The 121,896-nt window shown below is 43.7% G+C and overlaps 1 protein-coding gene across 1 annotated transcript; it reads left to right on the forward strand.

Moving 5' to 3' along the window:
* Positions 1-23,048: 23,048 nt before the first annotated feature.
* Positions 23,049-121,626, forward strand: LOC126281719 (myrosinase 1-like). The gene is made up of 11 exons (XM_049980894.1): positions 23,049-23,281; positions 40,368-40,501; positions 54,679-54,813; positions 63,033-63,155; positions 69,454-69,637; positions 80,683-80,777; positions 91,097-91,244; positions 101,009-101,151; positions 107,750-107,887; positions 112,900-113,006; positions 121,365-121,626. Exons 1-11 carry the CDS (start codon positions 23,116-23,118, stop codon positions 121,516-121,518), a joined length of 1,527 nt encoding a protein of 508 aa, XP_049836851.1. The 5' UTR covers positions 23,049-23,115; the 3' UTR covers positions 121,519-121,626.
* Positions 121,627-121,896: the final 270 nt, after the last annotated feature.

Genomic DNA, 121,896 nt, shown 5'->3' on the forward strand with positions numbered 1-121,896 from the left:
TGCATTTTCCTGAGCCTTCTGTCAAAAACCAAACCTGATCATTGTGCAGGCTGAAACCAGCTGATTGCTACAAGATGAAATGAACATCATACCTGCTTGCAGAAGGAAACGGGTACGTGTTGTGGCAGTTGGTAGCTGACGTTTCATGTGTTGTGTGCTGCATTGTAGTACTTGCCTGTGATGAGGACGTCCTGAAAAGAAAAGTATCCGAATTTTTTATTCTATTCTCAATATCAGTTGAGATGTTACGTGGCACGCATATTACCGTTCAACTTTCCCACTTCGCTGACACAAGTTGCAACCCTCTGTCAACAGAGAGCTCGGAATTAAAGCGTTTAACATCGTGGTGCGTAGAGTAACTATTTTGGTGCATGAGAAACAATGTGCTGTAACAGCTAAGAAAACTAAAAGCATGAATTCGAAGAATTCGTCCACACATAAAGCACTCTCTCCTTCAGCACGACAAAGCCAGACCACAAATGGACACTACGATACCTGCAACAATCCGACGCCTTGGGTTCATTGTCATCAGTCATACCCCACACAGTCCCGACTTGCCCCATCCAACTTTCACCAGTTACCAAAACTTAAAGAAAACCTCTGAGGACTGGACTTCGATGGGGATGATGCTGTACAAGCGGGGTTGAAGCTGTGGTTGCATCAACATACAATTCAACTCCATGTTCCTACAAACTCCAACAACTTCGTCCAAAACTCCGTCAAACTCTGTCTAAAACTACAAACTTCGGTATCATTCTACAGTGATGGTATCAACAAACTAATCTCTCAGCGGGAGAAATGTATTCGTCGTCAGGGTGACTATACAGAGAAATAAGTAAGCGGACATGAACATTAAAGATGTAAAATGTTTATAGAGATTGTTGTATTTAAAAAGCTTCAAAAGTTTTCATTTAAAAACATCAGAGGCATTAATTTTCAGCATACCTGTGTAGATGCTAATGATCAATCTGCGGAGTTTCCGCTTCTCTATCTAATGGCAGCCCGCAAATATAATATTTAACGGCTCTCTTGTATAAATCATCATTGTCCCGTGGATCGATGCCGCGATTGTTGGTGTAATAAATCTTATCAACCTTTCTTGGAAGTTGTACAGAGTCAGAGAGCAACCATCAATCAAAACGATTATATATGAAGATAGCAACTGTTTTCGAAAGAACAGATACTATTGATGACCGTCTAGCTTCTCTAGAGTAAATGATAATTAATTGAAACCCTCACTGCCGATAGGTGTTGTTGATATATCTCGATGGGACTGCTGAAAATGTGTGCCCTGACCGAGACTCGAACCCGAGATCTCCTGCTTACATGGCAGACGCTCTACGGGAATCGTCATCTTAGTTTGCTCGAGTAATGAGTGGATGGGCAAATATCTATTAGGTACATTACGTATGTAGATTGTGGACAGTTGGCAATGTGGGTCTCACGGGAAGCGTGCAAGGGGTAAGTCCCTGCAGTCGCGTTCTTCATCTGTGTCCTCGGTGGCTTAGGTGGACAGAGCGTCTGCCATGGAGATCCCGGGCTCGAGTCCCGGTCAGGGCACACATTTTCAGCTATCCCCATCGAGGTATATCAACAACACCTGTCGGCAGCTGAGGGTTTCAATTAATTCAAATGGTTCAAATGGCTCTGAGCACTATGGGACTCAACTGCTGTGGTTATTAGTCCCCTAGAACTTAGAACTACTTAAACCTAACTAACCTAAGGACATCACACACATCCATGCCCGAGGCAGGATTCGAACCTGCGACCGTAGCAGTCGCACGGTTCCGGACTGCGCGCCTAGAACCGCGAGACCACCGCGGCCAGCTTCAATTAATTATCATTTATTCTAGAGGAGCTGCACGGTCATCAATGGTATCTGTTCTTTCGAGAGCAGTTACTACCTTCATATACAGGGTGGTCTATTGATCGTGACCGGGCGAAATATCTCACGAAATAAGCATCAAACGAAAAAACTACAAAGAACGAAACTTGTCGAGCTTGAAGGGGGAAGCCAGATGGCGCTATGGTTGGCCCGCTAGATGGCGCTGCCATAGGTCTAACGGATATTAACTGCGTTTTTTTAAATAGGAACCGCATTTTTTATTACATAATCTTATAGTACGTAAATAAATATGAATGTCTTAGTTGGACCACTTTTTTCGCCTTGTGATAGATAGCGCTGTAATAGTCACATGCAATGAAACATCTTGTAGTAACATTGGTAGAACATTACATAGGAAATGAGCATACATTGCACCATTTAGATTGCCATCGATAAAATGGGGGCCAATTATCCTTCCTCCCATAATGCCGCACCATACATTAACCCTCCAAGGTAGCTGATGTTCTACATGTCGCAGCCACCGTGGATTTTCCGTTGCCCAATAGGGCATATTACGCCGGTTTACGTTACCTCTGTTGGTGAATGACGCTTCGTCGCTAAATAGAACGCTTGCAAAAAATCTGCCATCGTCCTGTAATTTCTCTTGTGCCCAGTGGCAGAACTGTACACGACGTTCAAAGTCGTCACCTTGCAATTCCTGGTGCATAGAAATATGGTACAGGCGTAATCGATGTTGATGTAGCATTCTCAACGCCGACGTTTTCGAGATTGCCGATTCTCGCTCAATTTGTCTGCTACTGATGTGCCGCGACAGAAGCTAAAACACCCACTTGGGCATTATTTGTTGCAGGTCGTGGTTGGCGTTTCACATTGGCTGAACACTTCCTGTTTCCTTAAATAAGGTAACTATCCGGTGAACGGTCCGGACACTTGAATGATATCGTCCAGGATACCGAGCAGCATACATAACACACACCCGTTGGGCATTTTGATCACAATAGCCATACATCAACACTATATCGACCTTTTCCACAATTGGTAAACGGTACATTTTAAGACGGGTAACGTATCACAAAGCAAATACCGTCCGCACTGGCGGAATGTTACGTGATACCACGTACTTATACGTTTGTGACTATTACAGCGCCATCTATCAGAAAGTGAAACAAGTGGTCCAGATAAAACATTCATATTTCCTTACGTACTACACGAATATGTAATAAAAATGGGGGTTCCTAATTTAAAAAACGCAGTTGATATCCTTTTGATCTATGGCAGCGCCATCTTGCGCGCCAACCCTAGCGCATCCTGGTTTCCCCCTTCAAGCTAGACGAGTTTCGTTCTTTGTAGTTTTTTCGATTGATGCTTATTTCGTGAGATATTTGGCCCGGTCACTATCAATGGACCACCCTGCATATAGTTAAAAGCTACCCAGCCTTTGCCCTTCGTCTGTGTGAATGCGCACAGGTTGCCCGAACTCTTACGGGAATCTTCACCTTAGTATGTGCAAGTAATGAGTGGATAGGCAAATTGTATTAGGTACATTACGTATGTTGATTGCGGACAGTTGGAAATGTGGATATCACGGGAAGCATACAAGGGATAAGTCCCTGGAGTCGCGCTATTCATTTGTGTCCTCGGTGGCTCAGATGGATAGAGCGTCTTCCATGTAAGCAGGAGATCCTGGGTTCGAGTCCCAGTCAGGGCACACATTTTCAGCTGCCCCCATCGAGGTATATCAACAACACCTACAGGCTGCTGAGGGTTTCAATTCATTATCAACAGTGATTATGATTCGATTCATATGTGCACACAATTTGGTACGCAGCTGGGAATGGTGTAAGTCATTGGGGTCAGCCTCACAGCGTGTCACATAGGTGAGAAGGCACTCAGTCAGTGTGTATTACAAAGGATCAACGCTCCTCATGATTTTCAGATTTTAGGAATTTATTTTCCTCAGAGGGCATTTCCGAACATACTGGTTTCAGTGTAGAAAAGTCCAGCAGATGCTTTCCGAATAGCTAGACACCTAGGACAAAAGTGCTGTTTATTATGTATTTAACTCAATTGGCGGGAGTTAGGTGGGGCATGTTCTTGACGCAGACGTATGTTCTTTCCACCCCTTGTAGAATAATAACAAATCACCCTCTTTCTCTTGCCGACCTGCGAAATCCCTAAAGTAAAGGGTTACAATCTATTTCTGTGTAACACATCTGACTTGCTGTCTTTCAGCCTATAACACATCTGACTTGCTGTCTTTCTGCCTATAAACGTGGGAATTCTGCCGTTCAAATTTAGGTTCACCCTGAAGCTTAAAACCGTGCCACCAAAGTTATAAAATCAACATACGTAATCCTCTCTATATTGAGTCATTTGCTCCAAATGCAAGCCGGAAATGACCAAGCAAAGCAAACTCGTCATTATGACTTTGGACATTAAAGCAGCTCTGTTGAGCAACTGTATGCTCCAGTAGCTGGCTATAGGAGAATCACTCATTTAATGGGTCAAAAATATGTAAGTGAATATCCAGATGGAGTATGTGGCTGAGTATCTCACCAGAACCTCTTTCTTGCATTTCAGAAAATTGGCCCAGTACAATACTTCAGGTGAAGTCTCAGAACCACCCCGTAACTGAGGTAATCAAAAGTTCTTTATTCAGAGTTACTATCCTGTTTCAGGGGTACAGGAGTTTGTAGCATAAAATTTCACTGCGCTTAATGGCAGTATACTGCAAATTGTTAACAATTTCGGGAATCTCTCTTTCCAGAACAGGCAGACAATGTTAAGAAAATGGACTGGGACTTGATAGCCAGCTGTAGAGTTATCTATGTGGGCATTCAAGATCCTGTGTGCAAATGTGCCTCTAACTACTGGGTGGCTTAAAGCTGGAGTGTGACTAGCCTGTTGCTAGCCTAAACTAGTAGGATGGACTAGGAAAGTGGTGCTAGTCAGTTGGTAACTACATACAGCCGGCGAACGTGCTGACTGGCCAGGCTAAGGCAAATGCCATAATGAGGCACAGCGAGATGAGTGTGATGATGATGGACCAAACTGCGGCAACTGTCATGAAAATGGTCCAGGCCAGGGTATTGTTACAAGTCTGCCTCTAGACAACTTCAGTTTTCCTGTGACAAAAACAACGACACACACAAGTATTATGTGTGAGAATTCCAAAACAAGAATCACAAGCAAGTGTTAATATCTTTTTTCTGGTACTTACTTAGAAATTCGTTGGCATCTGTAAAACTCAATATAGATTTCATTTTCTCATCATGAGTCGGTACAATACTTCTTAATATATTCTCCAGCTCAGCGTGGAGACCTAGGTCCTACTATATCACAATACTGTTGTCTAAGCTCCCTAGAAATGAAAGACATGCATCTGATCAACAATGTTTGAATTTTCAAATTATTCTGGAAATGTGAATTTACATATTCGTTCGTCTAAATGGTGTTCGGAAATTCCCATTAAACGCTTGTAGGAGCTGTAGAGGGGAGTGAGTAAGTAACATTTTGAACAGGAACCCATGTCCGGAAATGTCATCCAACGACGCCACAGTGCGTCAAAGTCGCCGGCGTCTGGAGGTGTATGTATATACAGGATTTACTGTCACAGGTATCAGAGCGGTTTTCGCTTATGACTTTTTGACTGGTTCGTTTCTGGTACGGTGACTCGTACCTCAAATTGATGCATTTATCCTTCTCCATCACCCAGAAAGCTTGAACATCATTACGGATCTATAATTCATTTACAGGCACCAGCTCCTATAATTTTGACGCTCTGTAGTGTCGTTGCATGCAGTTGTGCAAATGGGTTCCTATTCAAAGTATTATGTACTCATTCCGCTTTACAATTCTTAGAAGTATGTAATGGGATTTCCGAACACGCTGTACAACTGGAATCCATCCTTGTGAACTAATACTAGAGAATGTAGTCATAGCCCGAGACGGGAAAATCTCATCGCGCTGAATGTCGACGGCTGCGATGTCAACCCATTCAGCCAATGAAATATCGTTATTTAAGCTCCTTATAAGCAAGAAGAATAACTCGTAAAATATATACAAGCGGAAATTATTGTAGAAATATAAATTACTGTTAATGTATTTGGTTGTCTATAATTGGTAGCCAGCCCCGTGAACTTAGTGTTGAAAATGGCATCATGACTTGAAATGGGAAAATTTCATTGTGCTTAATGTTGATGGCTGTGTTTTCAACTCATCCAAACATTATAGCATCGTTACCTAAGCTCCCTAGAAACTGAAACAGAACATCTCATGAACATTCTATGCAAATGTAATTCACTGGTGTTGAAACATTGTTGTATGAATTACTACTACATACGTATCCCCCCCCCCCCCCTCCCACAACAAACGCCAGCGCTGTGAATTTAGGGATGATAGGGGTGCCATAGGTTGTGACGGTGCCTTGGGTATTTCTGTAAAGCACGATAGTGTATAAGTATCAGGCGTAACTGTATATATATATATATATATATATATATATATATACTAACCATTAAAATTGCTACACCAAGAAGAAATGCAGATGATAAACGGGTACTGATTGGACAAATATATTATACTAGAACTGACATGTGGTTACATTTTCACGCAGTTTGGGTGCATAGATTCTGAGAAATCAGTACCCAGAACAACCATCTCTGGCCCTAATAACGGCCTTGATACGCCTGGGCATTGAGTCAAACATAGCCTGGACGGCGTGTACCGGTACAGCTGCCCATGCAGCTTCAACACGATACCACAGTTCATCAAGAGTAGTGACTGGTGTATTGTGACGAGAAAGTTGCTCGGCCACCATTGGCCAGACGTTTACAATTGGTGAGACCTCTGGAGAATGTGTTGGCCAGGGCAGCAGCCGAACGTTTTCTGTATCCAGAAAGGCCCGTACAGGACCTGCAACATGCGGTCGTGCATTATCCTGCTGAAATGTAGGGTTTCACAGGGATCGAATGAAGAGTAGAGCCACGGGTTGTAACACATCTGAAATGTAACGTCCACTGTTCAAAGTGCCGTCAGTGCGAACAAGAGGTGACCGAAACGTGTAACCAATGGTACCCCATACCATCACGCCGGGTGATACGCCAGTATGAAACGGATGGGACCATCATGATGCTGTAAACAGAACCTGGATTCATCCGAAAAAATGACATTTTGCCATTCGTGCACCGAGGTTCGTTGTTGAGTACACCATCTCAGGCTCTCCTGTCTGTGATGCAGTGTCAAGGGTAACAGCAGCCATGGTCTCTGAGCTGATAGTCCATGCTGCTGCGCCGGCCGCGGTGGTCTCGTGGTTCAAGGCGCGCAGTCCGGAGCCGTGCGACTGCTACGGTCGCAGGTTCGAATCCTGCCTCGGGCATGGATGTGTGTGATGTCCTTAGGTTAGTTAGGTTTAAGTAGTTCCCAGTTGTAGGGGACTGATGACCACGGCAGTTGAGTCCCATAGTGCTCAGAGCCATTTGAACCATTTTTTGAACCATGCAGATGCAAACGTCGTCGAACTGTTCGTGCACATGGTTATTGTTGTGCAAACGTCCCCATCTGTTGACTCAGGGATCGAGACGTGGCTGCACGATCCGTTACAGCAACTCGGATAAGATGCCTGTCGTCGCAACTGCTAGTGACACGAGGCCGTTGGGATCCAGCACGGCGTTCCATGTTACCCTTCTGAACCCACCGATTCCATATTCTGCTAACAGTCATTGGATCTCGACCAACGTGAGTAGCAGAATCGCGATACGATAAACCGCAATCGCGATAGGCTACAATCCGACCTTTATCAAAGTCGTAAACGTGATGGTACGCATTTCTGCTCCTTACACGAAGCATCACAACAATGTTTCATGAAGCAACGCCGGTCAATTGCTGCTTGTGTATGAGAAATACGTTGGAAACTTTCCTCATTTCAGCGCGTTGTAGGTGTCGCCACAGGCGCCAACCTTGTGTGAATGCTCTGAAAAGGTAATCATTTGCATATCACAGCGTCTTCTTCCTGACGGTTGAATTTCGTGTCTGTAGCACGTCATCTTCGTGGTGTAGCAATTTTAATGTCCAATATTAATAGATGGGATGATATTATAAGTTGATGTGCAGCTGCTAGCCTGATCAGCTGGGGATAGGCCTATGTCCCAGGAGCTAACCACTTGTGGAACCAGTGGACTGGTTGTGGTGCAGGCATCCTGGGTCTACCATTGTACACTCATCCATCTCCATCTGAGCAACATCGTTGAGCTTACAGGAGGAAAAAACCTTCATCAGATAATAATCACTGTACAAAATTATTCACTCATCTTCATTTGTTAGTTATGCGTATTCAGTCAATCTGAATTAGCAAGCCCCCCTTTGGAGAACCAATTTTTAAGAGGTCCAGTGTTTCATCAGCCATCAGTGGTGACTTCACGTGTCACATGTGCTGAACTGCACTTGAAATTGCTCGTAAATATTTTATAAAGTTTTTGAAACGTCGTGGTATGGGAAAACTTAACCAAAACGTAAGGTAAGCAGAGCTCAAAGGCTGCAGGGAGTGAAAGCGTAGACCCAAATGAGGTTACAGTTTCAAACACAATTTAATTTCATTAAACATTAAAAAATCACTTGTACACTGCAATAAATTTTTTTTTAAACTACAGGCCTGAAGGGCCGCTGAACATTCACAACTGTAATGTCAAAATGACAACCTTAAGATTCAGCATAAGGAGATAATCACGGTCTAAAGGACCCAACACTTTTGATTAATTATTGACCAATACAATAAGTTACTGAAAGGAATGACTTTAATCATTCGGCCAGCAGGGCCAATCAAATATAACCACAAATGCTGTTTTGATAATGCTACAAGAATGCAAAACCAACAGTTAATTTACTTCGTCCAAAGGAGCAGTAAAGATCAAAAGACAAATTCATATACCGAAGGTTTTTTTTAATGAAACAAGCTAACAAGATAAAATGAATAACCAAAAATCGGTAGTGACGTTGCCACTTGGCGTGAAGTGCCTGAATATCGGTAGTAATAAATATTTGAGAATGGTTGAAGTTAGTAGGCCCGTGTTCCTCACCACTAGGAAACATTTACAACCAGCTGTGCTAGGACTGCCTGCTTTAGCAATATGGCACAGACCAGCAGAACAACTAGAATCTGCACCAAGTGGCGAATGGTCCACATAGGGCATGACAGCAACTCTCTATAACACATAAAATAAAAATTACTAAATATTGAAACACATGGTACAAAATATAACGCCTATCTAGGCAGGAACTGTTAATGACGCCCACTGGCCTTCGTAAATCTTCGACTTAGTAAAGGTGACGGCCAGTACTAAATAATAATACCATTCAACAAATTGTAAAATATTGCACTTCGGCCAGAATAAAATTTCAACCCCAGATAATATTTTAGGTTCAGTTATTAAGGCACAGAGAGTTAACACTCTTTTCTACTTATATTTACACTTGATAATATAACAGCAGATCATTGAATCGGGATTTCGGGCACGCCTGAGCCTACTAAAATTGCGAAACACCATGGCACACGACCTTAGAGCAAAACACCCAACGACACGGGCAGAATTTGAGTGAGACACATCAAGTCAAGAAATTTTCACCGTTAGTCCAGAAGGCACACAAGCATTCGGCGACAGGTTGCAACCAGCACCAACTCGAGTTATGTCAATCGCCCCAGTTCCGCCATAGCAACGCGAACACACCCTCGTCAACAGTTGCCACGCCGAGCTTGCTTATCACACAGACCGTCCAGAACGACTGCCGCCGTCCAGAGTACACACGCTCTTATCAATCACGTGCGTTCACAGGAAGTTATAACACCTTTCCCTCGACATTGCGCAGCCACACAAACGGAAACTAAATTCCCCGTCTCACTTCGGCAGCAGCACTCGATACTCTCGTCGTCAGCAGGTCTCTCCTCAGAACGCAGCGCCCTCTGAAATTGAAAAATAAACGGACCAATCGCGGCACAGCAAGACGACACACTACACCTAGGCAAAGATGAAGATGATACGGTTCACTTTTAGTCTTCAGTTACTTATTTTAACGTTTGTTTGTGTTAATATTTACTGTGAAAGTAACTTATTAGTGGATTTTCATGAACCGCAGTCTTTCTTCCTGTGTTATTGACTCGAGTGGTTTGTTATTCTTGAATGTGCTTACGTCGTTCGTCCAAGACTCTCGCCTCAATACTGTATTTACATTTCGCGGCGTGCAGTTGCAGCAGCAGCGGTTATAAAGCTAAATACCGAAGAAGTTATTTGTGCACTGTTATACATTTATTAAATTTAATAGTTTTTAGCGGTGTTTCGTGCTGTTTGTGGCGAAATAACGATTTACTAAACTTTAGAAACGTTCGCTGGCTGTGTTGTTTTAGTTTCCTGTGCGTTAAAGTCGTTCGGTAAATTTCGTGCTTTAGTTTTCAGCTGACGTTTCTTATTGTTTCTAGTGAAGTATTTCAGTAAAATTTTTATTCAGTATTTTAACTTCGTTGAGTCTTCCAGTGGCCGCTTGAATTTTTGGTTTTAGCTAATAATTTTGTGACGTTTTGTTAGTATTGGTATTAGTTGTGGTTTAATAGTTTTAACACAGGTCGTTGCATTCTTAGTAGACAGAGAATTTGGAGACCGCTGTTGTTAGTTCAATTAATAGTTCTACTGGTACAACCGAACTTAGGTAACTTAGATGTACATTTTTTAGTAACTGTAAAATTTTACCATGAGTGACAAGTGTGGGCTCTTTCGTAGGTTTGTGAGTAGTTGGTCACGGTGTGGGATTCGTTCGAAGCATTTTCTTTGGGGGGGGGGGGATGCAAAGGGGAAGCCAAAGGGCATTCTAGCGAGATTCTTTCTTGGGAATGTAAAATCTGTAGTAGAAATAAGTTGATACAGGAGCAAGATCGTAAGATCTGTGCCCTTCGGGTGCAGTTACAACACGCAAAGGAGGGACTAGATAGGCTGAGGAGGGTGAAGGGTGCTGGGGAATGAGAACTGGCAGTTGGCAAGAAGGCAGCTAGGAGGAGGAGGTATTCAGACAGTTATACTTTTCGTATATGCAGTAGATCTGACCAACTGTCAGAGTTGAGTGGAGTGGAGCCTCTTGTAGCTGCAGGTGTGGGAAACATGCAGCAGTACTCAGCAGTTAGAAGGCCTCAGTCAGTTCCAAAGTCTAACAGAAAGATGGTTCTGCTGCTAGGTAGTCCGCATGGTAGAGTTGTGGGCCTGCATTTGCAGGAAGTGTTGGGGACTGAGTATCAGGTCATCAGCATTGTGAAGCCTAGTGCAGGGTTGACTCAGGTGACAGGCAGCATAGGGGAGTTATGTAGGAATTTTACAAAGGAGGATCATGTAGTGGAGCAGGAAACAGTCTTGATAGGGACGGGGAATGTGTTGTAGGTGGTGACCTGGTAAACACAGCTACTCAAACTGGTGGCACTAACGTTCATTTCGTGCAACTGTTTCAGCGTCATGATCGGCCTCATCTCAATGCGGCTGTTAGGCTTGTTAAAATGGGGCTGGAGATGGCACTGATGGCAGAGGGTATGTGTCACATTTCAGTGGTGCCAGTTGAGCCTGTCAGTAGATTGGGTTTCACTAGACATGGTCTGAACCTCAATAGGTATGGGAAGGGGAGGCTGGCAAAGCTGATAGGTGACAGTGTAGTGGGTGGAGGCGGGATAATTAAAAAAAAAAAAAATTCCTGTTGCAGTTGGTGTTAGAGGTGCACCTTTTTTTAGACTGAAGTCAGCTGATAGGTACACCTACTTAAAGGAAGTCCCTCTACAAGGGACCACCTTCAGAGGACGTCATGTGTCCAAGTAGAGAAGGAATTAGCACATTTCATCAAAATATAAGAGGTATTAGAGACAAAGTTAGTAAACTGCTTATAGATGTTGGTTCTGAAATTATTGGTATATCGGAGCATCACTTAAATAATTCGACAATTCAGAGGCTTCCTTTACCAGGATACAGATTAGCTGGCTGTTTTTCAAGGAGTTCCTGGCGTAGTGAGCGAGTGGCCATGTACGTAAAAAAAGCAGTATTCCATTTCAGTCCATAGACGTATCATGGCACTGCACCTAACAGATATTTGAATTTTGTGCAGGACCAGTTGAATTCAGTGAAACTAAACTTCTAATTTTTGTTGTTTTATAGGTCCCCTAAATCTGACATCATTTCTGCTCAAGCAAGCGAGGTTTCATGATTCACATTATAGCAAGTACCAGAAATTAGTTACATGTGGTGGCTTCAATATTAATTTTGTATATGATGGTGCACACTGTGTTTTTCCACCTAGGGTGCGGGGGAACAGTAGCACAGACATAAACAATATTTTTATTCATTCTTCATTACTAGATGGGCATTCCGTTAATTAAAGGGTGACTGGCCTTTCAGAACATGAGGCAAAAATTTTAACACTAATATGCTTTTGTACTCTAAACAAATGTCACATATAATTACAAACTATGTAGGGAAGTTAATCCAACAGCAATAGAGTTTTTTAAACCTCGTCAAGGAACAAGAGTGGCAGTATCTTTATAGCACTGATAACATAGATGACAAATATAATGCTTTCCTCAACACATTTATCATGCTCTTTGAGAGTTGCTTTCCATTAGAACGTTCTAAACGGGGCACTAGCAGTTAAAGGCAGCCCGGGTGGCTGACTAGTGAGATAATGTATCATGCAGAACAAAGTGGGAATTATATCAAAATGTCAGAAGCAGTCACAATCAAGCTACAGTAGCCCATTACAAACAGTACTGTAAAGTGCTTCAAAATGTTATTAGGAAGGCAAAGAGAATGTGGTATGCAAATACAATAGCTAATTCACGGGATAAATTTAAAACCATGTGGTCAGTTGCGAAGGAAGTGTCTGGTCAGCAGTAAAAGGTCGACAGTATAAAGTCAGTTCATAGTAAAAATATTTCTGTTACTGATAAATCATATACATGTACAGTACTGAACAATCATTATCTGAGAATATTTGGTGAATTAAACAAAAATTTAGATTCTATAGAGAATAATACAACACTCTTGGCAAATGCTTTTCCGAGATTGATGTCTGAAATACTCCTCTGTGATACAGACAAAAGGGAAATTGAGTCAACAACTAAATCACTGAAGACCAAGGACTCTCATGGATATGATGGAGTACCTAGAAGAATATTAAAGTACTGTGCTGCACATGTTAGCCCCGTTTTTCAAACGATCTAACAGTGTTCAGAAAGGATAGATTAAATACAGTTGGTGGTGGAGTATTTATTGTTGTCAGAGGTAGTTTGTATTGTAGCGAAATTGAAGAAGATAGTTCGTGTGAAATAGTAGGGGTAGAGGTTATACCTGACAATCGGACTAAACTATTAATTGAACCGTTTTACCGACCCCCCAACTCGGAAGATATAGTTGCTGAACAGTTCAAAGAAAACTTGAGTCTCATTTCAAATAAGCACCCCACTCATACAATTATAGTCGATGGTGACTTCAATCTAACCTCGATATGTTAGAAAAATTATACGTTTAAAGCCGGCGGCAAGCATAAACGTCATCCGAAATTGTACTGAATGCCTTCTCAGAAAATTATTTTCAACAATTAGTTCATGAGCCCACTCAAAGCCTAATTGGTTGCGAAAGCATACTTGACATTTTAGCAACAAATAATCCTGTGCAAATAGTGAGTATTGTGACGAATACAGGGATTAGCGACCACAAGGCAGTTGCTGCTAGGCTGAATACCGTAACATCTACAACCATCAAAAAGAAACGCAAAGTATATCTATTTAAAAAAAAAGCTGATAAAAATGCTCTTAATGTCTTTTTAAGAGACAGTCTTCACTCCTTCTAATCTGAGCATGTAACTGTAGAAAACTTGTGGAATGTTTTCAAAGAGATCGACAGCAATTGAGAGATATATACCACATAAATTAATAAGTGATGGTACTGATCCCCCATGGTACACAAAACAGGTCATATCGTTGTTTCAGAAGCAACGAAAAAAGCATGCCAATTTAAAATAACGCAAAATCCCCAAGATTGGCGAAGTTTTACAGAAGTTCGAAATATGACGCGTACTTCAATGCGAGGTGCTTTTAATAATTTCCACAACGAAATTCTGTCTCGAAATGTGGCAGAAAACCCAAAGAGATTCTGGTCATACATAAAGCACACCAGTGGCAAGACGCAATCAATACCATCACTGCGCCATAACAAAGGTGAAGTCACTGATGATAGTGCCTCTAAACCAGAGTTATTAAACACGGTTTTCCGAAACTCCTTCACCAAAGAAGACGAAGTAAATATTCCTGAATTACAATCAAGAACAACTGCCAAGATGAGAAACATAGAAGTAGATATCCTCGGTGTAACGGAGCAGCTTAAATCACTTAATATAGGCAAGGCCTCCGGTCCAGACCGTTTACCAGTCAGGTTCCTCTCAGAGTATGCTGAAAAAATAGCTCAATATTTAGCAGTTATATACAACATACAACCGCTTGCTCAAGTCACACCAGTACCCAAAGAGGGAAGTAGGAGTAATCCGCTGAATTACAGGCCTTTATCACTAACCTCGAATTGCAGTAGGGTTTTGGGACATGCACTGTGTTTGAACATTATGGAGTACCTCGAATAAAACGACTTATTGACACATAGTCAGCACGGTTTCAGAAAATATCGTTCTTATGAAACACAACTAGTTCTTTATACTCATGAAGTAATAAGAGCTATCGACAGGGGATGTGAAATTGATTCCACATTTTTAGATTTCCAGTAGACTTTCGACACCTTTCTTCACAAGCGTCTTCTAACCAAACTGCGTGCCTACGGAGTAAAGCCTCAGTTGTGCGACTGGATCGTGATTTCCTGTCAGAAAGGTCACAGTTCCTAGTAATAGACGGAAAATCATAGAGTAAAACAGAAGTAATATCCGGCCTTCCTCAAGGAAGTGTTATAGGCCCTTATTGTTCCTGATCTATATTAACGACATGAGAGACAATCTGAGTAGCCGTCTTAGATTGTTTGCTGATGATGCTGTCATTTACCGTCTTGTAAAGACATCAGATGATCAAAACGACTTGCAAAATGATTTAGATAAGATATCTGTATGGTGCGATAAGTGGCAATTGATCCTGAATAAGGAAAAGTGTGAAGTTATCCACATGAGTACTAAAAGAAATCAGCTAAATTTCGATTACGCGATAACCTGAATTGGAACGATCACATAGATAATATTGTAGTTAGAGCAAACCGAACACTGCGATTCATTGGCAGAACACTTAAAAGGTGCAACAGGTCTACTAAAGAAGCTGGTTACGTCGCGCTTGTCCTCCCTATTCTGGAGTGTTGCTGTGCGATGTGGGATCCGCATCATGTGGGATTGACGGATGACATCGAAAAAGTACAAAGAAGGGCAGCTCGTATTGTATTATCACGAAATAGGGGAGATAGTGTAACAGGCATGATACGTGAATTGGAGTGCCAATCATTAAAACAAAAGCGATTTTCGTTGCGACGGGATCTTCTCATGAAATTTCAGTCACCAGTTTTCTTCTCCGATTGCGAAAACATTCTGTTGGCAGCCACCTACATAGGGAGAAATTATAATCACGACAAAATAAGAGAAATCGGGGCTCGCCCATAAAAATTTAAGTGCTCGTTTTTCCCGCGTGCCGTTCTAGAGTGGAACGGTAGAGAGACAACTTGAAGTAGGTTCATTGAACCCTCTGCCAGGCACTTTATTGTTAATAGCAGAGTAATCACGTAGATGTAGATGTAGATTTAGCAATATTTGTAATTTTTCCTTTAGGAATGGTCAGTTTCCTGAACGATTAAAGTACTGAGAAGTAAAGCCGCTTTATAAAAAGGGAGAAAGGGCTAATGTAGACAATTTTAGAACTTCTGCTATGCCAACAGTGTTTGCTAAAGTCATTGAAAAGACTGTTTAGGTAAGGATAATTGATAATTTTATATCACATGATTTGCTATCAAATGTACACTTCGGCTTTAGAAGTTGTTTAACAACTGAAAATGCTATATTATCTTTTCTCTGTGAGGTACGGTACTGAATGTCTTAAACAAAAGGTTTCGAACGCTTGGCATATTTTTTGGATTAACTAAGGCGTTTCATTAAGTTGATCACAAAATATTGCTCCAGAAGTTGGACCATTACGGAATACGGGGAGTAGCTCACAATTAGTTCATCTCTTACTTTAGCAACAGACAGCAAAAGGTCATTATTCACAATGTTGAGTATTTGCTGTGATGTGGGGTCTGACTGGGGTACAGTCAAGTGGGGTGATCCCCCAGGGATCAGTGTTGAGGCCACTTCTGTTCCCTATGTATATAAATGATATGTCGTTTAGTATTATAGGTAATTCTAAAACATTTCTGTTTGCTAATGACACTAGCTTGGTAGTAAAGGATACACTGGCACTGTTTCAAATAATGCAGTTCGTGACATAAGTTCATGGCTTCTAGAAAATAAACTAACGCTAAATCACAGTAAGACTGTTTTTACAGTATTTAACACGTAATTCAAGAAAACTTGAAACTGAACAATTCAAATTCCTAGGTGATTGGAAAACCCACGTTCAGGACCTTGTTCATAGACTTAATGTTGCCATTTTTACTATTCGAATGGTTCTGAAATGAGTGATCGTTCGACACGAAAATTAGCCTAGTTTGCTTATTTTCATTCGCTTATATGGTATGGTATTATATTTTGAGGTAACCCTTCCCATTATAAAAGGATAAGTTTGGCTCAGAAATGAGCTGTTCGAGTAATAAGTGGTGTTCAGTTCACGAATCCCTTGTCGACCCCTGTTCACTAGTCTGGGTACTTTTACATTGGCCTCTCAATATATGTATTTTTCAATGTCATTTCTTGTTAGCAATATTAGCTTATTCCCAAGAATAAACAGCTTTCACTCTGTTTATACTCGGCAGAAATCAAACCTGCATTTGGATTGGACCTCCTTAACTCTTGTGCAGAAAGGTATGCAGCATACTGCTGCGTCCACTTTCAATGAGCTACCACTCGAATTCAAAAATCTTACCATTAATCCACGCGCTTTCGAATCGAAACTGAAAAGTTTCCTCATGGCTCACTCCTTCCATTCTGCCAAGGGGTTCCTTGAAAACTTAAGCTGATTCTTGTTATGTTGTTGATTGCGTTTACTTAAACTTACGGCTTGACTTTTTCGGGTTCATAAACATTTTATATTATCTGCTAATACTTTTATGTTGTAATTTCATGTACTGACACGTTCCATGACCTTGGAGATTTGCTCCTCAATTTGGTCCTACGGAAATTTTGACCGAAGTTTTGCTCATGACAGAGGGCCGAAATGGTGTCAAAAACCTCACAACTGAGAGGAAGGACAGTCGAAGAAAAGTATGCGTTAGTCCTCTTTTGAAGATTGCCAATAACTGCAAATGGTTTAGACGTGTGATCACAGGTGATGAAACCTGCGTTTTTGAGAACGGTCCTGCGACAAGGCACAAAGTGGGGAGCGGCACACTGACACATCTCCTCGACCGACGAAAACTCGAATGAGCAAGTCAGATATCAAAACAATGGTGATTTGCTTTTTTGATAGTGCAGAAATCGTGCATAAAGAAATTGTTCTTCCAAGACAAACTGTCGACCAAATGTTTTACAAATATATCCTTGAAAGGCTCAGGGAAATGGTGAATCGAGTGAAACAGGACGTTGCAGACAAGCGGATGATGCATCTTAACAACGCCCCATGTCTCTCGGTCACTTCCATCACGGAATTTTGGACCTCAAAATGGCATTCCTGTTGCTTGACGACCTCCCCCCCCCCCCCTTTCCGCCTAAACTGAGTCCTTGTGATTTTTTTCTTTTCCCAAAATTGAATAATGTCTTAAAAGAAAATCAGTTTGGGACTCTGGAGAACATCCAAAAGAACGTGACCGACGTGTTAAACGCCCTACCAGTTGAAGCCATTCTGCGCTTCTACCATGATTGGGAACGACGACTCACCCGGTGTATAGATGCCGAAGGGAACTATATTGGAGGGGACACACTGTTGTTTGAAAAAAAAACTTTCATAGATAAAGAAATCATTGTCATTTCTTTTCGCACACACCGCGGACCTCCAAACATATTTCAGTTAAGTGCTGGCAATGGCTCCAGTGTGTTTTAGTTCTACATACTTGTATATAAAAACGTTCCTGCATGTTTCTTGTTGTGGGGGAAAAATGTCAGGAAGCTAAAATATCATTTTTGATAATAATTAAAGAAATTCAGCCTTGAGATAGCACCCCGCCATTTTTACGTATCCATTGTAATGTCTGGGCAGCCATGATGTCATTTTTGGGTCATAAGCCGCGCGGTCCAAGTCGCCTTGTCACGGTCCGTTTGGCTCCCCCGTCGGAGGTTCGAGTCCTCCCTCGGGCATGGGTGAGTGTGTGTTGTCTTTAGCGTAAGTTAGTTTTAGATTAAGTTGTGGGTAAGCTTAGGGACCGACGACCTCAGCAGTTTGGTCGCATAAGACTTTACCACAAATTTCAGTTTTTTGGGTCATAAATTATTGTAATTCCAACCATTTGTATATCACTCAGTTGGTCCAGAGGAGTCGGGGAGGAGTTATGGGAAGGGCAGTAATTTTTGGGTCATAAATTATGGTCATTAAGACAAGGCTAAAATCATGTGGTTATAAATTAGACATAAACGTAACATAAGAACACAAGTGAATGGCTTATTTATAAAAAGGCTAAATGCATTTAGTGACCATATTTTTTACGTAACACTTCCAGCCAAGTAGACGGATTGTTTACTTTTTGGTGAACACTGGAACCATTGTCCTGGTTCTCTACTTTCGTAATGGGTAAGTGACGAAATCGATCTCATATTGTTTCGGGAACAGTCCCACCATTTTGCTTGTTTTATTTAAGGAAAGCACAGGAGTGCTAAATAAGGAGAGCAAGATTGAGATACACATTCCGTTGGTAGCAAATTGTAGCCTGGAGCCTGAACAACAGCACATACTTGTTGTATTGTACGATCCAATGTGAGATGAGTACACTGTACTACATCAAAGGATGTGACATCACCACATTTCTCATCGTGGCATAGAGCAATCTAGGAGGACATAATTGGTGTCAGCAAGGTGGAACATGGACAGTCGATGATAGGAAGACTGCATCATCTTACAAGGATAAGTGTGGTCATAGCCAGCGTGACAGCACCGTCCAATTGACATTCAAGAAAATATATTATTTCGACAGGGGATTGCCATGTGCCACTGGATACATGATTAAATGATTCAGTTGAAGAAGCAAGAGAATGTACTATAAATCTCACCTATCAAACCTTTAAGCAGCTAGAAGTAGTACCGACATCTTTCACTGAAATTAATAGACTTATAAAAAATACACATATACAAGGTGGTCCATTGATAGTGACCGGGCCAAATATCTCACGAAGTAAGCATCAAACGAAAAAAACTACAAAGAACGAAACTCGTCTAGCTTGAAGGGGGAAACAAGATGGCGCTATGGTTGGCACGCTAGATGGCGCTGCCATATATCAAACGGATGTCAACTGCGCTTTTTTAAATAGGAACTCCCATTTTTACTACATATTCGTGTAGTACGTAAAGAAATACGAATGTTTTAGTTGGACCACTTTTTTCGCTTTGTGACAGATGGCGATGTAATAGTCACAAACGAGTAAGTACGTGGTATCACGTAACATTCCGCCAGTGCGGACGGTATTTGCTTTGTGATACATTACCCGTCTTAAAATGGACCGTTTACCAATTGTGGAAAAGGTCGATATAGTGTTGATGTATGGCTATTGTGATCAAAATTCCCAACGGGCTTGTGATATGAATGCTGCTCGGTATCCTGGACGATATCATCCAAGTGTCCGGATCGTTCGCCGGATAGTTACATTATTTAATGAAACAGTAAGTGTTCAGCCACATGTGAAACGTCAACCACGACCTGCAACAAATGATGGCCAAGTAGGTGTTTTAGCTGCTGTCGCTGCTAATCCACACATAGTAGCAGACAAATTGCGCGAGAATCAGGAATCTTAAAAACGTCGGTGTTGAGAATGCTACATCAACATCGATTGCACCGTACCATATTTCTATGCACGAGAAATTGCATGGAGACGACTTTGAACATCGTGTACAGGTCTGCCCCTCGGCACAAGGAAAATTACGGGACGGTGACAGATTTTTTGGATGCATTCTATTTAGCGACGAAGCGTGATTCACCAACAGCGGTAACGTAAACTGGCATAATATGCACTGTTGTGCAACGGAAAATCCACGATGGCTGCGACAAGTGGAACATCAGCGACCTTGGCGGGTTTATGTATGGTGTGGCACTATGGGAGGAAGGACAATTAGCCCTCATTTTATCGATGGCAATCTATATGGTGCAATGTATGCTGATTTCCTACGTAATGTTCTACCGATGTTACTACAAGATGTTTCACTGCATGACTGAGTGGCGATGTACTTCCAACGTGATGGATGTCCGGCACATAGCTACCGTGGGGTTGAAGCGGCATTGAATAGCATATTTCGTGACAGGTGGATTGGTCGTCGAAGCACATTCACCAGATCGGACGTAGCCGGATTTCTTTCTGTGGGGAAAGTTGAAGGATATGTGCTATCGTGATCCACCGACAACGCCTGACAAAATGCGTCAGCGCACTGTCAATGCATGTGCGAACATTACGGAAGGCGATTTACTCGCTGTTGAGAGGAATGTCGTTACACGTATTGCCAAATGCAGTGAGGTTAACGGACATCATTTTGAGCATTTATTGCATTAATGTGGTATTTACAGGTAATCACGCTGTAACAGCATGTGTTCTCAGAAATGATAAGTTTACAAAGGTACCTGTATCACATTGGAACAACCGAAATAAAATGTTCAAACGTATCTATGTTCTGTATTTTAATTTAAAAAACCTACCTGTCACTAACTGTTCGTCTAATATTGTGAGCCATATGTTTGTGACTATTACAGTGCCATCTATCACAAAGCGAAAAAGGTGGTCCAATTAAAAGATTCATATTTCTTTACGTACTACACGAATATGTAATAAAAATTGGTGTTTCTATTTAAAAACACGCAGTTGATATTCGTTTCACATATGGCAGCGCCATCTAGCGGGCCAACCATAGCGCCATCTGGTTTCAATATTAAAATTTGGAATTGTTGAACCTCTTTATAAGGAATGTGACAAGAAAGACTTAAATAATTGTCGTCCAGTATACTTACTGAGGTCTTTTTCCAAAACATATGAAATAATGATGTAAGCAAGAGTAGGGTCACGTTTAAGGGGAAACAACTTAACGTAGAACGTCATATTTTGGATTCCAGAAGTGCTGCTCGACTGAGAATGCTCTTTATACATGCACTCAGCAAATATTACAAACCTTGAAGAATAAAAAAGTGCCAACTGGTTTTTGTGTGATCTTTCGAGGACGTTTGATTGCATACTTCATGTCACTCCAAAAAACCTGAAGTTTTACGGAATTAATGGCTTTACACATAACTAGTTTGAATCAGACTTAACAAACAGAATTCAAAGAATGAATGTGCTGAATAATTCAAACAATATTTTAAGGAAGAAAATTTCAGTGACTGGTTGGAAATCACGGAGGGAGTCCCAGATGATTAAATTTCTGCGTCTGCTTCTATTCCATATACACCCGTGTGTAAATGACCTTTCACTTAACATTTTCCAACCAGAATTGATACTTTCCGCAGACGATGCTAGTGTTATCCAAATCTCATTAGAGAAAAAACATCTGAAGAGATGGTTAATGATGTTTTTCAAAGAATTATTAAGTGGCTCTCTGAAAGTGAACTACGCCTTAGATTTAAGAAAGAAACGCTATATCCGTTATTATACAACAGGAACAGAATTCAGTAAACAGGGTAGAATGCTCCAAAATTTTGGGTGTACTTATCATTGAAAATTTGAACTGTAAGAAACACATTACAGAGTTGCTCAAACAATTGAGTTCATCTACTTTAACGATTCGTATATCTGCTGGTCTTGGAAACAAACGAATCAACCTCCTGACAAATTTTGAATATTTCCACTCAATAACGTCTTATGAAATACATTTTCTGTTGTAACTCATCACTTAGACAATATGTATTAACTGCACAAAAGCGAACAGTAAGAAAATATGTGGTTGTGGTGTTCACCCGCCTTCGTCATGTAAGCACTTCTTCAAGGAGCTAGGCATTTCAATTGCACTATCACAATACATATATTTACTAATGAAACTCGTCATAAATAATCAATCACATTTTGAGAAAAATAGTGGCGTCCACACTTACAACACTAGAGGAAGAAACTACATTTATTACTCATTACTGAAGCTGTCAGTGGTTCAGAAAGGAAGTCACTATGCAACAGCAAAAATTTATCATTTGTCCAAAAACATAAAATTTCTGACAGGTAGCAAAGCAAGTTTTAAATATAATCTGAAATCGTTTCTCCTGGGCATCTCCTATTTCATAAGCTAATTTGCTTTTAAACATTGTGGCAGCACGTAGAAAAGTTTATAAGTTTAGTTGCATGATTGGGACTCAAAACTTATGTATTAATTAATATTAACACTAATCACTTTTACATATCCTGTAATCTTACTTGTTCCACATCAATTCGATAAAAGAATCGTTAAAAATGATTTTTGGAGCACGAAAATAACTAACGAGTACGCAATTACTGAAGTGAGAGCGGTTAGCTGCAAGATTACAAAAGGAACTCACACAACTGAATAACTGAATCAAAGAAAGAAGTAGGTTAGAGAGAGAGAATGCTTCGACGGTTGGGGTTTCCCCCTGCATCTACTTCCTGGCATTGTAACTTTGCACAGTGGCACACGGACGGCTTAGTGCCTGCACGACTTTTGCCTCTCTCTGGTTCGAATGTCCCACCGTCGACCAGTAATGGAAGATGTCCTCGAACCCGTCTGTCTACTCAGTCTGTCACCAACGCAACAGGTATCATTAATTTAATTTCTCGTGGTTGTAAGTACTTCTCGGCATCAAGGGCACCTCACAATCTTATCGGTACTGATTACTTCCTGTCGCGATACAATGACGTACATTTTTAACATGCTTTCGTCAATAGACTAAGTACTCTGAAAGTAATAAGTACTTGAAACAAGCGACTCCAGATTGCAAGCACGAGATGTATATAAACGGCACTGAAATGACGGGCTACGGTCGAGACCTTGTCGGTACGAAATGCAGGGAGCGGCGTTACTTGCCGCGGCGTTGGCCGCCCTGAGTCTGTTGCAGGGGGTTCCCCGAGGAGCGGCGGCACAGAGAGCTGTCAACCAGTTCCCAGACGACTTCTACTTCGGCGCATCCACTGCCTCCTACCAGATCGAGGGCGCTTGGGACGAAGATGGTGAGTCCCCCGTTCTGACGTGCTGTGCAAACTGAAAACTAGTGGATAAAATAAACTGGGTTCTTAATATCTACATCTTCATCCATATTCCGCAAGCCACCTGACGGTGTGTGGCGGAGGGTACCTTGAGTACCTCTATCGGTTCTCCCTTCTATTCCAGTCTCGTATTGTTCGTGGAAAGAAAGATTGTCAGTAGGCCTCTGTGTGGGCTCTAATCTCTCTGATTTTATCCTCATGGTCTGTCCGCGAGATATACGTAGGAGGGAGCAATATACTGCTTGACTCCTCGGTGAAGGTATGTTCTCGAAACTTCAACAAAAACCCGTACCGAGCTACTGAGCATGTCTCTTGCACAGTCTTCCACTGGAGTTCATGTGTTATCTCCGCAACGCTTTCGCGATTACTAAATGATCCTGTAACTAAGCGCGCTGCTCTCCATTGGATCTTCTCTATCTCTTCTATCAACCCTATCTGGTACGGATCCCACACTGCTGAGCAGTATTCAAGAAGTGGGCGAACAAGTGTACTGTAACCTACTTCCTTTGTTTTCGGACTGCATTTTCTTAGGATTCTTCCAATGAACCTGTCTGGCATCCGCTTTACCGACGATTAATTTTATATGGTCATTCCATTTTAAATCGCTCCTAATGCCTACTCCCAGATAATTTATGGAATTAACTGCTTCCAGTTGCTGAGCTGCTATATTGTAGCTAAATGATGCAGGATCTTTCTTTCTATGAATTCGCAGCACATTACACTTCTCTACACTGAGATTCAGTTGCCATTCCCTGCACCATGCGTCAATTCGTTGCAGATCCTCCAGCATTTCAGTACAATTTTCCGTTCTTGCAACCTCTCGATGCCAAAGTGGATGTAGAATTCGCGCTTTCAGTAAATCTTATCATCATTGTGTCAGCAATAAAATTGTCTCCCAAACTTTGGCAGTCTCTCTTTTGGTGCGCGCAAATACACACACACACACACACACACACACACACACACACACAAACACACACATTGGTGTTTCCCCCTCCTCCTCCTCCTCCTGCACCTCCCCTTTTGTCTTTCTCTCTCCCTCTCTGTCTCTATCTCTCTGTCTCTATCTTTCTCTGTATGAGCTTTGGAGTGCAGCAGAGGGAGCAATCTGGGTATCAGATGACGGTTGAAATGATCGCTATTGCAAAAATCTACTAATACGAGTATTGCTGGCCCTTTTTTTTTTATCACAACCGAGGTAACATCTTCCTACACGTCGGTCATGGGCCTGAAGATAATGTAGTAAAACGTTGAAACTGGTTACCAAACATCGTAAGGCTGGAAACCAGATGGCTGAAAGGTATTTAATTTGACATCCTGTATCGAACAGCCGAGTCCCGCAACCATCTCTAAAAAGATGGACATACAGAGACATTAGTTTCTATCTCAGCCACAATTAGCTAGACAAATCGACAGGTAGAAACGAAATTCCCTTGCATGCAGCAAAAGACAGACTACCCACATTATTCTTATCTAATACGTTCGGAGTACGACAAATAAAAAGAAAAAAATGGCTCTGAGCACTATGAGACTTAACCTCTGAGGTCATCAGTCACCTAGAACGTGGAACTAATTAAGCCTAACTAACCTAAGGACATCACACACATCCATGCCCGAGGCAGGATTCGAACCTGCGACCGTAGCGGTCGCTCGGCTCCAGACTGCAGCGCCTAGAACAGCACAGCCACTCCGGCCAGGAAAAAGAAAAATATTTCCTATAGCTCCACATCCTTCTGCGTTTTGAAAGTAAGACTGATTGATGTTTTTTGAGAAAGTTTGTGATACATGCTGTCCAGTCACATTAATGCGATCATCTGTCAAAAGTCTGAATGACCACTGTTTGCAGCGTGGACCGCTGCAAGACGTGCAAGAAGAGAGCAAGTGAGGTTCTGAAAGGTATCGACAGGGATGTGGAGACATGACAACTCCACTGGCATGTATAGCTGCGCTACGTTTCTCAGATGAGGATCAATGGCGCCAACTGCCCGATCGAGTTGGTCCCACAAATTCTCGATTAGGTTTAAAGCCGGGGAGTTTGGTGGCCAGCGGAGCAAGGGAGCTCATCCTGGTGCCCTCTGAACCACGCACGTACACTGTGAGCTGTGTGACATGTTGCATTGTCCTGCTGGTAGATGTCATAGTTCCGAGGAAAAGCCGACTGTATGTAGAGGTGGACATCAAATGGTTGAAATGGCTCTGAGCACTATGGGACTTAACTGCTGAGGTCATGAGTCCCCTGGAACTTAGAACTACTTAAACCTAACTAACCTAAGGACAACACACACATCCAGGCCCGAGGCAAGATTCGAATCTGCGATCGTAGCGGTCGCGTGGCTCCAGACTGTAGCGCCTAGAACCGCTCGGCCACTCCGGCCTGCTACAGGTGTATATCGTGTCAGAGGATAGATACATACTTGGGTTGATCCACAGTGCCTTTAAGGACGACGAGAGCATCCAGGGAGTGCCTCGAAAACATTCCTCGGAATATAACGCTCCCTCCTCCGCCCTGAGTGTTTGCTTTCAGACAGTTCACAATAAACATCGGTCCAATGGACCATAGAATGTGATTCATCTGTAAAGGCCACTTGTTACCACTCAGCGGTCGCCAGGTTGCGGTATTGGAAATTTATTTACTTACTTATTGTAGAATTATAGACTGTTATCTGATGTTGTAAGAAAGTCTTCCACTTGTCGTTAATCTTTTTTGCAGTTTGCCTTTCTTTTGTTTTTATCTACAACGTTTTACAATAATTTAAGGTTGAAATATAAATAAAAGTTTATTGTTTTTAACGAGAGTATAAAAAGATGATAGGAGAGAAGAGAGATTTGTTAGTGCCATCACCGATTGTAACTAACGGTGAATACCTCGAAATGGTATTGCAAATTGCAGACTTCGTCACCAATGTACAGCAGTGAGCATGGTTACGTGAACCATACACTTTTCTGTGGAGGATCATAAGCAGCAACGCTCGCCCAACGGTCGTTGAGGAGACACTGTTGGTAGCCCCTTGGTTCATCTGGGCGGTTAGTCGCTCAACAGTTGCGCATCTAATCGCCCATCTCATCCGTGGCGCAGGACAGCTATCTCGGCGTTAGTTTTGGATAGTGCTCTTTTGCCACACAGGTAACTTTAACCATGGCGGCACGCGAACCGTTTATAGACTTAACCGTTTCAGAAATGCTTCCACCCTTGGCCCAAAAGCCAGTGACCATGCCCTTTTGGACGTCAGATAAATCGCTCCGTTTCCGCATTACAAAACGGCTGCGCTGTTTTCAACGCCCCACCGACGTACTTTACGTACCGTCTTCTGCTGGTGCTGACACCTGGCTCTGTGAGTGGTTTTTGCATGTTGACTTCGAACGTAGGTAGAGGTCACATTAACGTGACTGGCCCGTATAGTAGCATAAATATACAGGGTGTTACAAAAAGGTACGGCCAAACTTTCAGGAAACATCCCTCACACACAAATAAAGAAAATATCTTATGTGGACATGTGTTTGGAAACGGTTACTTTCCATGTTAGAGCTCATTTTATTACTTCTCTTCAAATCACATTAATCATGGAATGAAAACACACAGCAACAAAACGTACCAGCGTGACTTCAAACACTTTGTTATAGGAAATGTTCAAAATGTCCTCCGTTAGCGAGGATGCATACATCCACCCTCGGTCGCATGGAATCCCTGTTGCGCTGATGCAGCCCTGGAGAATGGCGTGTTGTATCACAGCCGTCCACAATACGAGCACGAAGAGAATCTACATTTGGTACCGGGGTTGCGTAGACAAGAGCTTTCAAATGCCCTCATAAATTAAAATCAAGAGGGTTGAGGTCAGGAGAGCGTGGAGGCCATGGAATTGGTCAGCCTCTACCAATCCATCGGTCACCAAATCTGTTGTTGAGAAGCGTACGAACACTTCGACTGAAATTTGCAGGATCTCCATCGTGCATGAACCACATGTTGTGTCGTACTTGTAAAGGCACATGTTCTAGCAGCGCAGGTAGAGTATCGCGTATGAAATCATAATAATGTGCTCCATTGAGCAATCAAGACATCACCAACAATGCCTGCCCAAACGTTCACAGAAAATCTGTGTTGATGACGTGATGGCACAATTGCGTGCGGATTCTCGTCAGCCCACACATGTTGAGTGTGGAAATTTACAATTTGACCACGTTGGAATGAAGCCTCATCCGTAAAGAGAACATTTGCACTGAAATGAGGATTGACACATTGTCGGATGAACCATTCGCAGAAGTGTACCCGTGGAGACCAATCAGCTGCTGATAGTGCCTGCACACGCTGTACATGCTACGGAAACAACTGGTTCTCTCGTAGCACTCTCCATACCCTAGTGACTATTCTGGGGATTGACTTTTACACCATCGCTTGACACAGGAAATAAGGGCTTTCTCACTAGCAAATGTTTTACCGCGCAGGTGGGCCTTCAGATGACCAAAGAGGTAAAAATCAGACGGAGCCAAGTCCAGACTGTAGGGAGGATGAGGAACAAATTTCCGACCCATTTTTCTGATTTTCTCCTGCATCACAAGGGCTGTATGGGGTTTGGCATTGTCATGGTGTAGTCTGATTAGTAGACCCGGAAGCTGTGGTCTGTGGGTCTTGATGGCAGGTCGCAGCTTTTCCAATGACAAACAGTAACGGTCCCTGTTAATTGTGGAGCCAGGTTTAAAACGTAAATGAAAATGACACCACACTGATCCCAGAAGAAGGAGGCTATCACCTTTCGGCCTGCTATTCGTGAAAGTCTTGGTTTCTTCTTCCGAGGGAAATTCGGATCACGCCAGGCCATCGATTGGGTCTTACTCTCAGGTTCAGACGAAAACAACCATGTTTCATCCTGGGTAATGACGCCGTCAAAACACTGTTTCCACTCTTCAGTAAAGCTCTTCATGAGACACTCGCACACATTCTTCCTCATCTTTTTCATTTCTCTTGTCAATAATCAAGGCACCCAACGTGCACAGATTTTTCTGTACCCTAGTGACTGTAGCAGTGATACCACTGATACCCAATGACAAACGAGTCATTTCAGGAAGCTGTCGTGTCGTCACACATCTGTCATTGTGGATGATTTGATCAATGGTCTCCTTATTCAAGTCACTCACTGACGTCGATGGTCTACCACATCGTGGATTGTTCAGTAAAGAGAAATCATCTTCTTTAAACCTCTGCAACCACCCCTGGACACTGCAGCGATCCACTGTGTCCTCCCCATAAACAGGGAGCAACTTCCTGTGAATCGATGTGGCAGAGTCATCGCCGGTCTTGAAGAGGAACTCCATCATCGACAGTTGTCGCAACCTGACAACCACGTCAGCGTCCATTATGGTTCATCTGTAAATAAAAGAAAATACTTTTATATGCCAACTTATAGCTCAATGCTCCAAGTATTTTCACAAAAAATTTCACTCTCCTCCTGCAAAAAATAAATAAATAAATAAATAAATAATAAAAAATTAGAGACAACTGTACAAAACTTTTTGAACGCCCTTAGTATACTGTGTGACACCCACAACGTTTAGTGTAGTGGTCTTCCAGTGTAAAATGAAGAGCCTTCTGTACAAATAAAATGTAACACAGGTGATACATTAAACGTGAAAGCCAATAAGGACTGATAGAGAATCTAACACGGCAGAGCCGGTTAGGCAATATGATACCTGAATATGATAGGATACGATACGATACGATGGTAGTACATTTCTTTGTTATTTAACTGAATACTGAGGTCATACAACTGAGTGAACTTATTCCCAACAGATCGAGCGTCCATTACCAAGTAGGTATCACACTGAAGATTACAGAAACAATCGCCATCAATAACTTGTGCAGTATTCAAAATTTAAAACTGTTCCCGTTCAGCAACTGACGTATATGTTACACTTTCACGTTCAGCAAATTCACACATTATGATTGTCAAACAAAAAGCATAGAGAATAGTTCACAAAACATATTTTTTGAGACATTGATACGCAACAAAATACATAACTTACGGAATTTCAGTACTTGTTGGAAGCATTCACGATTTTAGGTATAACATTTGATTTTCAAATCGTATTTAACAATAATTAGTGAAGTAATAACTGACACACAGGGTGCAAATAAAGCAAATATTAAAGCAATTTTAGATCATATTAACCGATTTCAAAATTCACTTTAACTAAGATCATCTGTTCCACAATCCTATAAAATCTTAACATGGAGCAGTTTTTAACGACGTGAAATTCATCATTTTTTTCTCTTCCCTCGATCGCGTGAACTTGTCAGCAGCACTACATACGACCCTACCGTGGGCTAATAAGTGACCGATAGTTCGCTTGTCTGGCTTCTTTAATTATTCCAACCAATGCGTTCCTTGTTTAACAGTCGACCGCAACGCAATTTCTTCACGTGTTGCGCATGCTTCCGGCACTGCCTACAATACGCCACCACATTCACTCTTATCAACTTCTAATGAACGACTCAGCTTACCAACTCCTCTGCGACAAGAGTCACTTATTCTAGATTCGGCAGATTGTGTGCTTGATCACAGAAACCAGGCATCTCCACTCACAAATATTATACAGACTACTTTGGTATGTCATTTATTTTTAGAGGATACACTATGTGATCAAAAGTATCCGGACACCTGACTGAAAATGACTTGAAAGTTCGTGGCGCCCTTCATAAGCTCATACTGGAATTCAGTATGGTGTTGGCCCACCCTTAGCCTTGATGATAGCTTCCACTCTGAAACGTTTCTTAGGGAATGGCATCCCATTTTACACGGATTGCTGTACTGAGGAGAGGTATCGATGTCGTTCGCTGAGGTCTGGCACGAAGTCGGCGTTCCAAAACATCCCAAAGATGTTCTATAGGATTCAGATCAGGACTCTGTGCAGGATAGTCCATTACAGCGTTAAATTGTCGTGTAACCACTCCGCCAAAGGCCGTGCATTATGAACAGGTGCTCGACCGTGTTGAAAGAAGCAGTCGCCATCCCCGATTTGATCTTCAACAATGGGAACCAATAAGAAGCTTAAAATATCAGTGTAGGCCTGTGCTGTGATGGTGCCACACAAAACAACAAAGGGCGCAAGCCTCCTCCAAGAAAAACACGACCACACCATAACACCAGTCTCCGAATTTTACTGTTGGCACTACACAAGCTGGCAGATGACGTTCACTGGACATTGGCCATACCCAGACCCTGCCATCGGATCGCAACATTGTGTACCGTGATTCGTCACTCCACACAAAGTTTTTCCATTGTTCAATCGTCCAATGTTTACGCTTCTTACGCCAAGCGAGGCGTCGTTTGGCAATTATCGGAGTGATATGTGACTTACCAGCAGCCGCTTGACCATGAAATCCATGTTTTCTCTCCTCCCGCCTAACTGTCATAGTACTTGCAGTGGATCCTGATGCAATTGGGAATTACTGTGTGATGGTTTGGATAGATGTCTGCCTATTACTCATTACGATCCTCTTCAACTGTCGGCGGTCTCTGTCAGTCAACAGACGAGGTCGGCCTGTACGCTTTTGTGCTGTACATGACCATTCACGTTTTCACTTTATTATCACATAAGAAACAGTGGACCTAGGGATGTTTAGGAGTGTGGAAATCTCGCGTACGTACATAGGCTGACTCATCTAAGAATGTACGCCCTCACAATATTAACAGGAGACCACTCACTGATGGAGCACGCAACCTCTGCCACAGGAGTTGGCTGAGCATCGGCGTGACGCTTTCACGCATACTAAATGAACTTGTAACGAAACGCACTGCTCTTTTTCGATCTTCTCTATTTCATCTCTTAATCCTGACAGTTACGGATCTCATACCGTAGAGCAATATTCAAGTATTGGGCGAAGGAATGTTTTTGTAAGCCATATCACGTTCCCTAATGTATGTCCCATCGAAACAGTTGCATTAACTGTCGTACTGTGATCTGTTATAAGGTACAATTTGCCAGCTAGGTTTGCCACGTATCAATGTTCTACAACATTTAACCAACGTAAAAGTGATTACCTGAGTTCTACCAAAATGACTGCAACTACGTCAGCTACTGACCAGCTGTTCAAGTCAAGATCCACACTATTTATTATGCAATGAGTTACATAAAATACATAACTATCGTCTGGAAGAGATCCGGCTTAAGGAACGATATTCGACAAATATCTCTCCAGATCAAAGTCCTAATCAAATTGGTGCATACTTCTAATAAATTTTTGTAAGCCCTCTCACGAAGGAACGAACGGGGTGGACGAGCGGCCACCGTCAAAGGCGGCTCGTCGTAAATACGCTGTGCAACATAGCGGAAGGTTCACTTTCTTGAAAATCTGTAATTGTCTCCCATGGCGAAATTTAAGTTTGAAATATGGCTGGAAGGTGCCTTCAAATTATAATGGTGCAAAAGCGTGGAAACTTATGACGTCACTCTCGGGCTCACGACGCTTCCAACAACAAGGTGTCGACACATGCGGCAAAAAACGCCGCAAATCAGAAGTTGATGTGATGTGTAATGTGATGACGTCACATTGGCAAAAAAATTCATTAAGATTCAGTCCATCGCCACCGTGGAAGTGTCACATGATGAGAAGGTTGTCATATTCGTCTTACCCACATTTCACTCCTCCTTTAGACGCGGAGGTCATAACAGCGACACCGAGTGTTGAAACGACGCAGTTTTCTTATGGTTGGCGGAGGAAAAGATTACAGAAACACCGCCGCTCAGAACAGACACGAAAAGGCCTCAGGGCACGGCATTAAGGACGTCAGTGAACTTACCCTTTTCCTGTGGGCGTTGATTCTCGTACATTTCGAGGTCGAAATCAACAGTTCTTAATAACCTTTGACGCTACTGAACCATCAGACATTTCAACTCTTCTCTAAGGACATTGTTGGATTTCACCCACATTGAACATGGCAACACTCATTTGGAGTGCAGTGCGACTCCATATTTTTGCTCTCGTGTACATGCTGGAGTAACTAGGGACTATTCAAAACCATTGGTCGAAATTTGAAGGTGGCAGGTAGCAGCAGAGTGTGCTTGTGCTTTTTCAGCCCTCGTGCTTCGCCCCCTCCCGCAGCGTCCTCATGGAGGGGTATGACATTATTACACTACTGGCCATTAAAATTGCTACACCACGAAGATGACGTGCCACATACGCGAAATTTAACCGACAGGAAGAAGACGCTGTGATATGCAAATGATTAGCTTTCAGAGCATTCACACAAGGTTGGCGCCGGTGGCGACACCTACAACGTGGTGAAATGAGGAAAGTTTCCAACCGATTTCTCATACACAAGCAGCAGTTGTCCGGCGTTGCCTGGTGAAACGTTGTTGTTATGCCTCGTGTAAGGACGACAAATGCGTACCATCACGTTTCCGACTTTGATAAAGGTCGGATTGTAGCCTATCGAGATTGCGGTTTATCGTATCGCGACACTGCTGTTGCGTTGGTCGAGATGCAATGACTGTTAGCAGAATACGGAATCGGTGTGTTCAGGAGGGTAATACGGAACGCCGTGCTGGATCCCAACGGCCTCGTATCACTAGCAGTCGAGATGACAGGCACCTTATCCGTATGGCTGTAAAGGATCGTGCAGCCACGCCTCGATCCCTGAGTCAACAGATGGGGACGTTTGCAAGACAATAACCATCTCCACGAACAATTCGACGATGTTTGCAGCAGCATGGACAATCAGCTCGGAGACCGTGGCTGCGGGTACCATTGACGGTGCGTCGCAGACAGGAGCGCCTGCGATGGTGTACTCAATGACGATCCTGGGTGCGAGAATGGCAAAACGTCATTTTTTCGGATGAATCCAGGTTGTGTTTACAGCATCATGATGGTTTCATCCGTGTTTGGCGATATCGCGGTGAACGCACATTGGAAGCGTGTATTCGTCATCGCCATACTGGCGTATCACCCGGCGTGATGGTATGGGGTACCATTGGTTACACGTCTCGGTCACTTCTTGTACGCACTGACGGCACTTCGAACAGTGGACGTTACATTTCAGATGTGTTACGACCCGTGGCTCTACCCTTCATTCGCTCCCTGCGAAACCTTAAATTTGAGCAGGATAATGCACGACCACATGTTGCTCGTCACAATACGCGAGGCACTACTCTTGATGAACTGTGGTATCGTGTTGAAGCTGCATGGGCAGCTGTACCTGTAAACGCCATCCAAGCTCTGTTTGACTCAATGCCCAGGTCTATCGCGTTATTACGGATAGAGGTGGTTGTTCTGGGTACTGATTTCTCAGGATCTGTGAACCCAAACTGCGTGAAAATGTAATCACATGTCAGTTCTAGTATAATATATTTGTCCAATGAATACCCGTTTATCACCTGCACTTCTTCTCGATGTAGCAATTTTAATGGCCAGTAGTGTATATGCGTAACATAAATGGCAAGAGGTCCCTCGAAGAGCCGAGATTTTGGCGACACCCAGCCACCGTTACTGAGGATTTTGAAAAAGTACCTTAGCAGAGACAACCTGTAACGTAGTCCTAGAGCCCTGCAAGCAGGCAACTGCAATGTGAGGGGTGTCGAGAGGTTGCCTGTATACACTCGCCTAGGACTACTCCCCAGGTTTTCTTTGTAAATATACACTCCTGGAAGTGGAAAAAAGAACACATTGACACCGGTGTGTCAGACCCACCATACTTGCTCCTGACACTGCGAGAGGGCTGTACAAGCAATGATCACACGCACGGCACAGCGGACACACCAGGAACCGCGGTGTTGGCCGTCGAATGGCGCTAGTTGCGCAGCATTTGTGCACCGTCGCCGTCAGTGTCAGCCAGTTTGCCGTGGTATACGGAGCTCCATCGCAGTCTTTAACACTGGTAGCATGCCGCGACAGCGTGGACGTGAACCGTATGTGCAATTGACGGACTTTGAGTGAGGGCGTATAGTGGGCATTCGGGAGGCCGGGTGGACGTACCGCCGAATTGCTCAACACGTGGGGCGTGAGGTCTCCACAGTACATCGATGTTGTCGCCAGTGGTCGGCGGAAGGTGCACGTGCCCGTCGACCTGGGACCGGACCGCAGCGACGCACGGATGCACGCCAAGACCGTAGGATCCTACGCAGTGCCGTAGGGGACCGCACCGCCACTTCCCAGCAAATTAGGGACACTGTTGCTCCTGGGGTATCGGCGAGGACCATTCGCAACCGTCTCCATGAAGCTGGGCTACGGTCCCGCACACCGTTAGACCGTCTTCCGCTCACGCCCCAACATCGTGCAGCCCGCCTCCAGTGGTGTCGCGACAGGCGTGAATGGAGGGACGAATGGAGACGTGTCGTCTTCAGCGATGAGAGTCGCTTCTGCCTTGGTGCCAATGATGGTCGTATGCGTGTTTGGCGCCGTGCAGGTGAGCGCCACAATCAGGACTGCATACGACCGAGGCACACAGGGCCAACACCCGGCATCATGGTGTGGGGAGCGATCTCCTACACTGGCCGTACACCCCTGGTGATCGTCGAGGGGACACTGAATAGTGCACGGTACATCCAAACCGTCATCGAACCCATCGTTCTAGACCGGCAAGGGAACTTGCTGTTCCAACAGGACAATGCACGTCCGCATGTATCCCGTGCCACCCAACGTGCTCTAGAAGGTGTAAGTCAACCACCCTGGCGAGCAAGATCTCCGGATCTGTCCCCCATTGAGCATGTTTGGGACTGGATGAAGCGTCGTCTCACGCGGTCTGCACGTCCAGCACGATCGCTGGTCCAACTGAGGCGCCAGGTGGAAATGGCATGGCGAGCCGTTCCACAGGACTACATCCAGCATCTCTACGATCGTCTCCATGGGAGAATAGCAGCCTGCATTGCTGCGAAAGGTGGATATACACTGTACTAGTGCCGACATTGTGCATGCTCTGTTGCCTGTGCCTATGTGCCTGTGGTTCTGTCAGTGTGATCATGTGATGTATCTGACCCCAGGAATGTGTCAATAAAGTTTCCCCTTCCTGGGACAATGAATTCACGGTGTTCTTATTTCAGTTTCCAGGAGTGTACATTTTTAAGTATAAACACCCTTCGTTGCTTCGCATCACGTTCAGATTTCGTCGAATGGCTTTGAACGATCTCTAATCGTTCCAAGCTTCACGCGAGAGCAAATATTGCAGACGCACTCCGCTCCAAAGGGGTACCATCTCATTCAGTGTGCGTATAGCCCCACAATACCCTTAGAGAGGGGTTGAAACGTCCGAGTGTATCAGCAGCGTCAAAAGTTGTCGAGAACGCCGTCCTGTATCTCATCGCACTGAGAAGTGTCGGTTTCGTCCGCGGAATGTACCGGAATCAACGCTCCAAGGAAAAGGTTGGTTTCATTGACAGCCTTTATGCCACGACCCGAGGCCTTTCTCTTGTGGATTCTGGGTGACTATTTGTCTGAACTCGTTTCCTCAGTCAGCCATAAGAAAACCGCGTCGTTTCAACCTTGGATGTTGCTATTCTGACCTCCATCGCAGAAGTGTCAAAAGAAGGAGTGAAATGTGGGTAAGTAGGGGTGTGATGACCTTTCCAAGGTGTGAAACGATCACCCTGGTGCTGGGCAGAATGCTGGTGAAATATGGTGCCAATGTGCTATCATTAACCCACATGAACTGAGCTCTGGCCTTTAGTTTACATGTGTCGACACCTTGGCGTCTGAAGGGTCGTCGAGTGCGAGTGTGACGTTGTAGGGTGCCATGCTACTGCAACACTACAAACACTACAGAAGAACATTTGCGTCCAATTTCATACTTATACGTCGCAATGGTAACAGTTCCGGGGTTCCGGAGAAGTGATCCTTTAGTTCTGTTGCGCAGCGTAGACGATTGGTAGTTGGTCCCGAAAGTAGAGTCAGCTGTCACTCCATTTAACTCCGCTTGTCGCGGCATGCAGCCCACGTACATACCCGGAGGGCTGGCCGATAGCGAGAAACGCTCTATTTCCGCCCACGTCGCAGGCGATGCCCTCAATAGCTCGCGCCGAAACTACGGCTTTAGCTGAACGGTCTCTCTCCGCTTAAAACCTGCTAAGTAGGCAACTAAAATGACGCAACTGTTTACCATGGAGTCTCTCTGCCCCGTGGTACACACTAGGAAGCGAGTTAAAAAAAATGGTTCAAATGGCTCTGAGCACTATGGAACTTAACATCTGTGGTCATCAGTCCCCTAGAACTTAGAACTACTTAAACCTAACCAACCTAAGGACATCACACACATCCATGCCGGAGGCAGGATTCGAACCTGCGACCGTAGTCGTCACGCGGTTCCAGACTGAAGCGCCTAGAACCGCTCGGCCGCACCGGCCGGCAGGAAGCGAGTTCTTCTTACTCGTAACATGCAACCTGTGGTGCCAATATTTCCTCCCCAGAAGCAAGAAATGGCTCTTGCAAGATACTAATAAATTGGTAATCTGTTACACTCGTGAATTCCACGTTTTTATGTGGTCTTCAGTCAATACTGGTACGATACTGCTCTCCTGCTGGTCTATCCCGTTGAAATTCCTTCATCTCTGAAAAACTGCTGTGACACACATCCACCCTAACCTCTTCACCGCGTCCTAGCCTTGTTGTTCCTTTACTATTTCGAACACATGTCTCTCCATTTCCAAATTAATGACTCCTTGATGCACCAGGATTGGTCGTAACCCTTCTTTTAGTCAAGTTGTTGCATAAACCTTTTTCTAATCATTGCGATGTACTACTTTTTTGTTAGTTGTACGATGTACCCATCTAATTTCCAGCATTCTTCTGTGTCGCCACATTTCAAAAGCTTCTATTCTTTTCCCGTCTGTACTGCCTATCCTATCATTCCTATTTGCAGCTACACTCCGAACAAATAGTTTCAGAAATTACTTCCTAACACTGAAATATACATCTGACGTTAATGTAAGAAAAGTATTCGAAAAATAAAGTAATTTTTTGTTTTTTTGGAAAGAACTTTGTTTATTCGTCTGCATCAGCGGTTCCCAAACTTTTTCTCTGACGGAACAGAGAATCCTGCTACTTTTATGGAACACGTTGTTTCCTTTGAAGAGTAGTAATTTTTATAAAAAATAAAAAAGACTTGTATTGTTCAGTTATTACTTCAATTTAAAATCGGAATTAATAACACAGAGATCGTAATAAAATAACTAACATCATTATTGATAAAAGGTCGAAGAAAGACGCCATGTTAATAGATTTTCGCGGAGCATTTAATCACTTCCTCAGAAGCACTGGTGTTCTGAGGGACACAGTTTGGGGAACTCTTGTCTGCAGCAATGATGTAGCCTTCAAAATAGTCCGCATTGCATATCATATACTTATGACAGGGCTTTTCCTAATCTCCGAAACACTTCTGTACTTCTATCTTTGGGATGCCTTTCAGTTCTCACAGCGATAAGATTTTCATCTTATCTGTGTGTCAAACGACGGCACTTCAAGCTTTCTTTATTTTAAGCAATAGCAAAAGTGACGTGGGACCATTGTTTTTGGCTAAAAAATCTCGAGCAGCAATTAAGAGTGAAAAGGTGCATTATCGAGTGGCAAAAGCCATTGTCTCGCCACAAATTCGGTTGTCCTTTTCCAGATTGCTTCACGCAAACGACATTGAACCTGTAGGCAACCCTCCTTACTCGTCGTTCGACTTGGTGGAAAGAGTTCATGGCGCACTGTGCTGTTAAAACCTAAAAGCACAGTCCCCATTACGTATGGGGACGTAACAATTTTGGAACAAAGTTTGTTGTAACACGTGTCATTCTCAAAATATCCGAAATAATTTCGTGGCTGGAGCCATTTGATATGCCAACGGCTTCGGCAGCTTTCACTGCTTGCACGATTTTATAAGCTGATGGTACACCGACGCGCCTTGTGCGCTTATAATCTTAAAGACTTCAGCATCTTTTTCGAAATGCTTACACCACTTGCAAACCTTTGTTTTACTCTTAGCAGACTCACCAAGAGCAATATTCACCATTTCTAAAGCTTTGCTGCAATTTGGTCCATTCTCATAGCAAACTTTAATACAAAGTCTCTTATGCATTTTTATAGCAAAAAGTGATCGCAGATACTACAAAATGTATGTATCCTTTTCAGCAGCTGACAACGGACCAAATGCCCGCTATAGCTAAGAATGTACCGTGACTTTTCTCACATGTTACCAGTTCTAAAACGAATCGAGAGCTTTAATATAAGTAATATAACACGTGGAATTACAAAATTTTCGTTCGTTTTGTAACACAACGCGTATTTCTCTTCTCAGACGAGCTTTTCTAGTTACTGCCATTCTGCATATTATATCGCCTCCGCTCCGACCATCGTCAGCTATTTTGCTGTGCAGATATAAAAGCTTCATAACGTTTAGAGTGTCATGCCCTAATGTAGTTCACTCAACAACTACTGATTTAATTAGCTACACCCCGTTACTCTTATCTGACCTTTTTTATGTCTGTCTTATAATTTTTTCTTAAGACGCTATACATTCTGTTCAACATACACTATGTGATCAAAAGTATCCGGATACCTTGCTGAAAATGAAGTTCGTGGCACCCTCCATCGGTAATTCTGGAATTCAATATGGTGTTGGCCCACCCTTAGCCATGATGACAGCTTCTACTCTCGCAGGCATACGTTCAGTTAGGTACTGGAAGGTTTCTTAGGGAATGGCAGCTCATTCTGCTCGGAGTGCTGCACTGAGGAGAGGTATAGATGTCGGTCGTTGAGGCCTGCCACGAAGTCGGCGTTCCAAAACATCCCAGAGGTGCTCTATAGGATTCAGGTCAGGACACTGTGCAGGTCAGTCCACTACAGGGATGTTATTGTCGTGTAACCACTCCACCACAGGCCGTGCATTATGAACAGGTGCTCCATTGTGTTGGAAGATGCAATCGCTACCCCCGAATTGCTCTTCAACTGTGGGAAACAAGAAGGTGCTGAAAAAGTCAATGTAGGCCTGCACTGTGATGGTGCAACGCAAAACAACAAGGTGCGCAAGCCCCCTCCAAGAAAAACACGACCACACCATAACATCACCGCCAGCGAATTTTACTGTTGGCACTATACAGGCTGGCAGATGACGTTCACCACGCAATGGCCATACCCACACCCTGCCATCGGATCGCAACATTGTGTACCGGGAATCGTCACTCCACAGGATGTTTTTCCACTTTTCAATCGTCCAATGTTTACGCTCCTTACACCAAGCGAGGCGTCGTTTAGCATTTACCGGCGTGATGTGTGGCTTATGAGCAGCCGCTCGACCATAGAATCCAAGTTCTCTGACCTCCCGACTAGCTGTCATAGTGCTTCCAGTTTGGAACTCCTGTGTGATGGTCTGGATATATGTCTGCCTATTACACATTACGACCCTCTTCAACTGTCGGCGGTCTCTGTCAGTCAACAACCGAGGTCGGCCTGTTCGATTTTGTGCTATACGTGTCCCTTCGCGCCTCCACTTCACTATCACTGGACCCAGGAATGTACAGACGTATGTCACAAGTGACACCAAATCACCTGACCACGTACGAAGTCTGTGAGTTCCGCGGAGCTCCCCATGCTGCTCTCTCACGATGTCTAATAAGTACTGAGGTCACTGATATGGAGTACCTGGCAGTAGGTGGCAGCTAAATGTACCTAGTATGAAAGAAGTATGTTTCTGAGGGTGTCCGGATACTTTTGATGACTTAGTGTATCTTCCAACAAAATTAACGATGACACCTGTAAACCTTGGAGTTTTCACTTCTCTCTGAAGCTGAGTTTCCTTTTTCCAGATTTCTAGTTGGCTTCCCGTACTGATTGCTCAGCTTACGCATTGAATAACATGGGTGATAACTTACAAACCCGTCTTATTCACGTCTCAACAGCCACTTCCCTTCCATATCCTTCAGCAGTTACAAGTGCAGTGTGGTTTATGCACAGGTTGTACGCACCCTTTCGTTACACTATTTTATCCATACTAGATCCAGGATTTGGAGGAGTATGTTCCACAGAACATTGTCAGAAGCACTTTGGCAGTGAGATGTATATCTGAGAGCGAGCGATTTTTGCGTGTTGCAGGCAAGGGAGAGAGCATCTGGGACCACATGCTGCACACGCAGCCCAACCTGACGGCCGACGGCCATAACGGCGACGTGGCGGCCGACTCGTACCACAAGTACAAAGACGACGTGCAGGCGCTGGTCGGACTCCACGTGAGTGCCCACGTCCGTGCTCCTGCAGGCCACTGCGCAGTGCGTGGCAGAGGGTGTTTCCCAATGTGACATTCATTGGGGCTTCTTCCCATCCCACTCGCATCTAGAGCACGGGATGATTGATTGATTAACCATCTATTCCCGACGTGCTGTCGGTTGGACCACCGAGCAACACAATCAGAAAATATTGTTTGCTTTATTATATGGCACTTTTTTGTTTTCACATGGAACTATTTGGTCCTGGAGACCTTTTCAAGTCTCGTAATCTGTGTGTATGTGAAGACTGAAACGGTGAATAAGTATTAGTACCAAGGCGAGGATTCGAACCCGGGTCTCCTATTCACTTGGCAGATGCGCTAACCACTACGCCACCCGTGCACAAACTACGAGGGCATTTCGAAAAGTAAAGATACAATGGCTCGCAGTCCTCAAATAGAACATTTAGTTAGAAAACGTTAGTTACATCTTATTAACTGGATTATTTGTCATTTTTCGACATAATCACCCCCGTTATCCAAACATTTGTTAAGTTGGTGCACAAGCTTTTGTATCCCACAGTCATAGAAGGTTGCCGCCTGTTGTCGGGACCACATTTCAACTTCATCTTTGATCTCTTCATCGTCGTGTAATGATTTTCCACCAAGATGTGACTTCAGGTAACAGAAGACATGGAAGTCGGTGGGTGCAAGGTCCGGGCTGTATGGCGGATGGTCCAATACGTGCCATTTGAATTGTTTGAGTAGTGCTTTGGTTACAGCGCTGTGTGAGGCCGGGCGTTGTCGTGAAGCAAGCGGACTCCACTTGACAGCATTCCTCTGCGTTTGTTTTGAATTACCCTTCGAAGGTGTTTCAAAGTCTGGCAATATACAGCAGCATTAATTGGCGTTCCAGGAGGCGTAAATTTCAACAGAAGAAAGCCTTGTCTGTCCCAAAAAACAAAAGCCATGATTTTCTTCGCTGAAATCGACGCTTTGCATTTCTTGGCTTTTGGTGAATTCGAATTGCATTAATTATTGCTTGGGTTCAGGTGTATGTTGGTAAGCACAAGTCTCGTCACCTGTCACAATGTGATCAAGGAACTCATCACCTGCTTCAGCATAGCGTGTAAGGAAGTCGAGTGCAAAGCCCATCCTTTTCTTTTTGTATTCTTCCGTTAACAGTTTTGGAACCCAGCGCGAACACAATTTTCTGTACCCTAACTTGACAGTCACAACGTCATAAAGAGTTGTCATTGACACGTCCGGTATGATCTGATGCAAGTCTTTCAATGTGAGACGTCTAATTGCACTAACTGCTTCCTCCGTTCTCTGGAGAAGGGCATCAAAGATCACAGATGGCCGACCTCTTCTTTGTTCGTCATAAACATCGGTCCTACCTTCAGAGAAATGACGACACCATTTCGTTACATTTTGTCGATTCATAATGTTCCTATAAACAGAAACAATTTCTTTGTGAATATCCGCTGGTCGCTGACCTTTTGCATGAAGAAAACGCATTTGGAGGGATTGTAAATCGACGCAGCCATTTTAAACACGACCTACTCCAACCAGAAGCAACGTTCAACTGCCGAACGGCCGCGAGGAGAAAGCTAACGGTTCAAAATTAACACCAGTGTTGCCAACTTGCTCGCCAAAACTCTTCTATTCCTCTGGCGTACGGTGTATCTTTACTTTCCAACATCCCACTGAAGAGGAAGGCGCGCTATGGTAGCCCGTGCAGCTGTGCAAAGCCACTGTGACAGAATGGTCTAGTAGGTAGCGCATCTACCTAGTGAGCAGCAGATGCGAGTACGTATCCCAGGCTAGGTACAAGTTTATATATTTTGCCTATTGGCAACCACTTTCGGTACCAAATATTACCATTAGGCCATCCTATTACCAAAAATCACGATTCGTACTTAAACTAACTCTTTAACGAACTTTTCAAAATATTTATCCCTATGATAGCGGACGGATGGTACCAGAGTGGGACCTTAAAAATATTCTCATCACGCATAGCCATAGAGCACAAACGAGCAAGGTGGCGCAGTGGGTAAAATACTGGACTCGCATTCGGGAGGACAATGGTTCAAACCTGTATCCGGCTATCCAGATTTAGGTTTTCCGTAATTTCCTTAAATAGCTCCAGGCAAATGCCGGAATGGTTCCTTTGAAACGGCACGGCTGATTTCCTTGCCGATCCTTGACACAATCCGAGCTTGTGCTCCGTCTCTAAAGACCTCGATGTCGACGGGACGTTAAACCCAATTTACCTTCCTTCCTTCTGTACAGCACCACCACGATAAGGAATTAGTGTTGTCATTCTTTGTAGTCTTCCGCTACTACCAAAGCCCACTGATGCAGCTTTCACGACAGCAAGTTATATACAAGGGGTGGTTTTTAAGAACGTGTCGGCTTGACGAACTGCGATTCGGCGTGGAGGGAAGTGCCGAGAGTTCCACGGTACACATGGACACTGCTGGCATGAAAAGGAAGCTGGAAGTGCGGCCAAAGATCGCCAACTGAAAGTTGCCGAATAATACGAGGGTAATCCCTAGAGTAAGGTCTCCTATCTTTTTATAAGTACATAGACCTGTTTATTTCTACAATGGTTTACACCAGTTTACAGCTTGAACATTTAGCTATTTTTCAACATAAACACCATTCCTGTCGATGCATTTTTGTAGACGCTGTGGCAGTTTTTGTATGCCCATGTCATACCAGCTCGCCGGCATGCTGTTCAGGAAGTTATAAACCTCTTCTTTCACCTCGTCGTCGGAGATGAATCGCTTTCCGGTCAAATGTTCTTTTAACTTAGGGAACAGGTGATAGTCACTGGGCACCAAGTCAGGACTACAGGGTGGGTGGGTGATTATGTTCCGCTGAAACTGTTGCAGGAGAGCAACGGTTTGCCGAGCGATGTGTGGGCGAACGTTGTCATTGAGAATGTGTACACCCTTGTTCAAAATTCCCCTTCTCCGGTTCCGAATTGCCCGTTTGAGTTTTTTCAGAGTCTCATAGTACCTGTCAGCGTTAATTGTGGTCCCAGTTGTCATGACTTTACCGGCAGACTGTGTTCGAATTTCCGCGGCTTTGGTGAAGTAGGATGCCGCCACTGATGTGGTTTTTGCTTGGTCTCAGGTGTAAAATGGTATGCCCAGGTTTCGTCACCCGTGACTGTTTAGTCCAGAGAGCACCGGCTGCAAGGCGGTGAAGAAATGCGCGGGAAATATGAACTCGTTGCCGCATGTGGTCCTCAGTCAGCATGCGTGAGACCCATCTTGCGCACACCTTCCGGAATTTCAATGTTTCCGTTAAAATTCTGTGAGCGGTGCTGCGGGACACCTCAGGAACCAACGTGCAGAGATCATCCAGGGCGATCCGCTGATCTTCACGCATGCTTTGCTCAACCGTCAACACTGTCTCCTCAGAAATTGACGGTCTCCCGCTCCTTTCTTCGTCGTGAATTTCGGCCCGACCATCTGCAAATCTCTACACCACTTATGAACGTTTTTGACATCCATGCACGACTCACCATACACTTCCTTCAATTGGTGGTGGATTTCAATCGGCGCAGTGCCCTTTGCGTTCAAAAACCGAATAACTGCACGCAGTTTGCACTTGACGGTAACATCCAACGGGAGCTCCATTCTCAACGGCTGCCAAGCCAAAGACTGAGCGCCTCAGCGCGGCGTGCGCACGTTTACACACAGCGCGTGAAGGACTCTTCATAACAGTGTGAACAAGTGCCACACAAACAAAGTTCTGAACTTATTAAAAAAATAGGAGACCTTACTTTTAGGATTACCCTTGCACGTAGTCACACTGAGCCACTGTTCCCTATGAATGCTGTGTAACTTTTCAGCACAAATAATTTTGGTTTTCTGTAAATAATGCAATTAAAATGAAAGCACACATTTGATTAACTAATTCAAGGTTAGAATGATGTTTTATAGTGGTACTCATCACATACAAAGAGTGCAAAGAAACAAAGAAACCTACGAGGGGGTGAAATAACTAATACAACACATTTTTTCCATGGTCACATACGGGCGAAAAAATGCAGAATTTCTTGTGACACATCGTGAAGTATTGGCCTTTCAGCTTCTACAGTTTGATGAAGTTCCGATAGGTGGTGGAGCTATACGTAGCTTGCAAAATGGGGTCTGTAACAGAGGTACATTCTAAGCAGAGAGCAGTCATTGCGTTTCTTTTGCCATGAAATCAAACATCGCATCATAGGCGCTTGCAGAATGTCTACAAAGACCTGGCACTAGATTAGATTAGAACTTGTTCCATAGATCATGAATACGACTCTTCGTAATTATGTGGAACGTGTCAGGTTAATAAAAGGTGTCTATACAAGATACTACACTACACAAAATTTTACACGACACTTAATATTTAATTTTTTTTTTTTTTTTGTGGGGGTTGAGGGAATTTCTCACTTACTATATCCAAAAATTCATCTAAGTCGCCATTAAGAAATTCTTTTAATTTCCTTTTAAATGCTATATGGCTATCTGTCAGACTTTTGATGCTATAAGGTAAGTGACTTTTGTGGCAGCATAATTTACCCCCTTCTGAGCCAAAGTTAGATTTAACCTTGAGTAGTGAATATCATCCATTCTCCTAGTGTTGTAGCCATGTGCACTGCTATTACTTTTGAATTCATTTGGATTGTTAGTAACAAATTTCATAAGTGAATATATATATATATATATATATATATATATATATATATATATATATATATATATATATATAGGGTCTTACAAAAAGGTACAGCCAAACTTTCAGGAAACATTCCTCACACACAAATAAAGAAAAGATGTTATGTGTACATGTGTCCGGAAACGCTTAATTTCCATGTTAGAGCTCATTTTAGTTTCGTCAGTATGTACTGCACTTTCTCGATTCACCGCCGGTTGGCCCAATTGAAGGAAGGTAATGTTGACTTCGGTGCTTGTGTTGACATGCGACTCATTGCTGTACAGTACTAGCATCAAGCGCATCAGTACGTAGCACCAGCAGGTTAGTGTTCATCACGAACGTGGTTTTGCAGTCAGTGCAATGTTTACAAACGCGGAGTTGGCAGTTGCCCATTTGATGTATGGATTAGCACGGGGCAATAGCCGTGGCGCGGTACGTTTGTATCGAGACAGATTTCCAGAACGAAGGTGTCCTGACAGGAAGACGTTCGAAGCAATGGATCGGCGTCTTAGGGAGCACGGAACATTCCAGCCTATGACTCGCGACTGGGGAAGACCTAGAACGAGGACCTGCAATGGACGAGGCAATTCTTCGTGCAGTTGACGATAACCCTAACGTGAGCGTCAGAGAAGTTGCTGCTGTACAAGGTAACGTTGACCACGTCACTGTATGGAGAGTGCTACGGGAAAACCAGTTGTTTCCGTACCATGTACAACGTGTGCAGGCACTATCAGCAGCTAATTGGCCTCCACGGGTACACTTCTGCGAATGGTTCATCCAACAATGTGTCAATCCTCATTCCAGTTCAAAAGTTCTCTTTACGGACAAGGCTTCATTCCAACGAGATCAAATTGTAAATTTTCACAATCAACATGTGTGGGCTGACGAGAATCCACACGCAATTGTGCAATCACGTCATCAACACAGATTTACTGTGAACGTTTGGGCAGGCATTGTTGTTGATGTCTTGATTGGGCCCCATGTTCTTCCACCTACGCTCAATGGAGCACGTTACCATGATTTCATACGAGATACTCTACCTGTGCTGCTAGAACATGTGTCTCTACAAGTACGACACAACATGTGGTTCATGCACGATGGAGCTCCTGCACATTTCAGTCGAAGTGTTCGTACGCTTCTCAACAACAGATTCGGTGACCGATGGATTGGTAGAAGCGGACCAATTCCATGGCCTCCACGCTCTCCTGACCACAACCCTCTTGACTTTCATTTATGGGGGCATTTGAAAGCTCTTGTCTACGCAACCCCGGTACTAAATGTAGAGACTCTTCGTGCTCGTATTGTGGACGACTGTGATACAATACGCCATTCTCCAGGGCTGCATCGGCGCATCAGGGATTCCATGCGGGCCGGCCGCGGTGGGCGTGCGGTTCTTGCGCTGCATTCCGGAACCGCGGGAGTGCTACGGTCCCAGGTTCAAATCCTGCCTCGGGCATGGATGTGTGTGATGTCCTTAGGTTAGTTAGGTTTAAGTAGTTCTAAGTTCTAGGGGACTGATGACCTAAGATGATAAGTCCCATAGTGCTCAGAGCCATTTGAACCATTTGATGCCATGCGACGGAGGGTGGATGCATGTACCCTCGCTAACGGAGGACATTTTGAACATTTCCAGTAACAAAGTGTTTGAAGTCACGCTGGTACATTCTGTTGCTGTGTGTTTCCATTCCATGATTAATGTGATTTGAAGAGAAGTAATAAAATGAGCTCTAACATGGAAAGTAAGCGTTTCCAGACACATCTCCACATAACATATTTTCTTTCTTTGTGTGTGAGGAATGTTTCCTGAAAGTTTGGCCGTGCCTTTTTGTAACAGGATATATATATATATATATATATATATATATATATATATATATATATATATATATATATATATATATATTGTGAGGCTACAGTGAAGACCTCTAGCTCTTTAAATAAGTGTCTGCAGGACTATCTTGGATGAGCTCCAGCAATTATTCTGATTACACGCTTTTGTGCAATGTGTTGATTATAAGGAGGGAACTTGAGGGCCTGCGACCAACCTGTAGTTATGGTCTGGAGTGCTATTTCGTATGACAACAGGAGCCCTCGCACCATGACTGCAAATTTATACGTCAGTCTGGTAATTCGATCTGTTGGTCTCTCATTCATGAACAGAATTCCAGGAAGTGTTTTCCATCAGGATAACGCTCGCCCATGTAGCGCTGTTCTACCTCAATATTCCCTATAGAGCGTCGACATGTTACCTTGGACTGCTCGATCACCAGATCTGTCTCCAGTCGAGCACATATGGAACATAATCGGACGGCAACTCCATCGTCATCCACAAACAGCATTAACTGTCCCTGTACTGACCGATCGAGTGCTACAGGTATGGAACTCCATCCCACAGACAGAAAATCCGGCACCTGTGCAACACAATGCATGCACGTTTGTATTCTTGCATACAACAATCTGGGGGTTATACCGGTTACTAATGTACCAGCACTTCACATTTACATTGGCTTGTCTCGCGGTTACATAAACCTGTGATCTTGCAATGTTCTTGAGTCACTTGAATATGTTACGTAGACAAGTGTATTCTCGAAATCTCATTACTCTACATTAATTGTTTTTGGTGTTCTATTTTTCTTCCGTCAGTGTTTGTTCGACAACTTATTCTACTCCAAAGAAGAATCATGGATTGTGTAATAATACGGCGTGTGTGACAGAAAGAGATAGGAAGATGAAGAGAGATTGAAAACAGTTAGGTGTAAATGTGTCACCGATAAAGTGTACTATCGGCATAAAACTAACTATTTTGAAGCCTCATTGTTCATATTTTATATTAATAACTTTATAGAAAAAATTAAAAATAGCCTCAGATTTTTCAAAGATGATGCAGTTATATATAATGAAAGACTATCTGAAAAAAGATCTTGCAGAGATACTGAGTGAGGTCTCATTAAGAATTCACAGTGTTGCAAAGACTGGCAATTCACTTTAAATGTTCTGAAATGTAAAACTGTGGACCTCGCCAAACGGAAAATGGTAGTATCCTACTACAGCAGACATAGTGGGATATGAAATAGAACCATCATTTAGGTTTAATAGTACGAGGGTGTTCTGAACGTTATGCAACACTTTTTTCCCGGCCAATTTCGGTTACAAAATGCTCGTTCCTCCCACCTTCCGACTTCCTTCTGTTTAGCCCATGAAGGATACGCGGAAAGCAGTACGTGAATGGTGGTGAGCTTATTGTTGTGGCGAAAAGCTGGCTCCAGAATCGACTAATAGAGTGATACCATGCGCTCACCCAGGCTTGCCTAGTAAGATGGCGTGAGGCCGTCACTTTCAACGGAGATTATGTACAAAAACAGAATTTTGTGGCCAAAAGAGTGGATAATAATATGGTGTATTGGCACACTGAATAAAACCAACCTGTTCTCAGAAAAAAAAGTATTGCATCACTTGTTGAACGCCCCTTGTAGCTCAAGTAGGAGGCAGACATCGGTTCATTGGTAGGATACCGGGGCAATGCAATCAATCTGCAAAAGAGTGTGCTTACAAAAGTCTATGTGACCCAGCCTAGAATACTGTCGAGGGTGTGGGGCCAGTACCAGGTTGACCTAACAGATATGTATCGATGATGGACAAAGACGGGTAGTATAGTGGCCTCAGGTTTGTTTCAGACGGAGATGCTGAGAAACCTGAACTGGTAGACACCGAAGGACAGAGGCCATGTCTCCCGCGAAACTCCTTTCAAGAAGCAGACTTAGGAATAGTCTACAAGCCCCTACGTAGCTCTCCCGTAGCTATAGCGAAGTCCAGACTGAACTAATTACAGCGTGCCAAAGGGTGGTTAAGCAAGCAGGAAACATATTTGCTTTTGCCAATGGCATCTTTTTTTTTTTTTTTTTTTTTTTTTTTTTTTTTTTTTTTTGCCAACTGGCTACCTGTTTCAGTACCAATTACTATCATCAAGCCATCTCATGATTAACAAATCAGAATACATAACTAAGCAAGAAATGTTTAGCAAATATTTTTTCTCTGTCATAGGAAACGCGTGGAGTAGGGTGTAACCCTAAAATAAAGGCAGTGCAGTCGTGATGATTGCTTCCCAAGACGGTGTGTTATAGACTAAAACAAATGGCCAAGGTTATTCTTTAAACAGATGCAAATTGTGGCCAGCAGTGGTAAGAGGGATCCCTTATTTTTTCTTCTTAAAAAAAGATGATATTTAAAGAATAAAAATAGCATAAAGTGCGAGCTGTAAGAAATATATAATGAAACGAAGACTATAACAGATCACAGTGTAATAAACCATAAAAATCAAAATCTACGAGGAAAACTTCCTGGCATATTAAAACTGTGTGTCGGACCGAGACTCGATCTCGAGACCTTTGCCTTTCGCGGGCAAGTGCTCTAAAAAACTGAGCTACCCAAACATAACTCACGCCCCCTCCTCACAACCTTACTTCTGCCAGTACCTCGTCTCCTACATCCCAAACTTTACAGAAGCTCTCCTGCGAACCATGCAGGACTAATACTCTTGAATGAAAGGCTGAGCCATGTCTCCGCAGTATCCTTTCTTTCAGGAGTGCTAGGCCTGCATGGTTCGCAGGAGAGTTTCTGTAAAGTTTGGAAGGTAGGAGACGAGCTACTGGCGGAAGTAAGGCTGTGAGGACGAGGCGTGAGACGTTCTTGGGTAACGCAGTTGATTGGCCCACATCTGGTGGTCGTGCGGTAGCGTTCTCGCTTCACACGCCCGGGTTCCCGGGTTCGATTCCCGGCGGGGTCAGGGATTTTCTCTTGCCGGCATGGTAGCTCAGCGTGCTCGGTCAGAGGGTTAGTAGCCCTCTGTAATAAAAAAAACTGAGCTAATCGATCAACAACGAACTTAGACGGATGTCTTACGACGTCCGCCCCGAGCAGATGCAACGAACAAAAGGGAACAAAATGAGATTTAAAAAAAATAATAATAAAGAGTTGGTTAGAGCACTTGCCCGCGAAAGGCAAAGGTCCCGAGTTCGAGCCTCTGTCCGGCATACAGTTTTAATCTGCCAGGAAGTTTCATAGCGCACACTTCGCTACAGAGTGAAAATCTCATTCTGAAATCTACGAGGAGCGTTCAGGAAGAAACGCAACACATTTTTTTCTGAAAGCAAGTTGGTTTTATTCAGGTTTTCAATATAGCACACTATATGCCACTCTTTTGGCTACAAAACCCTGTTATTAACACATTCTCCGTTCAATGCGACGACCCTTCGGCACCTCACTGGGAGGACCTGACTGGCACCACCCTACTGGCGACGTCGTAGCCAATGCTTTGCTGCATCAATAAGCTCCCTATCATCCACGACTGCTTCCGGAGAAGTGTCTCCTACATTGGGCCAAACGGATGGTCCTCAGTTGCTCTTTGTGGTTTTTCTTGAGGCGACGAGGAAACCAGCGGACACACATATTCGAACACCTCATCTGGTGGACGAACGTCTCAGCGCTACCAACAGGGACCTTCAGTTGAGCGGCGAGGTGTTTGATTGTGATCCGTCGATCACCTGGAATGAGAGCGTTCACACTTTGCAACGCTCCAAGAGTCACAGCTGTGAGCGGCTGGCCGGACGGCGGGAGATCTGACAAGTTCGCGTTACGGTATTGCGATGATGACAGACGCTTCGTCCAACGACTCAGAGTACTTTTGGTGACTTCCAGGCCACCGTAGACGTTCTGCAAGTTCCTATGAATGTCTGCGATGTTCCGGTTTGCCGCCAAAAGAAATTCAGTGATAGTGAAACGTCCCCTTAGAAAAATTAATGAATTACTGTGCTGATAAACCTCTTACATTATTTGGTTTTCAAACAGCTGAACAAAACTGAACGTACTCAGACATTACTCTCTTTACTTATTATGATCGTCACTAAACTGACATACAATATTTTTAGCGCAACGCAATCTGACTTTTAATAATCCCTAGAAAAGAATGGCCTTGACTAACAATAACCTATACCTTTCATGAATCACTTACCTTACAAAAAACTTTGTTACTCGAACTATTGCAATACAGCGAGCGCCAATACTGCCAGCCAAATAAAAGATTCTAACTACTGAAGGCACTAACTACTGATCTGATAGGCATAGTTAGCAAATGAAAGATTTTGATAGAGAACAAACAATGTATTTACCTTAATAGTGTTCAAAAGTCATTATATATATATATCAGTTCGTGACATCCAGTCTTACAAATTTACTGTCTCTGATGGACACACGTCCAGATCATCCGCTCTCAAAATTCCGCCATCTCTCTCCCCACATCCACCACTGCTGACGGCTCACCCCCAACTGTGCAAAGCTACGCGCTGTTAACAGCAAACTGCCCAACACTACAGTAGCAAATTCCAACAATGCAAACCAGCCACAGACTTCACACAACACAGCCAGTGATTTTCATACAGAGCGCTACGTGGCGTTACCAACATAAAAACCTAAACAGCCTACTTCCAACAGCTCAGTCTTGTAACGCACCTCCGTTACGCACGCCATTTTGAAGTATACACACAGCACCGTCATCTACCGAAACTTCACGAATCTATAAGGGCCGAAGCGCAAATACTTCACGATGCCCCACAACAAATTTCGCATGTTTTCCACCGAAATTGGCCGAGAAAAAGAAAGTGTTGCATTACCTCGTACTATTCAACCTAAGTGACAGTTCTATTTCATATCCGTGCAAATTTTCACATTCAGGAATTTGTTTGACTGGTTCCAATTGTGCTACTTTGCTATAGTAGGATACTACTTTTTCGACTTTGGTGAGAACCACAATTTTACATTTCAGAACGTTTAAAGTAAATTGGCAGTCTTTGTACCACTGTGAATTCTTATCGAGGCCTTACTTAGTATCTCTGCAGGCTTTTTCTCAGATGGTATTTCATTACAGATAACTGCATCATCTGAGAAAAACCTGAGGCTATGTTTAAATTTTTCTATAACGTCATTAATGTAGAACATGAACGAGACTTCAAAATAGTCAGTTTTATACTGATAGTACACTTTCTCAGTGCCACATTGGCATAATTTTGACCACATACGTGAATGTCTTAAGCTCTTTTTTTTACTGGGATTTATATTTAAATGTTTTCAATCTCTCTTCCTCTCCTTCTCTTCCTCCCTCCCTATTTCTTTCTGTCCCACACGCCGAATTCTTACACAATCCATTATTCTTCTGTGGAGCAGAATAAGTTGTCGAACATACATTGGTGGAAGAAAAATGGAACACCAAAAGCAGTTAATGTAGAGTAATGGGATTTCGAGAATACATTTGTCTAGGTAACATATTCAAGTGATCAACATTGCTGCAAGACAGGTTTATGTAACCGCAAGAAAAGCCAATGTAAATGTGAAATGCTGGTACATTAATAACCGGTGTAACCCCCAGAATGTTGAATGCATGAATACAAACGTGTATGCTTGTGTTGTACACGAGCAGGATGTCTATTTGTGGAATGCAGTCCCACGGCTGTAACACTTTCTCAATCAGTACAGGGACGGTTAATGCTGTTTGTGAAAGACGCTGGCGTTGTCGTCCGATCATGCCCCATATGTGCTCGATTGGAGACAGATCTGGTGATCGAGCAGTCCAAATAAATATTGGCATACTGGGCTACAACAGAGCTACATGGGCGAGTGTCATCCTATTGGAAAATACTTCCTGGAATTTTGTTCATGGATGAGAGCCCAATAGATCGAATCACCAGACTGACGTAAAAATTTGAAGTCAGGGTGCGTGGGATAACCACGTGAGGGCTCCCGCTGTCGTACGAAATCGCACCCCAGACCATAACTCCATTTGAAAGTCCAGGGTGTCTAACAAGCAGAGAGGCTGGTCGCAGACTCTCAAATGGCCTTATAATCAACACAGGCACCGAGGCAGAACCAGCTTTAATCATAAAACACAACAAACCTCCAGTCCGCCTTCCAATGAGCTCTCGCATGACACGACTGAAGTAACAAATGGCGGCGGTTTGGAGTCAGTAGAATGACACTACGAGGCGACTGTCTCGGAGCTGTCTTTGAATTAAACGATTGGTAACAGTTTGTCGTTCATTGTGGTGCCAACTGGTGCTACACTTGCAGTACGATGTGCGAGAGCCACACGCCGAACACTGTAATCTTCCCTCTCGACAGTGTCACGTGGCCGTCCGGAGCCAGCCCTTCTTGCGGCCGTACATATTCTTGAACCCCGCTACCAGAAATCATGTAAAGTGGCTACATTCCTGCCAAGACTTTCTGCAGTATCATACAGGGAACATCCAGCTTCTCGTAACCATATTACACGACCTAGTTCATACTCAGTGAGGTGTTGATAATGACGTCTTTGTCGCCTTAAAGGTATTCTTGACTAACATCAAGTCACCACGTCCAATCTCAAAGGTAACTAACACTCATGACTGTTATAGCGTATATTTGAACAAAATCTGATTTGCATCCGTATAGCGGCTCTACCAGTACTACTCTTAAGCGAGTGACGTGAAAATGGAATACACATGATCGTTCAGATGTAGAAAACACCTTCTTGATGTTGCGATTTTTTTTTTGTAAATGTATGTTTTCAGTTTATGTTTAAAGTTAATTTTATTATCTGTCATATCCTCCACTAGGTAAGATTTATAGAACTGAATACCTTTCTTCTTTCTGTGTTATGCTAAGCTTGAGTGGAGGAGAGCGTAACTCATTCATTCTCATAACATGAAATTTATTAATATGAGTTTTTTTATTGAGTAGCTATTGACTGTCAACAATCATCTTTCTTTTTTATAGTGGCACTATTCTGAATACTTCTAGCGCAGGCAAACAACAATAACGGAAAAGCTAAGTAGAGCAGGTTTGAAAATAATTTTGAAATATCAGTTACAATTAAACTAAAAAAACTGTATAACCAGCATAAAAAAGGAACTCGTATAAATTAACAGCGAAGTCGTTGAACAAAAGATTGGTCTTTACATCTACTGTAGTTGAAGACTGTGACTGGATGGACGCGAAGAGAATAAACAGAAGAGTAAAAATAGTATGGAAGAAGATTGTGGTACTTAGAAAAGCAGTAGGTGTCAAATGGCAGATGGTGATGATGACGATGTTGATGTTGTTGATGATGATTATGATGACGGTATCACGTTCATTTCAGTGGTAAGCATTGTTTTGATATGGAAAAATTCCCAAAATGATATGCTAAGTTACTATGATTGTTGACACAGTAAGAATATTGCTCACAGTGCCTTATTAATTTTCATACTGATGTTACATGTAAGGACAAAACGGCATTTCTATTTGTATCGCACGCACCTTACCGTTCAGAGTATTGACGAACTTACAGTGCCTGATTCGTAATCTCCAAAAGAAACTGAGCAATCGAATGCGCTTCTCATTGGACGGGCAGACATAACTTCGTTGCAGTAAACTCGTCTGCAGTGCGTGGAGACTTCTGTAGTGACAGCTGTTGACTTTCAGGCGAACGTGTACCGCTTCTCGCTGAGCTGGCCGCGCATCCTGCCCACTGGAGACACAGACAACATCAACCAGGCGGGCATCGACCACTACAACGACGTCATCGACGAGCTGCTGGCCAACGGCATCCAGCCCATGGTGAGTGAGTGCGCGCCCAGCTCTGATCGCGGCCAGCTGCTCGTCTTCCTCCTTCTGAGAGGCGATATCACCTCTCCAAAAACTATTGTCGAGAAAACTAAGAGTTTGCTGTTACCAGTTACTTTCTACTTTGCGTCAGACGTTTACATGTACATCTTCAGGTGGATTTATGTGGGTTAGTGTGGCATGTTCGCGTTGTGTTATACCTTTGGAGTAACCTGTGGCACTTTCTAATAGAGAAAAGCTAAACACCATTTCAGTAAACGCTCACAGTTTTGTGGGGGGGAAAAAATAAAAAAAATAGCTCCAGTGGTCATGAACTCCTTTTTCTGTAACGTTACATCACATACACCATCACACTTTGTAAACAATGACGAGAGCAGAGATAGCATCTAGAATATAATACGTGCAAAGAGCGTAAAACAAAACACTGTTTCAGAGTGAGTCTCAAAGTTTCATGGAGATCTTTGGTTGATTACGTAAGTAGAAATGTAAAAGTAACTATCTTCGCTGGTCACAGATACTCTTCTGTCAAGGTTCACATAACTTTATTCTTTGCACACATTTAAGTAAACAAGAAGACATGTTAGAAACATTACAATTAATCATTTTGTTGCAAAAAATTGGCATAATCGTATAAATGGATGTATATATGTTTATATGTTCCCCATCTTCTCCTACACCACTGGATCGATTGATACCAAACATCTCATACATAACATTTATTGTCTAGGAAGAAGCGCTGTTGGGATAAGAACCACCTAGCTCCCATGGGGATGGGGATGGAGGTGACGCATATTATGCCAGTAGTACTGGAATGTGTTCCAAAGGTTGGATGGGCACAGCTGAGCATAGTGAAGGGGCGAGGACATGGATGGTGAGAGGGGGGGGGGGATGAGAGAGACAGAGACAGGGGAAGGAGGTGGGCAGGGAAAGGGGAAAGAGGTGTCCACAATAAATGTCACATACCTACATGTGTGCAGGCATAGCTGTGGGTAAAAGCTAGTTTACATACAAACAACATTTTACTTATTATTGCTAAGATACATTGGTAGTGTGTTCGTGAGTGCGCATATATTGTGTCTGTTTGTGTGTGTGTGTGTGTGTGTGTGTGTGTGTGTGTGTGTGTGTGTGTGTTTAGGAAGACAGGATTCAGAGATGAGGAGTTAGAGGACTGACAAAAGGAAAGTAATGTTTTGGTTATGGCAGAGCTGTGGTTTATTAAGATTATGTCTGATTATATCTGTGTCTAAGACATGTTTGAAGTAAAACATCGATTATGAACTGTACAGAGTGACTCACCTAAAAATTGCACCGCAAATATTATGGAAATGGAAAGTGCTATTGATGTATGGTTTTCACAGAATGGATTGTGAGATTTGGCAGAATGAATAGTCAACCATTCAACAGACAGTAATAATACTTAGAATGTGTATTTTGTGTGCAAAGTTACACTTTTTTAAAACGAAACAAAACCTACTGACCTTAACAAGCTAAGAGTAGGGTAAATTAGAATGTCAGTGGTGTTTGTTGCGGGATTCTAGTGCAAGTCTGTGGGGCAGCGGGTGGAATAATTGTTAATGTTCCTATTATTTATTTAATGCTGTTGTTTGCCATTCTCAACACTGGCTCTCTAACTACAATATTGGCAACCAGAAAGTGATTAGCAAAACGTGAAGCCTGTAATTAGAATTCCTAGTGCCCACTTCATCTGAGAAATACATTTATAGCTACAGCTTCTTGCTCTGAGGAATTAGGAGATTGTCTGGGATTCATAATCAAAACCCATTCTCTCTAAAATGTTCATTATATTCTGAAAGTCACAGACCAAAAAGAATCCACACAATCCAACTGCCAGAGCAGTTCAGAGTCTAATGCGCTGATGCAACTAAACTGTTCAAATTAAATGTTTAAGTGAATGCTCGTCATAATTTGATGATAATGTTCATCAAACGCCACGCTAATACTGGTAGAATGTCTGTCCTGCAGCGGCACGTGAAAATACGACATACGCAAACTAAAGATAGATCATTAACACTTCACTCGAAAACGATTTCATGGTTACGCTTATCCCGAGTAACTTATTACTCCATCCGAGGCTGTTTATATCAACGATACCGACACGACGCGACTCCTGGCACAGGTGTTGAGCTAATCAGCGTCTGGAGAGAACTGGGGCCTTCCTTTTCTCGCGCAGCTTTCTTACATACACTCCTGGAAATTGAAATAAGAACACCGTGAATTCATTGTCCCAGGAAGGGGAAACTTTATTGACACATTCCTGGGGTCAGATACATCACATGATCACACTGACAGAACCACAGGCACATAGACACAGGCAACAGAACATGCACAATTTCGGCACTAGTACAGTGTATATCCACCTTTCGCAGTAATGCAGGCTGCTATTCTCCCATGGAGACGATCGTAGAGATGCTGGATGTAGTCCTGTGGAACGGCTTGCCATGCCATTTCCACCTGGCGCCTCAGTTGGACCAGCGTTCGTGTTGGACGTGCAGACCGCGTGAGACGACGCTTCATCCAGTCCCAAACATGCTCAATGGGGGACAGATCCGGAGATCTTGCTGGCCAGGGTAGTTGACTTACACCTTCTAGATCACGTTGGGTGGCACGGGATACATGCGGACGTGCATTGTCCTGTTGGAACAGCAAGTTCCCTTGCCGGTCTAGAACGATGGGTTCGATGACGGTTTGGATGTACCGTGCACTATTCAGTGTCCCCTCGACGATCACCAGAGGTGTACGGCCAGTGTAGGAGATCGCTCCCCACACCATGATGCCGGGTGTTGGCCCTGTGTGCCTCGGTCGTATGCAGTCCTGATTGTGGCGCTCACCTGCACGGCGCCAAACACGCATACGATCATCATTGGCACCAAGGCAGAAGCGACTCTCATCGCTGAAGACGACACGTCTTCTTTCGTCCCTCCATTCACGCCTGTCGCGACACCACTGGAGGCGGGCTGCACGATGTTGGGGCGTGAGCGGAAGACGGCCTAACGGTGTGCGGGACCGTAGCCCAGCTTCATGGAGACGGTTGCGAATGGTCCTCGCCGATACCCCAGGAGCAACAGTGTCCCTAATTTGCTGGGAAGTGGCGGTGCGGTCCCCTACGGCACTGCGTAGGATCCTACGGTCTTGGCGTGCATCCGTGCGTCGCTGCGGTCCGGTCCCAGGTCGACGGGCACGTGCACCTTCCGCCGACCACTGGCGACAACATCGATGTACTGTGGAGACCTCACGCCCCACGTGTTGAGCAATTCGGCGGTACGTCCACCCGGCCTCCCGCATGCCCACTATACGCCCTCGCTCAAAGTCCGTCAACTGCACATACGGTTCACGTCCACGCTGTCGCGGCATGCTACCAGTGTTAAAGACTGCGATGGAGCTCCGTATGCCACGGCAAACTGGCTGACACTGACGGCGGCGGTGCACAAATGCTGCGCAGCTAGCGCCATTCGACGGCCAACACCGTGGTTCCTGGTGTGTCCGCTGTGCCGTGCGTGTCATCATTGCTTGTACAGCCCTCTCGCAGTGTCCGGAGCAAGTATGGTGGGTTTGACACACCGGTGTCAATGTGTTCTTTTTTCCATTTCCAGGAGTGTATAAAGCCGCGGTGCGGACGGCTAAGGGAACACCTGATCAAATCTGCTCTCCCGACTGGCCGCTGGGCTAGTAATGCACCACTTTAAGTTATCGAATAAATCATTGCTTCCTTTGCTGATGGCCGATGAAGCTCTCAATTTAATTGTGCAGTCAGCACACAAGTAAGTAATCATAATAAAAGTCTGACGTGGCTAAGTCAAATATTTTGGGCGAGCTCTGAACTTGCCCTTTGGATATACGCTATCGCTATAGTTTTATAGTTATTCAGTTTAAACTTCTCACATCTTTATGATTATAGCGGATCTCCCTTCTATTTAAATGTAAACATCCTAGCTTTATTTATTTGCCTACTTAATCTATCTTAATCTATCTTGCCTTATTTTATAATGCAATTTTCAGGTACCGTTTGACAGTACAGTCAATTATTTAACGGTGCATGAAAACTGCAGGCAGTGTTCACGACTGCCAATGATTAAACAGTTAATTACTTCTTCTTCTCCTTTCCTCTTAATACAGTAAGAAGAGATCCGTTATTTCTGCAGTGGTGGGGGCGTTTTTTAGTTGGCTCGCGACACGGAAGCTGACTTAGAAGGGCCAGAGAGTCATCACCTTCTTCAGCACCGAAAGCTGTATCTACACAGGTATAGAGGAGGCAAAGAGCAAAGTAGCATTGTCTCATGTCCGCACAGCAGGAGTATATGAGAGGGCAGACGGCATTCCACAAAAACTGCATTATGTAAGACTACATAAGAAAAGAACGTCGGATGAAAAGATGGAGACCAGACATTGGATGCTGCCGTACAGTGCAAGAACGTTCGTTCAGACCTGAATAAGAGGGTCTGTTATTGGCTCACACTAATTACATCGGTAATAGGCGCGATTTACTGTATGTGCATATATGCAAGGTTTTTCATAGGCCGGGATTGGAAATCTGTGATGTAGTGCGAGAGATTTTCTGGCTTCCTTTCCATGTCACACTATTATTGGTTGACAACGACAAAATACATGAGACCAGGAAATTGTCAAATTTATTTATAAAATTATTATTGGTCAGAACTTGGAAGGTGTGGTGCAGTTGGCTGGTGAGATTATGATGCCGGCAAATCGTGCTTTGTTCTGGAGAGAAAAGTCAGATTGCACGTATTGCGTGGACGTTAAAGGGTTTGCTTGCTTCAGGGACACTGAAGAAGATATTTGTAGGAGAGGGCAGAGTATAGGGCAGATCTGGACTCAGAATTTCCAGCCGCTAGTGCAGCCATTCTCCACACTCACTCCATTTAGGGGTGGTAAGCCTGTGAGAGTGATGCAACCGCCAAGCCGAAGGGGACCCACTTTCATAAAACTGAGAGAAAGTTGTGCCTTGAATTCTAGACAGCGACTAGTTCAAAGCCTTGTTTTTCTCAGTTTTGTCGTTTCCCTATAACACAGCCTTCAGTAAAGGACAGAGCGCACGAGTCTTTTTTTTTTCTTTCCTTGTATGCGGTCCGTTTTCCTCCTTCACCTTGTGTGTGTGTGTGTGTGTGTGTGTGTGTGTGTGTGTGTGTGTGTGGTTGTGTGTGTCACTGGGAGTTTACGAGTGGTTTCCTAGAGTCATAGGCTCGTAATACCAGCCTAACTTTTCGACTGGTTGAGGTGGAATCACAGACACTGGTCAGCCACACAGTTCCACTGAGTGCGTGTACAGAAGGTGGTAACAGTTTCCATCCCCCCCTCTTTCACCTCGAATGACGCATGGGCTAGAGTCGCGCTCCGAAACAAGAAATTCGTCATTGTTTGTTAGTTAGTCCACTACTGGAGGCTATGCAGCAGAGAAATGACAAAATTGAGAAAAAAATCTGGATATAAACTAGTCGCTGTCAACAAGTCAAGGCATAACTGTCAGATTTTATGGAAGTGGCTCTCATTGACCGACTTCACTATCACTGGTGGATTCTGACATACGCTGGCAGAGGTTTTGCGTTTTTACACGAGTCATACTCCGATCTTCTCACAAACAAACAACAGTCAAATGCTATCTTTGTATAAGAAACACGTTGTACAATCTTTCTTTACATATACACTCCTGGAAATTGAAATAAGAACACCGTGAATTCATTGTCCCAGGAAGGGGAAACTTTATTGACACATTCCTGGGGTCAGATACATCACATGATCACACTGACAGAACCACAGGCACATAGACACAGGCAACAGAGCATGCACAATGTCGGCATTAGTACAGTGTATACCCACCTTTCGCAGCAATGCAGGCTGCTATTCTCCCATGGAGACGATCGTAGAGATGCTGGATGTAGTCCTGTGGAACGGCTTGCCATGCCATTTCCACCTGGCGCCTCAGTTGGACCAGCGTTCGTGTTGGACGTGCAGACCGCGTGAGACGACGCTTCATCCAGTCCCAAACATGCTCAATGGGGGACAGATCCGGAGATCTTGCTGGCCAGGGTAGTTGACTTACACCTTCTAGAGCATGTTGGGTGGCACGGGATTCATGCAGACGTGCATTGTCCTGTTGGAACAGCAAGTTCCCTTGCCGGTCTAGGAATGGTAGAACGATGGGTTCGATGACGGTTTGGATGTACCGTGCACTATTCAGTGTCCCCTCGACGATCACCAGAGGTGTACGGCCAGTGTAGGAGATCGCTCCCCACACCATGATGCTGGGTGTTGGCCCTGTGTGCCTCGGTCGTATGCAGTCCTGATTGTGGCGCTCACCTGCACGGCGCCAAACACGCATACGATCATCATTGGCACCAAGGCAGAAGCGACTCTCATCGCTGAAGACGACACGTCTTCTTTCGTCCCTCCATTCACGCCTGTCGCGACACCACTGGAGGCGGGCTGCACGATGTTGGGGCGTGAGCGGAAGACGGCCTAACGGTGTGCGGGACCGTAGCCCAGCTTCATGGAGACGGTTGCGAATGGTCCTCGCCGATACCCCAGGAGCAACAGTGTCCCTAATTTGCTGGGAAGTGGCGGTACGGTCCCCTACGGCACTGCGTAGGATCCTACGGTCTTGGCGTGCATCCGTGCGTCGCTGCGGTCCGGTCCCAGGTCGACGGGCACGTGCACCTTCCGCCGACCACTGGCGACAACAATGATGTACTGTGGAGACCTCACGCCCCACGTGTTGAGCAATTCGGCGGTACGTCCACCCGGCCTCCCGCATGCCCACTATACGCCCTCGCTCAAAGTCCGTCAACTGCACATACGGTTCACGTCCACGCTGTCGCGGCATACTACCAGTGTTAAAGACTGCGATGGAGCTCCGTATGTCACGGCAAACTGGCTGACACTGACGGCGGCGGTGCACAAATGCTGCGCAGCTAGCGCCATTCGACGGCCAACACCGCGGTTCCTGGTGTGTCCGCTGTGCCGTGCGTGTGATCATTGCTTGTACAGCCCTCTCGCAGTGTCCGGAGCAAGTATGGTGGGTCTGACACACCGGTGTCAATGTGTTCTTTTTTCCATTTCCAGGAGTGTAGACTGTACATGGTGACAATTATTGAACTATATGAAATAAAATCGTCATAACTTCTGAATTGTTGGCCTTAGGACGTTCAAACTGTACCGTTTGCCGCGGGCGATGATTGGAATTACTATGCATGTATGGTGTGGTTGAGCGACGAAGCCCACTTTCAATTCGATGGGTTCGTCAATGAGAAAAATTGGCGAGTTTAGGGGATTGAGAATCCGCATCTTGCAATCGAAAAGTCTCCTCACTCCCAACGGGTGATTGTGTGGTGTGCAATGTGCACTCACGCAATAATCGCTTCAATATTTCTTGATGGCACGGTAACTACCGAACGGTACGTGAAGGTTTTGGAAAATGATTTCATCCCCATTATCCAGAGTGACCCTGATTTCGACAAATTGTGTTTCTTGCAAGACGGAGCTCGACCCCATCGAAGCAGGAGAGTGTTTGATGTCCAGAGCCCAGAGGCTACTGGCAAGGCCTCGATTGATCTTCGTATTATCTGGAGCTGAACACATGCGACTCCTTTTTGTAGGGCTGTATTAAAAAACAAGGGGTACAGCAATAAACCCAATACCATTACTGAGCTGAAAACAGCCATTCAGGAGGTCGTCGACAGCATCGATGTTCCGACGTTTCAGCGTGTCATATAGAATTTCGCTATTCGTCTGCGGCACATCATCGCCAATGATAACAGGCGTTTCGAACATATCATAACCTAAATCCGAATATCTGTAGTGAGGTTTACACGTTGAATAAAGTGTGTGCACGCCGTAGTTTGTAACTAATTTACGGTTTTTCTTAATGTTCAATAGTTGTCACCATGTCGTTACTACTGCCTGCTTTCTGCGTTTGTGCAATACTGCAAATCATTTGCATATCGAAGTGTGCAGTACTTGTCATTCGAAGTTGGCGTTTGTTGCTTGCTGGCTTCATAGTGTTACAAGTTTAATAGCCAGCTGGGGTACTTACTCGTTCTGGATACATTTGTGTTGGCTTGTCTCAGGAAGTAACCACGTTAGAGACAAGTGTTAGAGGCTGTAATGTCATGTCACCCCTCGACAGTCCTGTATTAGTGGTTAACTTCCCTTTCCTTTTACATGTGTGTGTCTCCTCGTTGCAGATGACGCTGTATCACTGGGACCTCCCTCAAGAGCTGCAGAAGCTGGGCGGCTGGCCCAACATCGTCCTCGCCGACTATTTCGTCGAGTACGCTCGAATCGCCTTCGAGAACTTCGGAGACAGGGTAAGTGCTTCTCTTTCCTACCGAAACAAGTAACACTGGAAACAATGGTGACCGTCATTTAGTCTAGAATTTAAGTTCGCCACTCGTGAACCGATCAAGTACTGGCCATCGCTGCTAATTCTCTGTAGTATATTATTTATAGTAAGAGAAGTATCAAAACAATTAAGCCTCACTTATAGTAGCAGGAAGGTCACGCTAGGAAGTAGAAAATGGCCTTATTGTAAGTATACCAAACTACGAGGGGTGTTCAGTAGGTAATGCCACGTAATTATTTTAGTGGCCATTGTCGATTGACAAAATTTGGAATTATATATATATATATATATGAATATAGTAACTGTTCTCGAAAGAACAGATACCATTGACGACCGTGCTCCTTCTCTATAATAAATGACAATTAATTGAAACCCTCGGCTGCCGACAGGTGTTGTTGATATACCTCGATGGGGACAGCTGAAAATGTGTGCCCCGACCGTGACTCGAACCCAAGATCTCCCGCTTACATGGCAGACGCTCTATCCCTCTGAACATGAGTGGAAGGGCAAATGTCTACTAGGTACATTATGTATACAGATTGTGGACAGTTGGGAATGTGGGTCTCGCGGGAGGCGTGCAACTGATAAGTCCCTGCAGTCACGCTGTTCATCTGTGTCCTGGGTGGCTCAGATGGATAGAGCGTCTGCCATGTAAGCTGGCGACCCCGGGTTCGAGTCCCGGTACACATTTTCAGCTGTCCCCATCGAGGTATATCAACAACACCTGTCGGCAGCTGCGTGTTTCAATTAATTATCATTTAAATGCGGAATTTGTTTTGGGACATCGTGGAATATTCTTGCTTCAGTCCCAATAGTTTGAAGAAGTTCCGATTGGTGGCGGCAGTATACATAGCCTTCAAAATGGCGTCTCTAACGGACGTGGGTTCCAAACAGAGAGCTGTCATTGCGTTTCTTTTGGATGAAAATCGGAGAATCGTCTATATTCATAGGGGCTAAAGAATGTCAGTGGAAACCTGGCAGGGAACAAAAGCGCGGTGAGTCGTTGGTCGAAGTGTCTGTCATCATCGCAATAAGTTCGCGCAAAATCGTCCGATCTCCAGCATGCCGGTCGGCCGCACACAGCTGTGACTCCTACAATGTTGGAACGTGCGGACACAGTCATTTGAGGTGACTGACGGATCCCAAACAAACACCTCGCTGCTCAACTGGAGGCCTCCGTTGCTAGTTCTGGCACCGGCTAGGGCACTCAAAGGAATATGTACGTTGGGTTCCTCGACGCCTAACCATAAAGAACAAAAAAGCACCATCTGTGCGGAGTTGCTTCCGCGTTCGAAGCTGATCGTGACAATATTTTGTTGAACATCGTCACGGGCGATCAAAAATAGGTTCGTCACTTCGAACGGGAAACAAAAAGGCAATCTGTGGCGCTATACCATCTCTTCTCCGAAGGAAAAGTTCATAGCCGCACCCTCACCCAAAGTAATGGCGACGGTCTTCTGGGACCGTGAAGGGGTTATTCTGTTTGATGTTCTCCTTCGTGGCGCAACGATCAACTCTCAAGTGTATTGCGCTACCCTCAGGAAAATGAAGAACGACTTCAGCGTGTTCGTCACCACAAAAACGCAAAGAAACTTCTACTTCTCCGTGACAACGCAAGGCACCACACCGTCTGTACACTCTAGAGGAGGTCAGAAAACTTTATTGTACTGTTCTTCCTCAATCACCCTGGAGCCTGGCGTCGTAACTTACACTCCGTGGGAAGCAGTACATGGACGATGGCGAGGTTACTGATGCAGCAAGGTGTTAGAAAATGGCTCTAAGCACTATGGGGCTTAACATCTGAGGTCATCAGTCCCCTAGAATTCAGCCGGCCGGTGTGGCCGAGCGGTTCTAGGCGCTTCAGTCTGGAACCGCACGACCGCTACGGTCGCAGGTTCGAATCCTGCCTCGGGCATGGATGTGTGTGATGTCCTTAGGTTAGTTAGGTTTCAGTAGTTCTAAGTTCTTAGAGGACTGATGACCTCAGAAGTTAAGTCCCATAGTGCACAGAGCCATTTCAACCATCCCCTAGACTTGAACTACGTAAATCTAACTAACCTAAGGACACCAGACACAACCATGCCCGAGGCAGGAGTCGAACATGCGACCGTAGCAGCCGCGTAGTTCCGGACTAAAGTGCCTAGAACAGGTCGTCCACAGCGGCCGGAGCAAGACGTTGCTCCCACGTCCACCAGTAGAGAAGTATCACGCGGACATACAGAAGGCGTAAGGCCGTCGCATTGAACGGAGATTACGTTGAGAAACAGGGTTTTGTAACCAAAAGTGTGGGGAATAATACCATGTACTCAAAGCCTGAATAAAATCAACCTCTTTTCAGAAAAATGTGTTGCATTACTTACTGAACGCCCCTCGTACATGACTGCCTGTATCACTCACCATTTTTACTGCACTTCGTGTTGATGCTTCCTCCACTCCTTCTGTACAGAACACGGATAGGTGAATTTACTGGAAACCTCTTCAGGGACTAATAAGGTAACCTAATTGCAGAGCAACTTTGGTATGGATGGAAGGCACGTGCTTGGTACCTGTAAGAGAAACTGGATAGGCATTTGACAACTTTCTAAGGAATATGCTAAATCGTTAATTGCGAGTAATAGGTTAAAGCTTGCACGTGCAACTTGGTAGCACGCTAACACTTCGTCGAAGAATCATGAATGAAGATTGTGTACTTGGAAGATTCACAGTAAAGTTTCTGATAGATTATGTACTGATAAGGCAAAGATTTCAAAACCAGTTTTAAACCACAAAACGATTACAGGGGCAAATGCAGACTCTGACGTTAATGCTTTGGTTATGAACTACGTATTAAAACTGAAGAAATTGAAGAAAGATAAAAAAATACGAAGAAGAGATCTGGATAATATAAAAGAGCCGTAGGTTGTCGAGAATTCCAGAGGGAGCATTAGGCAACGATTAAGAAAAGCAAACCAAAACCAAACAGGGCAAAGGAATACAATAGAAGACCAATGGGTATCTCTGAGAGATGGAATGGTGGGGGCAGCATAAGATCAAATAGGTGGAAAGGTAAGGCCTATTAAAAGTATTTGCACAGCAAAGGAGATAATGAATGTAAGTGAAGAAAGGAAAGAATATGAAATCCAGCAAATGAAGCAGGCAAAAGGGAATACAGACGTCTAAAGAGTTAACTTTACGGAAAATGTAAAATGTCTAAGCAGAAATAGTCAGAAGACAAATTTTAGGACATAGACGCTACGAAAAACATATTGTCACCTAGGAAAATTAAAGCAATCTTTCTAAAAAAAAAAAAAAAGAGCGAGAGAGAGAGAGAGAGAGAGAGAAGCAGCAGACTGTATGATTATCAAAAGCTCAGTGACAAGCCAGTACTACATATAGAAGGTAAAGCTGAAAAGTGGAACGAATATAGAAGGGCTATATGAAAGATATAAATCTGAATGCAACACTATAGGAAAACAAGAAACAGATGGGAGATTCGAGTTCTCCCTCGGGTATGGGTGTGTGTGTGTTTGTCCTTAGGGTAATTTAGGTTAAGTAGTGTGTAAGCTTAGGGACTGATGACCTTAGCAGTCCTATAAGATTTCACACACATTTGAACATTTTGAAGAGATGGGAGGTATGATATTGAGAGAAGAATTTGGCAACGATGAAAGGCGTTAGGCCTCTAGAGAAGACAACATTTCCTCTACATTATTCAGATCACTGCCGAGACTAAAATTTGTCTCGTGTTCAGTAGGCCACTTGTTGGTACCTCTTTTTGGACAAGCTATGTGATGCAGGGACCCACCAGTTCATTTCTCGGAAACTATCAAAGCCTAATCACTACTCTGCTAGCGTACTGTTTCTGTAAGCCACGCTTCTGCTTGCAGGCGCCGTTATGGAGTCGCCATTTTCGTGCGATCATACTGCATTCTGGCGAGAATAGTTGACGGCTGACGCGGAAATATAAATTCTTTGAGATGCTCTAACATCTGCTACAACTTAATTATCATGTCTAGTGACTTTTGTTTTTAGTTAGTTAGTTAGTTGAAGGAAGTCAATCACAGTCATTGGAAAAGGAATGGACAAGGTACAGGGACACAGTACTAGAAGTAGCTAAAGAATGTCTTGGAACAGTAGTGTGTAAAGGTGGGATGAAGCAAACAGCTTGGTGGAATGACACAGTCAAGGCAGCCTGTAAAAGGAAAAAGAAGGCTTATCACAAATGGCTACATACTAGAACTCAGGTAGACAGAGAAAGTTATTTTGAAGAAAGAAACAAACTTGCAGCATCCAAGAAGAAAACTTGGGAAGACTTTGGAAACAGGTTGGAGACTTTGGGTCAAGCTGCTGGAAAACCATTCTGGAGTGTAATTATCATTCTTCGAAAGGGAGGTAAGAAGGAAATGACAAGTATTTTGGACAGGTCAGAAAAACTGCTGGTGAATCCTATTGATGCCCTGGGCAGATGGAGGGAATATTTTGAAGAGTTGCTCAATGTAAGTGAAAATACGATCAGTAATGTTACAGATTTTGATGTACAATGAGATAGGAATGATGATGGAAATAGGATCATATTTGAGGAAGTGGAGAAAATGGTCAGTAGATTGCATTGCAATTAAGCGGCTGGGGTGCATGAAATTAAGTCGGAACTCATCAAATACAGTAGAATGTCAGGTCTTAAATGGATACACAGGATAATTGAAATGGCGTGGGAGTCGGGACAGGTTCCATCAGACTGGACGAAAGCAGTAATCACACCAATCTTTAAACATGGAAACAGAAAAGATTGTAACAACTACAGAGGTATCTCTTTGATCAGCGTTGTCGGAAAAATCTTCTCAGGTATTGTTGAAAGGAAAGTGCAAGTATTAGTTGAGGGCTAATTGGATGAAAATCAGTGTGGTTTTAGGCCTCTTAGAGGTTGTCAGGACCAGATCTTTAGCTTACGGCAAATAATGGAGAAGTGTTACGAGTGGAACAGGGAGTTGTATCTATGCTTTATAGATCTAGAAAAGGCATATGACCGGGTTCCTAGAAGGAAGTTATAGTCTGTTCTACGAGATTATGGAATAGGAGGCAAACTTTTGCAAGCAATTCAAGGTCTTTACATAGATAGTCAGGCAGCAGTTAGAGTTGACGGTAAATTGAGTTCATGGTTCAGAGTAGTTTCAGGGGTGAGACAAGGCTGCAACTTGTCTCCACTGTTGTTCATATTATTTATGGATCAGATGTTGAAAACAATAGACTGGTTGGGTGATATTAAGATATGTGAACACAAAATAAGCAGTCTCGCATATGCGGATGACTTAGTTGTGATGGCAGATTCGATTGAAAGTTTGCAAAGTAATATTTCAGAGCTAGATCAGAAATGTAAGGACTATGGTATGAAGATTAGCATCTCCAAAACAAAAGTAATGTCAGTGGGAAAGAGATATAAACGGATTGAGTGGCAAATAGGGGGAACAAAGTTAGAACAGGTGGACGGTTTCAAGTACTTAGGACGCATATTCTCACAGGATGGCAACATAGTGAAAGAACTGGAAGCGAGGTGTAGCAAAGCTAATGCATTGAGCGCTCAGCTACGATCTACTCTCTTTGCAAGAAGGAAGTCAGTACCAAGACTAAGTTATCTGTGCACCGTTCAATCTTTCGACCAACTTTGTTGTATGGGAGCGAAAGCTGGGTGGATTCAGCTCACCTTATCAATAAGGTTGAGGTTACAGATATGAAAGTAGCTAGGATGATTGCAGGTACTAGTAGGTGGGAACAATGGCAGGAGGGTGTCCACAATGAAGAAATCAAAGAAAAACTGGGAATGAACTCTAGAGATGTAGCAGTCAGGGCGAACAGGCTCAGATGGTGGTGTCATGTTACACGCATGGGAGAAGCAAGGTTACCCAAGAGACTCATGGGTTCAGCAGTAGAGGATAGGAGGAGTCGGGGCAGACCAAGGAGAAGGTACCTGGATTCGGTTAAGAATGATTTTGAAGTAATAGGCTTAACATCAGAAGAGGCACCAATGTTAGCACTGAATAGGGGATTATGGAGGAATTTTATGAGGGGGACTATGCTCCAGACAGAACGCTGAAAGGCATAACCAGTCTTAAATGATGATGATGACGATGGTGTCTTTTTTGACTTGGACCTTTGAAACGTGGGAGGTTTGAAATGGGCACCTCGTATTTGAAAAGTGCTACGCACATTCTTGACACAGGCTCTTATTGAGCCGGTCTCGTAGTTACAGGAATCAATAATGATAACCCAAGTTCGGTTGGTGTTTGCAGGTGAAGCTGTGGCTGACGTTCAACGAGCCGGACATCTTCTCCATCGGCTACGCGACCGCGAACGGCCTTGCGCCCGGCGCCAACTCGTCCGGCATCGCCGACTACCTCATGGCCAGGACCATCATGCTGGCGCACGCGCGCGTCTACAAGCTCTACGACGAGCAGTTCCGAGAGGCTCAGCAAGGTAAGCCTTGTGAGGGATCAGTCAGAGTGGCGCGGCGAGGTGTCCTCCACAGCAGTCTGTCTTCACAGTTATTAAAATTCTCCGGGCCGCTATGCCGTGGTCGAATGAAATACTGGGAGAAAAACAGCGCTAAACGCATTAACTTAACGTCTAGTTTAGATGAGAGAAAATTGCAGCACCACAAAAAATGGAAGATTTCCTGCTGTCTGAAATGAAATGGAACAGCCCGTATCGGGGCGAAGACTGTTGTGCAGTACTTCTCAGAACTGGCTACAGACGATGACAGATCCTGTTTAGCCAATATGGCTGGTATTTACAGTTGCCCGACCTCACTGTTTTGTGGCCAGACATCATTTCTGACCCTCTACGCCCTGGAAGCAGCGCAGTGCCAGGCTTGGACGTGTCAGCAGTGTTCCCGGCCTGCCGCAGCAACGGTGGCTGCAGCCTTTTTCTGTATCGTTCGGTCGTTCTGCCGATCGGGTCGGGAGTGCACCGAGCGCCAGAGTTACCGCAACTGAGCCTCTGTGCAATTCGGTAGGGGATCGGGACGGCTCCTGAAGTACCGAGGCGGGCCCGTGTCGTTTTGGCGTCCCTCCTCACGCCAGCCTATCAAAAACACATGTGACCATTAGAACTTTCAACATTGTAGCGCGTCAGCAATCGTGAATAATTTAATGATTATAAAGAATCCGCCTCGATTGCAAATAGGAACCGGATGTTGACCTAGGTTTCGGCGCGGATAACCACGCCATCTTCGGAACACACTAAAACTACAAACTGCCTAAAGAGGCATGGTCCAACATTAATACAGAACGCCCAAAAGGGCAAAAGACTCGCATAAAATGTAAAATAAACGGTACGTGTGTACCATGTCAACAGCTGTACTTATCGGTCAATAGATAATAAGGGCTACGAAAGCGACGTTGTACGTCCTTTCACGCATGTATATTAAGCCCGTTACATTATTTGACCTTTGACGTCAACAGCTATTAGAACAAAAAGGTAGTTTGTCTGTTCCACGCTATACGCGTTCATAGACCTCACTTGATGGTTCAGTACCTCAAGTACCTGATTTTAAGAAACTAGTTTAGCTTTAGGTTCTTTTTATACTATTTTGGCACATATCCGACAGCACTATTCAAAATGATCTCTCTCGGTCATTAGATATTAAGGGCCATGAAGGCGACGTTGTACGTCCTTTCACGCAACTATATTGAGCCTGACATACTAATTTGACCCTTTTCTGGTCAATAGCGCTTAGAATAGAACAGAATAGAATATAGTAACTTGACACGCTTGACCAAGCGTAGTCATCAAATACTATCACCAACCCCAAGTAATCGAAAAATGGGTTATTCACCTCCCCCCCCCCCCCCCATATTTTTAACCTGCTTCTAGCTGTTGGTATTTTGTCTGTCCTGCGTGCATGTGTTTTGACCATCCGTGGAATTTGCTATCCAACATATAAAGTTTCAGCCTATCCACGTTCTGTAGTTCTATAAAATTGTCCTCGAGCTAGGACATTATACAGGGTGAAAAGTATTTAAACCGACAAACTCTGGGCCGTTGTAGGGGACATCAGAACAAATATTTTCCCCTAATGTCATTTTTTTCCTATGAGGAGTATTTAAATCGATAGAGGAAGATTTCTCTGGTGGCAAATTAATTAAACAAACAAATACTTTTCCAATTTTTTTTATGACCAAGAGGCAACACATTAACAGAATCCAATTTCAATTGGAGTAGATTTTCAAAAATGCCTCTATTGACACGTAAACAAAGGTTACACCGTCAGGTAATGTTCTGTCTGACACGGGCAAAAACCCCAGGAGTATCCTGAATTGTTCCTGCTGCTGCTACTATCCGGACAACAGATCCTCTTCTGATGCAACAGTAGTTGAGTGAACAACCTCTCCCCACACAAAAAAAGTCCAGAGGGTACATATCTGGGGATTGAGCAGGCCATGGTAAATGACCACCTTTCCCAACCCACGTTTCTGGGAACCGTCGGTCGAGGAATCGACGCACACGACGACTGAAATGTGCCGGCGCCTCCTCGTGTTGGAACCACATGCATTGTCTTGTAGGGAGCGGGACGTCTTCCAGCAATTCTGGCAATGCTCTGGCGAGAAAATTGTAATAGTGCCTGCCATTTAATGGCCTAGGTAGCAGATAAGGCCCAATTAAACATTCTCCAACAACACCGACACACACATTAACGAAGAACAGCACTTGACGAGCGCTAGTAACTGTGGCATGTGGGTTATCCCGACTCCAGACATGCGAACTCTGCATGTTGAAGACTCCATCACGCCCGAACGTTTCTTCATCGCTACTTAATACTCACCAACTACATCAGTGTACTCACTCCAGGTGTATCGCTCCATTAGTAAACAGAGACAATGCACTACTACACAGGTGGACATCAGTTGCCTATAACTGAAGATCGTAATACGGCCTCTAACAACTGAAGAGCGTAATACGGCCTCCACCGGTTTAAATAATCCTCGTAGCAAAAAATGACATTAGGAAAAATATTTGTTGTGATGTCCCCTACAACCTCCCAGAGTTTGTCGGTTTAAATACTTTTCACCCTGTACATACACACGCATTAACTTCCTGCGCCTTTGACCCGGTAATCGGATCACTTTCGTAACACATTTTATGCCAATCATACGGAAGAAGACGATTTTTCAATTTCCGCATGCGCGTTCCTTTCTGACATTCTTACAGCCTAGCTGCCGGCGCCACCTCAGTTTACGTGAGAGCCCGCGGCGCACCGAACGTTGGGTGGGGTGAGGAAGCACGGTTCTGACGTTTGAGCTAAGTACAGCTATTGACATGGTACACGCGTACCGTTTAATTTACATTTTATGCGAGTCTTTTGCCCTTTTGGGCGTTCTGTGTTAAAGTTGGACCATTCTTCTTTAGGCAATTTGCAGTTTTAGTGTGTTCTGAAGAAGGCGTGGTTATCCGCGCCGAAACCTAGGTCAACATCCGGTTTCTATTTCCAATCGAGGCGGATTCTTTATAATCATTACATGTGACCATAGCTGCAGGCATGCTCACCCAACGACTGCGCACCTGGCACGGCGCCCCACACCCATAGAGGCCAGCCGACACGACTACCATAAACGCTATACCCAGTTTTGTTTTCGAAAAATGTGTTTACAGCGAATAGCGTTGGTCGCATAAGATATCAGTAGAAATGGTGGAAGGAAATAAGAAGGTTGTTACGTTCGCATCCCAGTGACACAGAAACGGCTTCGCATGTATGCTATATTTGAAACAAAACCAGGACGTAGTAAGACACTTTATTACTGATCAGTTTCGACCAGTATGTCTGGCCTTCCAGTGTTAAAAATTTGATAACTGATAAAGATTATCCAGTTGATTTAGTGATTTCAGGACTTTCTAGCTCTTTTATGGGCCCTCATTCATGGCCGTAGTCCCTCAAACAAATTACAGGTCACCTTCCCACTCAGTCTGTACCTTCCCAAAAAGTTGCTTTCGGGTGTTTCAAAGTGATTCATCTCCTCCCGCAGATTACATTGCCCAAGTGACATGGCGCCACATTTTCTCAAGCCATCTTCCCAGCCTTCGTCGAACTTGTTTCTCCTTAAAAGTACCACGCACACCATGTGCACTTCCTGATTCTCGATTGAAATGCGTGCATAACAACACTTGTGAACTCACTTTCCACATGGAAACATTCCAGTGATTCTTCAATAAAACATAATCACTACATCCAAAACTAAAAATCGCACAATATTTCTAAAATAACAAATTGTCTTCGCAGTCAAAACACACCAAAACGAATGAACAGCCTTACCAACAACTCACCACCTCTCAGTACAGTGGACAAAAAATCAGCAGGCGGACCAATCGGTAACAGGCCTCAGGAGCGTACATAATAGCAACTTTGGCTACCGAATCGAAAATGCCGTCATACTGAGACTATCCTACGGAACCGAATGTTATGGACGATGTGGAACAGGGCTACTGGACGTGTGGTTAAGTGACCTCGCTCTAGGGCCATAGCAGAGGCTTCTGCCACGTCAGCGTGGCCTCTCTGCAGATTCTGAGCTTTTTTGATCTGAATGCGGTGACAGCTTTCTGTTTCCCTGCTCACGGGTTGCACTTGCAGAGTTGAAAGCTAATGGCGCAGCAGAATCTACCGACATTTTGGGTAATTCTTGGGCACGACTGATGTTTTGATGAGTAATTGCTGTTGATGCTCTTTCTGTCAGATGTTCTTCTTCATATGGCTCTTGTCTGTACATACGTGCAAATTCCATACCGTGAAATGGCCAATAGATTTATCCATCTGATCTACTTTAGTGTGGATGACGTATTTGCAGACTCTTGACGAAATAATACATGGGTAAAATGCCCAATGTTGCTGTACAAAAGGCACAATATTTTGTCTTTTTGATCATCTGATTACAAAAACAAAATTAATGCCTCCTTTTTTTCTTTTATGATTATTTCTCAAGAATTTCCAATGAAGCTACGCAGTTTGAAAACCACAACACCGACGATTAAATGATGACTTTCCAATATAATTTTCGTCCATTTCTGCTGTTTTGATCCATCTTTTAGCAAGGGTGTGCATACCAGTGTGGTAAAACGCACGGTCCTGCTTCCAAGGCCATTGAAACACAGATTTGTTCATAGCCTCCTCATTTCCAAAGATAATCCGACGACGAGCTTCTTTCAGCACCACAAACAGAAGTCTGATAGTCCCAGGTCAGGGCTGTGTGGGGGGTAAGGCAAGTTTTCCCATCCAATTTTCAAAATCTCTTCAATAGTGCGACGACTGGCGTGCGATCTTGCATTGTCATGCAAAACAAGAACGTCCACCATAGCTTTTGTTGGGCGAACTAGGTCAAGATGTGCTTCTGCCGCATTTGACAGAATCTGTTGTGCCTCCTTGCTCCAAAAAATCAACCATAGTCACATCCTCTCCATCTCAGAATAGTGTTACTTTGCGATCGCACAGTTTTGAACTTTTTCTTATTCGTTGAGTTTCTGTGATGCCATTCCATTAACTGCCTCCTTGTTCTGGTTCGAAAAAAACAATCCATGTTTCGTCTCCGGCCATAGTTTCCCAGAAACTCCTCTCTCTCCAATCAGGAGCCCTACAAGTCTTGGGAGGCAATTGTTTTTCTTGTGTCTCTATTCTGATCGGTTAACATTCTTAGTACCCACGTTGCACTAACCTTTGAATATCCCAGCTGCGGAATAATTGTCATCACACTGCCTTTACTGATGGAGGTAATCCGACACAAATGATCTGCGGTCACCCGGCGGTCACCGCGAATGACGTCATCCAGTCGCTGGATGTTGTGTGGAGTCACTGCTGTCACCGGCGTGAAGCGCCGCGTTTCGTCAGCCGACGGTGTTTGCCCGTCAGCTTCGTTACAGCAACGAACCCTTCGTCTCACAGTACTGATAGCCACTGTTGCATCATCCTACGTATTTTTCAGTCTTTCGTGGATGTGAATGGCCGTTTTAACTTGTGCGTTCAAGAATTCTATCAGAGGGCGCTGTCTAACACGGCCATCGATGTCCGCCATTTTGCAAGTGACTGCAGTATTGGCATCTGTTGATGAAAACGTTACCACTACAGTGGGCTGGAGAAGGTGGTTTGCGGAATAGTGCCAAATACAAATTTTTCACTTAACAAGCTTTATTTAAGAAGAAAAATTAGAAGGAATTACTTTTTGACTGATCCTCGTGTATTGTAAAATCACAGTCTGGATCTCTAAAGGGTTCTGATATCGAGAAAATTATTCAAACATACAGCGAGAAAGTATTTAATTCATTACACAATAAACTGCAGGATAGTAATATATTCGGTAATTTTTCAAATGTGTTTGGCTGTGTAAATTACAATATCCTTTTCAGTGAATTAAAATATAATCGTGCCAAAGAACTTCTGCGAAATGGTTCAAGTCACTTCTGTCTAAAAATAAAAATAAAAATGTATGTCAACAGCAAAGATTCTTGTATTAAGCTATCAGTCATTATCTACATTAGAAACCGTTAAGTGTGGTATCCCAAAATACTTTCACCTTAAGGCCCTGCCTTTTAATTGTGCATATTAATGACCTTTCGTCTGTAGTGTTAACAGGTGCCTTTTTTCTTTGCAAGTTATAAAAATATTGTAATACATAGCAAATCAAGTGTAGTTTTGAAAACAGCTGTCAATGACATTTTCATGGACATTACTAAATGATTTCAGGCCAATTTTTTGTCACCAGACTTCAAAAACAAACACCATATGCAGATCAGAACTCATAATAGGTATCCATGCAGCAAATACCTGAAATACAATGACAAGCAGAAATGAGTGTTTGACAGTGTAAAATTATTGGCGTTACAGCTTAATAGTAAATTCAGTTGGGAGGAACATAGTACACAATTTATAAGGCAGTTCAACAAACCTTTATTTGCTGTGCAGATGTTGTTACAAATTGGGTATACGTACGTAGCGTTTATGTTTTGCATGTTAGTATTCCTGTTGCTATGGGTTCATTTATCGGTTGTTGGTATTTTCTTGGTTGTTAACATTTGCGACTTGAGCTTACATAATGTCATTTTGAGATAGTGAGTGGAGCTGTGGACTCTAGGAAATGGAATGCGAGTGGAGAAATCGAAAAATTTCCGATATGTTATTCTGTTTGAGTTCATTGGAGAGGTGACAGCAGCTGTGACAGCCAGAAACATTTGAGCCGTGAATGGGGATAATGCTATTGGACGAAGCACGACAAGAAAATTCTTTTCTCGTTTTAACAAGGATCGTTTTGACATTAGAGACTCTCCCCATTCAGGAAGACCTTCGGGGTTCGATGAAGATCGTTTAAACGCATTAATCCATAATAATCCACGTCAGTGTATTAGAACTGGCAAATGTGATGAACTGTGATTATTCCACCATCGTGTGACATTTGCATGCAATGGGGAAGGCTCAAAAATCGAGTGTATGGATACCGCATGCAATCACACAAACCAACGGGTGGCCACATTTGCATCTGTGCTTGCTTGTCATCAGTTGGTTCGAGAACAACACCGACCATTCCTGTAATGTATCGTTGCTGGTGACGAGAAATGGTATCTTTATGCTAACATAAGAAAAGAAAGGAATGGTCGGATCCAATCATAGCACCGACTCCTTGTACAAAGTCCTTCGCGCACTCATAAAAGATAGTGTTATGCATCTGGTGGAACAGCGACGATGTGATGTACTACGAATTACTTCCCTGAGGAGTTACTAACATCGCTGACATTTATTCTCAACAACTGAGATGTCTTGCAGACGTAATCCGAGAACAACGACCAGGAAAACTGCATGAAGTAATGATACTCCCGCATTCTGGTAGACTGAGAGAAAGAACACTATACAGAAGTTGGGTTGGGAAGTCATCCTGCACCCACCTTATTCACAATATCTTGCACCTGAGATTTTTACTTTTTCCACTCTCTATCAAATAATCTTCAACGAACTTCCTTTCCAGTTGAAAATGCTCTCTGAACATGGATTCACAAGTTCTTCTCCTCAAACCCACATAATTTCTAGTCACGGAGTCGAAAAGTTACTCCAATGTTGGCAGACTGTTGTAAATAATGAAGGAGAATGTATTATTGATGACTAAAGTCTCTGTTATGTTTGTCTGTTGTGTTTATTAAACTTATGGAAACACGCTGCAAACCTGCGAACAAACCTAATACTTACAATCTAGGCTTTCACGACCGGTAAATCTCTATTGCCTCTCTATAGAAAGGAGGAAGTTTTAACGTTGGACAAAATATGGATGTCGACGTTGCGGCAGCAGAATGACAATCGATTACTCTTAATCTAGAATGATGACGCCTTCCATAGATAGGCATACCGTCGGCATCACGTGACGAATGGTGGTGCCCTCTATGTGCTCCATAAAGGCGAGAGTACCTGGAGCCTCAGTGACGGAACTCATTGCCCCAATCACTTCACAGGATCTCATTGCTACACTCCGCACAAAACGCAACACCGCTCCTGGTCACGATCGTGTCACCTATCATCACCTTCGTGAAGCTCCTGCCTCTTTCCTCTCCACCTTGGCCAGGCTCTACAATGTAGTTCTGTCCACCGGTTACTACCCCGACCTGTGGAAAACCTCTCTTATCCTGATGTTCCTTAAACCTGGCAAACCGCCGTCCGCCGTCTCTTCCCACCGTCCCATCAGCCTTACCTCAGCAAGGTCCTGGAATCTATCCTCACACGCCGCATCCACCGGCATCTCCGCCAGCACCGCCTCCTTCCCGTTACCCAGTGTGGCTTTCGGCCGTCCTTCTCTTCCAACGACCTTCTCCTTCACCTCACTCATCTCCTTTCCGACCAGCTTAATTCCCGTCGCTCCACTATCTTCCTCTCCCTGGACCTCGAACTAGCTTATGACCGCGTATGGCATTCCGGTCTCCTATTCAAGCTCCAAACCTTTGCCCTTCCCATTAACTACGTCCGTCTGATAGGCTCCTTTCTCTCCCCCCGTCCTTCCTACGTCACCACCCATAACACGGATTCCTACACCTTTTTTCCCTCCGCCAGTGTGCCCCAAGGCTCCGTCCTATCTCCCCTTCTGTACCTTTTATATACGGCGGACATGCCGCCGCCGTCACCCCCCATCCACCTTCTCCAGTTTGCCAATGACACCGCCTTCCTTGCCTTGCCCCCACCATGTAGTGCTCCCAACAGCTTCTCCAATCCCATCTTGACCAGTTCACCGCCTGGTGCAACCAGTGGTTGCTCAAGGTCAATCCCTCCAAAACCCAGGCGATCATTGTAGGCAAAACCACCCCTTCCTTCCGCCTCCTTGATTTCTATCTCACCATCTATGGCCGTCCTATCGCCCTCGCTCCCACCCTCAAGTACCTTGGTGTCACCCTCGACCGTCGCCTCTCCTGAACCCCCCATCTCCAGACAATCCAAGCCAAGGCACACTCCCGACTCCGTCTCCTCAAGCTCCTTTCGGGCCGTACGTGGGGTCTGGACCCCTCCACCATCCTCCACACCAATCAATACCTCATCCGCCCTATCCTTTGCTACGCCCATCCGACCTGGATCTCCGCAACCCATAACTTTTAAAAATCCCTTCAAATCCTTGAACACCATGCTCTCCGCCTCGCCTATCGCATCCGTCTCCCCTCCCCCACGCGGATCCTGTACGATCTCATTCCTTTCCCCCACCTCCTCCTTTTCCTTGAAAGGATACGGATCGTGTACACCTCCCGCAAACTTGACCCTCCTCACCCAGTTGTCTCGCCCATCCCCTCTCACCCCCACCTGCTGCCGCGCCTGTATTCCCACGTCCCACCCGGTCTCCATCTCTCCACCCTCCTTACCCTCTCCCAACGTGGCTTCCGCCAGCTCCCCCTCCCTCATGATGTCCTCCTCCGCTCCATCTATCCCTCCTGTCAACTTTGATCCTTTCCGCCCCCACTTCCTGTGTCCTTTCCTTTCGGCACCCTCCCTCCCTTCTCTTTCCTTTTCCCACATCCCCCTTCCTCCGCCTCTCTTCCCCCAGGCTCCCCCCTCCTTCCACCCCTCCCCCTATCCCCGCTGCCCATGGCATCCCTCTCCCATTCCCTTTCCTCCTCCTCCTCTCTTGGCAGGTCCCCGGACTCGCACACGCTCAGTGAACATTCGCGCGCCGGAGATCATCGCCATCAGTGTCTCGTGTGTGTGCCTTCATTTGTGTTTTGTGTTCTTCGCCGTCACGACACCACTGATCATGTGTGCCGTCGCCGTCATCCATGTTATGTGCGCCGTGTCCAATAGTGTTAGTGATATTTCTCGTCCAGCATGAAGGGCTCCATGTTTTTTAGTGTCTACTATTTTTTGCCCGCCGTTTTGATTGTTTTTCTCTGTGCCTCCTATGTATACTACTTTTGTCAAACTCAAGGCTGAAGAGCGGCGTACTCTGCTGCTGACAGCCCGCCTTGTATAAGGTGATAAAAATAACAATAAAGAAAAGAAAAGAGCCTCAGTGGCAGTAGGCGGAAGACCTCAGAAGATGTCTCCCGCAGATGGAGACGAAAGGTTACATGGAAATTTTATACAACGACCACGGCCTCTCAGCAAGGAAGTTTTAACTGAAGAAACATAAAACAATAAGACAGCTGCCTTACGTTGCTTACTTTTATCCTTTACTGTCATACAGGATCTGTTTTTTTCTTAATTGGCCAAACAAAGCTATTATTCTGCGAATCCAAAACCATCTAATATTAATTGTTCGTAATGTGAATTGGAAAATATCTTGCACAAGCCTTTCCAAAGAATTGGGAATACCAATTACCTCTCCTCGGTGCATAGAAACAATTTAGAGTGTTTTCACAGAAACTGTTAAATTTGTTGTTATACATTCCTTTTTAATTACAATGAGACTTGCACTAAACTAATTTAAAGTCACATTGCTGTATTTACTTAAAGTAAGTTAAATGTAGTTCTCTGACTCCTTTAAACATCTCTGTGAGATCCTTGGAATACGACAAATGTAATGTAAAAAGCGATCCTGGCACTATCATCAGTGGCGCTGATGAGGAGACCGCATGGTGGCTCAGCACCCCCTCGGACCCTCCCCCCTCTCGTCTCCACCTCACCCCAAATTCCTCAGTTCTACATAGGTAACTGAGCTGTGGGACTGATGGGGCTGTGCCGCGTGGATCGAACCGCGAACAAAAGGCCGAATGCTGTGTCACTCGACGCTGTTGGCAGGATTTGTGGGGGCGGAGAGGATACAGGTTGTCCCGATCGCTCACTTCTTCGGCACAACTGATGACGACAACAGGATCGAGCGACAAATTTCATTCCTTTCGGTGAACAAAAGTCAGAACTAAGCCCATGGAATATTTTCCCATCAAATACACGTGGAGAAACTAAAGAAGAGAAATGCGTTTGTTGGATGCAAGTGTAAAATTTGTAACACGTGCAACAAAGTCTGTGCTAGGCGAACTTTGCGGGGGTGCGCGGTAGAGACTGAGTGGTGGACGCCGGTGTGTTGCAGGCAGGGTGGGCATCACCCTGGACTGCGACTGGTACGAGCCCCTCACCAACAGCACGGAGGACGCCGACGCCGCCGAGCGGCAGCTCCAGTTCCAGGTAAGGAGCGACCGCGCCGCTTCATTAACGGCGTGTCAAGCAGGCATACACACTTTTTTAAAAAATTCTTTTATTGCACATTCTGTGGACCAAAAATGCGACCACTTGCTGTCATGTGGAACGAGTCAGTGTTACAATTCACAATTTCTCAAAAAAAAAGGACATGCCTACTATTCACATGATCGTATTAATTGGTGCGGTGGCCTTCTTTATTTTTCATACAAGTATTTAGACTTCATTATGTTCAGTTGCTGTATCTTAAATACACACACACACACACACAAACACACAAACACACACACACACACACACACACACACAAGCCGCGCGGAGTGGCCGCGCGGTTTGAGGCGTCATGTCATGGATTGCGCGGCCTCTCCCGCCGGAGGTTCGAGTCCTCCCTCGGGCATGGGTGTGTGCGTTGTTCTTAGTATAAGTTAGTTAAAGTAGTGTGTAAGTCTAAGGGCCGGTGGCCTAAGCAGTTTGGTCCCTTAGGAATTCACACACATTTGAACACACACACACACATCATATGATCTCACATTCATAAATTCTTCTGTGAAGCAGAAAGAGTTGTTAAACAGATATGCTTTCAGTTTTTGTTTGAAGTTAATATTATCCATCATATTATTTCCATCAAAGATTTTTATGCCTAAATATTCACTTCCAGTGCCACACTGAAGATGACTGATAGACAGTGCAAGTAATTTTTTTAATACCATTATGTTTAGGAATGTTACAGTTGTTTTGTTAACTGTCGGCAACAAAACAAGAAGCAAATGTAATAGGAAACTGTTGACAGTTTGCCCAGCCGTCTGTAAGAGGTCTAGAGTGGATACCACTTTTTATGCTTTCACACGCCTCTGTACAGCAAATATTTTGTTTCGCTGAATCACGATTTACTACAGAACATAACGCCAATAGACATTAGTGACCGAAAATAGAAAGAGTAAGTTTCTTGACATCTTCATCACCAAACTCTTATATTATTAACAATACAATAGTTGCAGAGCTTTGGCATTTGGGAAGATGTGTAACATCTGAATCCCAGTTTAGATTCTCATCAATATAAACACCTAACAATTTAGAATGTTCTCTTTCACTTACGTAGTTATTTACTTGAAGCCTTATTTCGAATGGTATCGTCAAGCCATGTTCTATACTCAATTCCATGTATTGTGTTTTATCTAAGTTCGATGACAGTCCATTTGCGCAGAACCACTTATTACTTTTTGAGGAAATATTATTTAGATTTTCAAATGTTAAGGTTTCTCCATTAGGCTTGATTATTCTACTCGCATCGTCAGCAAACATAACAATTTCTGTTTCTTGTATGTGTGATACTAGAACCTTTATGTCTGACAACAAGAAGAGTGGTCTCATTATGGTTCCTTGTGGTACAACTGTAGCGAACATTCTAGTTTCAGATAACGATCTTTTGTTGCGTACTCTCCTTGAGTTTCTTAACGCGACACTTGCACCTTCTTTGCTTTGATGAAAACTATTCAAATGGTTCAAATGGCTCTGAGCACTATGGGACTTTAACATCTGATGGCATCAGTCCCCTAGAACTTAGAACTACTTAAACGTAACTAACCTAAGGACATCACACACATCCATGCCCGAGGCAGGATTGGATCCTTCGACGGTAGCAGTTGCGCGGTCCCGCACAGAAGCGCCTAGAACTGCTGGGCCACCGCGACCGGCGAAAACTATTATCAGAAGATCTGTGATACTATAACATGTAACCTTTTCTAGGACAATATTGTGAACACCACAATAAAATTCTAGAAGAAAATATACATGAAAACCACTGAATGTATTCCATAGAAACACAATATTTTTACGGAGACTGATTGACAACAGTAGAGATAGTGATTTAAAGCGCTGTCCAGTGAAAATAGTATGAAGCAAAACCCTGAGCATGTAGCGGTTAAATTTTCCTTCCTGGACGAGAGGTCCCTTGTTTAGAGCGTCGTGCTTGCTTAACAAATTTTTTAAGATGACGTCGACAGTTATAATTTGAACAATAACTGTACTTCAGCGAGGTAACAAGTTGACATGAAGGAAACTGGAAGAATGTCCTGATTAGCCGAGCGGTCTCAGGCGCTGCAGTCATGGACTATACGGCTGGTCCCGGCGGAGGTTCGAGTCCTCCCTCGGGCATAGGTTTGTGTGTTTGTCCTTAGGATAATTTAAGTTAAGTAGCGTGTAAGCTCAGGGACTGATGACCTTAGCAGTTAAGTACCATACGATTTCACACACATTTGAACATTTTTGAAGAGTGTACTTCCCGAAGCGCTCGGCCGTCTGTTTCAGCTGTGGGTCACTGCTGGTGCCTGTGCGTCAGACGAGCTATGACCGCTGATCGCGTGAATGCCGTAACACATATTAGATAGGAACAATCATGTTCCAGGGTGTCAGCTTTCTCCCGCGTCATCGCCGCTTGCAGCCAGCCTCCTGTGGCAGAAGACGCAACTTGTGGGATGATCACAGTGGTGTTCAGAGGCTAGGTTCTTGCTTTGCGTCGGTGATGGTCGTTTGCGAGTAAGGCGTTGACCAATAGAGAACCAAGACGCGCTCCAGCATACAATAATCACTTTCGCCAGAGATGTCCCTAACTGAATATGTAGGGACGGCATTTCGTTCGGGACGCATTACGCACAACACGCCTTGCCCAACTACGACAACAGATGGAAATAGCGTGGAAGACTGTCTCCAAATATAGCAAGTTCATTTCCCTCGCCCCTCTCCTCCAATCAGTCTCTGTTTTTGACGAAATTCAAGTAACTGCAACGTACTCGATGTTGAAGTAGCCAGGAATTTGTATAAGACCATAGAATTAACATATACTCGTAGTTCTGTTTAGTGGTGGGTCAGAAAAACAGTAATATCCTTTAAGTAAAGCTAGACCGTTACTATGATTACAACAATGGAATAAATAAAGCGATAACGTTCATCTCTAGAGGGTCGCTGCTCCCGTCAAGAGTGGCGTGTACTTACGGGCGGCGCCACAATCAAACAACAGCTAGAAAATTCCTATTTAATGTATTTCCACTCCGTAATTTCTTGACAGACATACACTAGCGCTACATAGCTGAATTTGAATCATTCAGATCTATTATACTAACGCAAAAAATGCCACAGAGTGACTTTCCAAATACTACCGACCAATACAATTTTTTAGAATGCGTCACATCAATATTATCACAGTTAGATCTTAGTGTAAGGTCGGATACATTGTACGATGAAAATAGATTGAAGTGAATTTATTCACTGAAACAAAATGCCAGAGTCAAATTTATCAAATAAATAGCTGTTTATTAAATTTTTGTTGAATCGGCAGTGTTATTACTGGTTTGATACTTGCCGCCACGAATTCCTCTCTTGTGCCAATCTTTTCGTCTCAGAGTAGCAATCGCAATCTACTTCCTCAATCATTTGCTGGATGTATTACACTCTCTCTCGTCCTCTACAGTTTTTACCTCTATAACTCCCTCTAGTACCATGAAAGTTATTCCCTGATGTCTTAACAGATGTCCTACCGTTCTATTCCTTCTTTTTTTTTTGAGTTCTCCATGTATTTCTTTCCTCGACGATTCTGCGGGGAAGCTCCTTATTCCTTACCTTACCAGTCCACCCAATTTTCAACATTCTTCTGTAACACATCAGTTGTAACACATCATCTCAAATGCTTCGTATTATCTTCTTTTCTGCTTTTCTCACAGTCCATGTTTCACTGCCGAACAATGCTGTGCTCCAAACGTACATCCTCAGAAATTTGTTCCTCAAACTAAGGCCTATACAAAGGACGTTCAAAACGTTTTGCACAGTCGTCTCTATTTTTTTTATTTTTTGCAGAGGAGAATAAAATATTTTGTAAACATACTTGGAACATTTAACTATAAGTTGTTGTATAAAAGTATTTTCTTTTATTTACAAGTGAGAATGGACGGTGAAGTAGATTTCAGGTTGAGACAACGGTCGGTGATGGAGTCCTCTTCGGGACCGGTGATGATTTTGCCACATCGATTCACAGGAAGTTGCTTCCTGTTTATGGGGAGGACACAGTGGGTTGCAGCAGTATCCGGCAATGATTGCACAGGTTTAAAGAAGGTGATCATTGGACAAGCTGCGACGTGCCATCAAGATCTACAGACCACAGCTTCAGGGTCAGCTTATCAGACTACACCGTGACAATGCCAAACCCCATACAGCCCTTATGATGCAGGAGAAAATCAGGAAAATGGATCTGATTTTTACCTCTTTGGTCGTCTGAAGGCCCACCTGCGCGTTAAAACATTTGATAGTGAGAAAGACCTTATTTCATGTGTCAAGCGATGGTGTAAAAGTCAATTCCCAGAATTTTACCGAAGTGCATTTACATCATGGAAAGAACGTTGGGCCAGGTGCGTCACAGCTGATGGAGGCTAATTGAGTAGACTCAATGTATAGCTAAATGTTCCAAGTATGTTCACAAAAACTTTTATTCTCCTTCAGCAAAAAATAAATAAAAATTAAAATAAAAATAAATAATTAGAGATGACTGTGCAAAACTCTTTGAACGCCCTTTGTATGTGATACTAGTATACTTTGTTGACCGTTAATGCCACTTTTGCCAGTGCTAGTTTGCTTTTTAAGTCCTCCTTGCTCCGTCCTTCATTGGTTATTTTGCTGCCTAGGTGACAGAATTCCATAACTTCGTCCGCCTCGTGATCCACAATTCTAATGATAAGTTCCTCGCTGTTCTCTTTTCTGCTACTTCTCATTGCAATTATCAATGTCATCAGTGAATCTTATCACTAATATCCTTTCACCTTGAATTTTAATCACACTCACGAACCTTTCTTTTAATTTTGTCATTGCTTCTTGGAAGTATAGATTTTACAGCAAGGGCGAAAGAGTACATCCCTGTCGTATTCAAATACTCGCCGCTAAAGAAATACTGATGCAGTTCTCAGAAACCTTGTGTGCAGACAACCAATTCATAATATCACTTTGAATATTGTTACCATGTAAGTTCGTTACATACCGGCGCCAAACCCAAAGCCCTGTAGCAGTTAACACAGAGAAATACTATCACTTGGACCGAGTCGATGTCGGAATAAGTCAGTATTCTATAGCAAGCCAGCACCTTCCCATGGTTGAGGTAGGCCTTCCAAACTAGCGGTTCTCTCCAAAAACAGAACGAAAACTTGGCACGTGCACCGTGTCGTTCGAAGTTCATTCAGAGTCCGAGGACACACTTTACAAATCATCACACGTGCCGACTGCAGCCCTTTTCCAATAGGCTGCCTGTAGGGAAGATGGAAACTACATCACCGGTGCAAATAAAAGACAATCCCTCGAGCCGCAACCGTGCTGGGCCTCTATACAAGATGATCCGTCATGATGTTACAGACTTTCAGGTATGATGGAGAAGGTAAGTGTATCAGTTTGAGATAAGGGACGCTGGTCCGGAAACGGCACAGTTGGAAGCTATAAACGAATATCGTCCTCTGTCAATGGGCCTCTTGTGCAGCAAGCTCTCCATTTTTGGAGAGGTGGTGTCAGAGACCGAAACAAGAAAACCTGTCTACTGTGAAGCTTTACTACTGTGGTTTACTGCACATGTCTAAATGTTCATAATTCTTAAGGTATGCATTTAGGGCCCATGTTTACTACACAATTTTCTCTTGATTTGGTCCATAATACCTCCGTCAAAAACATGGAAAGCAAAGAGCTCGCAGTAGAAGAGGTTCAAATGGCTCTGAGCACTATGGGACTTAACACCGGAGGTCATCAGTCCCCTAGAACTTAGAACTACTTAAACCTAACTAATCTAAGGACATCACACACATCCATGCCCGAGGCAGCATTCGAACCTGCGACCGTAGCAGTCGCGTGGTTCCGGACTGAAGCGCCTAGAACCGCTAGGCCACAACGGCCGGCAGTAGAATAGGTCCAAGCTCAGAGATGTCAGAACTATTTTCGCTCATAACTTTCGACTCGGTAGTTTCCGGAGCAGGGTACCTTACTTACATTTACCTTCTACATCATCCCTGAGAGTTTGTAACATAATGACGAAATTCCCTTGTATACTCCCGTAACTACCCTCTTCGCGGAAACACAAGTGACTTCTACTTAAAAGTAAAAAAACATCACATTCAAAAGTCCACTGTAATAAAAAAAAACCGACGCACCACGAAGGAATAAGGCAAACTGGTCACAAACTGATATTCATACAGGTATCGACGGAAAATGCATAATGCTAAACTCTGGCGGACGATGGGTGAACGTATGACTCTGCAGCGCAATTTCACCGCGCAGCTAGGAAGGATAGTAAATAGGGGACATGTCGATAACAGGGCATAAAGTCTTTGTGAATTTCATTCCGTGTACTCAGTTGGACAGAAACTATGACTGGCAGACAGCTGAATGAACAATACACACAGATATCAGCTTTCGAGAGAGGACGTGTAGTTGTGCTTAAAGAAGCTGGTTGGACTAATCGGCAAATTGAACGGAAGCGATGCCACTATTCGAGGTTGTTGACAGGAATGGGTGAACCACGGCCGAACACAGCGTCAAGAAGAAAGCGGTCGACCTAGAGAGACGACAGAATGAGAGGACCGAGCAGTCGTCATAGAGGCACTCAGAGATCCGGATTCATCATTAACCTACATGCCACTATCATTACATGCGATACCACAGTTCAAGAGTAGTGACTGGCGTATTGTGACAAGCAAGTTGCTCGGCCACCGTTGACCAGACGTTTTCAGTTGTTGAGAGATCTGTAGAATGAGCTAGCCAGGGCAGCAGTCGAACATTTTCTGTATCCAGAAAGGCCCGTACAGGAGCTGCAACATGCGGTCGTGCTTTATCCTGCTGAAATGTAGGGTTTTGCAAGGGTCGAATGAAGGGTAGAGCCACGGGTCGTAACACATCTGAAATGTAACGTCCACTGTTCAAAGTGCCGTCAGTGCGAACAAGAGGTGATCGAGACGTGTAACCAATAGCACCCCATACCATCACGACGGGTGATACACCAGTATGGCGATGACAAATACATGCTTCCAATGTGCGTTCACCGCGATATCGCAAACAGAGATGTGACCATCGTGATGCTGTAAACAGAACCTGGATTCATCAAAAAAAAAAAAAAAAAATGACGTTGAGTACACCACCATAGGCGCTCCTGTCTGTGATGCAGGTTCAAGGGTAACCGCAGCTATAGTCTACGATTCCGAGCTGATAGTCCTTGCTGCTGTAAACGTCGTCGAACTGTTCGTGCAGATGGTTGTTGTCTTGCAAACGTCCCCATCTGTAGACTCAGCGATCGAGACGTGGTTGCACAATCTGTTACAGCCATGCGGATAAGATGCCTGTCATCTCGACTGCTAGTGATACGAGGCCGTTGGTATCCATCACGGCGTTCCGTATTACCCTCCTGAACCCACCGATTCCATATTGTGCTAACAGTCATTGGATCTCGACCAACGCGAGCAGCAATGTCGCGATACGATAAACCGCAATCGCGATAGGCTACAATCCGACCTTTATCAAAGTCGGAAACGTGATGGTACGCATTTCTCCTCCTTACACGAGGCATCACAACAACGTTTCACCAGGCAACGCCGTTCAACTGCTGTGTGTGTATGAGAAATCGGTTGGAAACTTTCCTCATGTCAGCGCGTTGTAGGTGTCGTCACCTACTGTGAATGCTCTGAAAAGCTAATCATTTGCATATAACAGCATCTTCTTCCAGTCGGTTAAATTTCGCGTCTGTAGCACGTCATCTTAGGTTGTGTAGCAACTTTATGGCCAGTAGTGTTAAACTGGCAATGCACCCATGGTCTGTTCGATCAACTACATGATCCAGTCACAGTAATGTGACCAACATCTATGTTTGACGTCAATGTCCAGTAATCACTCACAGACGCGAGATGGTAGCACTATCAATGAAGGGTATATAAAGCCTGTCCAGGGACGCGGAAACCTGTGTAGTCGTTCACGTAATGCGGAAATGGAGCAGTTAATCTGACGCTCACAAGGCTACAGTCATTGGCTTTCCGGCGAACGGTGAAAGCATTTCCGAAACGGCTAAGTTTCTAAACTATTCGCGTATCGCTGCGGTTGAAGTAGACCATGCACAGCAAAATTGCGCTATCCAAAACTGGGGCAGAGACAAATGTTGTGCACCACCTACCATAGATGACAGCAGTGAACAATGGCTGCGGGGATATGTATGGGCGAATAGACGTGCAGTTGTTGAATAATTGACCGCCCAGATGAACCAAGCGGCTACCAACAGTATTTGCTAAACAATTGTGCAGAGAACGTTGCTCCGAATGGGTCTCCACAGCAGGCGATTGGCTCATGCACCAATACTGACTATTATTCATTGGTGAAGAAGGCTCGAATTTGCATGCCTGTACCGTAATTGGACGTCCACTGAGTAGCGACAAGTGGTCCTTTGAGATGAATCATGTTTTATGCTCCATCGGACAGAGGGCAGTTGTCATGTATGGTGTGAAACGTTTGAAAGCAAACACCCTGCAACAATTGTCGAAATGGAACGGGCCAGAGTTGGAAGTCTATACAGTCTGAGGAATATTTTCGTGGCATTCCCTGGGTGATCTCGTCATTTAGAAAGCCGCAATGCATTAACACAGGTATACATCTATTTCTGGAGACCAAATCCACACCTACGTGCAGTTTGTTTTTCCTCGGCACTATGGCATCTAGCAGTAGGACAATGCAACATGTCACAGTGCATGTGCGTGGTTCTAAGTGTACCAGGACGAGTTCACGGTACTCCCGGGGTCAACAGACTCGCCAGATTCAAACCTAATTGAAAATCTGTTGGACCAGCTCGATCGGGCTCGATCCTCGACGAAGAAACTTAGCGCAGCTGGCCACAACACTGGGCTCTACATGGTTCCAGTCCCCGCCGGTACCTTCCAGAGCCTCACTGACTCTTCCCCTCCACATCTCGTAGCAGTCCGTGCTCCAAAAGGTGGTTATTCAGGTTTTTCGGTGAGCTCTTAAATAATGTGAGTGAACCGCGTAATATGACAGGAGAAACTGAAGAATTACGCTATTAGGATTATTGTGCTGTGGATTTTTAAAAAAGCAGATTACATTAGTAATTTAAGGAGGTAGGACGTCGAACGGGACGATTTGGAGCAGGAGAGGCACCACAGGAATTTTTAGTTTCCACTGTCTATACTTTTAAATATAAATTCATACAACTTTGTCAGAGTGACCAGAAAGGAGACAGGATTTACACTTACAGTGGTGGAAGTTCAAAAATTTAAGAAAATAATTTATTTTTTACGTTTGTATTTCATCTTTTTTCACTTACCATTGTCTGCATTTGTTGCTATAGGTACACTTTTCTTCATAAGTAAGGGAGATTCTTTGATGAATTTTTCACAGCATACAAACCATACGTACAGGTGTATGAAAGTCTAGAATTTTTCAAATCTATTAAAAACTGTGCTAAAAATTGAGATAATTAACTATAAAATTTGAGTTTTCTCTACACATCAAGTTTAAAATGTAACAGCACATTCATTTTTTCATAAATTAAATAATTTCTAGAGTTTCATACACCTGTAAGTATGGTTTGTATGCTGTACAAAATTCATCGAAGAATCTCTGTTACTTATGAAGAAACGTGTACCTACAGCAACAAACGCAGCCAGTAGAAGTAAAAAATGATGAACTTTCACATGTAAAAAAAAATTTGCTATTTTTTGAACTTCCACTGCTATGATTGTGAATCCTTAATCGCCGGCCAGTGTGGCCGAGCGGTTCTAGGCGCTTCAGTCTGGAACCGCAAGACCGCTACGGTCGCAGGTTCGAATCCTGCCTCGGGCATGGATGTGTGTGATGTCCTTAGATTAGTTAGGTTTAAGTAGTTCTAAGTTCTTGGGGACTGATGACCTCAGATGTTAAGTCTCATAGTGCTCAGAGCCATTTGAACCATTTCTTGAATCCTTCATCCTTCCTCGTCATGCTGACAAAGTTTTATGAATTTATTCGTAAAAGTATAGACAGTGGAAATTAAAATGTCCTGTGGTGTCTCTCCTGCTCCAAGACGGCCCGTTTGACGTCCTACCCCCCTTAAGGATTTATGGGACTGAAGGTTAATGTACAAATGAATGTAAGAGATGGTATGAAGAGTCTTTGTTGTCGGCTAACCTACAATTTATCCCATTATTGGATACATTTTAGCTGTATTCGGCACGGACAGTTCCAGCACCGTACCAATAACCGCCTTGTTGTTCTCCTGGAGCCCACAGTGATGACGTAATGTGCTCTGCTGTTGGCAGCTGGGGATGTACGCACACCCCATCTTTTCGGACAGCGGCGACTTCCCGGAGGTGGTGAAGCAGAGGGTGGCGGCCAACAGCGAGGCAGAGGGCCGCACCAGGTCGCGGCTGCCCACGCTCTCCCAGGAGGAGATAGACTTCATCAAGGGTGAGTCACCAGCGTCAGCAATAGTGATACATTCTATGCAGAGAGGGGCTGACCTTACACTGTCTGATCAAAACTATCGAGACACCTATTAGTGGACATTAATATGAGGTATGTTTTCCCTTCGTTTTTATGATGAGTTGATCTCTACTGGGTACACTTCCAGTGGGGTCTATGAATACCTTTCCTTCCAAAGAGCCGAAACCAGAAAAAGTAGTGCCAGGGTCTCGAGCGAAATCGACGTTCTAACTAACTCTAAATGTGTTCCATTTGGTTCAAGTTGGGACTCTGGAGAGGCCAATCCATTTCAGGAATGTTATTGACCACAAGTGTCAGGAAGCCGTTTTTGAAAGTATTTGTATGGGGTGTAGCCATGTATGGAAGTGAAACATGGACGATAAACAGTTTGGACAAGAAGAGAATAGAAGCATTCAAAATGTGGTGCTACAGGAGAATGCTGAAGATTAGATGGGTAGATCACATAACTAATGAGGAGATATTGAATAGAATTGGGGAGGAGTTTGTGGCACAACTTGACAAGAAGAAGGGATCGGTTGGTAGGGCATATTCTGAGGCATCAAGGGATCTCACATTTAGCATTGGAGGGCAGCGTGGAGGGTAAAAATTGTAGAGGGAGACCAAGGGATGAATACACTAAGCAGATTCAGAAGGATGTAGGTTGCAGTAAGTACTGGAAGATGAAGAAGCTTGCACAGGATAGAGTAGCATGGAGAGCTGCATCAAACCAGTCTCAAGACTAAAGACCACAACAACAACAATTGACCACAAACCATTGCTTCACAGATGCTGCTATATGACACAGTGCATTCTCGTAATGGTACAAGCAATCATCGTTTCCGATCTGTTCCTTTACTGTACTCAGTACACAATGCTGTAAAATGAATTCATATTCTTTCGCATTTACCGTTTTCTGAAGCGCAATAAGGGGTCACACCGTAATCACGAGAAACATCCCATACCGTAACACCACCTCCTCCATACCTCACCGTTGACATTACACAGGATGGCAGACAAGGCTTTAGCAAACCAAGACTCTTCCATCGGCCTGCCACAGGTTGTAGCGTGATTCATCACTCGAAATCACTCGTTTCCAGTCACCTATGGTCCACTGGCGGCTCCATTTACAGATCTTAAAGTGTCGTTTTGGACTGACTATAGAAATGTGTGGCTCATGAGGAGCCACTCAACCATTGTAACCCATTATTTTTATCTTCCTACGCACAGCCATTGCGCTAGCTGGGCTGCTGGTATTACTCTGGAACTCAGGAGTGATTCCTTCCGCTGATTTCACTCGGCTTCTCACAACCACCATCCGCGATACTTGACCGCCCTGTCCATCAGTACTTGCCGTCTGACGGTCTTAGTTTGGCTGTGGTTTTCATTTCACAGGAACAGCCGACTTTGGCAACTGTAAAAGGGCTGAAATGTCCCTGATGGACTTGTCACTCAGGTGACAACCAATGACTAGTCCATATTCGAACTTACCGAGCTCTCCTGGCCGATCCGTTCTTCTGTTATTGCTTCTCTACTGCCAACATAATATTCCCCATCTCCTTTTGTGCTGACAATTGCGACTCTTTTGGCGTATGATAGTCGACTTTCATTAGATAGGAATGTACGGATAATTTGATTAGGTAGCGTAGCTTGCGAAGTCAATAGTGCTCTCTCTCTCTCTCTCTCTCTCTCTCTCTCTCTCTCTCTCTGTGTGTGTGTGTGTGTGTGTGTGTGTGTGTGTGTGTGTGTGTGTCGCGCCTGACTGCTCAGCTGGTGCTCTTGTGTCAATTCCTCACAGAGAAGCATGGCTCCTATGTAGAAACCTATTCTCGGCTTGAGAGTTGGGCAAGTCTGTCACTTTGTTGGAAGGTGTGGTCGCCTTAGCTGCCCCTCTTATGCAGAAAAACGCAATTCAAGTGTCCATTTTCTGTCTCTTTAGAACACAGCACGACACTGCAGCCTTCGCGCACCAGAGGTGCGGGAATGTTGGTTATTAGGGACGTGTGATTTTATGCAGTTTCCTACGATGTTATTGGGCTCAGCACTTTTAAATCTACCCAGATTTTACTTTAGTATTCATTTAACTTTCACTTAGGGAGATAGCCCTCTTTGAATGCATGAAAATTATGTGATATTCGTGTTTTTCCGGTTCTGTGCCTCAGTCTCTTAAAACGGAACCCTCGTAGGAGCTTTTTGTTGTCAGTCTGTCTGACCGATAAGATATCTTTTTCTCAGGAACGAGTAGAAATATCAAGTTGAAATTAGTCATATACTAAGGCCCATAGTCCCTTGGCGGTGTAAAACTTTTAAGCTTCTAAGTAAGTTCATTTAAAAGATACGGCCATTTATTTCACATATTTTGATACTCGAAAGCTCACTCATCAAAACTATAGGGTACTTCCCGTTGACCTGGAATCATGGATTTTCGCAAGAAGCAAGAATTCGTATACGTAAAGGGAAAAATCTGATATTGTTAATTTGTAATTATATATCACGAAAAAAGTATTTGTTTTATCATTTGCTATCCAATTTCGTACCTGAAATTAAAATATTATCGAAAAGCTTGTAATCCCTGGGACCTATAGCTTGCCAGCATGTGTCGATAGCAGGCAAAATCGTCCACGTCCTCGATTTGCCAGAATAGATAAGCTGTCTGTGTATATGATAAAGTTTCTACGGAACTCTCAGTGCGCGAGTGCCCATTTTTTTCACGTAAAATAAAAAGTAATTCTAAATATGATATAGTTTTATTCCATGCATTTTGTCTTTAAGAAATCATTTCTGTGTCCATATTGGACACTCCCTGTAACCGCTGCACCAAGTGGGAGGATCCCTTGTAGCCAGAACACTGGTTACCGGAGGGAATTCCTGAAGCCCTCCCATTGGACCTGTAACAAAATAATTTTGTATAAGTTATTTTCAATACATTTTCTATCAGTTTACATAGCATAATAAAAAATTACTAAGTTCTGACAAACTGGTGACGTGCTGACACAAATGTCATTTCCTTTGCCGACAAAATCTAGGCAAAAGTGTTCACCGAAAATAGACTTTTGAAGATATTACAAAATGGCGAAGTACGCCGATAGAGAATTCACTTTAGAATGCTGCTAACAAACTGCGAGCAAAATCTTATGTACCAGTCTCAAGTTATGTTTTCCACCAAATTGAAAAATATAGTTTCGAGGGAAATGCCTTTAAGTTTTTTGTTTTCTTTTTCTTTAGTAGTTAAATTAAACATACCTCTAATCAGCGATTCTTGGACCTCGCTGCAATCCTTCCAGATGCAAAAGGAAGTCCTCCTCCATCTTCCTCGTGGCTATGGTCGTCCTGCAGGCCTCTTGGCAGCTTCTGTTATCCGCTGCTCTGCTCGCTCGATAGTTTTGCTTCCGCTTTTTTGGAGAAGTTGTAACAGACTGGTCCGATCTCAAGATCGAGCGTTTTCACAATTTCTATAATGCCTGTTATGCCTTCGATGAAATTACGTGGCGACTACTTATTTCCCGCAATGAATGATTTTCGCAGACTTTTTTTTTTGCGTACCTCGATAACGGAGCTTCTGGAACCTGGGGTCCACGCTAGAATAAAGCAGACATCCCAGAGAACATTTTAAGCCAAAAAATAAAGATTTTTTTGAAATTTTGAAAGGCGACTACCGCCTTAATCATTTGACTTTGTTTCACCACGACACAATAATTTACATTTTTCTGAATAGAATGAGAATCAAACAGCCAACCAGTTGCATGTCAAAAATTTACTGGAACTTTTATCTATGTTTCCAGAGATGTAAAGCCGTCTTTCACAGAGGAAGTAATAACAACATATTGTGTGAAAACAGAAACGAAGTCATGTCATAAGGCTTAGTCAACAGTATCCATGTAAATGCTATGGCATAGCCATAAGGCTTGGTTAGCAGTAAAAATGACTCTTATAACATACACACAAACGAGCGCGCGCGGCGCGCGAACGCAAACGCACGCTTGTTAGATTCTACATGGAACATTTTTATTGTTGACCAAGCCTTATGGCTATACCGAGCGTTTGTTTAATCATTTTACTGTTGAATAAGCCTGATGACTTCGTTTCTCTTCTCACACAATATATAACAAGTGCTATAACCTCTTCTGAGGAAGACAGGTTTATATCTGTGGAAGCCTAGATAAAGGTTTCAATAAACCTTTGACATACAACTTGTTGGCTATTTGATTCCCGTTGCGTCCATAATTCTACAGTTCCTGACTACTGTCATATTCAAAATTTCATATATAATCCTTTTTTACCTTTTTTATGGACCGTTCCTGTTCATTTGTAAACCCAGGTTTCTTTATCTCTGCCGGCCGACGTGGCCGAGCGGTTCTAGGCGCTTCAGTCCGGAACCGCGCTGCTGCTACGGTCGCAGGTTCGAATCCTGCCTCGGGCATGGATGTCTGTGATGTCCTTAAGTTAGTTAGGTTTAAGTAGTTCTAAATCTAGGGGACTGATGACGCCAGATGTTAAGTCCCATAGCGGTTAGAGCCATTTGTATCATTTTGTTTTCCTTATCGCTAAATTCCTACACTCCTGTTGTGTGAAGTGTTTACACGTCCATTGTATCAATATGTACAACGTTTGCATGTATAAACAATGTCAGTTTCAAATCGCTCTAGAAAATGGCTTCAATATAAGAGCTGAACTGACCGTGAAGTAAAAATAATCTTTTTAGCAACAGGAGCGGCTAACCATCAAGTGGGGTGCGTCCCAGACCGAATATCGAATCTGTATTTTCTTCTTTTCACGAGCAGCTGCCTTAACCACCAGGTAACTGGAGAAGTCCTGGCCCTAACTGTCCTTGTCATTCCATCTCCGATTTCCGAACACTACCTCCAGAGGTTATCCGATGGATCATGTAGTGGGAAACGGTGGAGGAACGAGGCCTACTTAATAATTAACATACGCAGCTGCTGTGGAGGACGGGGAAGACGCCTTACTACATCCTCGAGAAAATGTGATCGGAGCACTTCCTGTAGGCTACATGAATCTCACGCTTCCGCTGTGACACTTTCTACACAACTCTTTCGCGAGGCAGCGAGGCGAATCATCAGGAAATCTTTCTTCCTGCCACCTATCTGGGAACAGATTGTACATTGACAGAACAAAAATTAGTGTGGTGTAAATGTGTGCAGCAAGCAGGCAACCATGCCGCGAAGACGACTCGTACTTCCTACAGCCAACTAGGCGAGTTTGAAAAGGGTCAGATTGTGGCCTTCCGAGTAGTGGTATGGTTCTTTCGTAGAATCACCACACAAGTTGGAAGTGCTGCATCCATTGTGCAACGATGCTGGTATCAGTGGTCACGTGATCATTCCCGCGCCCATAGACGAAGTTCTGGACGTCCACGCATAAACGTCTGCCAAGATCGTAGTATTGTTAAGGGCAGCAGTGGCAGATCGTACAGCTACGACAGCACAGAAAAGCCCTCTTGTCTGTGCAAACCGGTTATTAGCAGTGGGACTACGGGCACGCAATGTCTTCCACTCAAGCCGCAGCATCCATTTGCACGACTCGACTGGTGCTGTCAGAAGATCACCTGAAAGATGCAACTGTGCACCGTAGTCTCCAGCGATGAGAGTAGATTCCGCTTGCAGGCAAGTAATGGTCATTTGCACGTACAACATAGACCTAGTGAGTGATGTGCCGTAGAGTGCATTCGTCCAAGACAGTTTGGTTCCACCCTAGGTCTTTTGGTCTGGGGTGCGATAAGCTACAACTCCCATTCACCTTTGGTGTTCCTAGAGGGGACGCTAACCAGCGCTCGGTACGTGCAGAATGTTCTCAGACCTGCTCTTTTGCCGTTCTTGCAACAGGAAGGCGATGTGTTGTTCCAACAGGATAATGCTCGACCACACACTGTTCGTGATACTTAATGTGCTCTGCAAGACATACAGTAGCTTCCTTGGTCAGCACGATGTCTGGACTTGTCTCCAATCGAGCACATGTCAGATTTGATGTAACTCATCACCCAACATCTCTTACAGAACCATGTGAACAGGTCGAGCAGGCGTGGCATGACATATCCCAATACACTATTTGCCATTATTTATGGATGCCAGAGTCACCGCCTGCAATGCCGCTCGTGGAGGCTACACCACGTACTAACATCTACATCTACAACTACATCCATACTACGCAAGCCACCTGACGCTGTGTGACGGAGGGTACCTTGATACCTCTATCGGTTCTCCCTTCTATTCCAGTTTCGTATTGTTCGTGGAAAGAAGGATTGTCGGTATGCCTATGTGTGGGCTCTAATCTCTCTGATTTTATCCTCATGGTCTCTTCGCGAGATATACGTAGGAGGGAGCAATATACTGCTTGACTCCTCGGTGAAGGTATGTTCACGAAACTTCAACAAAAGCCCGTACCGAGCTACTGAGGGTCTCTCCTGCAGAGTCTTCCACTGGAGTTTATCTGTCATCACCCTAACGCTTTCGCGATTACTAAATGATCCTGTAACTAAGCGCGCTGCTCTCCGTTGGATCTTCTCTATCTCTTCTATCAACCCTATCTGGTACGGATCCCACACTGCTGAGCAGTATTCAAGAAGTGGGCGAACAAGCGTACTGTAACCTACTTCCTTTGTTGTCGAATTGCATTTCCTTAGGATTCTTTCAGTGAATCTCAGTCTGGCATCTGCTTTACCGACCATCAACTTTATATGACCATTCCATTTTCAATCACTCCTAATTTATGACATTAACTGCTTCCATTTTCTGACCTGCTATATTGTCGCTAAATGATAAGGGATCTTTGTTTCTATGTATTCACAGCACATTACACTTGCCTACATTGAAATTCAATTGCCATTCCCTGCACCATGTGTCAATTCGCTGCAGATCGTCCTGCATTTCAGTACAATTTTCCATTGTTACAACCTCCCGATATACCACAGCATCATCCGCAAAAAGCCTCAGTGAACTTCCGATGTCATCCACAAGGTCATTTATGTATATTGTGAATAGCAACGGTCCTACGACACTCCCCTGCGGCACACCTGAATTCACTCTTACTTCGGAAGACTTCTCTCCATTGAGAATGACATGCTGCGTTCTGTTATCTAGGAACTCTTCAATCCAATCACACAATTGGTCTGATTTTCCATACGCTCTTACTTTGTTCATTAAACGACTGTGGGGAACTGTATCGAACGCATTGCGGAAGTCAAAAAACACGGCATCTACCTGGGAACCCGTGTCTATGGCCCTCTGAGTCTCATGGACGAATAGCGCGAGCAGGGTTTCACACGACCGTCCGTTTCGAAACCCATGCTGATTCCTACAGAGTAGATTTCTAGTCTCCAGAAAAGTCATTTTACTCGAACATAATACGTGTTCCAAAATACTACAACTGATCGACGTTAGAGATATAGGTCTATAGTTCTGCACATCTGTTCGACGTCTCTTCTTGAAAACTGGGATGACCTGTGCCCTTTTCCAACCCTTTGGAACGCTACGCTCTTCTAGAGACCTACGGTACACCGCTGCAAGAAGAGGTGCAAGTTCCTTCGCATACTCTGTGTAAAATCGAACTGGTATCCCATCAGGTCCAGCGGCCTTTCCTCTTTTGAGCGATTTTAATTGTTTCTCTATCCCTCTGTCGTCTATTTCGATATCTACCATTTTGTTATCTGTGCGGCAATCTAGAGAAAGAGCTACAGTGCAGTCTTCCTTTGGAAAAAGACATTTAGTATTTCGGCCTTTAGTCTGTCATCCTCTGTTTCAGTACCATTTTGGTCACGGAGAGTCTGGACATTTTGTTTTGATCCACCTACCCCTTTGACATAAGACCAAAATTTCTTAGGATTTTCTGCCAAGTCAGTACACAGAACTTTACTTTCGAATTCATTGAACGCCTCTCGCATAGCCCTCCTCACACTACATTTCGCTTCGCGTAATTTTTGTTTGTTTGCAAGGCTTTGGCTATGTTTATGTTTGCTGTGAAGTTCCCTTTGCTTCCGCAGCAGTTTTCTTACTCGGTTGTTGCACCACGGTGTCTCTTTTCCACCTCTTACGATCTTGCTCGGCACATACTCATGTAACGCATATTGTACGATGGTTTTGAACTTTGTCCACTGATCCTCAACACTATCTGTACTTGAGACAAAACTTTTGTGTTGAGCCGTCAGGTACTCTGAACATTGGTGTTGCAGCATGGATCGATACCTGGTACCTCAGGACCGCTTGAGCTCTTGATGTGTAAATGTAATCATTTCATGCGCTCCATACGCACTGTTGCAACAATAATATTGAGTGGATTTGAAACCTCTGAAAGGGTGCACTAATTTCTTTCCCGGCAGTGTAAGACAAGATGCCTAGTGCAACAATAGCTTTGAATGAATGGCAGCTTCTTACAGTAGTGGATGGCATCAATGAGACAGACATTTGGGAGTCGCCATATAGCTTTGTGCGATACACCTTGTAATTTCAAAAGAAGGTTTCTTCACACATAAATAACTTACGAACTATAAATGTGCTCAATGAGAAACAGCAAAATTTTGTCAATGATGGAGACCTACCGTTCCACTCATCGGCCTTTCGGCATTTCTGCTATTTTACAGGGTGTTGTGCTTTTCCAGAAAAAAAGAGGAGGGACTGTTAGGTGAAAGGTTACAGATAACCTCAAAGATTAATAAAATTTTCTCGAGTTTCCAGCAGCATCAGGTAGTTAAGATCCCACGAGCTTTCGACCGAGCTCTCCTCACTCATTGTCAAGTTGTAAGACTGACTGCTGTGTCGCCGTGGCTGCGTCGTTATACAGCCGCACTGCTGGCTGCGACGTCACTGGTGCTCTCTTCCTCCCATATACGGTAATGTTTTCATCCCGCGTCCGTAGCGCCCGTTCTAACATCGCGACAGCCGGGTCCCAGGCTGTGCTGAGCTGCAAACCGCCGTCCTCGTTGATGGTGTTTTCAGAGGTTTTTATTTCAATAGCTTCTTTTATGACTCTATCCCAAAATCCCTTCGTCTTCATAACGACAGATGTTTCGTCGAGTACAATTCGGTGTACGTTTTCTAAGGCGTGTTCTGCACGGACGATTTTTCTGGATAGCGTAGGCGTAAGCACCTCTCGTGTTCCGTCTGGCGTTGCTCCACAGTGCATACTGTTTGGCCGACGTAGTAATAGCCACACTGACATGGTATCTTGTACACTCCAGGCGTTTTAAGCCCTAGATCGTCCTTCACAGGCCTCATGAGCTGTCGAATTTTTGATGGGGGCCTGAACACCGATGAAATGTCATAACTCTACAGGAGCCGGCTAATCTTTCCCGACACTGTACCACAGAAAGGCAAAAATACAAGTTTCTTGCTTTTTTCTTCGGTGGTGTTCTCCTCTCTGTTGGTGTGTTCCTTGCATGTCACATCAGATATAGCCTGTGACACCTGTCCGTGGCTGTACCCGTTTTTCCGGAAGACTTTTCGGAGGTGGCAGACTTTCAGCGTCTGAGACGACTTTAGCACGTTTTTGTGCCGGATGGTGGTGGCTGAGGGCGTGCAGATACCGATCTGTGTGTGTCTGTTTCCTGTAGACACTGTGGCTGAGGTGCCCGTTGGTTTTCCGTCGAACGAGGACGTCAAGGAAGGGAAATGAGCCACCTCCGAAAAGTCTTCCGGACAAGCTGGAAGCCCGAGAAAATTTTATTAATTCATATCACCGCGAAACCATGCTTTCATACATAAGCTGAAAGATGTTACGTCAAGCTGTATTATTGCTCACAGGTACGGCTGATTTCATGGGGCTTAACCACTACTCAACTTCACTAGCAACATCAGGACTAAAAGGCTCAATCCCATCCAAGGATTACGACACGGGCGTCATCACGTCGGCCATCGAAGGCTACCCGACAGGTGAAGGAATGACGGTAAGTTGACGGCAGCGCAACGCATATTCATGACGACGGAATTACAAATTTAAACTTCCAATGACGCGTTAACGTTAACTATAACAACGCTTGTGAAAACTGAAACACCCAGAAACCATAATCCGAACGAATCGAGACGCGTAGCCAGTGCATAACTGTATTCCAGCAGTAAGAGGGTAATTCTTACAGGACCTTCGATCGACCAACACTTGACTATTGTTCGTCAGTGTGCTGTCCCTACCAGTCAGGACTGATAAAGGAAATACAGAATATCCAAAGAAGAGCAGTGCCTTTCGTCACACATTCGTTCAGCATGAGCGAAACTGTGTGTGATGCTTATCTATTTCCTGAGTTACCGGTACACACTACGCAGAAGGCGTTGTGCACCACGGCGTGGTTTATTGTTAAAATTGTGACACCATATATTCCAAGAAGAGTCAAATAATATGTTGCTTCCTCCTAGGTATACCTCGCAAAGAACCATGAAGGTAAGTTGAGAGAAATTCGAGCTTACACAGAGCTTTATCAACATTAATTGTACCCACGTATCATTCGCCACTGCTACAACAAATGGAGATGTGACAAACGTACATGGAGTATCCTCCACCACAGACTGTAGGCTGACTTGCGAACTATAAATGTATGTGTAGTGTAGAAAGACATGTACAGATATGCAGAACATGTGTCAGTTTTACCTCAGGCTAAAACAGTCGAAGTGGAGTCTGAAAGCCTAAAGACCTCATCGACGTTAATAAGACACAGTTTTAGGCTCATATTGATGAAGCTAATCTACATTTCATTGTAATTTCATTCTTCGAGAGCAGGAAGATCACCAATGGTATCTGTTTTTTCGGACATGTATGAAAGAACAGATACCTTCTTCATATAGACATGCAGATGTCGACGTGCGCAGTATCCGTATTTGAGTGAGAGTTAACGGGACAGAGTAACGTGTCTTTGGATGATGATGGTTGGTTTGTGGGGAGCTCAACTGCGCGCTCATCGGCGCCCGTACAAAGTCGCAATTCCTTACACAGTCCAATTTTTTACACAATCAAATCCATCCACTCTCAGGGATGATGATGGTGAAGAAAACTCAAACATTCAGTCCCCGGACAGAGAAAATCCCCAACCCGACCGGGAATCGAACCCGGACCCCGTGATCCAGAGGCAGCAGCTCTAGCCACTAGACCACGAACTGCGGACTCGTGTCTTTGGGGAAGACGGTAACTACTTTGTATTAAAAACACAGGAGAGTAAAATCCCAAGCGTTTGGGGAAAAGCGCTACATATAAGGAAGATAAAAGAAAGGACCTGCAAAATTACAGACCTATATCCTTGACATCGATACGCTGCATAATTTGTGAACTAATTCTGAATATAATACCTAGTCTTAAGACAGAAAAGCTTCTGTTCACAAATCATGAAAATGGAAATGAGCGTTTGGCGTCTTTGGCCGGGAGGCCCCATACAGAGCAGGCCCGGCCGCCTAGGAGCAGGTCTTATTACATTCGACACCACATTGGGCGACCTGCGCGCCGGATTGGGATGAAATGATGATGAAGACAACATAACACCCAGTCCCTGAGCGGAGAAAATCCCCGACCATACCGGGGATCGAACCCGGCCCCGTAGGACGGCAATCCGTCACGCTCACCACTTTTTTTTCTCAATTTTGTTCGTTGTTGACCGTTGTGTTTGGCCGTTGCGGACGTCACATGACGTCCTTTGAAGTTCGTTTGGTTGGTCTTTGCACTCAGTTTTTTTTTTTTTTTTTTTTTTTTTTTTTTTTTTTTTTTTTTTTTTTTTTTTAGCAGAGGCCAACCAGCTCTCTGACCGAACACGCTGAGCTACCGTGCCGTGCCGGCATCACTCTGCTGTCGGGGCGGACTTCACAAATTATAACGGATTCAGAAATCTTCGCTCGTGAGAAATTTAGCTTATCCTTTCTGGAACGCTATTCTGCGAACTATGGATGAGAGCAACAAGCAGAATCCATATTCCTAGATTTCCGGAAATTGTTCGACACGGTGCCCCACTGGAATAGGTTCCCAAATACGAGTATTTGAATAACTTGGAAACTTCATTAATAGATCCCAATGCATTGTCCTCGACGGTGAGTGCTCATCGGAGGTAAGGTGCCCCAGGACTGTGAGATATAAGCGTTCTTACTCTCTCATACATAAATGACCTGACAGACAGGCTGAGCAGCAGTCTGTAGAAGTTTGCTGTGAAGTGTGGGAAGCTGTCGTCGTTCAATGACTGTAGGCGGGTACAGGATGACTTAGATAAAATTTCTACTTCGTGTGATGAATGGCAGCTTGCTGTAAACACGTAAAAATGTAAGTTAATGCAGAAGTGTCAGGAAAACAACCCTTTAATGTTAGAGTACAATATTAATGGTGTACTGCTTGACACACAGTCACATCGAACAAATATGTAGGCGTTATATTGCAAAGCGATATGAACGGAACGAACAAGTAAGGACCGTAGTAGAGAATGTGAAGTCTCGATTTCGGTTGATTTAGTGAAGTGCAGCTCATCCACAAAGGATTAAAGCGAGGCATCGATGCAATTCAGAGACCTGCTGCTAGATCTGTTACCAGCAGGTTCGATCAATACGTGAGTGTTACGAAGATGCTTCTTGAAGACAAATGTGAATCATTGGAGAGAAGATGACGTTATTTTCGCGAAACCTTATTGAACAGGCATTTGTAGCTGATTGCAGAAAAGTAGTTCTGCGTAAGGACGGCGAAAAGAAGCTAAGAGAAATTGGAGTTCGTTTTCCATCTACATTTACATGGACATTCTACAAATCACATTTAAGTGCCTGGCAGACGGTTCATCGAACCACCTTCACAATTCGCTATTATTCCAATCTCGTATATCGCACGGAAGAAACGAACACCTATATCTTTCCGTGCAACTTTAATTTCCCTTATTTTATTATGGTAATCGTTTCTCCCTATATATGTCGGCCTCAAAAAAATATTTTTGCATTCGGAGGAAAAAGTTGGTGATTGAGAAGATTCCGCCGCAACTAAAAACGTCCTTGTTTTAATGATGTCCACCCCAAATCATGTATCATTTCAATGACACTCTCTCCCCTATTTCGCGATAATATAAAACGTGCTGTCCTTCTTTGAACTTTTTCGTTGTACTCCGTCAATCCTATCTGGTAAGGATCCCATACCGTGCAGCAGTACTCTAAGAGAGGACAAATGTAGTGTAGGCAGTCTCTTTAGTAGATCTGTTACGTTTTCTAAGTGTCCTGCCAATAAAACGCAGTCTTTGGTTAGCCTTCCTCAAAACATTTTCTGTGCGTTCTTTCCAATTTAAGTTGTTCGTAATTGTAATTCCTAGGTATTTAGTTGAATTTATGATTTTTTTGCGTAATGGAAGTGAAACGGATTCCTTTTAGCACTCATGTGGATTACCTCACACTTTCCGTTATTTAGGGTCAATTGCCAATTTTCGCACCATACAGAAATCTTTTCTAAATCGTTTTGCAATTTTTGTTGGTCTTCTGATGACATTACTAGTCGATAAAAGGACATCGTCATCTGCAAACAACGTAATACAGCTGCTCAGATTGTCTCCGATATCGTTTATATAGATAAGGAACAGCAAAGGGCTTTCGGGAACACCAGAAATCACTTCTATGTTACTCGATGATTTTCCGTCAATTACTACGAACTGTGACCCCTTTGACAGGAAATCACGAATCCAGTCACATAACTGAGACGAATATTCCACAAGTCCGCAATTTCACTATAGGCCGCTTGTGTGTCCAAAGCCTTCCGGAAATCCTGAAATACAGAATCAATTTGGAATCCGTTGTCAATGACACTCAACACTTCGTGTGAGTAAAGAGCTAGTTGTGTTTCACAAGAACGATGATTTCTAAACCCGTGTTGAATGTGTGTCAGAAGACCGTTTACTTCGAGGTAATTCATAATGTTCGAACACAGTATATGTTCCAAAATCCTGCTGCATATGGACGTTAACGATATGGGCCTGTAATTTTGTGGATTACTCCTACTAACTTTCTGGAATATAGGTATGACCTGTACAACTTTCCAGTCTTTGAGTACGAATATTTTGTCGAGCGAACAGGTGTATGATTGTTAAGTATGGAGTTATTGTATCAGCATACTCTGAAAGGAACCCAACAGGTATACAATCTGGACCGGAAGATTTGCTTTTGTTCAGTGATTTACGTTGCTTCACTACTCCAAGGACATCTACTTCTACGTTACTCATGTTGGCAGCTGTTCTTGATTCGAATTCTAAAATATTTACTTCGTCTTCTTTTTTGAGTGAATTTCAGAAGGCTGTGCTTAGTAACCTTGCTTTGCCAGCACTGTCTTCGATAGTATCTCCATTGCTATTGCGCAGAGAAGGCATTGACTGTGTCTTGCCGCTAGCATATTTGACACACGACCAGAATCTCTTTGGATTTTCTGCCAGGCTTCGAGACAAAGTTTCATTGTGGAAACTATTATGAGCATCTCGCATTGAAGTCCGCGCTAAATTTCGAGCTTCTGTAGAGGATCGCCAATCTTGGAGATTTTGCGTTGTGATATAACAAAATAAAAGTGATGTTGTTATTCAATGGAAAAGTTGGAATTTGAGATTTTGCTTACTGTTTTATCAATCACAATTGGCGTAAGAATCATGGATTGACCATTGACATAAAATATTGCATTATGAAATGTGAATATTCTTTACTTGCAGTTTCGCGTGGCTTGAAGCTGTCACAGCTAGCGTGCTATTGATTAAGAAATTGCATTATCGTCTTTCTAATTACTTCATGATCGTAGATACTATCATACCCGATCGTGAAGTTATTCTTATGACAAAACAATTTCCTAAGGGATCAGAAAGTTCTTAAGGGCGCAAAAACAACTGTAACATCACACAAAAGGGAAATTCAATATTAAAGCTGATGCAAGAAGACGATAAAACAGTTTTCTTTTTGTCAATGTAACACGCACATTGGACTACTGATCTTGGTGTCTGCAATCTTAGCAAAATGCACAATTAAAATGAAAATAATACTGAGGGGATGATAGGAATGAGCACTGCTAAATGATTCAGTATTTCGAGAACAAATATTTATTATAACTAAAACATATATCGTGCCATAAGCTTAGTACTACATTGACGGTAGGTTTTTATGTCCGTTTCATGTCCATTGAGCGCTCTTTCATATAGCCATTGTCCTTTTGAGTCACCCCTCCGTCGTCACGATAAGTTATAACAGTTCTTCTTTTTTTTACACTTCACTCAAACTTAGACGTAACACTTTTTTATACATTTAGTAAAAGTTAGATCAGACTGCCACAAATCGGCGTCCGTCTTACTTGCGAAAAACAGTACAAGTGTTTTAGCGCTCAAGGCTTCATTTGTTTATATGTCGCCGAAAGACGACGAATTACATTATTTAGGAAATTCCACCGTCGCTATGCGACGCCTTATTGTACATTAATCATTCTTTATAAACAAGTATTTGCCTTCTGGATGAAAGTATTTACTATTTGCTGTTTTAATGAAGCCAAAAACAGCGAATATCGCAGCGTCCGTTTATATTTGGCATGTTTTTTTTTTTTTTCGTTGCTTCTACAACAGTGTTCTGACCCGTTTTGGGTACCAATGAGATTCAGCTCCGTCGTTTGTTAATGTATTTGGTGTAAATCTCTCAACTGCTCCCGATACTGTTTCTTTGAATTGGAGCCACATATGGTCTACAGTTACGTTGTTAATTTGGAAGAGCTCGCACCATTTTATAGTAGAATAGAAAAGGAAATGACTAGGGACGGTGGCTTGCGGATTATGTATGTAGATGGAGATGCAGGTTTGAAATGCGAAGATGATAGTTTAGGTTATACCGTGAGTGTTACCGATATCGACTGAAACAACAGCTTTACTGTTTGCAGTCACAATTTTTTTTTCCACTACGCTTTTCAGAGGGTGAAGCCTCCGTTATCAGGCGGATTTATGTGAAATAATACATGTATGTGTTGTCTTTACGATTTTTCTGTAACCTCTAGCAATGTCTTCCGTGGGCCCAGGCTCCATTTTCTGACGTGTTACATCGCGTACAATATCAGATTCACTTTGTAAACACTGAACTGCATCTTAATGTAACGCACAATAACGTTTTTTTCTGTTGAGTCATCAGCTTTTTTACTAATTTGTGTGGCTCACTGTGATTTCGTCTCCTGTGCCAGCCTCCTCATCTCAGAGTGGCACTGACTCCCAGTGCTGTCCATCATTTGTTCTATTTTATACCAACCTCTGTCTTCCTTTCCCCCATGAAAATGTCTAGACATTCTTAGATTCCACGCAGTGACGTACAGTGACTCCGATTTGAGCATGTGTGGGCTTCACGACTTACCGTATCCTCAAACTGAGAAGTACATACAGGGCTGTAAGCCTATGAATGTTTATATTATTGTGCGGCTAATCTGTGGTTGAAATTTCATTACAGTCTGTATAATGTTAGGGGTTGCAACGCTTTGGAGAGCGTGGCATAACAGGCTCAACTAGTTGTGATGTCGGAACAGTGTGTTGACGCCTCCCTCTCGGTTTTCAGGACGTGCCGTGGGGCCTGCGCAAGCTGCTCAACTGGGTGCACGAGAAGTATCCCGGCTACCAGATCTTCATCACGGAGAACGGCTTCGCTGACCCTCCAGGCGTTCTCAACGACACGGGCCGCATCCACTACCACAGGGTGAGTCTCGCCATCCTGCTTGACGACAAGCAGCGAATTTTTTTCACGTGCAACTTCTGCCAGTGACTGTGCAGAGCATGGCAGTGGGTACTACTCAGTTGGTTGTTCAAACATCTGTTCGGCCATCAAGATTTAGTTTTATAATGGGTGCTGTAAATTTTTACATATTGTCACGGCCGAGGTCTTTCTTCATTGTTGTAAAGTCCAAAGTTGGGTTCCGTCCCTAATAGCCTCGTTATCGACGTTAAAACTTTCTTTTTCATTTTTCTTTATGGGTGCGAACTCGAGAAAAATTTTACATTTTCACCGCGATACATGCTGCAAATACTAACGGATATTTTTTTCTCTTTTTCTAACTTCATACTCATACTAGTAGGTAGTGAATATAACCAATACAAATAAAGTTGGTGCTTCATTTTCGATTTATTGTTGATGGAATGACGAATCACTGTTGATTACAAAACTTACTGCTAGATTAAACCTGTGTACCGGACTGAGACTCGAACTCGGGATCTTTGTCTATCGCTGGCAAGTCCTCCACCAGGAAGTTTCATATCAGCGCGCACTACGCTACTGAGTAAAAAATTCATTCTGGCTCTGTCGACTAACTAACCCAAAACGTGCCCTTTGCTTACAACGTCACAAAGTGGAACCGTCTGAAGCCCAGACTCAAGCCACAGGATGCATTACAATGACCAATAAACCCGTGAATACAAAAAAGGAATGCGTGTTTCTCAATGATGGTCACATCATCTACGTAAGAAATGTCCCAACCTGGAATCTCCCCCCCCCCCCCCCCCCTCGTAGTACCTGCAGTGAAACCCACTCAACTCCACATAATCCCACAAGCGTAAATCGAAGCCACCTCTTAAGAAACCACGGCTCTCCTCTCCAATAGCCGAAAACATAGACCGAATTATCTCACAGTCCTGCAAAATAATCTCCCCTTTCAGCGCTCTCACACACTCTGACAATATCGTTGCAGTTCGAATTCATCTTCCGTCTCACTGTAGCAACTAGTTAATCCCATAAGAAGGACCACCTTCTCTTCAAAGGCTTATCAAACTCAATGTGCCCTTTACCCAGCTTCCCTAACCTCAAATGGGCGGAAATTTGTGCAAGGTCCTGCACTCCTACATCCGCTCCCTAAGCAACAACAAACCCGTACTCACCAGTACCCTGATGCAGCAAAACATACACGCTTTATCAAACATTCCTTCATTTCTATCACAGCATCACGTAACTCCCCATAAGCTTCAACGAAACGACTACACACTCCCAGTTGTTAGAGACAGAATCGTCCTTGAAAAGGTGAAAAACATTCCCATTTGGCCACAATCCTCTTTTAATCAACCTGCCAAATACGTTATCCTAGCCTTATGGTCGACAACCTCACCTACCTCTCCAAAAGCAAACATAAACCCCTTGAATGAAACTTTCCGCAGTCGTCCTCTCAGACTTTCCCCATGGTGGTCATGCCTTCTACGTAGTCCACCTCTTGTACCAGCAACGCCACAAGTATCGATCTTTCCACCTCATTTCCCCAGACACTAAAAACCCAATGACCGTGTATGACATTCTGCTCTCTTTTTCAAACTCCACTGGTGTGCTCTTCCAGTCGGGTACAACTAATAGCTTCCTTCCCACTTATCTGTCTTATCCAACAACAAACATCACACGCTCCCGAATTTTATATCCAACTGCGGGTATACTCCAAGAATCCATCTTTTAACTTCTGTACAAATATGACATCTCAAAACTTTCGACTCCTATGTACCTACTCCAGTAAGATGACGACACGTATTCGTTGTCGTTCATCCCTTGCCCTCATTTTAGCTCAACGATCCGCTTAACAATTTCACCCCCTAGTGTAGCAAAGAGGTATCTTTTCCTAATTCCTGAAAACGCCCAGGTCTTAATCACGATATAGGAAAAACCAGGAAGACTACTACATGGTATTCCCAGACTAAATTTTTGGGCATATATAGTCCAAGAACTGAGAAATATCCCCTCCTGTTCATTATTTCTATCTTCTTCTTCTTTCGTTTCACCCTCTTTGGGGTACGCTGGATCAATCATTTCTTTGTGCGTTGTTCTTTTCTTAGGGATCATCATTTCTTCATTCTTTCTGATCTTCTTCTTCCGAGATGAAGGGTTTGGACTTTTGTGTGGATTTGTCTTGGAACCTTATGTTTTCATCTTTAGTAATTAATTTAGCAGTTCGATCAATAAGTCAATTTTCTGAAATCTTTAATTCCACTGGGTCTGTCTCAGTTTCTTTAAACCAGTTGGGCTTCGTTTTTCGGTTACGGAAGAAGTCAAAGATTTGTTTAGTTAATCAGTTGGAATTCATTCTGAGAAGATGACCATAAAAATTTATTCTCCTTTTTCACATAGAATCTGAAAGTTTTTCAATTTTCTTGTAGAGAGTTTCATTTTTGATGTATATAATCTTATTATCTTGAAATTTTGGCCCAATGATTTTTCTTAAAATTTTTCTTTCCTTTAGCTCAAGTTTCTCCATTTGGCCTTTGAAATTCATGTTAAGTGTTTCTGCTACATACAGTGCTTCTGGATTAATCACTGTCTTGTAATGTGTAATTTTGGACCCGCATGAAAGGGATTTTTTGTATGTATTTTTTGTTAGTTTGAAGGCCAATGCAAGTTTATTTTTTCTGGATTCCATTGCTTTGCTTTCCCCAGCATTCCAACTAATCCATTCTCCGAGATATTTGAATTTTTACTATTTAAATCTACTGTTCTTGAACTTTGAGGTATGTACATGAGTGCTTCATGTTTGTCAATATCTTAGTTTTTTCAGAGGAGATGTGAAGACCAATTTTAGCAGCATGTTTCTTTAGTTCAAGGATTTGCTCCCGTGCTTCTTCCATTGTTTCAGTAAACAGGGCCATATCATCTGCAAAAGCAATGCAATTTACTTTAAGGTCCTTCTTTTTGCAACCCAGTCTTAATATTTGTGTTCCATTCTCTGACTACTTTCTCAAGCGCACAATTGAACAGCAACGGTGAGAGCCCATCGCCCTGTCGCACTCCCGTTTTCATTTCAAAGGGTTCCGATAGTTCGCCCATAAATTTAACTTTCTAAAATGTATTTGCAAGGGTCGCTTTTATAATATTAGTTGTTTTCTTATCCAAACCCATTTCTTCCCGGACTGATAATAGAGATTCTCTATCAATAGAATCATAAGCTTTTTTGAAATCAATGAAGCAGATTACGTATGTCTTTGCCCTTGATTTTTGGTATGCCATAGTGTTTTTGAGGTCTAGTATTTGTTCCGAACATGATCTACACTTTCTAAAACCTCCCTGGTATTCCCCGATTTGCGGATCCAATTGCGGCTGTGCCCTGTGCAAAAGGACTTTAGAAAGAATCTTGTACGTTATATCCAGCAGTGATATTCCTCTATAATTGTTGGGGTCTGTCTTCAAACCTTTCTTGTGGATAGGGTGGATGAGAGCTGTTCTCCATTCTGCGGGGATCTCTTCTTCTTTCCAGATTGATCGAAAACACACTTTAGGGATGTAACTGCATTTTTGTCAACCTTTTTCCATAGTTCGGCCACTATTTTATTTTCACCGAACGCCTTGTTCTTTTTAAGTTCTGAAATGACCTTCTGTAGTTCTTCAGTCGTCGGTGGGTCCGAACCCGGCTTCTCACGGTTGTTTGGGATGGATTCAAATTTTTCAAGGATGAGTTCACAATTCAAGAGTTTCTCAAAGTAGCCTGCTAGTATTTTGCAGTTTTCCGTGTTGTTGTGAACGATGGTCCCATTTACATCTCGAAATTGGAGGGTGGGTGCTTTGTATCTTGATAACCTTTGTTTGAAAGTTCTGTGAAAGCTTCTTGTGTTGTTTTTAGCAAATTCTTCATCAATTTGGAGGAGAGTTTTGCTTTCATGTGTCTTCTTAACCCTTTTTATATTTTTATCTACCAGTTCTCTAACTGTAATGAAATTCAGTCCACTTTCTTCTGTTTTCTGTGACTGCCAATTTTGCCATGCCTGTTTTCTTGTTTCAATGAGAGCATCACATTCCAGCGACCATCAGGCTTGTTTTTTACTTTTTATGTTAGATGCTATCCGTTCGGCTGTAGAAATGAGGTTTTCCTTGATATCCCCCCAGCTGTGTGTCTGAATGGTTTCTGTTGCTTTTGTGAATTCATCTGATTTTAATATCTTTTCTGTGCTATACTTCCGACCCTTAATTTGTTTCATGCTGCGTTTCCTGTTTGGGATGACTTTGAACTTAATTTTAGAAAGGTAGTGGTCTGAATCCCAGTTTGCACCCCTGAGTACCCTAACATTCATGATTTCTTTCCTAGAAATCTTCTTGATTGCCACATGATCAAGTTGAAATTCCCCAAGGCTAGGATTTGGGGATACCCATGTCTTTTGTCTTCGTGGTAGTTTCTTGAAAGCTGTGGATTTAAGAATTAAATTGTGTGCTTGACAAAGTTCTATTAGTCTCACACCATTTCTGTTTGTTCTCTTGTGTGCAGGATAGTTTCCAACTACTTTCTTATACCTTATTTCTATATTAATCGAAGATAGTTTATTTTTGAAACTATTTATTTGTTTCAATTTTTTAAAGTATAAAATTGGGTGAGCAGAGTTTTTGCAGTTTTTAAAGTTATCTCATCTGTGTAAGTCAGTTAATAATTCTCATAAAACCATGACATAGCAGTGCTAACCAAAGAATCACCGTCTGATTATTTATTGCCGAATCCTGTGTGAAAAAGCATGAACTGATTAGCAAGGTGCCCCTACAAAGGAAGAAATTAAAAATACTTCCGTGTAGAACCACAGGACGCTCAACAGCTGCTGGTGTATACGAAAACAGAACACTGCTCAGAAGGAAGTGAGCTGATTGAAGATAACTAGACTTGATTCCCGCTAAATGCTGGATGGACAGGGGACATCTTGTAATCTGTACACGAAAAAAAATTTCTAATCGAATCTTAGCCCGAGCTACAGACGACCATTTATTTTCAGGGTTACCTCTCGGCCGTTCTGCGAGCCATCAACGAGGACGATGTACCGGTGATCGGCTACAGCGTCTGGGCTCTCATCGACACTCTAGAGTGGATGAGTGGATACACGTGAGTACCAGCACTTACAGGTTTATCCTTTTCTATCTGCACTGTGCGTGTTCCGAACTTAACCTGCATTTCTCCTGCCCTTCTCCCTTTAAAATTCCACAGTTGCTACGTCCAAAGTCTTCAACTGTATATCCCACGTATACTCTCCCCTGACAATTTCTGCTAAATTTATCCGGTCAGTTCTTTATTTATCGAGGCTTGGATTCCATAAAGCATTCTCGCCAACCTGTCCTTTCATCCCATACCTGCCTTGCGTAATACCTCTTCAACTTGTAATTTATCTTCATCATTGATTTTTTGTATCCCAGTATTCAAATGCTTCCACTGTGTGATTCACCCTTTCGCTCGCTGTCCACCTACTAGTTAATTACCATTCTGCGTGTCAAAAGAACACATCCAGAACATGCAACTCAGTTCTAAACCACAACTAGCCGCAAGTCTATTTCTTCTGTCATAGGCTTCTTTTCCCGTGATATCCTGCATTTAAGGACCTCCTTGGTTGAACCCAGTTGCGTAATTCGGATAACTGTTTCACCAGTATTTTTCAGCAGTAACCTATTAAACTGATAGTTCTGTAATATTCGCGACTGACAGGACCTGCCTAGTTTGCTGTTAGAAATATTACATACTTCTAGAAATGTGAAGGTATTTCGCTTGTCTCACAATATATCTAATACACCAGGTGAAACACTTTTATCCCAGCCGGGTCTCTCAAAGATCTCAATAATTCTGAGAGAATATCGTCTACTCCAGGGACCTCAAATTCTTCTTGCGATATCACATCTTCCTCCTCTCATCTTCATCTGCTTCCTCTCCCCTTGCTGTAATATTGCCTTCAGGCTTGTTTCCCTTGAATAGCCGTTTTGTATATTCCTTCCACCTTTCAGCCTTCCCCTCTTTGTTTAGTACTGGTATGTCATCAGAGTTGATATTCATTCAGCTGCTTCGCGTTTCTCCAATGGTTTCTTCAATTCCCAATAGGAGACACCTATCTTTCCCCTAGCCACGCATTCTTCCGCGGCCTTACATTTGTCCTCTAGCCATTCGAGCTTAGCTGTTTCGCGTTAACTGTCAATGTTATTTTCGGACATCTGAATTCCCTTTCGGCCAAAGGCTTTGCCGCAGTGGTAACACCGGTTGTCGTAATATCGCCGAAGTTAGGCGCTCTCGGACTTGGTTTACATTTGGATGGGTGACCGTCCGGGTCTGCCCAGTGCTGTTGACAAGTGGGGTGCACTCAACCCTTGAGAGACCAACTGAGGAGCTGCTTGACTGAGAAGTACCGGCTCACGTCACCAAAACTGACGACAGCCGACAGAGCAGTGTGCTGACCACGTGCTCCTCCGTATCTTCATCCAAAGATGCCTCTCGGCCGAGGATGATTTGGTGGTCGGTCGCTACCGATGGGTCTTCTGAGACCTGTTCACATGGAGGAGTAATCCCTTTCCGCCTATTTCATTTACTAACTTTATTTTCTCCTTTCTTCGTGCAAATACAATATCCTCTGTTTGTAACCCGATTACTTCCTTGAGGCGTTGTCTTTTCGCCTGTTTGATTCTCTGCTGCTCTCATAGCTTCCCACTCATCTTCTAGTGGATTTCTTTCCTCTGTTTGACTCAAACGTTGCCTAATGCTCCCTTCGAAACTCTCAACCACCTTTGGTGCCTTCATTTACCTAGATCCTACCTCTTAAATTTCCTACGTTTGTGCAGTTTCTTTAGCTTTAAATTGCAATTGACAACAAATAAGTTATGGTAATAATTCTTGCCTGCTTCTGGAAATGTCTTACAGTCCAAAATCTGATTTCTACGCCCATTTCTTTCCTTCTGATGTACCCAGGTCGCTTCCAAGTGTATAACCTTCTTTCATGATTCTTAAATCACGTGTTAGAAATGTTTAAATTATGTTGTGTGCCATATTCTGTCAGGCGACTTCCCCTTTAGTTTCTTTCTCTCAGGCCTTGTTCTTCTCCATTTCCTTCTTTCCTTCCCTACTACCGAATTCCAGTTCCACACCACAGTTACTTTTTCCTCTCCTTTAACAATCTGAGTAATTTCTTTTATCACTAGATGACCTCTCAGCGTGACCTGGGTATATATTTATTCCAATCTTCTATTAGTCCTTCTCCTCCTTCCCCCTCTCTCTGTCCACCTCCTCCCGTCCATTCTCTGTCCATCTGCTCCTCGCCCCTCTGTCCATCTGCTCCTCCCCGTCTCTCTCTGCACATCTTCTCCTTTCCCTTCCCCACTCAACTTCTCTCTGTCCATTTCCTCTCCACCCCACCCCCAGACCTGTGTACATCGCCTACTGCCCCCTCTCTTTCTGTACGACTCCTCCTACAAATTTCTCTCTTCACGTTATCATATCCACACTGAGGTATCTGATTATTATCCCCTCAGTATTTACGCTACTGGCCATTCAAATTGCTACATCACGAAGATGACGTGCTACAGCCGCGAAATTTAATCGACAGGAAGAAAATGCTGTGATATGCAAATGATTAGCTTTTCAGAGCATTCGCACAAGGTTGGCGCCGGTGGCGACACCTACAACGTGCTGACATGAGGAAAGTTTCCAACCGATTTCTCATACACAAACAGCAGCTGACCGGCGTTGCCTGGTGAAACGTTGTTGTGATGCCTTGTGTAAGGAGGAGAAATGCATCCCATCACCTTTCCGACTTTGATAAAGGTCGGATTGTACCCTATCACGATTGTAGTTTATCGTATCGCGACATTGCTGCTCGCGTTGGTCGAGCTCCAATGAAATCGGTGGGTTCAGGAGGGTAATACGGAACGCCGTGCTGGGTCCCGACGGCCTCGTACCACTAGCAGTCAAGATGGCATGCATCTTATCCGAAAGGCTCTAACGGATCGTGCAGCCACGTCTCGATCCCTGAATCAACGGATCGGGACGTTTGCAAGACAACAATGATCTGCACGAACAGTTCGGCGACGTTTACAGCAGCTTGGACTATCAGCTCGGAGACCATGGCTGCGGTTACCCTTGACGCTGCATCACAGACAGGAGCGCCTACGATGGTTTACTCAACAACGAACCTGGGTGCACGAATGGCAAAACGTCATTTTGTCGGATGAATCTAGGTTCTGTTTACAGCATCGTGATGGTCGCATCCGTGTTTGGCGACATCGCGGTGAACGTACATTGGAAGCCTGTATTCGTCATCGCCATACTGGTGTATCACCCGTCGTGATGGTATGGGGTGCCATTGGTTACACATGTCGGTCACCTCTTGTTCGTATTGAAATCACTTTGAACAGTAGACGTTACATTTCAGATGTGTTACGACCCTTGGCTCTCCCCTTCATTCGATCCCTGCGAAACCCTACATTTCAGCAGGATAAAGCACGACCGCATCTTGCAGGTCCTGTATGGGCCTTTCTGGATACAGAAAATGTTCGACTGGTGCCCTGGCCAGCACATTCTCCAGATCTCTCACCCATTGAAAACGTCTGGTCAATGGTGGCCAAGCAACTGGCTCGTCACAATACGCCAGTGACTACTGTTGGTGAACTGTGGTATCGTGTTGAAGCTGCATGGGCAGATGTACCTCTAGACGCCATCCAAGCTCTGTTTCACTCAATATGCCCAGGCGTATCAAGTCCGTTAACGGCCAGAGGTAGTTGTTCAGAGTACTGATTTCTAATTATCTATGACCCCAAATTGCGTGAAAATGTAATCACATGTCAGTTCTAGTATAACATATTTGTCCAATGAATACCCGTTTACCATCTGAATTTCTTCTTGGTGTAACAATTTAAAGGCCAGTAGTGTATTCCCACATACTAAGTAATATGTGAACCTAGTTTTTCTTGGAATATGTCCAGGGGCTTTGTCTGCACATGCACTTGTCACATATATTTTATGTTTATTTAATATACTTCATACATATCTGTTTACACATTTCACCTGTATCTCTAGCTAATTTCGCCCTGCAGTTTCGTTTTCACGCAGCTCAATGTTTATGACGTCTTGTCTCCTGAACTATGTGTCATAGACTAAAATAATTTTGCTGGTACAGCTATTGGTATATGTGGATACTATCTTTAATATGTGGTGCGAACAGAGTTAGTAGTAAAGAAGCAATAAATTAAAACGTACCGCACGATACGACAGTTTCACTGCGTGAACAGGGAACGTGAAGTATGCCAGAAACTATTTTCCTTTCATCATTTTCTGGGAACTGTCAGCAAGAAAAACTCTCGTAAAGGTTTGAAATTATGTGTGAAGTTGGTCACAAATCACTAAGTGCTTTAATTCTCAAGTACTGGATGAATGTTCAAATGGTTCAAATGGCTCTGAGCACTATGGGACTTAACATCTATGGTCATCAGTCCCCTATAACTCAGAACTACTTAAACCTAACTAACCTAAGGACATCACACACATCCATGCCCGAGGCAGGATTCGAACCTGCGATCGTAGCAGTCGCACGGCTCCGGACTGCGCGCCTAGAACCGCGAGACCACCGCGGCCGCTCATTCCACTATTAGAACAACTCCTCCGCTATCTATTTTTTTTATAAAGGGTGGAGCCCCTCCATGCTCACACGACGTGTTGACCATCTCAAAACATCTACTGTCACCTTCGTGTTTGTTAGTTACTAATCGAGGACTTCACGGGATGTGGAGCCGTGATGTTATCCGTGCGTCTTGGTAAGATTACCCAATAACGTGGTCGCATCGAGGAGATAGATAATGGACGAAAAGCGAATGAAGAGTAGCGGTTTAAAGGACAGAGGAAAAAAATTGTGAAGGCAAGCTCCAAAGGAAAAACACCTCTACGATAGTTTGATCAGGTAGTAAGAGCAGTAGCAGTTTCTTGCTATCTGCGACAGGTCGTGCAATGGTAGGGTGGTTGTTAGTTTCGGGTATCGTGCAATAATCGGTACCGTTGTCATAGCTTAGGTCCTCATAAAGAATGTCAGTCCTTCCGAGGAGGGGTACTGCTAGACTGAGCACCTGCGAAGTCTTCTTGGCCAGCTGCAGCGTCTGTACCTGCATAAAGCAAAAATTGTCGTGGAAGTAGTCGATTGGTTATTAATCGATGACTGCGTAAGGGATTTGCTTGGGTTTGTTTGCGTTTAGTGTGCAATACGACTTCCTTGCGTTGCCGGTTGGGCAGTTAGTTTACACCTGCCAGTGCCAGTTAATTTTGCTGAGCTGCAGGGATTCACCAGTATTTGTCATGTTATCTACAGATGGTTAATTGTCCCTAGGTAGTAGTGTTTCGAGCGGTTGTGTTTCCACCTACGGTTGTGATCGTAGTTAGCCAGATTAAGATGAAAGAATTGTTCGAGTGTCTCGTTTTCTTGTACAGTCGTGTGGCAGCATACCTCCCTGAGAGTCTTAAGGCGGTATTCTCTGTGATGGTCCGCGGTGCGTGTGTATCCTGGAGCGTTGCTTACGATGCGTAGCACTTCGTTCTGTATGATCTGCAGGCGGCGCAGGCATGTTGGAGTTGCGTATCCCCAAACTTTAGCTGCACACTGTGATCTTAACCTCCCTCACATCACCAGTAAATTTTCTGGTCTTTTCATTAGTTTCAAAAGCTTAAAGAGGCATAAGATATACAAAACATTTTTTAAAAATTATCTTCATTTTCTCGTTGTTGGCTGCAGTACGTCTCGGGGTAGATTCTTGAGGTTGCAATTGTGACTTTGTGGGTTCCAGTTGACATAATAATTGATGAAATACTTTGTTCCTATGATTTTTTTTTATTTTATCCCATTCTTCTCCATCACACTGACTTCACAATCTCCATTTTCATAAAACCAAAAATTACATTATCATTGCCAACATCAGAGGCATGCCCTTTACTACTAACTCTTTCTGCGGCACTAATACATTCCAAAGAGTTTACAAAACAAAAGAGTTCACAATCTTCCTTCACAAAAGAAGAATCATCACCAAGCTATACCATTATTTTGTAAATGAACCTAGAAATAAATTTAATAATTAGCGCTAGATTGTGCAATTAATTATAGGAATTTTAAGTATGACAGGTGTTTCATAATTTCAAATATTTCTAAAAGAAGAGTAATTTTAGCTATGCAAACAGCTAGTAAATATCGATTGTAACAAATTAATTTCTTTTTATACATTTTAGCCTGAAATGCAACACATCGTATACAAAATCACGGAATTCTTTCAGTGAAACAGCCGAGATAATGTTCACATATACGAGATTCGAAAATGTCTGTGTATCGGCTATTTCTATAAAGAAAGCTAACGTCAGAAGAGGGTGTCATATTACGTCTTCAGCGGTGTAATTGGTGTGGTGTACATGGACCTAGACATCCTCCTATTTAGTGCGATTTGCCTGCTGAGCATGGGGTAAAACTATTTGAGTCTCACGTTTGCTCGGTTGGTTACGTATTCAGTGTGGTCCACCCGTTTAAGTTTCTGGTGCAGCCACATACCGAGGTTTCTGACTTTCTTACAGAAAGGTATCGGGCGTGTGTGTAGTGTTATTTGTCTGCAGTTTTGATGTTTGTGCAGGTGTTTCGGTTTGTGTGTGAAAAGAACACTTGTCGACGTTTACTTTAACACACCGCCGGCCGCTGTGGTCGAGAGATTCTAGGCGCTTCAGTTTGGAACCACGCTGCTGCTACGGTCGCAGGTTCGAATCCTGCCAAGGACATGGATGTGTGTGATGTCCTTACAAGGAAACCTCCCCATCGCACCCCCCCCCCCCCTCTCACATTTAGTTATAAGCTGGCACAGTGGATAGGCCTTGAAAAACTGAACACAGATCAATCGAGAAAACAGGGAGAAGTTGTGTGGAACTATGAAAAAAATAAGCAAAGTACACAAACTGAGTAGCCCATGCGCAAGATAGGAAACATCAAGGATAGTGTGAGCTTAGGAGCGCCGTCGTCCTCTGGTTAGCGTGAACAGCTGTGGAACGAGAGGTCTTTGGTTCAAGTCTTCCCGAGTGAAAAGTTTAATGTTTCATTTTCAGACAATTATTATCTGTCCGTCCGTCCGTCCGATGCGAGGTGATCGTGTGTCAATTATCAAAGTTCAGGCACTAACACATAATCAACTTCGCTCTTCAAAATTGCAGGACATGCTCAGATTTGCTTGGACATATGCAAGATTTCACGGTCTACACACGGAAAAATTTGAAAACGTTAAAAACATATGTTTTGACAGAGCACAGGGAAAACGGTGCGACTGTGAAACTGTTGCATTCATTTGTTGCAGTTTAGGTGACAAACTCTTATGTTTTTATCACTTTTTTGGGAATGATTATCACATCCACAAGAAAACCTAAATCGGGCAAGGAAGAAGAATCTTTTTACCCATTCGGCAAATGTACAAGTTAGGTGGGTCAACAACATACTCCTGTCATGTGACGCACATGTCGTCACCAGTGTCGTATAGAATATATCAGACGTGTTTTCCTGTGGAGTAATCGGTTGACCCATGACCTTGCGATCAAATGTTTTCGGTTCCCATTGGAGAGGCACGCCCTTTCGTCTACTAATCGCTCGGTTTTGCGGTGCGGTCGCAAAACACAGACACTAAATTTAATACAGTGAACAGAGACATCAATGAACGAACGGACAGATCATAACTTTGCGAAAGTAAAGAAAGTGAACTTTCCACTCGAGGGAAGACTTGAACCTAGGACCTCTCGTTCCGCAGCTGCTGACGCTAACCACGGGACCACGGCGCTCCTGAGCTCACATTATCCTTGATGTTTCCTATCTTGCGCATGGACTACTCAGTTTGTATATTTTGCTTATTTTTTTCATAGTTCCACACAACTTCTTCCTGTTTTCTCGATTGATCTGTGTTCAGTTTTTTAATTCCTATCCACTGTGCCAACTTACAACTAAATCTGAGGTGGGTGCGATGGGGAGGTTCCCTTGTTAGGTTAGTTAGGTTTAAGTAGTTTCAAGTCTAGGGGACTGGTGATCTCAGATGTTAAGTCCCACAGTGCTTAGAGCCATTTGAACCATTTTAACACGCCACCGTTCCAACCGAAGCCCGGCAGTTCTGAGTGCTACCTGCAATCGTGAATTAATGTTTGACGGTTTCCAGTCTTGGGCTAGGATGGCCGTGTCATCCGCATAGATGTCTACTGTCGTGTTTTGTGTAGCCAAGAAGTCATTGATGTACAGGTTAAACAAGAGGGGCCCCAGGAAGTTGCCTCGGGGTAATCCCGCTTGTATACCGTGTTGTGTCAACTGTTTCCTCCCCTCCACTACCCCAATTTGATTTTGCTTTACAACCACGTACTGACCTGAGCGGACGTCCTTTTCTTCCTGGCACCGCACCGCACTGATACCCAGCATATCTGAAACACAGCTGGTTTTGGTTCCGGCAGGAAGAAGTTCGGCCTGTACAACGTGGACTTCGACGACCCGGATCGGCCGAGGACGGCGAAGGCGTCGGTGTCGGTGCTGGGGCAGATCTACCAGAGCAAGGAGGTGCCGCTGCAGGACTTCGAGGACGCCGACACCACGCCGCCCGTCCTCTGACCGCTCTCCCTCTGCAGACAGCCCTGCACCGTCTGACGATGCCAGCCACTTACGGTGGCCGCCTTTCGAATTTTTACAAAGACAATAAATAAAGTACATATTTCTTCACCAGCAGTTTTATTGCTTCTCAACACTTACCGTACCGGATCTGTGGCTGGATTCAGTATGTAACACCCCCTTTTCCTGCCACACAAGATGACCACGCGCAAGCGGTGCCGCAGCAAGATAATTTGTAATACAGTTACCCGAATTTTGAAGGCTCATTGGTTGATTAACAATAGAAGCGCTGTAGCGCAAATAGACTTCTGATTTTTAGTAGGTAATACATTTTTTAAACCTGAATACAGAACAGAACTCTCCCACAATAATATTAGTCCA

This window comes from Schistocerca gregaria, chromosome 7 (genome assembly GCF_023897955.1).
Source record: "Schistocerca gregaria isolate iqSchGreg1 chromosome 7, iqSchGreg1.2, whole genome shotgun sequence".
Lineage (NCBI taxonomy): Eukaryota > Metazoa > Arthropoda > Insecta > Orthoptera > Acrididae > Schistocerca > Schistocerca gregaria.

Excerpts from the sequence above, each read along its gene's own strand:
- LOC126281719 (XM_049980894.1), top strand. The coding sequence starts at position 23,116 with ATGCAGGGAGCGGCGTTACTTGCCGCGGCGTTGGCCGCCCTGAGTCTG. Across the intron at positions 69,638-80,682 it reads GTTCCGAGAGGCTCAGCAAG|GCAGGGTGGGCATCACCCTG; the intron begins GTAAGCCTTGTG and ends GGTGTGTTGCAG. Across the intron at positions 107,888-112,899 it reads GCCGCATCCACTACCACAGG|GGTTACCTCTCGGCCGTTCT; the intron begins GTGAGTCTCGCC and ends ATTTATTTTCAG.